This window comes from Aquarana catesbeiana, linkage group LG13, assembly GCF_042186555.1.
Source record: "Aquarana catesbeiana isolate 2022-GZ linkage group LG13, ASM4218655v1, whole genome shotgun sequence".
In the NCBI taxonomy this organism is placed as follows: domain Eukaryota; kingdom Metazoa; phylum Chordata; class Amphibia; order Anura; family Ranidae; genus Aquarana; species Aquarana catesbeiana.
In genome coordinates, this window is record NC_133336.1 from 4,472,869 (window position 1) to 4,617,047 (window position 144,179).

Consider the following 144,179-nt stretch of genomic DNA (forward strand, 5'->3'; position numbering starts at 1 on the left):
GCCGCTGACATCTTCAGGGTGTTCTAATCACCCATGTGAAGGTCGCCTTAAAGCTGACCATACACCAATAGAAATGTAATAGATTCCTCCATTCCCACCATACAGCACAAATGGACCAACCTGCAGTGGCTGCATCTGATTGGATGTGGGGGCTTTTCAGCTGACAGCTTTCAACTCGGCTCCTTGGTGGAAGGGCCACCCGGGGACTTCCTCAGGGACCAGACACATTTTTTTGCTTAGGGAATGACCAGCTTTACACACTTCTCAAAAAAAAGACCAAAGAAAGTTCCAAGCTCTACTTACCGACCAGCCTGCAACCAACCAGATTAGCCTAACAGTATGCATTTAAAAACAGGGGTTTAGTTGCACCAATTTGCAAATGCATGCGTAAGCTACAGGCCCCAGCAAGGCACCCTGTGATCTGTAGTCCCTACCTCTGACTAATGAAGGGACAGTGTGATCTGTAGTCCTTACCTCTGACTAATGAAGGCACCCTGTGATCTGTAGTCCTTACCTCTGACTAATGAAGGGACAGTGTGATCTGTAGTCCCTACCTCTGACTAATGAAGGCACCCTGTGATCTGTAGTCCCTACCTCTGACTAATGAAGGGACAGTGTGATCTGTAGTCCCTACCTCTGACTAATGAAGGCACCCTGTGATCTGTAGTCCCTACCTCTGACTAATGAAGGGACAGTGTGATCTGTAGTCCCTACCTCTGACTAATGAGGGCACGCTGTGATCTGTAGTCCCTACCTCTGACTAATGAGGGCACGCTGTGATCTGTAGTCCCTACCTCTGACTAATAAAGGCACCCTGTGATCTGTAGTCCCTACCTCTGACTAATGAAGGCACCCTGTGATCTGTAGTCCCTACCTCTGACTAATGAAGGCACCCTGTGATCTGTAGTCCCTACCTCTGACTAATGAAGGCACCCTGTGATCTGTAGTCCCTACCTCTGACTAATGAAGGCACGCTGTGATCTGTAGTCCCTACCTCTGACTAATGAAGGCACGCTGTGATCTGTAGTCCCTACCTCTGACTAATGAAGGCACCCTGTGATCTGTAGTCCCTACCTCTGACTAATGAAGGCACGCTGTGATCTGTAGTCCCTACCTCTGACTAATGAAGGCACCCTGTGATCTGTAGTCCCTACCTCTGACTAATGAAGGCACCGTGTGATCTGTAGTCCCTACCTCTGACTAATGAAGGCACCCTGTGATCTGTAGTCCCTACCTCTGACTAATGAAGGCACCCTGTGATCTGTAGTCCCTACCTCTGACTAATGAAGGCACGCTGTGATCTGTAGTCCCTACCTCTGACTAATGAAGGTACCCTGTGATCTGTAGTCCCTACCTCTGACTAATGAAGGCACCCTGTGATCTGTAGTCCTTACCTCTGACTAATGAAGGCACCCTGTGATCTGTAGTCCCTACCTCTGACTAATGAAGGCACAGTGTGATCTGTAGTCCTTACCTCTGACTAATGAAGGCACCCTGTGATCTGTAGTCCTTACCTCTGACTAATGAAGGCACCCTGTGATCTGTAGTCCCTACCTCTGACTAATGAAGGCACCCTGTGATCTGTAGTCCCTACCTCTGACTAATGAAGGCACCCTGTGATCTGTAGTCCCTACCTCTGACTAATGAAGGCACAGTGTGATCTGTAGTCCCTACCTCTGACTAATGAAGGCACCCTGTGATCTGTAGTCCCTACCTCTGACTAATGAAGGCACCCTGTGATCTGTAGTCCCTACCTCTGACTAATGAAGGCACGCTGTGATCTGTAGTCCCTACCTCTGACTAATGAAGGCACCGTGTGATCTGTAGTCCCTACCTCTGACTAATGAAGGCACCCTGTGATCTGTAGTCCCTACCTCTGACTAATGAAGGCACGCTGTGATCTGTAGTCCCTACCTCTGACTAATGAAGGCACGCTGTGATCTGTAGTCCCTACCTCTGACTAATGAAGGCACCCTGTGATCTGTAGTCCTTACCTCTGACTAATGAAGGCACCGTGTGATCTGTAGTCCCTACCTCTGACTAATGAAGGCACCGTGTGATCTGTAGTCCCTACCTCTGACTAATGAAGGCACCGTGTGATCTGTAGTCCCTACCTCTGACTAATGAAGGCACCGTGTGATCTGTAGTCCCTACCTCTGACTAATGAAGGCACCGTGTGATCTGTAGTCCCTACCTCTGACTAATGAAGGCACGCTGTGATCTGTAGTCCCTACCTCAGACTAATGAAGGCACCGTGTGATCTGTAGTCCCTACCTCTGACTAATGAAGGCACCCTGTGATCTGTAGTCCCTACCTCTGACTAATGAAGGCACCGTGTGATCTGTAGTTCCTACCAATGACTAATGAAGGCACCCTGTGATCTGTAGTCCCTACCTCTGACTAATGAAGGCACAGTGTGATCTGTAGTCCCTACCTCTGACTAATGAAGGCACAGTGTGACCTGTAGTCCCTACCTCTGACTAATGAAGGCACCGTGTGATCTGTAGTTCCTACCAATGACTAATGAAGGCACCCTGTGATCTGTAGTCCCTACCTCTGACTAATGAAGGCACCCTGTGATCTGTAGTCCCTACCTCTGACTAATGAAGGCACCCTGTGATCTGTAGTCCCTACCTCTGACTAATGAAGGCACCCTGTGATCTGTAGTCCCTACCTCTGACTAATGAAGGCACCCTGTGATCTGTAGTCCCTACCTCTGACTAATGAAGGCACCCTGTGATCTGTAGTCCCTACCTCTGACTAATGAAGGCACCGTATGATCTGTAGTACCTACCTCTGACTAATGAAGGCACCATGTGATCTGTAGTCCCTACCTCTGACTAATGAAGGCACCGTGTGATCTGTAGTCCCTACCTCTGACTAATGAAGGCACCGTGTGATCTGTAGTCCCTACCTCTGACTAATGAAGGCACCGTATGATCTGTAGTATCTACCTCTGACTAATGAAGGCACCATGTGATCTGTAGTCCCTACCTCTGACTAATGAAGGCACCGTATGATCTGTAGTCCCTACCAATGACTAATGAGAGGCTCCACAGTGGAAGCACAGGCCTCAAAAGAAAGCAGATGAACCATGATTATTGCAATTATTGGACTGTTGCCCTTTTTGGAGACCTTTAGAACAAAATAGATGTTCTCATGTGTTTCCAAGGTGTTCTAATACATCAAATATTGAAAACTTTTACAAGCATGTATTGTGAGAGAGACTCGCTGGAACAATGGCTGCTCTCGGCACAAAACAAGGAGATATTTACATGGTTTTAGTGGATAAACAAAAGCGAGAAACAGCCATAGGGAAAAAAAGGTTATACAGACTGTTATCACATAGAAGTGACCTCACCTGGCCCAAACCATTGTGGTCGAGTGAGGAACCATTTAAATAGCCAACATAACTCATTGTGTAGATTTTAGGAATCGTGGACACAGCTAAACTATCTAACCATCCATTGAGACAAAGTCCATCCTAAAACATGGTGTTAGGAAGATGTGAATGGTTATGCAAGTCAGAAATATTTTAAAATACCTATATGGTTATTATAAGTCATTCATATGTATATATGATAATGTAGGTCACAAAGATGAATATAATTTTAGTATCTGCGGACCCAACAACTTTGGTATAAAGAAAATATATATGAACGTGTGATTTTATAAGTAGAAGTGTTTTAAGAAACTAAATTAGTATTATGAAAACATATACAGTTATGATTATAACAATATAAGACTGTAGCCCATGTTTAGATAAATATTCATTGGATATACCAGAATTATACAGGTATCCATATAGATAATCATTTTAGGCGATATTGATTAACATGTGTCTTTCTTAGATAGACCAGTTTTTATAGATATACATTTATGGATTAACATATATATATAACCAGTCTATGGATTGGAAAAAGCTGCGCTAAAAATAAAGTCCAAAACAGTTGACATCAAAACAAATGAGTGTTCTTAAAAATTACGAAGTGTCATAATAACACCACAGTGCGCATCCACAAATAAAGTGCCCGACCACCGTAGCTGTAGATTAAGCTTACCGGACCACAAGCTTTAAAGGGCAGGTGGCTTTAGCCCAGCCTAGGCCTTTACGCTTGCTGATGACCACAATAGGAGCCATATTCAGATGGTGAAGATCGCTCCCCAGGACTCACGTCCGGCATCCACATAATTAGAACATTGCCCAGAAAAGAGAAGAACTGGCCATAGTGTAATAAATTCAAAAACGTTTTAATAAAATTAAGTATTGCACTTACAGATGGGGAACATTGACAACGTCTACTGATGACAAAACGCGTCTGGAGAAAGGCACGTTAGTGACGTTACCACGCGAGCGGAGTTGGAGGACGGGCACCGTTTTTATGTATGCCGGCCCTTTACATGCGATATTTTCGCCTCCTATCTGTAAGTGCAATACTTAACTTAGCTAATTTTATTAAAACGTTTTTGAATTTATTACACTATGGCCAGTTCTTCTCTTTTCTGGGCAATGTGCTAATTATGCTGCTGTTTGCTAATGCTTGTCAGAGCTTTTATGTAATAGTGATTAATCAAAATTATACTGAGTGTATTTTATATTAGACCGATTACCGGAATATTTAAAGGTATATATTCTTCTCACCATTATACATATTATGAAAATTGAACATTTCATTTAAAAGAGAGTTCAGAACACATTTTCTGCTCTCAGACCCGCCTAGTGGTTGAAGGTGATATTACCTAAAACTCACGGAACTCCCTGGGAGGTAAATGATGAGGTTTTGCTTAACCAATAGAAAAGAAGCCATACCTTTTGGGCAGAGCTCATATAATTTTCATGGTCTCATTGTCTGAAATGGTATTTAGAGGCAAGTAAGATGCCATGAGAGGGAGCTCAAAGGAAGCTCAGGGGACCCACCCTGAGGGACACACCCCTGAGGGGGGACACTGGGAGATGCCCATACTCCCAGACAGACTGAGATATACATGCACCATGCATCAATACATATCTTTACATTCATGAAGATTCCTCAACACCTAATACTTGGAACTCAGAGGTCGCAAGAAGTAAATCCTCTCTAAGAGTATCCACTTTTGAAAACTACAGCAGCCATCTTAACTTTGGTAACCAGCCAATAGGAACAGTAGCCATCTTGGAATGGGTAATTATGTCATGTTGATTTTATCTTGTATGTTCTCTCAAATATTGAATTATTGAATGTTATACAATTGATAATCGTTCCCCCGAATCAATAACCACCTTGTAGATTTTTCTCTAAAGATTCAAATTTTTCATCATATTTTCTTTTTTGCATTGTTGCCTCTTTTATTGACAAAACAAACGTCTAATTTATTTCACATTGTTGACCACTTGCCTGCAGTATAGTAACGGTTGGACGTGTGAAATACAGACGTTCTGTTCAATTGTCAAGTTCACAAGGTTATTGATTCTACCGAGAAGTTATCATGGTGGTATTAGGTCAAAGGGACTGCGCGCCCATTTTTGCAAGTGTTTTTATTGATTTTCAAGACGTTCATGTAAAGCAATCGGTATTTTAATTTCATGTAGATATCTGTTTTTTGTCAACCAATAAATGTAACTATTTCGTATGATCACATGTCTCCACGAATAAGTTTCATATACACAGACTGTGTCATATCGATTGATTTTGTATCTTAAAAATATCCTTGTTAAAAATTACTCAATAATAATTACTGTGCGGGAAACCTGTCCTTAACCACTTGATATCCGCACTATAGCCGAATGACGGCTACAGCGTGGACCTGAATTCCCGGGAGGCCATCATATGACGGCCTCCCCTGTGCACGCGCCCCACGCGCGTGGAGCGCGCTGTGATCACCGAGTCACTGAGACTCGGGTGATCACCGATCCAAGTAAGGGGCCGGTCCCGGCCCCTTACCATGTGATCAGCTGTCAGCCAATGACAGCTGATCACATGATCAAAACAAAAGCTCTGTGATCGTTTTTTTTTCCTCCTCGCTCTGACAGTGCGAGGAGAAAAAAAAGCCGATCGCCGGCTCATCAGCAAGGGACATCGGTCCCGAAGAGGAGGAGGCAATAATGCCTCAATTGTGCCACCAGTACCCCCTGCCAGTGCCATCTGACATTGCCACCTGCCAGTGCCACGTATCAATGCCCATGAGTGCCACCTATCAATGCCCACCAGTGGTGCCAATCAGCGCCACCTAGCAGTGTTGCCTATCAATGTACCAGATCAGTGCCCATTATTGCCACCAATCAGTGCCCATCACTGCCACCCATCAGTGCCCATCACTGCCACCTATCAGTGCCCATCAGTGCCGCCTCATCAGCGTACATCAATGAAGGAGAAAAATTACCCTTTTTAAAATTTTATAACAAAATATTAAAAAAAAATAAATTATTTTTTAAAAAATTCAGTCTTTTTAAATTTTTTTAACAAAAAATAAAAACCGCAGAGGTGATCAAATACCACCAAAAGAAAGCTCTATTTGTGGGGAAAAAATGATAAAAATTTCATTTGGGTACAGTGATGGATGACCGCGCAATTGTCATTCAAAGTGCGTCAGCGCTGAAAGCTGAAAATTGGTCTGGATAGGAGGGGGGGTTTAAGTGCCCGGTAAGCAAGTGGTTAAAAAGCACAAGTTGAAGGCAGATGCACTGGAGTCAGCCCACCCCCCCCCCCTTAAAAGGTACAGGGGCACACTGAACACCCAGCAGCTAGCACAATGGCTGCAAAGGTGACAATGCGTTGCCTGACCTAAAATCAAGCGTACAAAACATTCGCCACCACTGCCCTCACCTGTAAATGGCCTTTGCAGCGAGGAGCATTGGAGGGCAACGCCTATCAAAAAAAAAAAAAAAAAAAAGACCAAAGAAAAGTCCAAGGAAAGTTCCAAGCTCTACTTAGCGACCAGCCTGGTCTTTTTTTTGATATGCGTTGCCCTCCAATGCTGTTTTTTCAAGACCCAACTTCCCCTCTTCAAACAAAAACGTTATGGCTGGAGTTCCACTTTAATAACCCATTTGGCTCAGAACTTGAAGGTCACTGTGGGACTGAATTTGAACATCAGATTAGATTTGTATTTCTTTCTGGTGTTGCGTTTTCTCGAGAGAGCCCTATGGTACATCTGTACTTGTGCCATTTTCCCAGCCATCTGTGCCCCCAGCCCCCCCCCCCCCGGCAGTTTGCCATGCACAGCACAAAGACCACCAACAGGGAAGTCTGACACCTTCCTCATCTTTGCACAGAAACCGAAGGCCGGGCAGTTTTGTTGGCACATTCACACACGCCCAATAATGGGGCACCGGAGAAGGGGTCGGAGCCGTCCACAGTGGAACTAAAGTTCTGCTTCACCTTTCAGGTTATACTGCTGCCTACAGGGGGAGTAGACACTGGAAAACAAAGGCTAGCCAAGGGTAACTACCAGCATGCCTCAGTTTTGCAGCAATGAAGTACAGAGAGGATAATAATAAACAAGTGGACCCGTGTCCCTCAACGGACTACAAGAAAAGGATTTCGGGGGCGTGGTTTGGAGCCGGACTGTAATGGACGTCTAATCCTCGTGCTCCGGTCTACAGAGGATTAGCTCACAAGCCTAGCGAGCCATACATCCCCCGCAGACATGGGGAAACCGAAGGGGAACTCATCCCCGACCCGATCCCGTTCCCCCAGGGGATCCGACTCACAATCGGGCCGCAGCATACCGGAGATTTTCCGGAAGCAGCCGCGCGAGACCCCGACTTCATCTCAGGCCTACTCCGGAACAGCCCGATCCTCCAGCCTAAGCCCGTCAGGAAGAAACCAGGCACATCCTCCACTGCCAAACACGGCTACTGATCAGCCCATAAACATCAGGGACCTGAGATCTGTGGCTGAAGATATAAAAGCCACACTAGCAACGGCCATCACAGACCTCAGGAGGGACCTCCATTCCATGACAATGCGCATGGATGAAATAGAAGAAACAACAATGCGCAATGAAAATGCCATACATCAGCTTCAAACATCCTCCCAAGCTAATAATGTCCAGCTCAGAGATGTGCACAGATACATGGAGGACCTGGACAACCGTGGCCGACGACACAACATACAGGTAAGAGGCATGCCAGAATCGGTCGATCATACCCAAATTGCCCAGGCCACTATAGCCGTATTCAATGATCTTCTAGGCAGACCCCCTGAATCCCCCATTGAATATGAACGTCTGCACAGAGCTCTCAGACCCAAAAGGAAGAGACACTGACCCTCCCAGAGATATTGTATGCTGTTTAGTCAACTTCAAACTAAAAGAGGAAATCCTGCGTAGGTCCAGGGACCATCGCAACCTATTGTTCCAAGGCACAGAGATAAAAAATTTCCAAGACTTATCACCCATTACTCTCCAGAATAGAAGGGATCTGCGCCCCCTCCTTGACCTGTTGAGAACAAATGGAATCCAGTACCGCTGGAAATTTCCCTTTTGCCTTTCGGCCTCAGCACAAGGCCGCACAGCTAACCTGAGGGTACCAGAAGATCTCTATGCACTTTGCGAGACACTGCACATACCCAACATTGAATTACCTGATTGGTACAGAACCCTCCAACCTCCTCATCTCAGGAGATCCACGTTGACAGATGCCATACCAGTCCGGGATGAGTTCCACATCCGCAGACACAGATCCAACTCGCCCAGAACCAACACATCTGTAGGATCCAGGAACACTGCAAATAACAGCCCTACAGCTTCCCCTGCACACAGAAGGCCCCGCCATGGGGGTCCAGGATGGGGAATGACCTTCCCTTCTCCATTCTCTCACCCGAACTCATCAAGCCAGGCACTTCATGATTAGCTCTTGAGGCTACCTGGCTCTCAGGATTTCCATCAAGCAGTTTTCTGCTCGCAGAACCTCGACACCAGAGATGAACTGATCCTTGTCCCAATTGACCAGTCCAACATCTTTGCATCATTCTGAACTTAACAGCTGTCACGTACTCTGACTTCATGACTTGCCCTCAGCCAGAGCTGAACCTTTTCTTCTCACCAACATACAGCACCTGCTCAAGAAACAGAAACCTACCAAGATGTCTAAACACTCCCACTGGAAGCGACGAATGGTAACCTTTGCATCGCAGACTACATTCTCCCAACTCGACTCCCCTCACGCAAGTATGAATACGCCTGCTAAGTGATGAACAATCTTTAAGACTGCTAAATAATTTTATAAGCAGGATCTCTCCTCGCCATCCCCTCCCCTATTTCCATAGCTTCCTTACCCCTCAACCACCTCCTTTCCAGTTCCCCTACTATCCCAGTGATTGATTTATATTCCTGAAAATGGATTCCATAAAGGGAGTACCCTGAGGGGGGGGGGGGGGGGGACGACTTCCCTGTGTTATCCTACAGGCCTATATTGAAAGACTGGTCATTGGTACTATACAATGTATACTTAAACTCCTACTCAGGAGGGCGATTTCATGCGGACTATAAGACCAATTCTCATTGATACTCCTCCCCTTACTATATGTCCCCAAACAACTCTCCTCTTATAATAAGGGGTCACCTCTGAAAACACTTATTTTCCCCACTCCCTGATAAAAAAACAACAAAATATCTAAAAAAAATAAAGGTCTAGTAACCAAAGCAACCACTAACTTGGTCAAAATTGGCTATTTCCTATCTACTCAATACCCTGATAACCAAACTTCCCGTATGAACTCGCCTAAACTCGAGGACTTGCAAGAGTAATCCAAGATCTCAAGTTGAGACAAAAATTTATAGCTGAGCCAGAACCCTTGAAAGGAAGTTAAATGGCATACTGGTCATAGATACCTGTTTACTGTTACCGTTTTATGTTTGCACTTGTTACGGTTCTATGTCGGAGAATAATACTTAGTTACATTCATTTAACAACTGATTAATCTCGTTTAAATACTGTCTTTGTTCTCTATTATTACTGTTCTGAAAAGCAGCTTAGCAAAGAAATCTCAGGGGATCTCTGTCGTGTGGAACCGACCTCTACACCTCACCTGCACTACATACCCTACTCAATCGCTTTCTTGGCAAACACCCGGCCAGGTGAGTAAGACCGGCCTAGTCTTACAACCAACTCTCAGGAACATGTTCACAGACAAAGGGGGACTCGGCCACACGCACCATAGAATTTACTCTGGACAGGATCTGATACCACAGCAAAGTAGATGTAGTGAATGCCAAATACTCACTTAACATAATAATGATATACTGATAGAGAAGACACTTCTAGTTCCATAATGGAGCTAAACACACTTTAACGGATAGATATCCACTCACAAAATGCTGACGATGTCCCATTATCAAAAAACCTGATATACCTAGCCCCAAGTTGTCCTCATACCATACTCTATCTAGTAATCTCCCTCCACCCTGCAGCCAAGCTCCCCATCTGTTGAACCACTGTCTTTTTATATAGTGTCAAAATCCAAAGGCTCCTCCACCTAACGCTAATACTCTCCTCTAAGGACCAGAGGACTCTACTTTCCAACTTACTAGTACCACACCGGCTCCTTCCACTTCTCCACACAACTGGAATATACTCATTCCCGCTGACCCCTACCGGACCACGTGACACTTCATAAGGAAGGTCTCGGCACCTTTCCTTACTTCCGGAATACTTATCTCTTTCTCCCCCCCCACCTCCGGTAACACTCCCGGTCGTTTTCCCATTATCCTCTACAACCCCCTCCTACCACATCTCCTTTCCTCTCTCTCATCCACCCTCCTTATCACACTCGCTTCCTCCCCCCCTCCACTGACCTCATCTCCCACCCCTCTCTGGCCTCCTACCCAAATATTATGTTCACAACCCTACCCACCAGGTAATCAGTATTTCCATTACCCACCCTAATCCACACTTAAGTGAGATAACAGACGAAATCTCCTAACTTTCTCACTGATTAAAAGCTTCACCACCAACACAGCATGCCATATACAAAACCTATCACTAAACATACCACGCTGAAAATAGCATCTCTGAACGCAAAAGGTCTCAATATCCCAGAGAAGCGCAGCCAGGTTCTATTCCGGATGCACACATTAAAAGCCAACATCGTCTTCCTACAAAAAAACGCATTTTCACACAGATAAGATTCCTAAACTCACAAACCACTTGTTTCCAACCTCCTATCACTCTAATAGCTCACATGCAAAAACTAAGGGAGTTTCAATCCTGATCTCCAAAAACTTAAACTGTAAACACATGGATTCGCTAATAGATAAGGAAGGCAGATACATTCTTTTAAAAGGGAAAATTCTAGGACGACCTGTAACCCTGGCCAACATCTACAGCCCCAACTCTGCACAAGCAAGCTTCTTTAGACAGATCTCCCAACTCCTAACAGGCTTTTCTACTGGAATAACCATTCTTGGTGGGGACTTTAATGTTGCCCTGTACCCACTGTTGGATACCTCATCAAGTACCACTTCATTGCCCTATAGAACCCTACGCCATATCAAACTGCAATTTCAAGAACTACTCTTACATGACACGTGGCGCACCCTTCATCCCAATGAAAAGGATTACACGTTCTTCTCTGCCCCTCATAATAAATATTCCAGAATCTAATACCTCTTCCTATCCCAGACGGACCTCCCTTTCCTCTCCCACGCAACTATTGAACAAATGCTATTATCCGGCCACCACCCAATCACCATGACATTGACCTTCCCAGACCAAAATACCCACTCCAAGACCTGGCGCCTAGACTCAGGTCTACTGACTTCAGAAGAAGACATAACTGTTAGGCAAGCCATGCACGACTTCTTCCTGGAAAATGATAACGGAGAAACTGCTCCGCTAACACAATGGGAGGCCCATAAATGTGCCCTAAGGGGGAAATTCATTGCCCTAAAAACTGCTCGAAAGAAGGCCCATCAAGCCAGGATTACAACCCTAATCCAAACAATTAAAACTTTAGAGTTAGCTCATAAACAAACCCAAGCCCAACAGACAAACCTTGATCTTACACAAACCCGGGAACTCCTACTAACGAAATTATCCCACAAAACAAAACATAAATTTATTCTACAACAGAAGTTATGTTATGAATTTGGAAATAAAAGCGGAATATAATAAATACCTAGCCAAAGCCATTCAAACTAAAAAAGCCCAGACCAACATTTACACTATCAATAACTCCCAAGGCAGGCCGAAAATTACGGCCCCATATATATCTTTCCATTTTGAGGCATATTGCTCCAATCTTTACAATCTCAACACACAATCAGCTGACCTCGCAACGAATAACACCCGACACTCCCTTATTAAGAGTTTTTTAAAAGATCATTGCCCGAAACCCATCGACAAGGAAGACGCTCGCCAGTTAGAAAATCCAATTTCAGAAAATGAACTAAAAATGGCAAACAGCTAAAAACAGGGAAGAGCCCTGGCCCAGACGGGTACACGGCCACTTATTTTAAAACCTTTACAGAGATACTCACTGGCCCTTTCCTCAAGGCCTTTAATTCCCTCTCCTCCTCCACACTCCCCTTCCACAGACTTCTCGAGGCACACATTACAGTCATACCAAAAGAAGGAAAAGACACAACACTAGTTGCTAATTATAGGCCAATTTCCCTACTAAATGTGGATATAAAGCTTTTCGCCAAAATCCTTGCTATTCGCTTGCTTCCCTTCTTGCCATTGCTGATAGAAAAAGACCAAGTAGGCTTTATTCCGGGGCGGGAGGCAAGAGACAACACTATTAAGGCTATAAATCTGCATCACTGGATGACCACCAACAAACATAAAGGGTTCTTTTCGTCATTGGATGCGGAGAAGGCGTTTGACAGATTGGCCTGGGACTACATGGGAGCAGTAATGAGACACTTAGGACTTCAAGATCGAATGTTCAACTCAATAATGTCCCTATATACACAACGCCAACTGCTAGGGTCCGGATTAACGGCCATCTGTCAAACGCCTTCTCTATAACTAATGGGACTAGACAGGGATATCCACTCTCCCCTATTCTTTTCGTACTAACCCTAGAACCTCTCCTGAACTGCCTTAGAAACAATGAGAATGTTAAAGGAATACCCATAGCGAATCACACTTATAAGCTAGCAGCTTTTGCCGATGATATTTTACTTTCCCTTAGCGACCCCCATATTTCAATCCCAAACGTACTAAAAGACTTCAAACTCTTTCAAAACCTTTCTAACTTCAAAATCAACCTTTCCAAATCCCATGCCCTTAATATCACCATCCCACAAGAAACAGTCACACAGTGTGAAATAAACTTCCCCTTCCAATGGCGACATGATGCTATTAAATATTTAGGGATTAAACTAACGGCGAACCTCTCAGATCTCTACACCAAGAACTACCTACCCACTCTCAAAACTATCTCTGATGATCTTAGAAAATGGAACAAACCACAATTCTCCTGGTTCGGACACGCGGCGATTCTAAAAATGAATATCCTGCCTCGAATTTTATACATCCTACAAACTGTCCCCATAAAACTTCCCCCATCTTTCTTTCTATCTTACAAAAGAATATCTACAAGATTTTTACGGGGGCAAAAACGTCCGAGAATTGCATATGACACCCTAACACGACCAAAAATGAAAGGAGGCATTGGTCTTCCGGACCTCAAAAAAATACTACTGGGCCTGCCATCTCACTAGAATTGTGGACTGGACATTACACAATCAACGCAAAGATTGGGTCAGCCTAGAGAACTCAATATCCCCCATACCACTACGATCCCCACCCTGGCTATCACCTAACCATATACCCCCCCACTAAAGGAACACCCTCTTATTGACCCAACACTCCGCACTTTTAAGGAAACTTGTAAAAAACTACATCTCTTCCGCGCCAGGACCCCTAACTCCTATAAGACTCAACCCTGCCTTCCTCCCTGGTATACAAGAACATATTTGGGGGCACACCATACAATGCGTTTAAATTCAAGATGGTGCTGCTATAAGACCCACAAACAGTACAAAACATTTTACAGCGCACACATACAAGAATGACATTTCCTGCTAGGCTAGTTAAAAACACCTGAACATATTCAAAAAATACGGGGGTTTGGTCACACTATATGGTCATATAGTGCTAAGCCCACTTACTGCGACAAAGTACCCCGAATTAGTGGATCCTACACTAGTAATAGAATGGAAGATCCTTTGTCTCAACCATGGGAGCTGAACTCCTCTATGTGGGAGAACTGAAAGGGATACATTCTATACACTGGTGGCCACTAAATAGGAGGTAATGAGGAGGGGGAGGGGTTCTCCAGCCCAAAAGACCTGGTCAGGGCCTATTACAATATACATGAACATATTTGGGGGGCACACCATACAATGCGTTTAAGTTCAAGATGGTGCTGCTATAAGACCCACAAACAGTACAAAACATTTTACAGCGCACACATACCTCCCTGGTATGTCTGCGCAATTCTTAATACAGCATTGGCAACACCCAGAAATACTAGCACACCAATTTTTCCATGACAGCATTCTCCTAGATCGTCTCGCATTAACCCTAACTCATACAGACAACCCTATCCCGCGCTGGACCTACTTCCAAATCCGCCATTTCTTACAAGAAATCAATCGCAACTCCTCTATCACACGACCGTTGACCCCATTTGAACATATATGCTCCCAGTCCAGCCTCCAACAACATCTGATTTCCAATATATACACTATGCTATCTACAGATATCTCCCCTAAAGATGGGCAAGCCTCCAAGTCATGGGAAAGAGACATACACTTAGAATTAACAGAAAACCAATGGGAACATATATTCACAATCGCCCATAAGGGATCCCTAAACGTTTTCCATTCAGGAAAACAATTACAAGACCCTAACCCGCTGGTACAGAACCCCAGCAATCTTATACAAATACAACTCTTCCTATCCCAACAAATGCTGGAGATGTGTCGAAGAACCAGGTACACTGCTACACATTATGTGGTCGTGTCCAACAATCCAACCGTTTTGGTTACAGGTTCGAGAACTCACAGAATGAATCTCCTCATACACCTTAGACCACACACCAGCCCAATGCCTATTTCATCTCTCTGACATACCAGCTCACCACTATCGTAAGACCCTGATCTTACCCCTACTTAATGCGGCTAAAATGTGCATTCCCAGGCACTGGGGCTCTCCTCGTGTTCCGACCATTTCAGAATGGTTTAAACAAATCAATAAAATAGCCGAAATGGAAGAACTCATTGCCATTGCTCACGATTCCCCAGCCAAATTCACTAAGACATGGGCCTGTTGGAGGTATTTTCAAACATCCGACAGGTATCGGACACTGACGAATTAACCCATGACCATGGCATACACATATATGACATACACATAAGGATTAAACCACACCAGATCCATGTCCCACAGAGTCATAAGGGAATGGATAGGGGGAGCTACATAGAGTGAGGGTCTCAAACAGGATAGAAAGGGCAGAAACCCGACCATGAATAGAGAGCCAAATACTGGAGCAGGCAGAGCTACGGGAAGGAGAAGATCCATCCCATGGAGAAGCTCCTTGGGTGGAACCCCCGGAGACTCACACCAAGTGAAGGATGCCTTCCATGTCTGATGATTGACTGTGCATGAAGTAGACTTCCTTGGCCTTTAGCATTGTAGAAATAAAACACTCAGAGATGCCTCTGTCCCTCAGAACCTGAGCTTCAACAGCCATGCCATGAACGCCAGCTACCATGAAGCAGTGCTCATGGAACTTTCAATAGGATTCTCACCAGGTTGGCACATCATATCAATCTGGGCCAGTGTGGAGCAATGAGGATCACTGGAATGCCTTCGACCTCAAACCTGCAGAGTAGATTAGGAGGAATTTTCAGGGCCGGAAAATGCATAGAACAGGGCTTACTGATCCCATAGAGCCACCATGGCATCCAATAAAGGATCCTTGTACCTGGAGACAAACCTATCCTAGTTTTTTGTTGAACTTGGGGGCCAGGAGGTCCACATCAGGAATCCCCTACCTGCAATAATGGTCCAAAAAGCTGAAGAAGAAATATCCCTCCTCTCAGGACACAGGCAAAAGACTGAGGCATGCTGGTAGTAGGATGGGTTAACCTGGGCTTGCCTACAGTTTGTTTGCCAGTGTTCAATCCTACTGTAGGTGGCAGTATAACCCGGGTTAAAGATTTCCAATGTCCCCCAATGAACACTGCACCACCCATGTCTCCCAATTGGTATTGGTTGACCTAAACACAGTAGATTGTACAACCATGTTTGCCACCACATCATCCACTGCTTCCAATAAAGGATCCTTGTACCTGGAGACAAACCTACCCTTAGTTTGTTGCTTAATGTGGGGGGTTAGGAGTGTCCCCTACCTGCAACAATGGTCCAAAAAGCTGAAGAAGAGATGTCCTTCCTCTTAGGTCACAAGCAAAAGACCGAGGCATAGTAGGAGGAGGGGTTATCCTGGGCTGGCCTACAGTGTCCAGTCCTGCTGTAAGCGGTAGTATAACCAGAGGGTTAAAGATTTATATCCCTCAATGGGTACCGCTCCACCTACATCCCCAATGGGTACAGCGCCACCCACGTCCCCCAATGGGTACTGCTCCACCCACGTCCCCCAATGGGTACCGCTCCACCCACGTCCCCCAATGGGTACCGCTCCACCCACGTCCCTCAATGGGTACCGCTCCACCCACGTCCCTCAATGGGTACAACTCCACCCATGTCCCTCAATGGGTACGGCTCCACCCATGTCCCTCAATGGGTACAGCTCCATCCACATCCCCAATGGGTACCGCTCCACCCACATCCCCTAATGGGTACCGCTCCACCCACATCCCCCAATGGGTACCGCTTCACCCATGTCCCTCCAATGGGTACCGCTCCACCCATGTCCCTCAATGGGTACCGCTCCAACCATGTCCCTCAATGGGTACCGCTCCACCTACATCCCCAATGGGTACAGCTCCACCCACATCCCCCAATGGGTACCGCTCCACCCACATCCCCCAATGGGTACTGCTCCACCCACATCCCCCAATGGGTACTGCTCCACCCACATCCCCCAATGGGTACCGCTCCACCCACATCCCCCAATGGGTACCGCTCCACCCACATCCCCCAATGGGTACCGCTCCACCCACATCCCCCAATGGGTACCGCTCCACCCACATCCCCCAATGGGTACAGCTCCACCCACATCCCCCAATGGGTACCGCTCCACCCACATCCCCCAATGGGTACCGCTCCACCCACATTCCCCAATGGGTACCGCCCCACCCACATCCCCCAATGGGTACCGCCCCACCCACATCCCCCAATGGGTACCGCTCCACCCACGTCCCCCAATGGGTACCACTTCACCCATGCCCCTCAATGGGTACCGCTCCACCCATGTCCCTCAATTGGTACTGCTCCAGCCATGTCCCTCAATGGGTACCGCTCCACCCACGTCCCTCAATGGGTACCACTTCACCCATGCCCCTCAATGGGTACCGCTCCACCCACGCCCTCCAATGGGTACCGCTCCACCCATGTCTCTCAATGTGTCCTGGTTGACCTAAACACAGAAGATTGTACAACCATGTTTTATGTATGTGATCAGATGTTTTCTCCCTCCAATTCATATGTAAAATTTTTTAAAAAGGAACACAGTGGTATTTGTACAAAAAACTTTATTTACAAAATTTTTAACCACTTTTACAAAAACATGTACAATACACCAACAAAGTTACAATGACTAATAAAAGACAAAAAAAATACAGGGTTCAACATAGGTGGGCCTAATAAGTGCACAAACAGCATTTGTATCTGTATTCACCAATCAGAAGTCACAAAGTTTATTCCTGACAATAAGGCTCAAAGCACTTGGCTTTTTTTTTTTTTTTTTTTTTAAGGGGACCGGTCAGCGATGTTATTAATATTAGGTGAAATTATTTTCTGGTGCCTGGAAAATAGGACTAAGGGAACCCATAATTCTGGGGGCAGATACCCCCCCCCGAGTGTGCTGCCCTGGAACCAGCATTTCTGAAATGAGCTGCTGCTCAGTAATGTATTTGGTCGCAGCCCCATTCTACTACATTTGTGATTTTTGCACTAAAATCTGTCCTCAGCTAAAAAATCCAGTTCCAGAAGCGAGCAGCGAATGTAAAGGATGCTTCTTGCGCTATTTTATGTCTGTAATTAATTACAATCTGCAGCTGGGTGTAACTTCTACATGTGATTTATAAGCACTTTGTAGCATGGGGTTAACCTCTACCTGCCCATCCCCACCTGCACTATATATGGGTATACTACAGTACAAAGAGTGCCAGGGATTGAACCAGAAGTGGTCTCTCTTAGTTTATCATAATGGAGTAAAATTTAGTTGCGACACAAAATAAAATGGATGTGTGCCGCTCAGGCTCAGAGAGGTTTTTAGTCCTGTGCCCGCCGCTGTGAGCGCTGGCCAGGGAAGGCGCCGCTCTCGGCTCCAGACGTCAAAATGTAGCAAGAAAAATATCCCATGGGGCACAAATCAAAGTGAACAGGCTGCAATAGAGTATGAGGCAGCCTCAAGCCTGGGCTCCAGCTAGGCCCCGTCCCCTCCAACGCGTTTCGTTCCACCCCCTCGGATCGTTAATTCGTATGATTAAAGCGGAGTTCCACCCAAAAGTGGAACTTCTGCTCGTTGTACCCCCCCCCACATTTGGCACCTTTCGGGGGGGTATACTGTTTCCACTTCCGGGAGCCTCAGCTGCGGGTATTGATGTCACCGCCTGGGCTCCCTCCTCCTTCCACCGGCCGCCGGGCCAGTAGGAGAGAGGAGCGGGGCCTCGCGCATGTGCAGTAGTGCTCCTGGCGTGAAGCCATAAGGTTTCACTGACGGGTTCCCTTACTTGCAATGGAGGCGGCAGCACCCAACAGCTGATGGAAACATGCGGTGCCGACATCTCTGGACTCCGGGACAGGTAAGTGTCCCATTATTAAAAGTCAGCAGCTGCAGTATGTGAGCGGAATGTGCAGCTGCTGGCTTTTCATTTTTGCAGCGGTGGGCAGATCTCCGCTTTAAGCTCAGAGGGGTGGCGCAAAACGCTTTGGGCGAGTGGCCTGGCTGGAGCCCATGAAAAAGAAAAGATGGAAATGGCGGCACTGACCAGCATAAAAATAGTATTTTTTTTACTGGTCAACGCCATTTCCTTTTTTCTGCAGACTAACGCTGGCACCCAGCGATCACTTTAGCAGGAGAGATCCCATAGTTTATTTGGAGCGGTGCAACTTTTATGCTTCAATTTGACTGGAGCCCAGCCAGAAAACCCGCTGTGATAGAGTATGTGGCAGCCTCAGCCAGGCCACGCCCCCTCCCCTCCAACGCGTTTCGCTCTGCCCCTCAGAGCTTAATCTCCATGATTAAGCTCTGAGGGGTGAAGCAAAAAAATGTGTTGGAGGCGGGGCCTGGCTGGAGCCCCAGGCTGAGGCTGCCACATACTCTTTCACAGAGGGTTTGCTTTGATGTGTGGCCCATGGGAATTTTTTTTTTGGTACAGTAAAATTGGGTTTGCTATGAACTACAACATTGTGCATAACGATCGACCTCTCTAAAGAATGACTGTGTAATTCTGACTCTGAATGTGTTACGAATGCAGCAATTTATCATATAAATTTCAGGCGACCAAAAGATTGAAAATCTCCTAAAAGGACTTCAGCCCAGACCCCCCCCCCCCGCTTCATGCAAATGGAATAAAGATTTAAAAAAAGTTTTATTATGATCGATCAAGCCTCTTAATGGAGGGCTTTACCTTTTTGAAAAGGCTTCTAACAGCGAATGACCTGAATAAATCATCCATCCAGAAGACTGCGTCCCATACTAATGACATACCTGTGATTGGGCCATCAGGATCGAGCAGCATTGGTGGTGGTGGGGGGGGGGGGGCGGGGGTGGGTGGAGGGGCAGTCCAATCCTTGCCGAGTGTCCAGACAGGTCTTCCTGCACCGGCACGCTCCCTCAATCCTTGTTAAAGGCGAAGGCGGACAGTTTCTTGTTTGTGGATTGGTCGAGAGGTTTGCGCTTTTTAGAAGCCCCGGAGTCCTGGCTCTCTTCTTTTGGGCCTTCTCTGGATTCCTGGTTCTCCTGCTCCAATCGCTTCCTCTTCTTTGAGTCACCAGAATCGTCTCCTTTGGCCTTCTCAGTCCAAATCTTAAAAAGAGACATTAAAGGATAATAAAAAAATAAGAGACCTACATGCTTATTATTATTATACATGCCACTTCAACCCCGGAAGGATTTACCCCCTTCCTGACCAGGCCATTTTTTTGCGATATGCACTGTGGTTTTTGATCACCTCTGCGGTTTTTATTTTTTGTGCTATATACAACGTAACGTAAAGGGGTCCAGAGATGCGAGGCTGTGTAATGTAAAGGGGTCCAGAGATGCGAGGCTGTGTAATGTAAAGGGGTCCAGAAGTGCAGGGGCTGTGTAATGTAAAGGGGTCCAGATGTACGGGGCTGTGTAATGTAAAGGGGTCCAGAGGTGCGGGGCTGTGTAATGTAAAGGGGTCCAGATGTATGGGGCTGTGTAATGTAAAGGGGTCCAGAGGTGCGGGGCTGTGTAATGTAAAGGGGTCCAGATGTACGGCGCTGTGTAATGTAAAGGGGTCCAGATGTACGGGGCTGTGTAATCTAAAGGGGTCCAGAGGAGCGGGGCTGTGTAATGGAAAGGGGTCCAGAGGTATGGGGCTGTGTAATGTAAGGGGGTCCAGAAGTGCAGGGGCTGTGTAACGTAAAGGGGTCCAGATGTATGGGGCTGTGTAATGTAAAGGGGTCCAGAGGTGCGGGGCTGTGTAATGTAAAGGGGTCCAGAGGTGCGGGGCTGTGTAATGTAAAGGGGTCCAGATGTATGGGGCTGTGTAATGTAAAGGGGTCCAGAGGTGCGGGGCTGTGTAATGTAAAGGGGTCCAGAGGAGCGGGGCTGTGTAATGGAAAGGGGTCCAGAGGTATGGGGCTGTGTAATGTAAGGGGGTCCAGAAGTGCAGGGGCTGTGTAATGTAAAGGGGTCCAGATGTATGGGGCTGTGTAATGTAAAGGGGTCCAGAGGTGCGGGGCTGTGTAATGTAAAGGGGTCCAGAGGTGCGGGGCTGTGTAATGTAAAGGGGTCCAGATGTATGGGGCTGTGTAATGTAAAGGGGTCCAGAGGTGCGGGGCTGTGTAATGTAAAGGGGTCCAGAGGTGCGGGGCTGTGTAATGTAAAGGGGTCCAGATGTACGGCGCTGTGTAATGTAAAGGGGTCCAGATGTACGGGGCTGTGTAATCTAAAGGGGTCCAGAGGAGCGGGGCTGTGTAATGGAAAGGGGTCCAGAGGTATGGGGCTGTGTAATGTAAGGGGGTCCAGAAGTGCAGGGGCTGTGTAACGTAAAGGGGTCCAGATGTACGTGGCTGTGTAATGTAAAGGGGTCCAGAGGGGCGGGGCTGTGTAATGTAAAGGGGTCCAGAGGGGCGGGGCTGTGTAATGTAAAGGTGTCCAGATGTACGGGGCTGTGCAATGTAAAGGGGTCCAGAGGGGCGGGGCTGTGTAATGTAAGGGGGTCCAGAAGTGCAGGGGCTGTGTAACGTAAAGGGGTCCAGATGTACGTGGCTGTGTAATGTAAAGGGGTCCAGAAGTGCAGGGGCTGTGTAATGTAAAGTGGTCCAGATGTACGGGGCTGTGCAATGTAAAGGGGTCCAGAGGGGCGGGGCTGTGTAATGTAAAGGGGTCCAGATTATTATCTTCATTTATTAGCAGGTGAATGCGGCCCTCCATGCGTTTACATACACTGAATCCGGCCTTTGAGTGGATAAAGGTTGCTGACCCCTGTCCTAGATGCAATAGCAGCAGACAGGTCGGCAGCCCACTAGCAAGAAAAGAAGGGGGAGCCCCTTCCCTCAAAACGCATTGGCTTGGTGTACAAGTTTACATTTTCAATAAAGGTTCTATGAATCCAATATCAAAAGTTACTTTTGCTGGACATCGGGAGCTGCTGAAACGACCATAAGGCTGTACCAGAAGAGTAGCAGCCCAACCCCTAAAGAGGATTCACCACCAGCATCCACCGCTGGACACAACGCACTGGAAGGGATTCCCTCCTCACAGCCCACATGGCCACCTACCCAGGACTAGGGACTGATTTAGTAAATCTTGTGTGGCCTCCAACCCAAACCCAAGAACCCAATTGAGAACTACAAGTCAGTCTAACAGATGGAAGTAGATGAATGATGCATCCGTTGCGTTTTGCCTGTAAATACACAATAAGATATTAGAAGAGCCATGTGTGAGGTTTGAACCCGTCCAGGATGGACAGGTTGCTATTGAGGGTCTCGGGATTTAGACACACACAGGACTCGATTGGACAGAAAAAGACTGTCTGTGTGTTGCTGGTTTGAGCGGGTCCAGAGCTCACACAGCCCTCGGTTTTCTATGTAAATGAAAAAGCCGGCACTGAACCCGACTCACCATCCTCTCCTCATTGGTCAGGGCCCGGAAGCGGCTCATCCCCTCCTTAATGATGTCCGATTCCTCCAGCTCAGGATTCTCCGATGTAATACTCTGCCGGTTCTCATCCAGCCACAGCTGGAAGCCGGTCCTGGGTCTGAAAACAAATGAAAAGCAACGTGATTAGGTTGGGAGGACAGGAAGCCTGCTTCCTACTATACCGCTTCAGGGTTATCATTTTACATGGTTATTCGCAGGGCTTTTTTTTTCGGTGGGAACGCCGCTTCGGCACCTCCAGCACTGAATGTAGGTGAAGGGGTGTGCTGGAAGGTCTACTGATGCTGGCTGCTGGGGGATCTATTGTCACGGGGGGGGAATCTATTGTTGGGGAATCTATTGGTGCTGGGTGAGCCAATTGTTGGGAGGGATCTACTGTAAAGCGAGGGGTCTCCTGATGCTGGCTGCTGGGAGATCTATTATTGTTGGAGGGGTCTATTGCAAAGGGTCTTCTGTTGCTGGGGGGGTCTATTTTACTGCAGGGGATCTACTTACTGGTTTTCTTGTTTTAAAAAGGGTGGTACTGGGAAGTAGGTGGGGTGGAGTCAAGGGTGACAGGGCTCGGAGGTGGGTTAGGGGAGGAGACAAGGGGTGATTCGGAATAGGGAGTACCCGCGCTTATTCTCTGAGAAAAAAAAAGCCCCAGTTATTTCTATCTATATAAATAATTAACATGCAAAGGGCTTTAAGATTTGAAATTAGAAAAACAAATGCAGCAGATTTTCCCATTACATTTCTCAGACTCAAATGTTACAATTGCATCTACTCTATGGGGACAGGTGCCAAGTCCTTCCATACTTGAGCTCTATTCTTGCATACACTATATTACCAAAAGTATTGGGACACCTGCCTTTACTTGTGCACGCATACACGAACGAACTTTAATGACATCCCAGTCTTAGTCCGGAGGGTTCAATATTGAGTTGGCTCCGCCCTTTGCAGCTATAACATCTTCAACTCTTCTGGGAAGGCCATCCACAAGGTTTAGAAGGGTGTCTATGGGAATGTTTGATCATTCTTCCAGAAGAGCATTTGTGAGGTCAGGACACTGATGTTTGACTAGAAGGCCTGGCTCGCAGTCTCCACTCTAAATCATCTCAAAGAGGTGCTCAGGTTGAGGTCAGGACTCTGTGCAGGCCAGTCAAGTTCCAACACCCCAAACTCGCTCATCCATGTCTTTATGGACCTTGCTTTGTGCACTGGTGCGCAGTCATGTTGGAACAGGAAGGGGCCGTCCCCAAACTGTTCCCACAAAGTTGGGAGCATGAAATTGTCCAAAATGTCTTGGCATGCCGACGTCTTAAGAGTTCCCTTCACTGGAACTAAGGGGCCAAGCCCAACCCCTGAAAAACAACCCCCACACCATAATCCCCCCCACACCAAAATCCCCCCCCCCCCCCCACATCATAATCCCCCCTCCATCAAATGATTTGGACCAGTGCACAAAGCAAGGTCCATAGAGACATGGATGAGCGAGCTTGGGGTGGAGGAACTTGGCTGGCGTTCTTTTGGGCGACAGGCGTACCGCGATTCTGTTTTCGCGGCAAAATCGTGCAGCGATCAGGGTGCCATTGGAAGTGAAGGGAATAGCAAGGGTGCCACGCAATTTGCTGTGATTCAGGATCGTGGGCAGAATCGCGGTGATTCCACCCGTGATCCGGGATACCTAGATGTTGACAGAGCCTTAGAAATAGCTTTGTAACCCTTTCCAGATGGATATATCAGTGACTTTGTTTCTCATCTGTTCTGTTCTTGAATGATGTGTTGCCTTTTTTAGATCTGATAGCGTTCTTCACTTTGTCATACAGCTTCTATTTAAGCGATTTCTTGATTCAACAGGTCTGGCAGTAATCAGGCCTGTGTGGGGCAAGTGAAATTATACTCTGCTTTCCAAAAAAATGTGGTTAATCACAGTTCATGATTTAGAAAGGGGGTGGGGGGGCGGGGGGTGCAATAACTTTTTCACAAAGGGCCAGACAGGTTTGGACAGCTTTTTTTCCCTTAATAAATGAAATCATTTAAAAACTGCATTTTGTAATAACTTGGATTATCCTTGTTTAATATTAAAATTTGTATTCAAATCAAGAAGGGGGCAAACACTTTTTCACAGCACTGTCGATGGAATATGGCGGGTGACTTCCCAGGACAGGAAGTGTGCTACTGGCAGGATCACCAGTTGATAATAAAGGGGGGAAGGCCCTGCACAAAGGAAAACAGCAGCTGTTACATCTACAAACCGCTAAGTTGCAACATATTACATTTCTGTTTTGAGGTTTAGATACAGTTATTCCTTCCCATCAATTTTTTCCCATGACAGATAAAATTGCCACATTCAGGACGATAGATCCATACCTACATGGACAAAGATGACAGGTACTCTTCTCCTACTGCAAGTAACATGTCTGCTTGTCTTTCCTTCTGATGCAGCATTGTGCAAACCTCCATTCTCCAGGCCTTTGATGTTCACAGTCTTTCATATTTTAATGTCAAGCCGCAGACTGATCACATTACACGTCTCTGCTACATATGTTCAGCGAGAGGCCAGAATCTGCTCCTCGTTAGGCCCGGTACAAATTGCCATGTTTGTGATCAGAAGCCGTGGAGAATGAGGAAACTAATTTTCAGATAAGTGAGCGAAAGATGCTACTGTCTGGTGGATCACCAGATATACGCATCAACATAGTTACCAAGTACACTACAAGGCCAATAGTTGGTTGAAACCAGACCATCACATATACCTATAATTGTCAAAATTGTATGGACCTCCCTCCAAATGATGGAGTTCAGGTGTTTCTAGTGAAGGGTCCTGTTAATACTACAAAGACATTGTAGACAATTGTGCTCTTCCAACCTTGTGGTCACAGTTTGGGGAAAAAAAACCTTTTCTATTCCAGCATGACTGTGCCTCTGTGTACAAAGCCAGCTCCATAAAGACATGGGTTGACCAGTGTGGACCAGCTCTATAAAGAAACAGGTTGACCAATTTGGACAAGCTCCATAAAAAGCATGGAGATTGACCAGCTCCATAAAGACATGGGTTGACCAGTGTGGACCAACCCCACAAAGACATGGGTTGACCAGTGTGGGCCAGCTCCATAAAGACATGGGTTGACCAGTGTGGACCAACCCCACAAAGACATGGGTTGACCAGTGTGGGCCAGCAACACCGAAATTGGTTGACCAGTGTGGGCCAGCTCCATAAAGGCATTGGTTGACCTATGTGGGCCAGCTTCATAAAGACATTGGTTGACAAGTGTGGATAAGCTCCATAAACACATTGGTTGACAAGTGTGGATCAGCTCCATAAAAGACATGGGTTGGCCAGTTTGGACCAGTTCCATAAGGACATGGTTTAACCAGTTTGGTGTGGAGGAACTCCATTGTCCAGTACAGAGCCCTGACCTCAACCCTACTGAACACCTTTGGGATGAATTGGAACAATAATGGCAAGCCAGGTCTTCTTCTCGTCCAATCAGTACCTGACTTAATAAATGGGCACACAACCAACAGATCCAACACTACCCAAGGTCCTGAGGAAGGGGAAGTCCCAGTTCCTTGAGACGTGTTGGCCAAGTTTTAGGTCATACACTAATAAAGTGATAATTGTTCTCCGACTGGATAGAGTTTCCAGAACACCATGGTGTTCCTCACCTACCTCAACAATCTCAACCCTACTGAACACATTTGGGATGAATTGGAATGCCAATGGTGAGCCAGGTCTTTTCATCCAACATCAGTAACTGATCTCACAAATGGGCACAATTTTCCACAGACACCCTCCAAAATCTTGTGGAAAGTCTTCCCCCAAAAGCGTGGAGGATGGTATAGCTGCATGTGCAACAGACACTTCGGAACAGACCACAGCCCCTATATGACCAACAGATCCAACATTACCAAAGAACTGAAGAAAGGGAGCTCTAATTTCCTAAGAAGCATTAGTCCTGTGTTAGTACAAAAAAAAAAAAAAAAAAAAAGTGACAAAATGTTCTTCAACTGACTGGAGTTTCCAAGACCCTCTTATTCACACATTCCTCACTTATCTCCACAATCTCAACCCAACTCAACACCTTTGGGATGAATTGGAATCGCCGACCTTACAAATGGGCACAGATTCCCACAAACTCCAAAAAAACTTGTGGAAAGTCTTCGTAGATAAAAAGAGCCAGCTCCATGAAGACATGGTTTGATCAGTTTGGTGTGGAAGAACTCGAGTATCCTGCTCAGAGCCCTGACCTCAACAATACTAAACACCGTTGGGATGAATTTGAACACCAATTGTGAGCCAGGTCTTCTCACCCAACATCAGTACCTGACCTCACAAATGGGCACAAACTCCCACAGACACTCCGAATCCTTCATCCAACATCAAGACATCAAAGACATGGTTTGACCAGTTTGGTGTGAAGGAACTTGAATGTCCTGCACAGAGATCTGACTCTTAACGCTACTGAACACCCTGGGGATGAACTGGAATGCCAATTACAAGCCAGGACTTCTCACCCAACATCAGTACCTGACCTCACAAATGGGCACAAACTCCAACAGACGCTCTGAATCCTTGTGGAAAACCTTCTTAGAAGAGTAGAGCCAGCTCCATAAAGTCATGGTGTGACCAGTTTGGTGTGGAGGAACTCGAGTGTCCTGCACAGAGCCCTGACCTCAACCCTATTGAACACCAATGGGATGAATTGGAACGCTGATTGTGGAACAATAGGAAACAAATTCCCGCAGACGTCCTCCAAAATCTTGTGGAAAGTCTTCCCAGAAGGGTGGAGGATGTTAAAGCCACGAAGTGGGGGCAACTTAATATTAAAGCTAACAGTTATGAAATGAGTTGGTCATCAAGATCATAGCGGTATGATGGTCAGGTGTCTACAAGCTTTTGGCCACATAGTGTATACAAAGATAGGACTTCTAATGATGGTATGGAGATAGGAAGCTTCTATCTCCACTCAACCAAACCAGTGAACACTTCACCCTTGGTGGATGTCTGCATCAGGAAAATGAGAAGAAGACTGGGGCACCTGGCTTGACATCACATGCCGTTTAGTTAACCTTGTTTCACAATATTATATTAAAGCTTTTGAACTGTTCAAACTTTATTGGCCCAATTTTCATTGGAAAGGCGCACTTCTGCCAGTCCTTCATATTGTAATCTTTATATAACACAAAGTTGCGTTTTGCAGAATTAGGGCACCCTTTGAAGTCCAGTAACCAATTCCGTCCAATCATAAATCATCGTTTGTGATCAGACATGTGCAGATTAAAGGATCACCACCACCCTTTGTGTTACTTTATTACATTAACCCCACTGTGTATTAAGTGCGTGAGAACAGCAATAGGGTCTTATGTTGTTGCGTGAGATGAAGCTTTGAATTCGGAGGGGGAGAAAATTTGCTTAGTCAGGCAAAGGTCAAGAGGCGGGTCCTGTTGGGAGGAGTTGTGTAGCCAATCGGAAGGCAGGATTCATGGCCTGACCCTTCCAAATAACAGTTCAAAGCTTGGCTGCATGGTATGTTATATAAACACACAAACAGGGACATAAGGGAAGCCGATGACTACAATTAGAGGAGTATAACTAACAGATGAAGAGGAGGGAGGGAAGGAAAAAAGAGGGAACATGTGGAAAAAAATCAAACACAGTCACCGGCAACGCCGCGCACGTCTGGCCAAGATAAAAACATTCCACACATCTCTGCAATACATTCACAACTTTCACTGCTCTGTCCCTTTAAGAAACATGGAAAGGACAAGACAAATACATGTTGATCCTGCCAGAAATCCAGTGACCTCCTAACTTCCTATTTGAGCTGTTAGCTCACTTTTGGACCACCTCCCCTTGTGTAATGGATATGAGGAAAGGGGGTGTTTAGTAGTCTAGAACGGTGGTCTCCAAACTGCGGCCCCATGAGCCAGATGTGCCCCCTTGTTTGCCTTTATAAATATATACTTTATGGGGGGGTTGCAGATTTTACATGTGTGTAAAACATTAAAAAAAACATTAAAAAATAGGCAAGTGGTTAAACCTTCCATAAAAGGTTCAGCCACTGAATTAGAATAAGTATATAGATGAGGAATTTTCTCCAACTCTCTGATCTGTATATTTGGTGTCGGGTGAGGGGCAGAAATGTGTAGAGTATCAGAGACAGCCAGGAAACGATCATCTTCAGGAGGAGGTCAGGCATTGCCTGGAATTGTCAATCTTACTTTTTGACTTCTTTGTTCTCTGGAGTTGCGGCAGGAGAAGAGATCTGGGCGGGTTTCACATTAGCTGGAGAATTCTTGGTTGTGGATTTGGTTTGGACGCTTTGGAATAACGTAGCCTGACCCTACGGAGGAAACCAGACGCAGCGTTATCAACCTAAAAAGGTGAACCCCCTCAGGTCACCCCAATTCCTGCACACCCTCATCCCCTCAGGTCACCCCAATTCCTGCACACCCTCATCCCTCAGATCACCCCAATTCCTGCACACCCTCATCCCCTCAGATCACCCCAATTCCTGCACACCCTCATCCCCTCAGATCACCCCAATTCCTGCACACCCTCATCCCCTCAGATCACCCCAATTCCTGCACACCCTCATCCCTCAGATCACCCCAATTCCTGCACACCCTCATCCCCTCAGATCACCCCAATTCCTGCACACCCTCATCCCCTCAGATCACCCCAATTCCTGCACACCCTCATCCCCTCAGATCACCCCAATTCCTGCACACCCTCATCCCCTCAGGTCACCCCAATTCCTGCACACCCTCATATCACCCCAATTCCTGCACACCCTCATCCCCTCAGGTCACCCCAATTCCTGCACAGCCTCAACCCCTCAGGTCACCCCAATTCCTGCACACCCTCGCCCCTCAGATCACCCCAATTCCTGCACTCCCTCATCCCCTCAGGTCACCCCAATTCCTGCACACCCTCAACCCCTCAGGTCACCCCAATTCCTGCACACCCTCATCCCCTCAGATCACCCCAATTCCTGCACACCCTCATCCCCTCAGGTCACCCCAATTCCTGCACAGCCTCAACCCCTCAGGTCACCCCAATTCCTGCACACCCTCGCCCCTCAGATCACCCCAATTCCTGCACACCCTCATCCCCTCAGATCACCCCAATTCCTGCACACCCTCGCCCCTCAGATCACCCCAATTTCTGCACACCCTCGCCCCTCAGATCACCCCAATTCCTGCACACCCTCATCCCCTCAGATCACCCCAATTCCTGCACACCCTCATCCCCTCAGATCACCCCAATTCCTGCACACCCTCAACCCCTCAGGTCACCCCAATTCCTGCACACCCTCATCACCTCAGATCACCCCAATTCCTGCACACCCTCAGATCACCCCAATTCCTGCACACCCTCACCCCTCAGGTCACCCCAATTCCTGCACACCCTCATCACCTCAGGTCACCCCAATTCCTGCACACCCTCAGATCACCCCAATTCCTGCACACCCTCAGATCACCCCAATTCCTGCACACCCTCATCCCCTCAGATCACCCCAATTCCTGCACACCCTCACCCCTCAGATCACCCCAATTCCTGCACACCCTCAGATCACCCCAATTCCTGCACACCCTCATCCCCTCAGGTCACCCCAATTCCTGCACACCCTCACCCCTCAGGTCACCCCAATTCCTGCACACCCTCAGATCACCCCAATTCCTGCACACCCTCAGATCACCCCAATTCCTGCACACCCTCATCCCCTCAGATCACCCCAATTCCTGCACACCTTCGCCCCTCAGGTCACCCCAATTCCTGCACACCCTCAGATCACCCCAATTCCTGCACGCCCTCACCCCTCAGGTCACCCCAATTCCTGCACACCCTCAGATCACCCCAATTCCTGCACACCCTCACCCCTCAGATCACCCCAATTCCTGCACACCCTCGCCCCTCAGATCACCCCAATTCCTGCACACCTTCGCCCCTCAGGTCACCCCAATTCCCATACACCCTCAGATCACCCCAATTCCAGCACACCCTCGCCCCCTCAGATCACCCCAATTCCTGCACACCCTCGGCCCCTCAGATCACCCCAATTCCCATACACCCTCAGATCACCCCAATTCCAGCACACCCTCACCCCTCAGATCACCCCAATTCCAGCACTTCACCCCTCAGATCACCCCAATTCCAGCACACCCTCGCCCCTCAGGTCACCCCAATTCCTGTACACCCTCAGATCACCCCAATTCCTGCATACCCTCACCCCTCAGATCACCCCAATTCTTGCACACCCTCACATCACCCCAATTCCAGTACACCCTCCCCCCTCAGATCACCCCAATTCCAGCACTTCACCCCTCAGATCACCCCAATTCCAGCACACCCTCACCCCTCAGGTCACCCCAATTCCAGCACTTCACCCCTCAGATTACCCCAATTTCTGCACCTTCACCCCTCAAGTCACCCCAATGCCTGCACCTGCACCCCTCAGGTCACCCCAATTACTCCACATCACACCTCCGGGCACCGCAATTCCTGCACATCACACCTTAGATAACCCCAATTCCTACACCTTCACCCCTCAGGTCACCCCAATTTCTGCACCTCCACCTCTCAAGTCACCACAATTCCTATACCTCCACCCCTTAGGTCACCCCAAATTCCTGCCCCTTCTTACCTCAGGTCACCCCAAATTCCTGCCCCTTCACCCCTCACCAATTCCTGCACCCTCACCCCTTAGATCAACCCAAATTCCTGCACCTCACCCCTCAGATCACCCCAATTCCTGCACCTCACCCCTCAGATCACCCCAATTCCTGCACCCTCACCCCTTAGATCAACCCAAATTCCTGCACCTTCACCCCTCACCAATTCCTGCACCCTCACCCCTTAGATCAACCCAAATTCCTGCACCTTCACCCCTCACCAATTCCTGCACCCTCACCCCTTAGATCACCTCAATTCCTGCAGAGAGTGGAAATTTGCCCAATGGGCACATACCAAGAACCTGACAGAGGTTCTAGCCCTCCCCCAATCAAAATGTATAAATAAGTTTTATGCGGAGTGCAGCTTTATGCATCTTATAAAGAGAGGATGTGCGTGGCGGATGGTGGGAGTTGATGACACGATAAAGGGAAGCTGGTGGGTGAGCAGTACATAGATATGTCACATTGGGGGGGGGGGGGGGGGTGACGCATTAATCGGTGTAGCGGACAGCTTTTTCATTTCCTGAAGCGGGACCCCGGAGATCAGATTGGGGGGGGGGGAGGCACATGGGACATTATGGGTGTAAATTACCTGCTTGGATTTAGTCCTCGGAGCCAGAGGCTTTATCACCACCGAGTCCGGCTTGCCTGAGGCCGGGCTGGAGGAAGCCGGGGGCTTCTTACTGAATTTACTCATATTATCCAGAATGCGGGACGAGTTTCCTGCCAACGCCGGGCTTTTCTGACTGGCCGATACCTATCAATGATCGATATGAAAAGGGTTACTAGAGGGTCTTCTCACAGCATGAAGTGATAGGTGCACATATAGTATATAGAATATATATCACAGATGAAGACATAATGGACATTTGTTTTTTTTTTTGTTTTTTATTACAAACACATAAAATGCGGAGTGTAGATCTCTATGGAAGATAAATTCTGTAATTATAATAGAGTTCAATGTAGAAGCTTTCGGTAGTCCTGAGTGAGTTATTAGATCTATTATTTGGTCCAACATACTTTCTGAAGAGGTTCTGCAGTCCGTGTGCAAAAAAATAAAAAAAATTTAAGTCGGCCGATACAAATCTCGTAGCTGCTGACTTTTAATAAAAAGGACATTGAAAGCGAGGGGGGAAAAAGTATTTGATCGGCTGCTGATTTTGAACGTTTTCCCGCTGACAAAGAAACGATCAGTCTAGAATTTTATTGGTCGGTTTATTATGACAGTAAGAGACAGAAGAGAAAGTCGGACCAAAGCAGTACAGGGAGCATTTTCAAAGTCGGACCGACATGTGTCAAGATAGCTCCCATAGGGAAACATTGATTTTCACACGTCATGCGACATGAGCTCCCAATGTCAGAGCGTTTGTCGCACTAGTGTGAACCCGGCCTCAATCAGTAATATTTCTGGCTCCCAGGTGTTTTCTATACAGGTAACAAGCTGAGATTAGGAGCACTCTCTCTCTTTCTCTCTTAAAGGGAGTGCTCCTAATCTCAGCTTGTTACCTGTATAAAAGACACCTGTCCACAGAAGCAATCAATCAGATTCCAATCTCTCCACCATGGCCAAGACCAAAGATCTGTCCAAGGATGTCCGGGACAAGATTGTAGACCTACACAGGGCTGGAATGGGCTACAAGACCATCGCCAAGTAGCTTGGTGAGAAGGTGACAACAGTTGGTGGGATTATTCGTTAATGGAAGAAACACAAAATAACTGTCGATCTCCTTCGGTCTGGGGCTCCATACAAGATCTCACCTGGTGGAGGTTCAATGATCATGAGAACGTTGAGGAATCAGGCCAGAACTACACAGGAGAATCTTGTCAATGATCTCAGCTGGGACCATAGTCACCAAGAAAACAATCGGTAACACACTACGCCGTGAAGGACCGAAATCCTGCAGCGCCCGCAAGGTCCCCCTGCTCAGGAAATCACATGTACAGGTCCATCTGAAGATTACTAATGAACATCTGAATGATTCAGAGGAGAACTGGGGGAAAGTGTTGTGGTCAGATGAGACCAAAATCAAGATCTTTGGTATCAACTCAACTCACCGTGTTTGGAGGAGGAGGAGGAATGCTGCCTATGACCCCAAGAACACCATCCCCCCACAGTCATACATGGAGGTCCTATGACCTCAAGAACACCATCCCCCACCATCATATATGGAGGTCCTATGACCCCAAGAACACCACCCCCCACCGTCATACATGGAGGTCCTATGACCTCAAGAACACCACCCCCCACCGTCATACATGGAGGTCCTATGACCTCAAGAACACCACCCCCCCACCGTCATATATGGAGGTCCTATGACCCCAAGAACACCATCCCCCACCATCATACATGGAAGTCCTATGACCTCAAGAACACCATCCCCCACCGTCATACATGGAGGTCCTATGACCTCAAGAACACCACCCCCCACCGTCATACATGGAGGTCCTATGACCTCAAGAACACCACCCCCCACCGTCATATATTAAGGGCCTATGACCTCAAGAACACCATCCCCCACCGTCATACATGGAGGTCCTATGACCCCAAGAACACAACCCCCCACCGTTATATATGGAGGTCCTATGACCCCAAGAACACCATCCCCCCACTGTCATACATGGAGGACCTATGACCCCAAGAACACCATCCCCCACCGTCATACATGGAGGTCCTATGACCCCAAGAACACAACCCCCCACCGTTATATATGGAGGTCCTATGACCCCAAGAACACCATCCCCCCACCGTCATACATGGAGGACCTATGACCCCAAGAACACCATCCCCCACCGTCATACATGGAGGTCCTATGACCCCAAGAACACCATCCCCCACCGTCATACATGGAGGGGGAAACATTATGCTTTGGGGGTGTTTCGCTGCTAAGGGGACAGGAGAACTTCACCGCCTCAAAAGGGACGATGTACCATCAAATCTTGGGTGAGAACCTCCTTCCCACAAGCCAGAGCATTGAAAATGGGCCATGGATGGGTCTTCCAGCATGACAATGACCCAAAACATGCCACCAAGACAACAAAGGAGTGGCTGAAGAAGAAGCACATTAAGGTCCTGAAGTGGCCTAGCCAGTCTCCAGACCTTAATCCCATAGAAAATATGTGAAGGTTCGAGTTACCAAACGTCAACCTGGAAACCTTAATGACTCGGAGAGGATCTGCAAAGAGGACTGGGACAAAATGCAGGGGTGGGTGTGGGTGTGTGTGTGTGTGTGTGTGTGGGGGGGGGGGGACGACAAAAAGCAGAACTTCTCTTATTGGATGAAGTTCAGCATTAAGGTAAAACTTACAATAAGCTTCATAGGTCTCATTAACTTCCCCCCCAAGGCCCTTTAAATGGTTCTTAACGCTGGGAGGCGGGGTGTAACTTCCAATGACTGTGATTGGCTGTCACAGTGGTCACATGCCGACTCCTGTTCATAAACAGAGACCGCCAGAAGTTATCAGTGACAGCTCAGTCACAGTGCTGGGGTTCAGGGATCGTCAGCCTTCTGATTGGCTGGGGCCAGGATGCTCAGCGTACATTATAAAGCGTCTTGCGAGGAGGACGGTAAGAAGTCTTTATTACAGAAGAGACGTTGCAGGTGTTCTTATAATCCAGCAATGTTCTATCCCACATCATCCATTTCCTGCAGTGTCGTCTCTGCTTCGCGCCATCCAAAGATTTCATCTGATATCTCCCCTCCTCCAATAAAGAAAGCCTAAAGAGAGGGAGGGGGCAGGACTGTAGAGTCATGGGCCAATCAGGTGTGCGGAATACAAGCACAGAACATACTGATAGGAGGAGAGAGCAGAGACAGGAGACCATGGAGACCACGGAGACCTCATTGGTCTGCTGCTATTCTTTCACAGTCCAGTCAGAAGGTTGGGGGTGGAGATAGGACACCAATGTACTCCTAAACTGTAAGTGGTGTCATTAGCTGAGTGTACTATGTGCCGGGGCTGTGTAAAACTCAGGACTGGATGGACAGATCCTTTGGCAGGTAGAACGTCTTTGCTATATGTATTTCATCTGAAAGCCATCTGCCCAACGTTCAGCTTTAAATGAACGGACGATAAGATGAACGGACAATAGATGTTCTGACGCAGCCGCCTGCTGACAAGATCGCCCGGTGACGTCTCCGAGGTTGAAATGCGATCGCTTCAGGTTGATAGGATGAGTCATCCTCCCGCTGACATCTCCCAGACTAATAAAATCACCGAGATTATTTCCAGAGGAACAGAAATCAAACACACCAATATCACCCGACAGAGAGCCCCCCCCCCCCCCGCCATGGCGCTCACAGCAGTGCAGGTTTTCAGGATCTCCTCACCAGAGCACATACCAGATCTACATACCTCGATCAGACTCACCTGTAGGACTGGGAGGAGAATCACATCACATGGACAGGTGCTGGAGCATTCTGGAGCACAATCATTCAAGCATATTTCTCCCACCAAACAGCCTAAAACCCCCTATGGAGAGAAAGTCCCTCAGAACCCCCAAGATGTGTTGGCTTGTTCTTACAGGATTCACTTTTTGTTAAAAAAATTAAAAAGTAAACTAACTCCATGGCGCCCCATGTTGGCAATGTAATGTAGTGGTTCATACAACGTGTAAATATGCAGCGGCCTCAGAGTGAGTATCCCTCATAATATTCACAATGGCAAGCGCTCATTGGTCAACGTGACCACTCTATCTTCTGGGACACCTTACTAGAAGAAGCCACCTCAGATCAGCACAGTCACATGGCCAATAAGTGCCTGACATTACCATCATTCCCAGTCATCCCTGATGACGTCAAACCAGACGAAACACGTCTAGGACCCTGCTTGGGTTACCCGGGTATGGTCTAGGGCACCGTTTGGGTTACCCGGGTATGGTCTAGGGCACCGTTTGGGTTACCCGGGTATGGTCTAGGGCACCGTTTGGGTTACCCGGGTATGGTCTAGGGCACCGTTTGGGTTACCCGGGTATGGTCTAGGGCACCGTTTGGGTTACCCGGGTATGGTCTAGGGCACCGTTTGGGTTACCCGGGTATGGTCTAGGGCACCGTTTGGGTTACCCTGGTATGGTCTAGGACACCGTTTGGGTTACCCTGGTATGGTCTAGGACACCGTTTGGGTTACCCGGGTATGGTCTAGGACACCGTTTGGGTTACCCGGGTATGGTCTAGGACACCGTTTGGGTTACCCGGGTATGGTCTAGGACACCGTTTGGGTTACCCGGGTATGGTCTAGGACACCGTTTGGGTTACCCGGGTATGGTCTAGGACACCGTTTGGGTTACCCGGGTATGGTCTAGGACACCGTTTGGGTTACCCGGGTATGGTCTAGGACACCGTTTGGGTTACCCGGGTATGGTCTAGGACACCGTTTGGGTTACCCGGGTATGGTCTAGGACACCGTTTGGGTTACCCGGGTATGGTCTAGGACACCGTTTGGGTTACCCCGGGTATGGTCTAGGACACCGTTTGGGTTACCCGGGTATGGTCTAGGACACCGTTTGGGTTACCCGGGTATGGTCTAGGACACCGTTTGGGTTACCCGGGTATGGTCTAGGACACCGTTTGGGTTACCCTGGTATGGTCTAGGACACCGTTTGGGTTACCCGGGTATGGTCTAGGACACCGTTTGGGTTACCCGGGTATGGTCTAGGACACCGTTTCGGTTACCTGAGTACTGTTGAGGGCCCCCGTTTAGGTTATCCGGGTACTGTCTAGGGCCCCGTTTGGGTTACCTGGGTACTGTCTAGGACCCTGCTCAGGATACCAATAAAAAAAGCAACAGATTTTGTACACATTTAGTCCAATCATACTGAACCGAAATTAAAAATAAAGATCCAATACAGAAAAAGAATGAAAAGAAATAGTACCTTGAAGGGGTTCACTCGGCCTTGATTGCTGGACACAATCGCACCTACAGAGACGAGCATTGAATACAGACACGTGATTGGGTAATCAGTTAAAGTAAAGAAAAAAAAAAAAAAAAAAAAAAAAGAAAAAATAAAAATAAATAAATAAATTTGAAAACAATGTAAATAGAATTACCGGATTTGGCGGTTGGCTGCTCCGGTGAGGTGACGTTTTTGCTAAAAGGATTCAATGCTGCGAAGGAGAAAAGATAACAATAAAGACATAAAATAATTTAGCTGAACAAAATATACCGGACCCGACTCCTTGTCTAAACGGCTCCCACAACCCCCCCGCCCCCCCCCCCCCAAATTGGGAAAAAACCTTTTCTGTGCCCCTCCCTGATTTTGTTTCACTTTGTGTCGGTTGCACAGAACAGGCTTTTCACAATTGCCTTGAGGGAAACTAAATTGCAGAAGTCCTTGTCTGATATTAATATATTCTATATCTATTTATACTATCCGGATATAACTGGAAAAAAATTAAAAAAAAAAAAAAAAAAAAAAAAAAAAAAAAAAAAAAAAAAAACTTTCTTGCAAAACATTAGAACTCCCCCAGAATCCACATGCCCCGCCCCCCGTCCTGCTCTTTCAATGGTTCTCTGCCATTGTTAGGATCTCTCAGAGCTTGTCAGCAAATTACAGACAATCCCTGTAATGGTCTAAGTTTTGTAAAGAGAGCTTTTAATATTTGTGAAGACAATACAATAAAAGGCTGGCGTGACGCAGCACATCACAACATATCACAACATATCACTCAAATTGCATTTCTCCACTGTGGCGGCTGATGACTGTTCTTATGCCTCAAAAGCGGTCGCAGCGATCTCAGTTGGGGGCCTCTGTTCCCCCCTCTGGGTGGTCCAGTGCCCGTTTGGCTGACCCTGCTGGTCTACCCGAGGGGGGGGGGGGTGGAAGATACAGGCACACTGTCTGTCTGCACAGATTCCTGTCTCTTCAAAGACAGAGACACAAACTGATGACACCAGTACAGATCGCTTCCATGATTGGTGCGGTAAAAATGAAAAAAAAAAAAAAAAAAAAGGAAGAAAGGGAACTGGCAGGATCGCCAAAAATTTCTGAGCAACTGAAGCCTTAAACTAGACTAGAAAAAAAAAAAAAAATTAAAACAAATCAGATATGGGCCAGCACAGTGGCTAAGTGGTTAGCACTTCCGCTTAGCAGCACTGGTGTTGTCGGCTTGAATCCCAACCATGGCACTACCTGCCTGGAGTTTGCATGTTCTCCCTGCGCCTGCGTGGGTTTCCTCCGGGTACTCCGGTTTTCTCCCACACTACAAACACATGCTGGGAGGATAATTGGCTCTGGTCTAAATTGGCCCCAGTATGTATATGAGGGCGAGTTGGGGACCTTGGATTGTAAGCTCCTTGAGGGCGGGGACTGATGTGACTGTACAATATATACATAAAGCGCTGACGGCACTGTATAAGTACCTAAAATAAATATGTAATGTCATTTTTTTTTTTGGGAGACCTGAAGAAAATGGTCCCTTCTGCACCAACCCCAGAGCTTCCCCTAGAGCAGGGGTCTACAAACTGCAGCCCAGGGGCCAGATGTGGCCCTTTGCTTGCTTTTATCCGGCCTTTGGGGCACCATTTCATCCACTGATACCAACATTGGGGCATAATTTTCCCCACTGACGCCAACGGTGGGGCCCGATTCCGCCCAATGACGCCAACGGTGGGGCCCCGATTCCTCCCAATGACGCCAACGGTGGGGCCCGATTCCTCCCAATGACGCCAACGGTGGGGCCCGATTCCTCCCAATGACGCCAACGGTGGGGCCCGATTCCTCCCAATGACGCCAACGGTGGGGCCCGATTCCTCCCAATGACACCAACAATGGGGCCCAACTCCTCCTAATGACACCAACAATGGGGCCCAACTCCTCCTAATGACACCAACAATGGGGCCCAACTCCTCCTAATGACACCAACAATGGGGCCCAACTCCTCCTAATGACACCAACAATGGGGCCCAACTCCTCCTAATGACACCAACAATGGGGCCCAACTCCTCCTAATGACACCAACAATGGGGCCCAACGCCTCCTGATGACACCAACAATGGGGCCCAACGCCTCCTAATGACACCAACAATGGGGCCCAACTCCTAATGACACCGAAAATGAGGCCCAACTCCTCCTAATGACACCAACAATGGGGCCCAACTCCCAATGACACCGAAAATGAGGCCCAACTCCTCCTAATGACACCAACAATGGGGCCCAACTCCTCCTAAAGACACCAACAATGGAGCCCAATGACACAGATGAGGGGGACACTAATCCTTCCAAAAGACACCAACAATGGGGCCCAACTCCTCCTAATGACACCAACAATGGGGCCCAATGACGTCAAAGGGGGGGACACTATTCCTCCCAATGACACCAACAATGGGGCCCAATTCCTCCCAATAATACTCCATATTCTCATCGCACACGTTCCTGGATACGCTCTCAAGGATTTGGGAGCTACAGCAACGGCCAGCCGAATTGGACCCCATTGTTGGTGTCATTGGGAGGAATTGAACCTCATTGTTGGTGTCATTGGGAGGAATTGAACCTCATTGTTGGTGTCATTGGGAGGAATTGAACCTCATTGTTGGTGTCATTGAGAGGAATTGAACCTCATTGTTGGTGTCAGTGGGAGGAATTGAACCTCATTGTTGGTGTCAGTGGGAGGAATTGACAATGGAGATATTTACCAGCACACCATGGATCGACAAGGTAGCGTCCAAAACTGTTTTTTGTTTTTTTTTTTAATGCATGATCACATCACAGAGAAGTGCAAAGTTTCAGAGTCATGCAGGACCCCTTCGTCATCACATGCCTGACGAAGGTGCCCGGCGTGACTCCGAAACGTTGCACTTCTCTGTGATGTGATCATCCAAATAAAAAAAAACAAAAAACAGTTTTGGACGCTACCTTGTCGATCCATGGTGTGCTGGTAAATATCTCCATTGTCAATTCCTCCCAATGACACCAATGATGTGACACTATTCCTCCCACTGACACCAACAATGAGGTTCAATTCCTCCCAATGACACCAATGATGGGACACTATTCCTCCCAATGACACCAACAATGAGGTTCAATTCCTCCCAATGACACCAATGATGGGACACTATTCCTCCCAATGACACCAATGATGGGACACTATTCCTCCCAATGACACCAATGATGGGACACTATTCCTCCCAATGACACCAATGATGTGACACTATTCCTCCCACTGACACCAACAATGAGGTTCAATTCCTCCCAATGACACCAATGATGGGACACTATTCCTCCCAATGACACCAATGATGGGGCACGATTCCTCCCACTGACACCAATGATGGGACACTATTCCTCCCAATGACACCAATGATGGGACACTATTCCTCCCAATGACACCAATGATGGGACACTATTCCTCCCAATGACACCAATGATGGGACACTATTCCTCCCAATGACACCAAGAATGGGGGCAAATTCCTAAGAATGACACCAACGATTGGGCCCAATGACACTATTCCTTCCAATGACGCCAACAATGAGGTTCAATTCCTCCCAATGACACCAATGATGGGACACTATTCCTCCCACTGACACCAACAATGAGGTTCAATTCCTCCCAATGACACCAATGATGGGACACTATTCCTCCCAATGACACCAATGATGGGACACTATTCCTCCCACTGAGACCAATGATGGGACACTATTCTTCCCAATGACACCAATGATGGGGCACTATTCCTCCCAATGACACCAAGAATGGGGGCCAATTCCTAAGAATGACACCAACAATTGAGACCAATGATGGGACACTATTCCTCCCAATGACACCAACAATGAGGTTCAATTCCTTCCAATGACACCAACAATGGGGTCCAATGACACCAATGATAGGAAACTCTTCCTCCCACTGACACCAATGATGGGGCACTCTTCCTCCCACTGACACCAATGATGGGGCACTATTCCACCCACTGACACCAATGATGGGACACTATTCCTCCCACTGACACCAATGATGGGGCACTCTTCCTCCCACTGACACCAATGATGGGGCACTCTTCCACTGACACCAATGATGGGGCACTATTCCTCCCACTGATACCAATGACGGGGCACTATTCCTTCCACTAACACCAAAAATGGGGCATTGTTTTTTCCCTACTGACATAGGGACCTTTTCTACTCCCACCGGCCACACTCCGACCCCCCCTTATGTCTGAAAAAACGTAAACTGGCCCTTTTGTTTCAGAAGTTTGGAGACCCCTGCCCTAAAGGGATGATTATTCAGTAATTCCCAGCCACAGACCTGCTTTGCCCAGTCTGGGGGGTTCAGGGGGCTCCTCCGGCTCCACTTCCTCCTCCTCTCCGTCCTCCATCACCGCGTCTTGCACTTCTTCTGGTTGTGTGGCACGTGAGTTGCCCCACTCTGTGGCCGTCCGGCTGTATCTGGGAGGATGAAGCACAAAAGGTGACAATATGATTATAAACCATTTCACAGCTCTGAAGGAAGATTTAAAACGAAAAGCCGCCGGGGCTAAACAAACACTTTTCCTGATACAAGTGTAGATTGTAAGCTCTTAGGGTCAGGACCCTCCTATGCCTAGTCTTGTACACACTATACAGCAGGGACGGACCAATCCCCGGTTGCAGCGATTGCATTTTGACAGCTGGCCTCACAGGAAGTCCGAGTCCCCAATCTGGAGCTGCATCTGATTGGGTGAAAGGTGCTGGTTGGACGACAATTTTCCGCCCGGCTCCTTTAATCTTTTAATTGCAGGATATCAGGCGGGAAGAGGCCAGCAGGTTCGCTCACCGAGCGAATTTCATACAATGTATGTCCAGCTTAGGAAATGTTTAAAGGGAACCTGTCCAGCAGGCACAGAGAAAACCCCCATCTAGATGTGAAATCTCCAAAATTCCATCCATGGGGGGGTCTTACCGGCACCAGATTCCTCCTTCCACACAAACAAGGTGGATGTAGGAATCCCCCCCATTGTATTCTGTATTCCATGCGCCTTTGTCAGAAGTCAATCAATTGACTGATTTCTGTCAACTAAGATAGTCAATAAAAGGGTTAAGCATAGGCTTTCTTGTATGGGTCCGGGACCGGACAGGGGCCCCATCAGTTCAACAAGAGGGGGTCCGGAGGGCTTTATGATGCAGACAGTTGTCCCTCTGCAGCGCAGCTGCATTCTCTTCCACTCCCTCCTGCCGGCTGTCAGCTGCTGCAGGGGGAGGCGCAGGGGGACCGGTTTCGGGGACCGGTTTCAGGGACTGCCCCCCCCCCCCCCCCCCCCACTTCCTGATTAGCCTCACTCCTGTCCAGGTTCCCCTTCCTCTGCAACTCTAATCCCTCTGAGCCCCCCCCCCCCCCAGCACAGCCAGCTTCTCCTCCTCTCCCTCCTGCTAGCTGTCAGCTGCTGCAGGGGGAGGTGCAGGGGGACCGGTTTCAGGGACTGCCCCCCCCCCCACTTCCTGATTAGCCTCACTCCTGTCCAGGATCCCCTTCCTCGGCAACTCTAATCCCTCTGTGCCCCCCCCCCAGCACAGCCAGCTTCTCCTCCTCTCCCTCCTGCTAGCTGTCAGCTGCTGCAGGGGGGTGGCACAGGGGGACTGGTTTCAGGGATTGCCACCTTCCTTCCTGATCAACCCCCTCTCGTGTGCAAGATCTCCTTCCTCAGAAACTCTGATCCCCCAGTGTCGTCCCCCTCCCGCCCCCCCCCGGCACTTCCGACTTCTCCTCCCCTCACTCATGCCAGATGTCAGGTGCTGCAGGGGGAGGCACAGGGGGGGGGGGGGATCGGTTTCAGGGATTGCCCCCCACTACCTGATTAGCCTCTCTCCTGTCCAGGATCCCCTTCCTCTGCAACTCTGATCCCTGTGCCCCCCAACCCCCCCCCAATAGCTGTCAGCTGCAGGTGGCAGCACAGGGGGACTGGTTTCAGGGATTGCCACCTTCCTTCCTGATCAACTGCCTCTTGTATGCAGGATCCCCTTCCTCTGCAACTCTGATCCCCCTGCTCCCCCCCGGGACTTCCGACTTCTCCTCCCCTCACTCATGCCGGATGTCAGCTGCTGCAGGAGGCGGCACAGGGGGATCGGTTTTAGGGATTGCCCCCCCCCCCAATTACCTGATTAGCCTCTCTCCTGTCCAGCATCCCCTTGCTCTGCAACTGTGATCCCTGTGTCCCCCCCCCCCCCCACTCCACTGCTGACTTCTCCTCCTCTCCCTCCTGCTGGCTGTCAGCTGCTGCAGGGGGAGGCATAGGGGGGGATTGGTTTCAGGGATTCTCCCCCCTTCCTGATTAGCCTCTCTCCTGTCCAGGATCCCCATCCACTGCAACTCCGATCCCTGCCCCCCCCCACACACACACTGCCGACTTGTCATCTCCCTCCTACTGGCTGCTGGCTGTCAGCTGCTGCAGAGGGAGGCATAGGGGGAATGGTTTCAGGAAATGCCCCGCCCCCCGATCGACGCCTCTCCTGTCCAGGATCCCTTTCCTCTGCAACTCCGATCCCCGTGTCCACCCCCCCCCCCCCCAGCACTGCCAGCTTCTCCTCCTCCTCTCTCTCTTGCTGGCTGTCAGCTGCTGCAGGCACACAGGGGATCTGTTTCAGAATAGAGACTGGAGAGCATAACACGTTTACTGGCCTGTATCTTTCCTGAATGAACACAGTGAGTGATCAATACCGATCACTCCTGTGGTCATTCATAACTGAAGCATAGTAAACTCTTTACTATGTTTCAGTCTCTGAATGAACAGGAAGCCTCTGTACAGAGCGCCCCCTGTTCGTTCATTCTGCAGTGCAGCTGGGGCTGCAGAGAAAAGATCTGGGGATCTGTGCGCCCTCAATCTCTCTCTTCTTCTCAAAAAGTGAGACATTGGGGGTCGGTTTAGCTGCCCAACCTGAACGGATGTTAATGTAAAAAATGTAATAAGATGATGTAAAATAAAAAAAAAAAAGACAGATAATTAGGGGCCCATTCACACAGATACCCTGGCGGCATGAATGAGTGGTTTGTTCATGTAGCTGCAGCCGTGTTTGGGACCACACCTCTGCACCCACCTACCCAGGCTAAGAATAAGAAGGGGGGGAATCCGCTGGGTAGGTTGTATGGGGTCCCATGACTTCTAACAGCAGCCCTGGCAGGAACTGCCACACAATCAATGAAATTCGACCGGTCCTTCCTGAACCAGCCAAATTTTGATCCACGCACGGCCAGCTTACAGGAGGAGCTCCAGGCTCTCCCCAAAAAATGTAAGAGTCAGCAGCTACAAAATACTGTACCTGCTGACTTTTAATATAAAAGGAAACTTACCTGTCCAGCTATCCCGCGATGTCCTCACCTGAGCCTATTCTTCAATCAGCTTCGGGTGTAGGCGCCGGTGTCCTATCAGAAAGCCGCTACCCATCACAATATGTAATGGAAGTGACGTTCCGGCACGGCCATCTTGGTACACCCCGCACTCGTCCGCTGTAAGCCTGCAGTCAGAAGGTGGCAGCGGACATCTTTTTACACCCACCGAAGTCTTGCATTTCACACAGATTTTTTACCAGTAAACTGAGCTTATATAGTCAAATACTGGATTTGGAAGTCCGTGCGACTGTTTTGATGTTGAGTTTTAAAAGCATCGGCGAGCCTGCCGATCTCGCCGATCTGACAGAACACCGCTGATTTTAAAAATTCAACATCAAAAAAGTTTGACGCATTTCCAAATCCTGTATTTCACTATATTACGCTCAGTCTACTGGTAAAGAAATTAAGTGTGAAATGCACGACTTCCGGTGGGTGTAACAAGATGTCCGCTTGCCGCCTTCGCACTGTATCCTTACTGTGTGCAACATAAGAAAGGGGGAAGGTTTTGGGACTTTGAATGAGGTGCGTTTGCTCAGACCAAACAAAACATAAAAATTAAGGATTCCTTCCCTCTTTAGAACGTGGATGCACGGCTCCTGATGAGTGGATGCAGCCCACGAAACGCGTCGAGCCTATCTTGATGCATCCAGTTATATCTAAATGGTTTTACCAATTCCGGTTCCCATTAGTCTATATTTTGCTTAATATCTAATATGCATATCTTTTATCATTTTGTGCCATGTGAGCAACTATTATCTTGATGTAATTCAACAACTGTACCATGCATGTTATGCTGTATTATGTTCTGCCATTCAATGATCTAGTAATAAACATATGGATGATATTTATTTACATGTTTTGTTTGGTCTGAGCAAACACACCTCAAAGTCCCAAAACCTTCCCCCTTCCTTATGCTGCATACAGCACAGGGGATGGAGGCGTGAACCTTCCCTCACGTCTCACTCAAAGTCCCAAATGTTCCCCCTTTTTTTCTTGTATCCTTGTGTGGGTGTACCAAGATGGCAGCAACGGAATGTCACCAAGGTTGCATTTTCTGATGGGTAGCAGCTTTCTGATAGAACACCGGCATCTCAAGTAAGGGAAACGGGAAATGAAGCCTTTGCGGCTTCAAGGCCAGTTTCTTTCAGGGCTGGGCTCAGCCCTCCCCTTCTCTGAGCTGGCCACTCAGCTGTCAGGTTAATTGCCAGCTCCCTTCTCTCTCTCCACAGTTACTCAGCGGTTGATGATATCCTGCTCGTCAGTCCTGCCTACTTAAGCCGTCCAGTCCAGAGGAGCTCTGCCTTCGCCTTGGTCAGCATCACAGAGACGATCTCCTGCGATCCTGTTCAAGTACTTGCTTTGCCGACATCCCTTCTGGCTCCAGATCCTGCTTGCTGTTCCACTACATTGATCTCTGACTTCTGGCTTGTCTGACTATCCGTTCCGGTTACTGAACTCTGGCTATGTTTTGACTATGTTTGTTATTTTTACTTTTATTATTAAACAAATGTGATTTAACTGTACTTCTGTCTCAGCCTGATTTCAAGGTTTCTGACATTTTCCCACTGCGCATTTGTGAGCCGCACTGCACCTTGTGGATGGCCCTGTGATGTGTCCCAGAAGACAGCGGGGGATGGAAGCGGCTGAACTTCCAGCTCAGATCGCTGCGTTGCATCTGACTGGAAGTGGGAGTGGGTACCTGTCGAAACCAGGTACCCACTCCCAAACTCCCCCCCCCCCCCCAAAGTGCCAAATGTGGCAGTGGGGGGGGGATGCTTCCCCTTTAAGACTCTAAAATGGATGAGAACAGGCCTTAGAACTGTGGCACAGAGTCCTGCAGACCCGATCGATTACACGAAGGAAAAGGAAATCTACCAAAACTCCACCTGTGATGGTAAATCGGGTCCGATTGCATCGTCCGAGTACAGAAGACGAAACTTTACAGATAGACGGACTGATAGAAAACGCGAAGACGGGAACACTGACACAACCGCTTTGATTAGAGATCATTTAAAAAACAACATGAACTAAATACAGATTACCGCTAATCCCCAATTCACTGAAAGCAGAAGCCGCGGGACGTAATGGAAGCGCCGCATCCATCTTATTAGAGGATTAAATCTTTTTCTTTCTTATTAGTGGAATTACATTAACAGACTAATCTGATCAATGTGATCTGTGGATTTGGGCCCGGGGTGCGAGAAACTTAAAATGTTGGTTAAATCGGAACTCAAAACTCTATCTGAGCGGCACAACCTGAAAACATGATTTAACCGCTTCACCCCCGGAAGATTTGGCTGCTCAATGACCGGGTTATTTTTTTGCGATTCGGCACTGGGTCGCTCTGACAATTGCGCGGTCATGCGATGTTGCACCCAAACAAAATCAACGTCCTTGTTTTCCAACAAATCGACGTCCCTTTTTTCTTTTGGTGGTATTTGATCATCTCTGCGATTTTTATTTTTCGCGCTATAAACAAAAGAAGAGGGACAATTCTGAAAAAGAACACAATATATCTTTTACTTTTTGCTATAATAAATATCCCCCTTTTTTTTTTAATCAAAAAAACACATTTTTTCCTCAGTTTAGGCCGATACGTATTCTTCTACATATTTTTGGTATAAAGAAAAAAAAAAAAAAAAAAAATTATCGCAAAAAGCGTATATTGATTGGTTTGTGCAAAAGTTCTAGTGTCTACAAAATAGGTGATATATTTATAGCATTTTTATTTTTTACTAGTAATGGCGGCGATCTGCGATTTTTATCAAGACTGCGATATTGCGGTGGACATATCGGACACATTTTTGGGACCACTGACATTTATACAGCAATTAGTGCTATAAAAAAATGCACTGATTGCTGTATAAAAGTCACTGGCAGGGAAGGGGTTAACACTAGGGGGCGATCAAGGGGTTAAATGTGTTCTCCATGTGTGTGTTCTGACTGTAGGGGGGGGATGGGACTGTCTAGGAGGAGAGAGAGATCGGTGTTCATACTTAGTATGAACACACGATCGGTCTCCTCTCCCCTGACAGGACATGGATTTGTGTGTTTACACACACACACACACACACAGATCCCGGTTCTTCTTGCTCTTGTCACGAGCGATCGCGGGAGCCCGGAGGTCATCATCCCCGCCGAGCACTCGCATTGGCTCCGGGTACAAGCTGCCGGTGAGTGTGCGCCCCTAGTGGCCTAAAAAGGCGAAGCAACGTAAAGTAACATAGTTTTTTTGATTTTAGGATCAAAGAAAAAGATTAAAAGCAACAGTGTAAAAAAAAAAAAAAAAAATCGGTGCCCCTGACATGTGGAGAGGTGAATGCCAAACCTCCCCGTTCGGTAGATCTAGATTTGGGGAGAAGTCCCCTTTAACCCCCTTTCCATGGAGGCCCCAGATAAAAAAAAATACAATTCTTTCTCAACAATTCAAAGACCAATTACCCGGCATTCAGCCTGCTGCGGAAATCTTCCTCCTCCTCCTCCTCTTCTTCCTCCTCCTGTGCAGACGCCAGCTCAGCCGCCTTCTCCAGGGCCAGCTCACTGAGCCGCTGGGCTAGGATTAGTCTCTTGGAGCGCGAGGCGTACTTAATGGCCAAACTCATCACGTTGTGAGTCATGAACTCCGCCAGTTCCATGCAGCGGAATTCACGCTCCAGTTTGCAGGAAAGCTGCGGGAAAAAGAGAGAGAGAGAAGATGTTTACCCCGACATGGGCAACAAAGAGGGGCAACAACAGACAGACCGTTCTCTGGGGTGAAAGAACCGGGCACTTCATCTAATAGAAGAAAAACACAGAACTCCCTCTGGTAGTGATTGGCTGGAGTGAGCCAATTATCACTTTACTACAGGAAATCAACAGGTTCTCTTTATAGGTATTCACCCCGCCCACTGACACCTTCCCTGCACTGCTCACCCCACCCACCTACACCTTCCCTGCACTACTCACCCCGCCCGACACCTTCCCTGCACTACTCACCCCGCCCACCACCTTCCCTGCACTACTCACCCCACCCACCGACACCTTCCCTGCACTGCTCACCCCGCCCGACACCTTCCCTGCACTACTCACCCCGCCCACCGACACCTTCCCTGCACTACTCACCCCACCCACCTACACCTTCCCTGCACTACTCACCCCGCCCACCTACACCTTCCCTGCACTGCTCACCCCACCCACCGACACCTTCCCTGCACTATTCACCCTGCCCACCTACACCTTCCCTGCACTGCTCACCCCGCCCACCTACACCTTCCCTGCACTATTCACCCTGCCCACCTACACCTTCCCTGCACTGCTCACCCCGCCCACCTACACCTTCCCTGCACTACTCACCCCGCCCACCTACACCTTCCCTGCACTACTCACCCCACCCACCGACACATTCCCTGCACTACTCACCCCGCCCACCGACACCTTCCCTGCACTACTCACCCCGCCCACCTACACCTTCCCTGCACTACTCACCCCACCCACCGACACATTCCCTGCACTACTCACCCCGCCCACCGACACCTTCCCTGCACTACTCACCCTGCCCACCGACACCTTCCCTGCACTACTCACCCCGCCCATCGACACCTTCCCTGCACTACTCACCCCACCCACTGACACCTTCCCTGCACTACTCACCCCACCCACTGACACCTTCCCTGCACTGCTCACCCCGCCCACCTACACCTTCCCTGCACTACTCACCCCGCCCGACACCTTCCCTGCACTGCTCACCCCGCCCACTGACACCTTCCCTGCACTGCTCACCCCGCCCACCGACACCTTCCCTGCACTACTCACCCCGCTCACCAACACCTCCCCTGCACTACTCACCCCGCCCACCGACACCTTCCCTGCACTACTCACCCCGCCCGACACCTTCCCTGCACTACTCAACCCGCCCACCGACACCTTCCCTGCACTACTCACCCCACCCACCTACACCTTCCCTGCACTACTCACCCCACCCACCGACACCTTCCCTGCACTACTCACCCCACCCGACACCTTCCCTGCACTACTCACCCCGCCCACCGACACCTTCCCTGCACTACTCACCCCGCCCACCGACACCTTCCCTGCACTGCTCACCCCGCCCACCGACACCTTCCCTGCACTACTCACCCCGCCCACCGACACCTTCCCTGCACTACTCACCCCACCCACCGACACCTTCCCTGCACTACTCACCCCACCCACCGACACCTTCCCTGCACTACTCACCCCACCCACCGACACCTTCCCTGCACTACTCACCCCACCCACCGACACCTTCCCTGCACTATTCACCCCGCCCACCGACACCTTCCCTGCACTGCTCACCCCGCCCACCGACACCATCCCTGCACTACTCACCCCACCCACCTACACCTTCCCTGCACTACTCACCCCGCCCGACACCTTCCCTGCACTACTCACCCCACCCACCGACACCATCCCTATACTACTCACCCCACCCACCTACACCTTCCCTGCACTACTCACCCCGCCCGACACCTTCCCTGCACTACTCAACCCGCCCACCGACACCTTCCCTGCACTACTCACCCCGCCCACCGACACCTTCCCTGCACTACTCACCCCACCCACCGACACTTTCCCTGCACTACTCACCCCGCCCACCGACACCTTCCCTGCACTACTCACCCCATCCACCTACACCTTCCCTGCACTACTCACCCCGCCCGACACCTTCCCTGCACTATTTACCCCGCCCACCTACACCTTCCCTGCACTGCTCACCCCGCCCACCGACACCTTCCCTGCACTACTCACCCCGCCCACCGACACCTTCCCTGCACTACTCACCCCGCCCACCTACACCTTCCCTGCACTACTCACCCCGCCCGACACCTTCCCTGCACTACTCAACCCGCCCACCGACACCTTCCCTGCACTACTCACCCCACCCACCGACACCTTCCCTGCACTACTCACCCCGCCCACCGACACCTTCCCTGCACTATTCACCCCGCCCACCGACACCTTCCCTGCACTGCTCACCCCGCCCACCTACACCTTCCCTGCACTGCTCACCCCACCCACCGACACCTTCCCTGCACTATTCACCCCACCCACCTACACCTTCCCTGCACTACTCACCCCGCCCACCGACACCTTCCCTGCACTACTCACCCCGCCCACCGACACCTTCCCTGCACTACTCACCCCACCCACCGACACTTTCCCTGCACTACTCACCCCGCCCACCGACACCTTCCCTGCACTACTCACCCCATCCACCTACACCTTCCCTGCACTACTCACCCCGCCCGACACCTTCCCTGCACTATTTACCCCGCCCACCTACACCTTCCCTGCACTGCTCACCCCGCCCACCGACACCTTCCCTGCACTACTCACCCCGCCCACCGACACCTTCCCTGCACTACTCACCCCGCCCACCGACACCTTCCCTGCACTACTCACCCCGCCCACCGACACCTTCCCTGCACTACTCACCCCGCCCACCGACACCTTCCCTGCACTACTCACCCCGCCCATCGACACCTTCCCTGCACTACTCACCCCGCCCATCGACACCTTCTCTGCACTACTCACCCCGCCCACCGACACCTTCCCTGCACTACTCACCCCGCCCACCGACACCTTCCCTGCACTATTCACCCCGCCCACCTACACCTTCCCTGCACTACTCACCCCACCCACCTACACCTTCCCTGCACTACTCACCCCACCCACCTACACCTTCCCTGCACTATTCACCCCGCCCACCGACACCTTCCCTGCACTACTCACCCCACCCACCGACACCTTCCCTGCACTACTCACCCCGCCCACCTACACCTTCCCTGCACTATTCACCCCACCCACCGACACCTTCCCTGCACTACTCACCCCGCCCACCGACACCTTCCCTGCACTACTCACCCCGCCCACCGACACCTTCCCTGCACTACTCACCCCGCCCACCGACACCTTCCCTGCACTACTCACCCCGCCCACCGACACCTTCCCTGCACTACTCACCCCGCCCACCGACACCTTCCCTGCACTACTCACCCCGCCCACCGACACCTTCCCTGCACTACTCACCCCGCCCACCGACACCTTCCCTGCACTACTCACCCCGCCCACCGACACCTTCCCTGCACTACTCACCCCATCCAACACCTTCCCTGCACTACTCACCCCGCCCACCGACACCTTCCCTGCACTTCTCACCTCACCCACCTACACCTTCCCTGCACCACACACCTTCCCTGCACTACTTACCCCGCCCACCGACACCTTCCCTGCACTACTCACCCCACCCACCGACACCTTCCCTGCACTACTCACCCCGCCCACCGACACCTTCTCTGCACTACTCACCCCACCCACCTACACCTTCCCTGCACTATTCACCCTGCCCACCGACACATCCCCTGCACTACTCACCCCGCCCACCGACACCTTCCCTGCACTGCTCACCCCGCCCACCGACACCTTCCCTGCACAACTTACCCCATCAGACACCTTCCCTGCACAACTTACCCCATCAGACACCTTCCCTGCACTACTCACCCAGCCCACCGGCACATTCCCTGCACTATTCACCCCACCCACCGACACCATCCCTGCACTACTCACTTAGCCCACTGACATCATCCCTGCACCACACACCCCGCCCACCAACACCTTCCCTGCACTACTCACCCCGCCCACCGAGACCTTCCCTGCACTACTCACCCCGCCCACCGACACCTTCCCTGCACTACTCACCCCGCCCACCGACACCTTCCCTGCACTACTCACCCCGCCCACCGACACCTTCCCTGCACTACTCACCCCGCCCACCGACACCTTCCCTGCACTACTTACCCCATCCAACACCTTCCCTGCACTTCTCACCTCACCCACCTACACCTTCCCTGCACCACACACCCCGCCCACCGACCCCTGCCCTGCACTACTCACCCCGCCCATCGACACCTTCCCTGCACTACTCACCCGCCCACCGACACCTTCCCTGCACTACTCACCCCGCCCACCGACACCTTCCCTGCACTACTCACCCCGCCCACCGACACCTTCCCTGCACTACTCACCCCGCCCACCGACACCTTCCCTGCACTACTCACCCCGCCCACCGACACCTTCCCTGCACTACTCACCCCGCCCACCGACACCTTCCCTGCACTACTCACCCCGCCCACCGACACCTTCCCTGCACTACTCACCCCGCCCACCGACACCTTCCCTGCACTACTAACCCCGCCCACCGACACCTTCCCTGCACTACTCACCCCGCCCACCGACACCTTCCCTGCACTACTCACCCCGCCCACCGACACCTTCCCTGCACTACTAACCCTGCCCACCAACACCTTCCCTGCACTACTCACCCCGCCCACCGACACCTTCCCTGCACTACTCACCCCGCTCACCAACACCTCCCCTGCACTACTCACCCCGCCCACCGACACCTTCCCTGCACTACTCACCCCGCCCACCGACACCTTCCCTGCACTACTCACCCCATCCAACACCTTCCCTGCACTACTCACCCCGCCCACCGACACCTTCCCTGCACTTCTCACCTCACCTACCTACACCTTCCCTGCACCACACACCTTCCCTGCACTACTTACCCCGCCCACCGACACCTTCCCTGCACTACTCACCCCGCCCACCGACACCTTCCCTGCACTACTCACCCCGCCCACCGACACCTTCCCTGCACTACTCACCCCGCCCACCGACACCTTCCCTGCACTACTCACCCCGCCCACCGACACCTTCCCTGCACTACTCACCCTGCCCACCGACACCTTCCCTGCACTACTCACCCCGCCCACCTACACCTTCCCTGCACTTCTCACCTCACCCACCTACACCTTCCCTGCACTACTCACCCCGCCCACCGACACCTTCCCTGCACTACTCACCCCGCTCACCAACACCTCCCCTGCACTACTCACCCCGCCCACCGACACCTTCCCTGCACTACTCACCCCGCCCACCGACACCTTCCCTGCACTACTCACCCCATCCAACACCTTCCCTGCACTACTCACCCCGCCCACCGACACCTTCCCTGCACTTCTCACCTCACCTACCTACACCTTCCCTGCACCACACACCTTCCCTGCACTACTTACCCCGCCCACCGACACCTTCCCTGCACTACTCACCCCGCCCACCGACACCTTCCCTGCACTACTCACCCCGCCCACCGACACCTTCCCTGCACTACTCACCCCGCCCACCGACACCTTCCCTGCACTACTCACCCCGCCCACCGACACCTTCCCTGCACTACTCACCCTGCCCACCGACACCTTCCCTGCACTACTCACCCCATCCAACACCTTCCCTGCACTTCTCACCTCACCCACCTACACCTTCCCTGCACCACACACCCCGCCCACCGACCCCTGCCCTGCACCACACACCCCGCCCACCAACACCTTCCCTGCACTACTCACCCCACCCACCGAGACCTTCCCTGCACTACTCACCCCGCCCACCGACACCTTCCCTGCACTACTCACCCCGCCCACCGACACCTTCCCTGCACTACTCACCCCGCCCACCGACACCTTCCCTGCACTACTCACCCCGCCCACCGACACCTTCCCTGCACTACTCACCCCGCCCACCGACACCTTCCCTGCACTACTCACCCTGCCCACCGACACCTTCCCTGCACTACTCACCCCGCCCACCGACACCTTCCCTGCACTACTCACCCCGCTCACCAACACCTCCCCTGCACTACTCACCCCGCCCACCGACACCTTCCCTGCACTACTCACCCCATCCAACACCTTCCCTGCACTACTCACCCCGCCCACCGACACCTTCCCTGCACTTCTCACCTCACCTACCTACACCTTCCCTGCACCACTTACCCCGCCCACCGACACCTTCCCTGCACTACTCACCCCGCCCACCGACACCTTCCCTGCACTACTTACCCCGCCCACCGACACCTTCCCTGCACTACTCACCCCGCCCACCGACACCTTCCCTGCACTACTCACCCCGCCCACCGACACCTTCCCTGCACTACTCACCCCATCCAACACCTTCCCTGCACTTCTCACCTCACCCACCTACACCTTCCCTGCACCACACACCCCGCCCACCGACCCCTGCCCTGCACTACTCACCCGCCCACCGACACCTTCCCTGCACTACTCACCTCGCCCACCGACACCTTCCCTGCACTACTCACCCCGCCCACCGACACCTTCCCTGCACTACTTACCCCATCCAACACCTTCCCTGCACTACTCACCCCTCCCACATACACCTTCCCTGCACCTCCCAACCATCAATTTCACCTGGCACAGCCATGAGTCAAACCCCAATTGAGGCGTACAAAGGGTTAAAGATGTGTTTGGGCCTGGTTATTGGCCGCTTAGCCTCTAGCACTACACCAGTTGGTTTAACTGCTAGACACCAGCAGTTTACAATATATATATATATTTATTTATATCACACACACACTATATTACCAAAAGTATTGGAAAGCCTGCTTTAAAGACAGTCCATAAAGACATGGATGAGCGAGTTTGGGGTGGAGGAAGTTGACTGGCCTGCACAGAGTCCTGACCACAACCCGATAGAACACCTTTGGGATGAATTAGAGCGAAGACTGTGAGCCAGGCCTTCTCGTCCAACATCAGTTGCCTGACCTCACAAATGCTCTTCTGGAAGAATGGTCAAACATTCCCATAGAAAACACTCCTAAACCTTGTGGACGGCCTTCCCAGAAGAGGTGAAGCTGTTATAGCTGCAAAGGGCGGAGCCAACTCAATATTGAACCCTCCGGACTAAGACTGGGAGGTCATTACAGTTCATGTGTGTGTAAAGGCAGGTGTCCCAATACTTTTGGTAACATTGAGTGTGTGTATACATAGCTTTTTTTTTTCTGCGGGAACACGCTGAATAAGGTGCTGGGGTGTGCTGGGAGGGTCTATTGGTTTCAACTTCCAACTGCTGTGGGATCTTCTTGTCGCTAGGGGATCATTTGTTGTTGAGGTCTAATGTTGCTGGGGGGGGGGGGGCCCATCTTGTGTTTCTAGGGGGGGGGGGGGGTCAATTGTTGCTAGTAGGGTTCTACTGTTGAGGTAGGGGTCTTTTGCTGATGACTGATGGAAGGTCTATTGATGCTGGATACTAGGAGATCTACTGTATTGTCACTGGTGGAGGGTTTACTGTTGCTGAGATCTATTGTTGTTGGACAATTCCTATGGTTGCTGGTGGGGGATCCTATTGCTGATAGCGGGGATCTTGTTTTGCTAGGGGGTCATTTGTTGCTGGGAGGGACCTACGGTTGAGGGAGGGGTATATTCTTGCTGGCTGCTGGGAGATCTACTGTGTTGTTACATCAGGTGGTTTATTGTCGCTAAGAGCCCTTGCACACTGGGGCGGTTTGCGGGCGCTATTGCGCTAATAATAGCGCCTGCAAACCGCCCCAAAAGTGCCGCTGCTTTCATTCCAGTGTGAAAGCCCCGAGGGCTTGCACACTGGAGCGATGCGCTGGCAGGATGGTAAAAAAAGTCCTGCTAGCAGCATCTTCGGAGCGGTGTGTATACCGCTCCTTTACCGCTCCTGCCCATTGAAATCAATGGGACGGCGCGGCTATACCGCCGGCAAACCGCCTCTGCAGAGGCGCTTTGCGGTGGTATTTAACCCTTTAACGGGCGCTAGCGGGGGGTAAAACCGCCCCGCTAGCGGCCGCATACCGACGGTAAAACGCCGCTAATAATAGCGGCGTTTTACCGCCGACGCCGCCCCCCGCCCCAGTGTGCAAGGGCTCTAAGGGGGATCTATTGTCACTGTCAGGATCTATTGTTGCTGGCTGCAGAGGATCGTGCTCGGAAGTGGGTACAAGAGCCGATCCTGAAAGGGGGAGGGATTACTGGCACCTATCCTGTGAGGGGAAAAAAAGTCATATATATATATATATACACACACACACACACATATATATATATATATATATACACACACACACACACACACACACACATATATATATATATATATATATACACACATACACACAAGCACAGTATCTCACAAAAGTAAGTACACCCCTCACATTTGTGTAAATCTTTTCTTCTATCTTTTCATGTGACAACACTGAAGAAATGACACTTTGCTACAATGTAATGTAGTGAGTGTACAGCTTGTATAACAGTGTCAATTCATCATACAGATTTTCTGTAAAGGTGAACTTACCCTTTAAATGAATTTTGGCACACACAGACACTATATGATACTCATTTTTTGGTAAAATATAAAAGATGATGTTGCATCGAGTACATAGATACCAAACATGTCAAGATTTTTAAAATAAGATAAGAATGGAGTTGAGGTTTAATTGGTTCTGCTATATTTGGGTCGGGGGTCTAGAAATGAAGGACCTCGGGGGTCACGGAGGGGGTTAAACGCGGTTCATAGGCACCAGTCAGTAAGTTCAGCTTACCGCAAACATCTTCATTAAGAGTTCCTGCTGCTCCTTCTGGACCTCCATCTTGGCGTTCTCATCCCATTCATATCCACTCTTAGACCAATGGTCAAAGTAATTGGTGAAGATTTGTGACCTCCAGTATTGTTCCTGGATGGGAGAGAGATGAAGGAGAGATCGATAAAACGAAGAGAGAGGGACATGGCAAAAAAAATTAAAAAATACTTTGTTGTTCCTTTTACTGACTGGTGATTTGAACTAGATATATATATATATTATATACACAAAAAAAAGGGCGTCAATTTTGTTTGGGTACAACGTCACACAACCGCGAAATTGTCAGTTAAAGCAACGCAGTGCCGTATGGCAAAAAATGGCCTGGTCAGGAAGGGGGGTAAATCTTTCCAGGGCTGAAGTGGTTAAAGAGAGCAAACAGGCACACCTGTATGTAAATGGCCTTAGTAACTTGTGATCCCGGGGTCATCTTCTTGGTCCAAGGTTTATGCCGCCGCTGTAGCTGGTGTACCCAGGAAGGGATGGAGGGAGGGGCGCTGGCGGAAGAGGTGGAGGGAGGGGCGCTGGCGGAAGAGGTGGAGGGAGGGGCGCTGGCGGAAGAGGTGGAGGGAGGGGCGCTGGCGGAAGAGGTGGAGGGAGGGGCGCTGGCGGAAGGGGCGCTGGCGGAAGGGATGGAGGGAGGGGCGCTGGCGGAAGAGGTGGAGGGAGGGGCGCTGGCGGAAGGGGTGGAGGGAGGGGCGCTGGCGGAAGGGGTGGAGGGAGGGGCGCTGGCGGAAGGGATGGAGGGAGGGGCGCTGGCGGAAGGGATGGAGGGAGGGGCGCTGGCGGAAGGGATGGAGGGAGGGGCGCTGGCCGTCCCTCCAGCGCCATTCATTCTCCTTGTAAGAGGTTAAAGGGGAATTTTCCTTCTCTCTTCACATAGATCATCTCCTCACTTCCTGTTGTGTCTTCAGGCCAGGAAATGCCCTCCATTGATTGTAATGTCCTTCTACACCCCCCCCAGTCAAAAGGTGGCCAAGGTGAAAATGTCACCACAAGGAGAAATGCAATAAAATATAATAACCTCGCTGAGTAAAGCACACAGCTCTGGCCATTATGTTACCCATAGCAACCTCTGGAGTTTTTCTATTTGCCAATACAGATCCTTTTGGCTATAAAGTCCTCGGAATCTGCCCCTGTGTTGGCGGTCTTACCTCCATCTGCCCCTTTTCGGTGGTAATCTGACAATACGGAAGCTTGAAAGGCAGAATAGCCACGGCGGGACGAGGAAGGGTGGGGGGGAATCTGGAACCTTTGCACGGAATGCACCTTTATATAAAAAACAACAAAAAGGAACACATTAGACATCAGCAGGAGGTTTACAAATACAAATTAGCAAAGGACAGAGATTCCACCCGAAAGTGGAACTTCTGCTTGTTCGTCTTCCCCTCCCCCTCAGTGGTGGAGAAGCCTGCCATCTACAGTATAAGACAGGAATTACACTCCAAATGAAGATCTGCATGTCTTTGTCGGGGGGGGAGACACATTCTAGGTCAGGAGAAGGCAACCTCGGCCCTCCGGCTGTGGTGGGACTACAAGTCCCATGAGACACTGCAAGGCCCTGACAATCACAGGCATGACTCCTAGAGGCAGAGGCATGATGGGATTTGTAGTTCTGAGGTTGCCTACCCCTGCTATAGGTATTGAGGTGCCATTTAGTACCTGCATGTGATACTAAGAAATATTCTTGACATTTAAAATTCTCATATTTAATGCAACTAAAATATACGGACCCCCAACGCATGTATTTTGTCTATATTTACCCAGCCAAAGCTCAGGAAGGGGGGCCGCTATTTGGCTCTTAGGTTAAAGTGATTGTAAAGTCTCATTTTTTTTTCCTATAAAAATACCAAACATGTTATACTCACCTGCTCTTTGTAATGGTTTTTGCACAGAGCAGCCCCGATCCTCCTCTTCTTGGGTCCCTCCCTGAGTTCTCAGTCCCTTTCTCTGGAGCCTCAGCTGCACAGAATGACTGAATGAACAGGAGTATCTCTGTAAAGAGGCTTCCTGTTAATTCATAAACTGAAGCATAGGAAACAGTTTACTATGCCTCAACTATGAATGAAGAAGAGAAAAAAAAAGTCATTGCTTGGTACAGATCACTGACTATTCATTAAACACAAGGAAGGTGCCAGTGAGGTGGGGCCAGGGAAGCGCACAGGAGCCCAGGGCAACAGGACTGGGATAGAGAGGCGCCGATGCCCTCCGTTTCCTCCCTGCAGCCGCTGAATGTCTGCGGAAGGAAGAGGAGGAAAAGCGGGCATTTAGCAGCATGGAGGGATCGGTTCCTCTACATGCCACTGCCGCCTTCTTATCCAGGCGTACGGGGGAGGCGCACGGGCAACCCTGGAGCATGGAGCCAGGTCGCAAAGCCGATCCCTGTACATACGCTCCTGAACCGTACATAGCCCCAGCTACACACAGTATACAGCACTGTATACAAGCAGTGGGACAGAGCCTTCCCATTCCACTCCCAGAACAAAAATTCCGTCAGGCTGCTCGGCAATACAGAGGAAGCTTGGTATTTTCTTATCGTGACATCATCTGCCCACCCCTGAAACTAAGCCAATCAGAGGAAGCCTTGTATTCATTCAGATAATACAAAGCTTCCTGTGAATGGCTGAGCAGCGCTCGGCCCGACACAATGTTACTTTGTGAGTGGGACAGAAAATCTCTGCCTGGCCTGCTAATGCTACATACAGCTTATAACACTGACAGGGGGGGCATCTGTGAGGGCTCATTCACATGTGCGGTGACACGCTACCACTCACGGCTGTACACATGTGCAAGGACGGTGACACGCTACCACTCACGGCTGTACACGTGCGGGGACATGCTACCACTCAGGGCTGTACACATGTGCAAGGACGGTGACATGCTACCACTCACGTCTGTACACGTGTGCGGTGACACGCTACCACTCACGGCTGTACACATGTGCGGTGACACGCTACCACTCACGGCTGTACACGTGTGCGGTGACACGCTACCACTCACGGCTGTACACATGTGCGGTGACACGCTACCACTCACGGCTGTACACATGTGCGGTGACACGCTACCACTCACGGCTGTACACATGTGCGGTGACACGCTACCACTCACGGCTGTACACGTGTGCGGTGACACGCTACCACTCATGGCTGTACACATGTGCGGTGACACGCTACCACTCACGGCTGTACACATGTGCGGTGACACGCTACCACTCACGGCTGTACACATGTGCAAGGACGGTGACATGCTACCACTCACGGCTGTACACGTGTGCGGTGACACGCTACCACTCACGGCTGTACACGTGTGCGGTGACACGCTACCACTCACGGCTGTACACATGTGCGGTGACACGCTACCACTCACGGCTGTACACATGTGCGGTGACACGCTACCACTCACGGCTGTACACATGTGCGGTGACACGCTACCACTCACGGCTGTACACATGTGCGGTGAATAGAAATTGCATGCAATTCCAATAGGAAGCGTACCGCCTTCCTGTTCAAATTGCATGCGATTCTTTGCAGTGCGATGTGGGTTTGTATCATTTTGTATTGATGCAAATCACACAGCAAAGTATTGGTTTCGGTATTGTAGTACGAAGGCCTGGTATTGGCACCAATGCCGGTATTGGCGCATCCCTACCTACAGGATTAGATCAGGAGCTGAGGGGGCAACATATTGCCCCTCTGAAAAGCGATACGGGTGGGCGTGGACTAAGGGTTTTTACTGACCTGAGCTGCTGCGGGTTCTCATGCAGGCCCACCACCCAGTAGTGATCGGACTTTGACTTGCAGTGTTCTCGGGTGTTACACACCGGCGTCCAGGTGTTCCCCATTCCTCTGTTCAGCAGCCTCACCACCCCCTCCGAATCCACATAACACGGGCTCCCTACACAAGGAACAGAACAAAGAAACTGTTGTGTTTTGTGAGGGGACAGCAAATTTACACTGTTATACAAGCTGTACACTCACTACTTTACATTGTAGACAAGTGTCGTTTCTTATGTGGGGTGTACTTACTTTTGTGAGATACTGTATGTTATACATATTGCACATTTTCTGTTTTTTGTATTTATTGATTTTAATGGTTCACATTTGCACATTGGTATTGTTCTATGTATAGCACCTGCTAGACTAGGCAGCTCCTAAATCAGTATATTTAGTTCAAAGGGGTATATAGCACCTTATTAGAGCTGCAGCCAGTCACATCGTTTATTTGTGGTAGAGGTACTTTATTGTGAGCACACTTATTTCATCCTAAGCATGGGTGTAAAAAAATCTGTATAAGTGCCTTGCTTAGAGCTGACCTTTTTGCTGCCAACATGTTGGGTGGTCATAACGGGGTTTTAAAAAGAAACCAAAAGACATCTATTTATGTAATGGAAAAAAAGAAAAATTGCGCATAAAAACTGTTAAAGCTGCCAACACTCCACTAGACATATAGTGCAAAAAGAACATATAAAACAATAATGTGAACAATTAAAAAATTGTATCCGAAAGTAGACCTATGAAGTCCAAAGTATAAATGAATATATGATAAACAGTCAATGACGTGAAATTAATAAGTGAAAAAAAAGAACAAAAAAAATAGAAAAAGCACACAGTTCAAAATAAAATGAATCAAAGTTGATGGATAAACATCGTGGGATAGTCCATCATAGGAAATGAATTATGCGCATAAAAAAAGTCTCTGTGTTTTTCAAAGTGGATGAAAACTTGATCTTTAGTTGCAATCAACAAATAAGGTTGGCACGCTTACCATCGACCTTTCCCTTGCTGGTTCCCGTTGAGGTACTTCCTCACGACTGCCCCTTAGACTCACATGCTGTACAGTATACAAGTCCACCATTTCTGGTAAGTGTGCCGACCTTATCATTTGTTGATTGCACCTGAAGATCAAGTTTTCATTCACTTTGATAAACACAGAGACCATTTTTTGCGCATAATTCATTTCTAATGATGGACTATCCCACGATGTTTATCCATCAACTTTGATTCATTTTATTTTGAACAGTGTGCTTTTTTATCCTTTTTATTCATTATTGACTGTTTATTTATCATATATTCATTTATACTTTGGACTTCATAGGTCTACATTCGGATACAAATTTTTATTGTTCACATTATTGTTTTATATGTTCTTTTTGCACTATATGTCTAGTGAAGTGTTGGCAGCTTTAACAGTTTTTATGCGCAATTTTTCTATTTTTCCATTACATAAATGTATGCCTTTTTGTTTTTTGTTTTTAACCCTGTTATGACCACCCAACACATGTTGGCGGCAAAATGATGGACTATCCCAATGATGTTTATCCATAACCATTTACGTACACCCCACCAGCGCTCCGCCTGCTTCAGGACTAGCCTAGCTCTATTAAAATGAACAGGGGTGGTTGGGGGAAAAAGAAGCCAGAACAGCGCAGTCACATGACCTGTCAAAGTCACATGGCTGATTATCCTCCAATCCAAGTTAAGAGAGCAGACGCAATACCCTATATGTCTGCATTTTATGAATGGCCTGTGAAACGTAGGCTGCGGTATTGAGCAATATGAAGGCGTATGATGGATAGCGGTACCCAGCTCTCCGTTATAAATCGCCCCCCATAGTACGAGTGCCGATGACTATCCTCCGTCAGATCAGACGCAACACAGAGAACTGGTAACACAACAAGCAGAAGGTCGATCGTTTCCCAGCATCAGATCAGAACAAATCGCTGTCCATTTCTATGACAAATACCGAGACTCGGGCTCATCTGTCCCCGTGTTGTATATTTTCCAATATTATACAATATAGTGTTTCAATGTTTTCACAGAAGCCCAAATCCATCAGCAGATTTACGGCAAGCTGTTGTTGAAGTACATAAAGTAATGATCCAAAACATCACCATCAGCCAAATGGAGCAAATCCATAGGCCAATATCATATCGCCCCCTTGTGGCCATTGGCTGAAATGCACTTAAATTCTGGAGCTACAAGAAAACTCTGTCCATTCTGAATTATTATTTTCTGTGAAAGTCATTTTGATGCAACTTCACATTTGACATAAATACTTGTCCATATTGAAAAAACAAACAAAAAAAAACCAAGAAAACAGCTAAAATAGTATGAGCGCTCAAAAAAAAAAAGATAGCAGCTAGCACAGCAAAAGGTGATAGGCCAACCTTATAATAGAAAGAAAAAAGTGATTTTTCAGCGCTTAAACAATAATGCAAAAAAAATAAAAATAAAAATAAAATAAAACTATGTATCTAAACATTGACAAGGTTAATTGCTCATAAAGTGCTTAAGTGCTGAAAATCACTGGGTATAAAACAAAGTGTATAACAAAGTGAGAGATTACTCATAAAGTGCTTGAATGTTGAAAATGCGAAGAATTCTCTGAATGGCGCCCGTGCCGAGCAGCCGATTTCCTGTGTTCAGTAAGCAGGGCAGCCACTCTGCAAAAGACCTGGAAGCTAGTGGAGATCACTGTAGTAGTGATGTAGTAGTGATCAGCGGTGGTGCCCATACAGTGATTTCCAGCTTCTAGAGGGATTCCACAGCCGTGGTAAATACATAAGGTATATCGGTCCAAGCTGGAACAATGTATTTACAGTTGTGCTCAAAAGACACAGAAGGTGGCACACACGGGTTAAAATGGCAATTAAAGGTGAATTTCCCACATTTGTGGCTTTTTAAATCACAATTATTGTCTGAGTATAAATAGTCAATGAGTTTGGTAGCTCTCATATGGATGCACTAAGCAGGCTGGACACTAAGCCATGAGGAGGTAGGAAAGAACAGTCAAAATACCTGCATAACGAGGTATTGAAACTTTAGAAGGATATAAAAGGATATAAAAAGATATACAAAGCCTTGAATGTGCCAGTCAGTACTGTTCAATCACTTAATAAGAAGTGGGGGATCTCTTGATACCAAGCCAAGGTCAGGCAGACCAAGAACGATTTCAGCCACAATTGCCATAGGAACTGTTTGGGATACAAAGAAAACCCCCCACAGGTAACCTCAGGAGAAACACAGGCTGCTCTAGAAAAAGACGGTGTGGCTGTTTTTAAGGAGCACAATACGATGATACTTGAACGAAAAAAGAGTTGCATGGTCAAGTTGCCAGAAAGAAGCATTTACTGTACAAGTTCCACAAAAAAGTCTGGTTACAATATGCCCAACACCTTGACATGCCCCATTGGGCTTATTTGTGGCATTGGCGCAGTAAAGACTTCCTTTTGTCAGCTCAACCATGCAGCTCTTTTTTGTTCAAGTGCGTTGAATTGTGCTCCCTAAGAACAACTACACTGTCTTTTTGGAGAGCAACCTGTATTTCTCCTGAGGTCCCCTGTGGGTGTTTTTCTTTGCATCCTGAGCAATTCTTGTGCCAGTTGTGGCTGCAATCTTTCTTGGTCTACCTGACCTTGGCTTGGTATCGAAAAAGCCCCGAATGTTCCATTTCTTAATAAGGGATTAAACAGTACTGTTGGCAGGCAACATGATTTAATATCATATTTCTGGAGTTTCTTTTGGGTTTATACAACCAAGCCTCTGCTTTCTTGGGGGCAGTCTGGAATGTCTTTGCAGTATATCTGAAAGAAGAGATCAGGCCTACATCAAGGCTGAATAATGCATGGCTCCTGACCGTCTGTTGTTCTAACACTGCAAGCAATCTTGAAAGGGACCGTAGCTGACAAGATTGATGAATGCCCTGCTACAGAAGATCAAAGGACCAAAAGGCATTGCAGATATATAGACATGATACATGGACAATGCTGCCCCTAGAGGCCAATACAGCAGGATGGACAGTAATATAATATATTGAGGAGGGCTGCCCCATAAGTACTGTGATTTGTCAAAAGTCTAGATGGGGTTGGGTCTGGATGGTGTATGATTGAAGTATAGAAGGACTGAACGAGTCAGAGAGCTTCCTCTCTCTCTACCCTTTCTGCTCTTGGCTTGTGCCTGAGCCGCATGGCTCTCTCTTTGCCATCTGAGCCCAGCTGATGAAACAAAATCTTGAGGAAAGCATTGTGATAAGTATCTTTGATATTCTTGTATTATATGTTCTGGTGTTATATGCTTTGTAATATCTTTCTTTAGTATTTTCATGTTAAGGGTTTCCTATTTTCTTGGGAAATAAATAAGACTTTGTTTTATTAAGAAGTGTGCTTGGTTTCAGAGCTAACCTTGTATTCTTGTGATATCAACAGTAACATGTGATCAGAGTTTTAATAGACTAGATAACTATAGGAATGGGCAAGGTAATACATAGGTGCAATAAATAGAGGGAATCCGTAACCACCCTTGAATAATATTTATGGTACCAATTACTTCAAGTATTGACTGGCATATTCAAGGCTTATCCTTTTCCATCTTTATAAAGTTTCATTACCTTGTTACGCAGGTCTTTTGACTGTTCTTTTCTACCTCCTCATGGCTCAGTGTCTAGCCTGCTTAGTGCATCTAAGTGAGAGCTACCAAACTCATTGACTATTTATACACAGACACTAATTGTGATTTAAAAAGCAACAAATGTGAGAAATTAACATTTAATTGCCATTTTAAGCTGTGTGTGCCACCAGACACCCTGTGTCTGTACCGAGGCCAAACATTCCAGGGTATGTAAACTTATCAGGGCCATTTGGGTGATTTCTGTTATCATTATGATTTAATAATGGAGCCAAAAAAATAGGCAATAATAAACGGCTTCATGTGATCACTATCCTTAAATAAAAAGACAGTTTTTTTGGCATGATCAGTCATATTTTCAATATTAATGCCAAAATTTCACAAATTTCTGCCAGGGTATGCAAACGTTTAAGCACGACTGTATGTATATTATAGCCATGCCTGGAATTCTTCTACAACTAATATAGCGCAATATAAAAAAATTGGAACTACCACCATTTTATTCTCTGAGGTATCTGCTCTCAGAAAGTATAATGTTTGGAGGTTTTAACTAAATACTTCAGACCAATAATGATTTTTTTTTTTCTTCATGTGTGCCAAAAAAAAAAAAAAAAAAGTTCTCTACCTTAACGCGCATCTAGAACCTTGTTGTAGGTGATGATAAAGTTTGGACTAAAAGCGGACTATTTTTTAATTTAGAATATATTTTTTAATTCAGTATACTTTAGTTCTTCTTACCTTCTGCACTGAAGCCGAGCCAGGATAGGCAACTTTTCCTGGACAGGGGTAGAGGGTCACCATGTAGGACCTGCCTCCTCTTCTTTCCCAGCTCCAGGAGCTGCACACCCAGACACTGCTCTCCATCAAACCCCGTACCTGGACAGGAACAGAAGACACCGTCACACACCTATCTTACAATCTAGGAAATTCTACGATTCCTTGTCTGCTCTTCTGAGGATATCAAGCATAATACATTTACACTGCAACACCTGAAATCTATAAAACTAAATAAAAATCATCAAGTGGTGGTGAAGTCCTGTGAAGTCCAACTCGGAAGTTCTGACGGTCCGGATATCTTTCCATACGCCCTGGGTGGCACATTGTCTTCATGACTCCATGTCGCTGACAGGGGAGTCCACTGGATCTGGTAAGAGTTTATACCTACCATTCTCTAATTTGACGCCGTTTTTGGTTGGATGTGGTTCCCATGTACCGATCAACCAAGTTTTCTGCCAACATTTGGAATAATCTTCATTTCCAGTGACTATTTCCATGCGTACACTCAGTTGGAGATCCCTTCTTCACATTTTTTGCCCTATGGCTAATTGACTTTTATTTTTATTAGTTGTATTCACTATATCTGGTCGAAAGACTTGTGGTGTTTTGGACTATATATTTCATCACCATTTTTTGCTTTTTTGGTTTGTTCTTTATGCGCTACATTTTTCTTATCTCATCAAGTGGTGGTGCCTGAGAATATTAGAGGAGGTCTCCTGGAATATGGCAGATAATAAGCCAGGAGAGTTTGGGAACTATAAGTATGGAGCAATATCACCCAATCCCAATCCCAATCCCCCTGAAGAAGTCACGTGATCGAGTGATGAACTGCATTGGAGCAGAGCTTATGGGTGACATAATTGCAAACGCCGCAATCCCGGAAGTAAGGCATTGTATTGCTTATCTTGAACCATAGTCACTACTATCACAGGAACAGGAGGAAAAAAAAAAAAAAATCTTTTAATGGGGACACAGGTTCCTGTGATGACTGTCTAAGAAGGGATATCCTCCCTTAAACGTGAAAAATATCGTAGGTTTGTAAATTCGAAAATGGCAAAAATTTGTAAATTCAAAAATTTCCAAATTGACAAATTTCCAAATTGACAAATTTCCAAATTGACAAATTTTGTAATTTACAAATTTCCAAATTGACAAATTTTGTAATTCGGAAATTTGTCAATTCGGAAATTTGTCAATTCGGAAATTTGTCAATTCGGAAATTTGTCAATTCGGAAATTTGTCAATTCGGAAATTTGTCAATTCGGAAATTTGTCAATTCGGAAACTTGTAAATTCTAAAGAAAATCCATATTATAATATTAAATTATAGGTATTTAAAAAAAAATCTAACTTCCTGTTGAGTCTACAGAACAGGAAGTAAAGGGAAATCTCCTTAATGAGATGCAGGTGCCAAAAAAACTGACACGCACACACATGAAAAAAAAAAAAGTTTGAGCCCTGGATATAAATTTAAAGTTGAACTCCAGACAGCTGACTTTATTCAGCTGCAACTGAGCAACACAGCTAAGTCACCACCACACTCCCCGGCCTATGACCAGACAGCAAAGGAACAGCAACAAACTGATGAGGTCATCTCGGTTCTCTCCTCCTGTCAGCACATGTAAATGAAAAACACCTTACTGGCCCCCATTCCTGCTGCTTCCTCTGCCAGTAGAAGCGATGCTATACAAGAAAATAATACACTGCATTTAAAAAAAAAAAATGCATCAATGTGTTTAATAAATATACAACTCCAATCCTTGGTGTTTTTTTTAAATTACTGTATAGAGTCTAGCTTAGAAAAAAACTAAAAATGTATCTGACCAATAAATGAAGATGTCCCATAGGACGAAACGCGTTCGAAGGAGCTAGACGTCACACACTGCTGGTGAGAGACCAGTTGGCTTATCTTTTTCAGTCGCTTTTATTTTAACCCCTAGGCATCTACATATCATCACAACTACTTTGTGCATCCAGGTGGATTATACCGCATTTTTTTTCAGGACAAATTGGGCTTTCGCATTTGGTGGTAAATGGTAACAGATATCTCCAAATTTTTTTTTATTATTATTATTATTTAAGGAAAACTGTCCCAAAATAGTAAAAAAAAAAAACTTTTATTTAATTGTATATTTATTTCTTACTACTACCATAACGTACTACCAAAGAACAACCCCAAATAAATTCTCCTGCTCCTGACGATCGCAGCGATCCCACGTATGTGTATGTTATTTGTTGTATGAACCCGTAGTACAGTCCAGAAACAATAGTGTGCATTTTGCTTTTTTTTTATCCTACCTAAAATACACTGACAATGAAAAAAAAAAGGGATGACCCTGACCTTTGACCCAAACAATCCTGGCAGTAACCTAGATGAAACCTTGATCTAGGTTTTTTTTTTGTTTTTTTATAATTATTTTTTTAACACACACTTTTTTATATTTAATTTTTTTTAACTCTGCAGAGAGAGATACGATGCATCTCTCTCCTGCATTCACAGAGAGAGAAACACAGGAGTGGGCTTCAGAGTGACTGATCACTGTGATAACCAATCAGAACAGGTGACCCGGATTTGGAAGTTCCGGGTCCCGATCATTAATACAGGGGGCCTAGGGGTCTCCATGAGACCCCGGATCTTTGTGCTGGGAGCGCGCAATGCGACGCACTCCCAGCACAAAAGGGAGATACGCATATATGTGGCCCCACGGGAAAAAAAAGCCCAAGCTGGCGGGGCCGCAGATATGTGTTAGGTTGGCGTGAAGGGGTTAAATAAACTTTTTTAATAATCCTACACAATCTGAAGCCTTTTTATCTTGCCACCTGTGGCGTGGCAAGCGGATAGATACCATCTTTTAGGAGTGAGGATGATTCAGAGCTGAATAGAGGATTGTTCTCTGGAGTGGAGAAGAGGATTCTCCATGTTCTTTCTCTTGGGTGGGAAAACAAGCATGTAGTGACCTCTGTGCATGTGATCTCCAATGGCCTGGTGAGTGCGGATCTCCAATGGCCTGGTGAGTGCGGATCTCCAATGGCCTGGTGAGTGCGGATCTCCAATGGCCTGGTGAGTGCGGATCTCCAATGGCCTGGTGAGTGCGGATCTCCAATGGCCTGGTGAGTGCGGATCTCCAATGGCCTGGTGAGTGCGGATCTCCAATGGCCTGGTGAGTGCGGATCTCCAATGGCCTGGTGAGTGCGGATCTCCAATGGCCTGGTGAGTGCGGATCTCCAATGGCCTGGTGAGTGCGGATCTCCAATGGCCTGGTGAGTGCGGATCTCCAATGGCCTGGTGAGTGCGGATCTCCAATGGCCTGGTGAGTGCGGATCTCCAATGGCCTGGTGAGTGCGGATCTCCAATGGCCTGGTGAGTGCGGATCTCCAATGGCCTGGTGAGTGCGGATCTCCAATGGCCTGGTGAGTGCGGATCTCCAATGACCCGGTGAGTGCGGATCTCCAATGACCCGGTGAGTGCGGATCTCCAATGATCCGGTGAGTGCGGATCTCCAATGACCCGGTGAGTGCGGATCTCCAATGATCCGGTGAGTGCGGATCTCCAATGATCCGGTGAGTGCGGATCTCCAATGATCCGGTGAGTGCGGATCTCCAATGGCCTGGTGAGTGCGGATCTCCAATGGCCTGGTGAGTGCGGATCTCCAATGGCCTGGTGAGTGCGGATCTCCAATGGCCTGGTGAGTGCGGATCTCCAACGGCCTGGTGAGTGCGGATCTCCAACGGCCTGGTGAGTGCGGATCTCCAATGGCCTGGTGAGTGCGGATCTCCAATGATCCGGTGAGTGCGGATCTCCAATGAACCGGTGAGTGCGGATCTCCAATGAACCGGTGAGTGCCCACAGCCAAAGGATCCCTGTGCACGGACTTCACTGTTTTTGGACCCCTTCTGTACCTAAAGGGTAACTCCAGCTGTATTGGACTATCTGTGCTACTTGTAATGGGAATATCTTGTTTAGAAGCACCACAATTTTCATTTGGATTTTAAAAAGGAATTTGTAGATCGTTCTTTTTGCTAGCAGCTTTTTTAAAGGTATTAGGGCCAGTTCACACTAAAACGCGTGCAAGTGTTGCCAAATTCACTGCAACGTGCAAATAGCAGCACAAGCATTCTTTTTTCAGATCATGCCGCACTAAACTAGATGGTACACTGCATTTGTGAGATGCCTTAAGGGTGCCAATAACAATTAATGGCACCCCACACTGGTCTTGCAAGGGCAGTGTGTTCGCGTGCAGTGCGGGAAATGTGCAGAGAATGTGCCTTTCCAGCACCGTGTTCCAGTGTGCACCGGCTATAAGTTTTGTTATTTGTAAAATTATGAAAAAACTTACCATACATGCTCCATGCTTGTCATATATCACATAGGAATATCACATCCCACATTAAGACATGTGAGAACTGGCTGCTACAATGTTGCTTTCAAACAATACAAAGGTGCCAGCTTTGCCTCCCTGAAATGTCTGCGTTATGTAAGTGGGAGATGTGGAGCGTATTACACACCACAGAGGAGTACGGTGACCATCTCTGCCCATCACCAGGAGCCTTTCTAATGCCCCCTACAGACATCAGACATGCCGAGATCTATAAACATGCAACATTCCATCACGTGAACTCTCCTGTTTGTCTTTATGGGGGAGATGAAGGGAAGCAATAAAAAGAAGAAACTCTAAATCAGGAGCTGATGATGCACCAACCTCTATGGTAGACCAGGATTAGCTGCTCCCCGTGTCCCGCCATGCACACCACAGGCCCCGGAAGACTGAGGATCTCCTTCTGAACTCCGCCCACACTGAAGATTCGGAGCAGCAAGGCGCTGGTAGCGCAGGCCACCCAGCCCAGGCCCAGGCAGACAGCCTGGAGGTCTTCTCCTTTGGGCATATCCACCATCCAATCCTTACTGTTGTCCCAGGAGCTGAAGTGCAGGCACTGGAGTTTGCTAAGTGTGGAAGGAAGAAGGATCAGAGTTACACATCAGAGACATCGGAAGATTACAAGGCAGGAACGGGAAATAATTACAGGATACAATAAAACTCGGGATAATTCTTATCACTGGATACAATAAATCCCGGGATAATTCCAATCACCGGATACAATAAATCCAGGGATAATTCCAATCACTGGATACAATAAATCCCGGGATAATTCCAATCACTGGATACAATAAATCCCGGGATAATTCTAATCACTGGATACAATAAATCCCGGGATAATTCCAATCACCGGATACAATAAATCCAGGGATAATTCCAATCACCGGATACAATAAATCCCGGGATAATTCCAATCACTGGATACAATAAATCCCGGGATAATTCCAATCACTGGATACAATAAATCCCGGGATAATTCTAATCACTGGATACAATAAATCCAGGGATAATTCCAATCACTGGATACAATAAATCCCGGGATAATTCCAATCACTGGATACAATAAATCCCGGGATAATTCCAATCACTGGATACAATAAATCCCGGGATAATTCTAATCACTGGATACAATAAATCCAGGGATAATTCCAATCACTGGATACAATAAATCCAGGGATAATTCCAATCACTGGATACAATAAATCCCGGGATAATTCCAATCACTGGATACAATAAATCTCGGGATAATTCTAATCACTGGATACAATAAATCCCGGGATAATTCCAATCACTGGATACAATAAATCCCGGGATAATTCCAATCACTGGATACAATAAGGCTACTTTCACACTGAGGCGCTTTACAGGCGTTTTAGGGCTAAAAACAGCACCTCTCCTGTCACTCCAGGGTGAGAGCCCGAGTACTTTCACACTGGAGCGGTGCACTTGCGGGGCGTTAAAAAAGTGTCATGCAAGCAGCATCTTTGGGGCGGTTTAGGAGCGGTGAATACACTACTCCTAAGACGCCCCTGCCCATTGAAATGAATGGGCACCGATGCCGAAGCGCCTGCTAAACTAGCGGCGCTTTATCGCCGATGCGCCAGTGTGAAAGTGCCCTAAATCCCAGGATAACTCTAATGACTGGATACAATAAATCCCGCGATAATTTTAAATCACTGGATAAAATAAAACCCGGGATAATTTTAATCACTGGATACAATAAATCCCGGGATAATTTTAATCACTGGATACAATAAATCCCGGGATAATTATAATCACCGGATATAATAAATCCTAAAACTGGCCCCTCCCCTTTTCATTCATTGAATTTCAGTTCTGTCAATCATGGAGGCTCATCACATGTGGGCATTACCTAGGGCGGTCTGTAAATACCACCTGTCTAGGAGTGCCCACTCCTCCAGACTGACATCCACCCAATAGCAGTAGGGTACAGCACTGGGGCTGTGGGTGAACGCCCCCGTTCTCCTGGGTGTATACCCACCTTGCCAGCTCCTCTGTGCCTTCACAAGCCAGGAGCACGGCCTCCTGGGACATGTCTGCTATAGTATGGTTCAAGGTGTTGGTGAGGTGCATGGCGTGATGTATGGCAGTGTCGTGAAATTCCACATCGATGGCATTGTCCTGCTCGTCATTATAACAGCGAATCACTCCTATGGAATTCCACATCTGATAGGAAAAACAAACAGTATAATACCTACAGTATATACACAGCGTAAAGCAGAACTCCAGCCAATAAGAAGATAAAAATGAATAAGTCACTAAAAGAAAAAAAATAACAAAACCACCTTTAGCTGCAATAAACATCTTCAATGCAGAAATGTCCTCCTGCATTATTCAGCCCACTTCCTCTGAGCCTCGGTCATCCTGGACCCCTATGCTCCCCCCAATGCCCAAGCTTGTGACAGTGGTGTGTGCGGACAGGGCTGTGGATAAGGGGGTACCATTGGTACTCCTGTACCAGGTCAGCAGGGGGGCTCAGGCAGCAGGGTAACTGGATGTGGGCAGGGAGGGTGATCGGTGTGACCGGGGGGGGGGGGGGGCAATTACTGGAACCAATCTCCTGTATGGCTCTCTCTGCAGCAGCTGAAAGCTGGCTGCTTCTTCTCTCCCTCCTACCGGCTTTCAACTGCTGCAGAGAAAGCCATACAGGGGGTCGGTTCCAGTAATTGCCCACCCCCCTCCCTCCCTGCTACACCCATCACCGTCCCTGTGGACTATACGTGTGGACCATACGGGGGGGCAATTACTGGAACCAATCTCCTGTATGGCTCTCTCTGCAGCAGCTGAAAGCTGGCTGCTTCTTCTCTCCCTCCTACCGGCTTTCAACTGCTGCAGAGAAAGCCATACAGGGGGTCGGTTCCAGTAATTGCCCACCCCCCTCCCTCCCTGCTACACCCATCACCGTCCCTGTGGACTATACGTGTGGACCATACGGGGGGGCAATTACTGGAACCAATCTCCTGTATGGCTCTCTCTGCAGCAGCTGAAAGCTGGCTGCTTCTTCTCTCCCTCCTACCGGCTTTCAACTGCTGCAGAGAAAGCCATACAGGGGGTCGGTTCCAGTAATTGCCCACCCCCCTCCCTCCCTGCTACACCCATCACCGTCCCTGTGGACCATACGTTTTCTCCCCTGCTGCCCTGGGCCCCCCTACCCCCGCAGTGCTGACAGCTCCACTCCTCTCCTTCCCGCTGGCAGCTGCAGGCACACAATAGGATCCTTCAGGATGGAGAGTGGGGGAAGGGTCCAGTCAATAGGTCATATTTACCAGCCCCTTCCTTTCCCGAATGAACACAATGGTCTGTACCGATCATCACTGTATTCATTCATAGCTGAAGCATAGTACCTGTGTTTATTTGGGTGAGGGACCCGTCAGGTTGGCTGTATGGGGCTGCGTGTTTTCTGACAGCAGCACTGTGTGCAGATTCCTGTGTATGACTTCTTCCCGCATTGCACTCCTCCCATTCTTCTCTATGGAAGGGGACACTCACCATAAACCTCGGTGTGCTGGCAAATATGTACAGTAATCTGTCCTGTTACCAGTTTCCAGCTGGCAGTTGCTGCAGCACCCATCTACCCAATCGCCCAATCCAGGGACGTGTGAGACGGGAATATTGAGTGATACTCACCATGAAGCGGTGCATGAGATGGGTTGGGGTGGAGCCCGGTTGGAAGGGTTTCTGCGGTGGCGTTGGCATCGGACCGCTATAAACCGGCTTTGAGGGGAAAGATGGAACTGGATCTGCGATGGTGGAGCGGTCATCCTCATCGGCCCCGCCGGGCTTCCCCACATCGACAGACTTTAGAGACGGGACATCTAAGGCAAGAAAAAGTATAAAGGTAAACAATTCTGGGGTACAGGTGGAGAGCAAATGCAGAGAGGTGCACGTCCATGTATCTTCTTCCACTGGAAAAAAAAACCCGAACCCGGGGAGTTCAATATGAAAACCTGAACTTCCATCCAGGTGGAACATAAAATAAGGCAATGGTGTGGCCCTACCAAAGTCATACCACCAATAATAATAAAAAAATTATACCTTACATTATTAAAGCGCAGCTATGTGCCCGACGTGCTCAGCGCAATTCTTCTGAAAAAGCTCAGACATCCAGGACGCACACATGGAGGCGTTTTTTTTTTTAAATTCAGTTGCAAAGAATTTTACTAGAATCACTGTATGGCTTCTCTTTACATCACTGCTCCAACAGGACAGGACTCCGCCCAATGTGTTTTGTCCTTAATCAGGGTTAAATCAGACAGTCACCATGATCCCTATGATTAAACTCTGACCAAGTTGCATCAACGTGCAACTGGAACCGGTTTTTATTACATACCTTATCTTGGACTCAGTGATGTAATTTTTTTTGGGTCTCGTGCTTCTCTAAGCAAAGAAGGCAGATCATGGCCGGGGGAAGGGTGCTGTACATAGCTTCCTGAAAACATCCCAGCCCCCCGGCCTCAGTACTCCTCTCAGGAGCCCTCAATCCCATCCAAGCAGTGGGAGGAGTTATGCAAATATCAAAATGCCTTGGTGGGTGGGTGTCAGTCTGGAGGAGTGGGCTTTCCTAGGCAGGCTGTATTTGCATAGCCAACGCCCACAGGTGATGCTGAGCCTCCACAACTGAAAGAAGTGAAATCCAATGAATGAAAGGGGCGGGGCCAGGGACAGGTTGGCTGGGGAGAAAAGGACGTCCTGCAGCCAGAAAACGAGGCGGGGCTCTATCGTCTAATGCACAGGGTGAGAAGCTCACAGTGTGCAGTGAAATCAGAGGAAGCCGTTTCAGTCCAGGGGAGGAGCCGGTACACCTGTGCAAGACTGAAAAGGGGGCGGATTTTTATGCATTGTTTTTGCAATCAATAAAAATCATTATTGGGTCTCGGAATCCAAAAAGGCCCCTTTCACGCAGGCTGTCCGATCAGCTCCACCTGTCAGACCTGATCGGACCCCTCTATTCAGCCCTATAGAGCGGTGGATTGTTAGCAGTGACATGTCCGCAGACATCCGCCGCTATCCAATCCAATCCACCAAATCCAGATGGAAGGAGGTCCTATTTGTCATCTGTCTGGCGGATCGGATGAAAAGGGACAGGCGATCCGTTTTCATTCGATCCCCCCATAGAGGAGGGCGGGGCTCTGACAGGTCCGTCTCTGCACAGCGAGTGGAGACTGACCGATCATCCGAGGGATCAGCGGATCGATCCCCCCACTGAGCAAGCGGAATCCGGACAAGCACGCGTGAAAGGGGTCTTAGGCATTTTTTTAGTTCCATAAGAAATGCATACAATCTTTTTTTCCTCTACATATGTTACATCATTGTTTGGCATGGAAGAGACATGTCAAGAGTGATAAAGATGCTGCCGCCCCAAATGAGTTACAATGTAGGAAAATCTCCCCCAATGGGGTTTTTCCGCAGCAAAAATACAATTGTTAGAAAAATAATTAAAAAGATTTTTTTTATTGAAAAATGGCAACGTAGCATTTATCTTTTTAATAATTTTTCTAACAATTGTATTTTTGCTGCAGAAAAACCGTTACATTTTTTTTTTTTTTTTTAAAAACTAGATCATATTCTGCTCCAGAAGTAACAATGTCATCACCTAAAGAAGTCTCATCGTCATCCAGGATGGCGCGGGTTCTGGTCCGGCCTGATATGGGGGCAAAGTTATCATCATCGTCCTCATTGCCGACCGACGCCTGCCGATCGATCATGTCCGTGTTCAGGAAGTCTTCATCATCGCCATCCTCATCAAACAACGCATCGTAATCTTTGGTGGCGGCGGCGGCGGAGGTCTTAGGAGGTAAAGAGAAGAACTTCAAATAGCTGTAAGCAGGGTGACTACACTAGCTGGTGTGATAGACTGTATGTTAGATTATAGGGGTCTCCAAACTATCACCCCAATGGGCCACATCCAGTCTGCAACAAGAAAATGACCTGGGGCTGGCAGTGGATGTGACAGTCTGTGTTTTATAATATGGAGACTCATGCATCCACTGCAAGCCAGCCATAATCCTCCCCCACTGCAGATTTCCCCCACTCCCTCTATGGGTGGTTGCTAGGACCACTGGCATCCTACCAACCAACGACATGGTTGCTCTGCCCCTAGCATTTATGGAGGAACTCTGCTGGGTACACACAGATATCAGGGGGGGGGGCTCTGCTGGGCACACAGGTGGATGTCAGGAGGGCTCTGCTGGGCACGCATATAGATATTGAAGGGGGGGGGCTCTGCCAGGCACATACAGGGAAGGTGGAGGTCACACACACACACGTGGATGTCGGGGGGGGGGTTTCTCTGCTGGGCATATACAGTATCTCACATGAGTACACCCCTCACATTCTCACATTTGTGTAAATATTTTCTTCTATCTTTTCATGTGACAACACTGAAGAAATGACACTTGTCTACAATGTAAAGTAGTGAGTGTACAGCTTGTATAACAGTGTAAATTTACTGTCCCCTCAAAATAACTCAACACACAGCCATTAATGTCTAAACCGCTGGCAACAAAAGTCAGTACACCCCTAAGTGAAAATCTCCAAATTGGGCCCAATTAGCCATTTTTCCCTCCCCGGTGTCATGTGACTCGTTAGTGTTACAAGGTCTCAGGTGTGAATGGGGAGCAGGTGTGTTAAATTTGGTGTTATCGCTCTCACTCTCCCATACTGGTCACTGGAAGTACAACATGGCACCTCATAACAAAGAACTCTCTGAGGATCTGAAAAAAAGAATTGTTGCTCTACATAAAGATGGCCTAGGCTATAAGAAGATTGCCAAGACCCTGAAACTGAGCTGCAGCACGGTGGCCAAGACCATACATCGGTATAACAGGACAGGTTCCACTCAGAACAGGCCTCGCCATGGTCCACCAAAGAAGTTGAGGTCACGTGCTCAGCGTCATATCCAGAGGTTGTCTTTGGGAAATAGACGTATGAGTGCTGCCAGCATTGCTGCAGAGGTTGTAGGGGTGGGGGGTCAGCCTGTCAGTGCTCAGACCATACGCCGCACACTGCATCAAATTGGTCTGCATGGCTGTCGTCCCAGAAGGAAGCCTCTTGTAAAGATGATGTACAAGAAAGTCTACAAACAGTTTGCTGAAGACAAGCAGACTAAGGACATGGATTACTGGAACCATGTCCTGTGGTCTGATGAGACCAAGATAAACTTATTTAGTTCAGATGGTGACAAGCGTGTGTGGGGGCAACCAGGTGAGGAGGACAAAGACAAGTGTGTCTTGTCTACAGTCAAGCATGGTGGTGGGAGTGTCATGGTCTGGGGCTGCATGAGTGCTGCCGGCACTGGGGAGCTACAGATCATTGAGGGAACCATGAATGCCAACATGTACTGTGACATACTGAAGAAGAGCATGATCCCCTCCCTTCAGAGACTGGACCGCAGGGCAATATTCCAACATGATAACCACCCCAAACACACCTCCAAGACCACCACTGCCTTGCTAAAGAAGCTGAGGGTAAAGGTGATGGACTGGCCAAGCATGTCTCCAGACCTAAACCCTATTGATCATCTGTGGGACATCCTCAAACAGAAGGTGGAGGAGCGCAAGGTCTCTAACATCCACCAGCTCCGTGATGTCATCATGGAGGAGGGGAAGAGGACTCCAGTGACAACCTGTGAAGCTCTGGTGACCTCCATGCCCAAGAGGGTTAAGGAAGTGCTGGAAAATAATGGTGGCCACACAAAATATTGAGACCCAATTTGGAGATTTTCACTTAGGGGTGTACTGACTTTTGTTGCCAGCGGTTTAGACATTAATGGCTGTGTGTTGAGTTATTTTGAGGGGACAGCAAATTTACACTGTTATACAAGCTGTACACTCACTACTTTACATTGTAGACAAGTGTCATTTCTTCAGTGTTGTCACATGAAAAGATAGAAGAAAAGATTTACACAAATGTGATTGAAAGGTGTACTTACTTTTGTGAGATACTGTATGTGTATGTCGGGGGGGCTCTGCTGGGCATATATGTGTATGTCGCGTAGGGGTGCTGAAATTAATTGCTGCATCGATGCATCGCGGTTTGGGTGTCCCCGATGCGGCATCGATTCAAGCGACAGTAAAGATCGATTGCCGGTGACGTCATTGTCCCGCTTCTCCCGGGAGAGCGCTCCGAGGGTATCCCCCGTTGTGTACAATCCATGCCGCTCATGTGACTGCCCGGCCCGCCTCTCTCCTGACGTCAGCGGAGAATTTTCAGCCCCACCCGCTGACTGTCGCTATCAAATCAGAAGAGAGGCGGGCAGGGCTGAGAATTCCCTGCTGACGTCAGGAGAGACGTGAGAGCAGAGAGGCTGGCCGGACAGTCGCATCGGGGGTGCCTATGCTCATGGCGAGACGGTAGCAATGACCGCCGGCCACGAGCGATCGCGGGCACGAGAGGCAGAACAGGGACGAGTGTATGTAAACACACAAATCCCTGTTCTGTGAGGAGTGACAGATCGTGTGTTCCTAATAGCTAGAAACCATGATCTGTCATTTCCTCTAGTCAGTCCCCTCCCCCCTACAGTTAGAAACACACAGTCAGGGAACACAATTAACCCCTTGATCACCCCCTAGTATTAACCCCTTCCCTGCCAGTGATATTTTTACAGTAAACAATGCATTTTTATAGCAAACAAAAGGGGGAAGGGGTTCAACAGAGAGGCCCTGGACGGACTTTAATGGTACGGCAAACCTAAGAGAGCATAGTCAGAATAACAATACAATACATTTTATTAAATATAAATGCATACAAAACAAAGACATTGACAAAAGGTTATAAAAAATCATCTATATGAGAATATACATGATACAAGCCCCGATGCGTCTACGCGTTTCGTAGAAAACTTCTTCAGGACACATTCAGGTTTCAGTTAATACAAGAGAGGGTCTCACTTATAAGGAGGCTTTCACAAGTTCAAAACAGTGGTAGTTCAAATTTATTTGGATACAGACGTCAAAGTCTTGTCAATAGAGGTAGGTGACCATCAACTGTCTCCATATACAACCAATCTCAGGGTTCATTTCCAGCAAAGAAAGAACCAAAAAGTTGCCATTAATCCGCAGGAATAAATGTATAGGTTATAGCGTTCCATCAACCATAGAAGGGCACCAAACCGCCCCATAGACCGTGTCTGCTCAATAGTCCATGTGGAACCGTGCAAATACACTGAGAGAGCTTATGGTTAGATTGGATGTATATCCCCAGGAGGACACAGAGGTGTTCCTGACATCTCTGTGTCCTCCTAGGGATATACATCCAATAAAAAGACACTCACCTGTCCCACAATCCAGCGACGTGGCCACCCAAACCCTCCCTTCTCTCCCCCGCCCGTCCGCGGCGCTGGCAATACTACTGTGGGCATCCGGCTGTGACAGCTTGCAGCTTCACAGCCGGGTGCACCTGTCTCGCTGCGCTGTCCTGAATGGCCGGGCAATCTTCCGGGACCTGTGATGTGTCCCAGAAGATTGCAGGGAGGAAGGCGGCCCAAGTGGAAGTGGGAGTTCGTCGGTAATCGTGATGCATCGCGGAATCGAATCGTTTACCAGATAATCAAATTGTGAGACTGGTGAAGATGCGCACCTCTAATGCCAGGGGGGGTCTGCTATGCACATATGTGGATGGTGGGGGGTGGGCTGGGACTCTGCTTGGCACATGTGGATGTAAGTGGGTCTCAATGGGTAATGGGGTAAGTGCCCGTTGCCCCCTCTGTCACATGGCTACAGGCAGAGATTCCTTAGTCTTATACAACCTCTCTCCAGACAGAAGACTTACAACAAGTCTCTAGCAGGTGAACAGACTTGGTTGGGAGTAAAGTTCAGGTGAATTCAATGATCCTGTCTTTGGTATGCCGTATATAAAACGCATGGTTTACCTTCTCACCGCTGGACTTCGCATCGCCTTGGCAGACATTCTCCAGCATTCCGAGATTGCCCTCGTTATCAGTGTAGGCAACCTGTGGCAGTTTAGGGTGCCAGGCCAGAGCGCAGATGGTGAAGCCCTTCTCATGCTTAACCCTGGGAGAGAAAGCGGGAAAACAAAAGTGTGGGCCGGTTACAATTTATTTGGCTATAAAAGAGAATACATATAATATTATATAATAATAGTGCATTTCTGAATCTGCCCCGAATGTTGAATAAAAAGCAGAAGTCGTCATTGCCACATACATCTTGTTATATATCAGACCTCCCAGAGAACGAATACAGAACCAGATCGTTTCCTTCCCCCGTTATGTTGGTTATCTGAACGCTGTACAATGCAGATATTACCTTTCCAAGCAAGCTCTGGTACCCACGTTCCAGGCCACCATGCAGCCGTCAATGCTTCCTGCTATGATGTACTGTCCACAGGGAGACCAGGTGACCACATTTACAGGCTGCAAAGACACACACAAAAAAAAAAAAAAAAAAAAAAAAAAAAAAAAAATCACAGTGATGTCATAGTGGGAGCCGAGCCATAGGACAAAAAACGATGGCTGAACCATGAAAAAGGAGGGAAATACAGGATGCCAGGTTTACCCCCTGTAGTCATTCTGATCAGTGACTATAAGGAATCTATTGAGTGTTTGGGTATATACCGTATACTGTACATACTGTGCACTCTGGTGGCGGGTTGTTGTATATGGACGTGTCCCCGTGTACACTTGTTGCCCCTCCTATACCGATGTATTGCTATTTCATAGACGGAGAGATGATGACCAACGCCACTTGTAACATTGTTGAATATATATTGTTATTAGATATTCTGGATACTCACTATATATATATATATATATATATATATATATATATATATATATATATATATATATATATATATATACACATATATCTCTATCTTTATTCACCTAGAATACTTGCTTACTCACTTCCCGCCCAAGGTGCGTCACATGATGTCTTTGACTTTGAGCGGGGATATCTGAAGGACGGGTGCAGCGGCGGGCATCATTCAGATATCACCTTTTATTCAGCTGGCGATTCCCTGGACCGTAAAAACAATCCTACCAGCAGTTCAGCCGTTTGATCGGTCCAACAGGTGGCGGGAGGGGACGTCCCTCCCCCTCCCGCCGCACTCCGGTCTCGCCCGTATGATCGGCAAACCGCAGAACTCATCAGTCGCCGCCGGAAGTTTACCATAGAGATTTCTGGTGACCAGATTGGTTATCTCTATGACCCTTGGAGGCCCAGGCGCGACGTTATGACGTCACGTCCGGGCCAGCAGAAGTAAACAATGCCCCCCCCCTGCTGTCTTCTGGGAGAGACACGTTCCAGAAGACAGCAGGGACCAGTGAGGTTGCGCAGCGCGACTTGCGCATGCACAGGCTGTGAAGCCGCAAGGCTTCACTTCCTGATTCCCTTACCGAAGATGGAGGCGCCTCCACCCGAGGGACAGACCGGCTTCGTGTACCGACATCGCGGGCGCCCTGGACAGGTAAGTGTCCACATTTTAAAAGTCAGCAGCTGCAGTATTTGTAGCCGCTGACTTCAAAAAATAAAAAATTCAGTGGAACTCCGCTTTGAGGCCCGATTCTCACCATTGAGGGTGGTTGCGGGAACTGGACCCGTCTCAGCACCCGCAACCACCTGCAGCTAAAAACACACTTCTCTAAAGAACATACGTGGGGCTGCCATTCATTCTTAATGCCCACCCCCCCCACCACCGCATATAAAAACGCAGCGTGTTTGCGGGTGCGGGAACCACTGGGAAATCGCATGGTGCATTTTCCCAGTTGCTGCCTTTTTCAAAATGGCGCAGGAACCTTTTTTTTCCCTGCATGAAAAGCAAGAACAACCAGACCATTCAAATGAATCGGCTGCCTCGCCCCACAGAGCTGCAACAATGTGAACCTGGCCTAAGGGTTGTAACCCCCCCCCCAAACATGGAGCAATGCCACATCTGGAGGGGAAACCTCCATAATTCAGGGATTTACCCCCCCCCCCCAAAAAAAAAAAAAAAAAAATCACCAATCACAATAACAAACTTTTACCTTTTCACAATCAACAAACTTACCTGAGTTATAAAATTATCGGACAGGGAGAAGCTGCTCTTCCAGGTGCCCCGGTCATAAAAGTGAACGGCGTTCTCCACCGGGATCGCAAGCAACTGTCAAAAGAAACACATTTGGTTAGAGGAGCATGGGAAAGACACATATGGGGAGAGGTGGTATTGCTGCACACCCCAATAATTATAAAATGGGAAAGTTCCCCCCCAAGAGGGGGTTTTTAGGCAGCAAAGTAAATAATTTAATCTGATATTATGTATAGAAAAAGTATGTTTATTAGATTATACAAAGGATAATACCATGGTAATTAAAATATGAGCTGTGGTAGGAGAATAAAAACTATTCCAGATACAAAAGTTGCAAAGAAAAAAATTTACATAAACATTACATATCGGAATGTCAGTTGTATAAAAGACGGACGCGTTTCGACCCATATGATTGGGGTCTTCTTCAGAGGATTTGTTTGCTGTAGGAGATATTGTAGGTACAGATGTCAAATTTTAACAGGTAATACAGAGACCATAATGTATATGGAATACAGACATGTTGTATGTTTACCTAATGAAAAATGTATTCAGGAAAGGAAGCCTCCTACATAGAGATCCCTTAAAAACTTTATCATGAATAATCCGTCTGGCTGTTTAGATGTTGAGTTTTAAAAGCAGCAGCGAGCCTTCTGATCTCACGGGTTTGCTAATCTGACAGAACACTGCTGCTTTTAAAAAATCAACATTAAAACTGTGTGGCAGATTTGAAAATCCTGTATTTCACTGTATATAAGCTGAGTTCACTGTTAAAAATAAGTGTGAAATGCAAGACTCCGGTGGGTGTAACAAGATGTCCGCCTGCTGCCTTCTCACTGTACCCCGTACTGTGGACGGGTGCGGGGTGTAGCAAGATGGCGGCGACAGAACGTCACTTCCGTTACAAATTCTGATGAAACACAGGCCCTACAGACGGCTCCAGTAAGCTTGAAAACATCCAGGAAGCGAGGGGGCAGCTCTCCCTTGGCCTATAAAAGAGATCTTGTGGCGAATACGCCGCCTGGACCACTTTTATCTGAAAGCCAGCTGCCTAAGGGAAAAAAAAAAAAAAAAAAAACAATACCGGGATTATTTAACACCAAAAATCATGATGTACGTTCCCAGCAAGACAGTCGGCAAATAGGCTCCTTCCAGGCATGCCTGCCCTCCATCTATCCATTATAATGCATTCGCTCCTACTATGGAGGATCTCACTATGTACAGCGGCGTCAGGACTGCGGATAATATTGGGGTGCCAATGTCGCGGCCTCTGTGGCGTACGCATGTATTCTGAAAATACGTGCAAACTAAAAACCCCTGATCTTAACGTGAAGTGTATTAGCCTAGTCAACAAATGTGAGGCGGCCCCGGCCGGTTAAATAGAAACAGGCCAACATTCGGGCCGGTGTGTACCGCAGCCGGAGGGGGCGGCCTCTGTTTAAAGGGCATGACAAAAAAAAAGAAAAATGTCTGCCGATCTGCATCCGATCAGCGATCTCATCCTCCTGTTAGATCACAATAGCTCAGTGTGTGTGTGTGGGGGGGGGGATCTCTGCACTAACATCAGACTGTTAGTACAGTGGCTCCTCCTGTGCTCTTCAGGAAAAAAAAAAAAAACTACTAGTGTTTAAAAGGCATTAGACAGAACAATTTGGTTTGTTGCAGGCTGGCAACAAAAAAGTTGGTTGGTGTGTGAGCTGTGAATTGTTCTTTGACATGCGTCGCCCTTCCATGTGCTTCTTGCTGTTATGGCCAGTTATAGGTTGGGGCAGTTACTGTTTCTTTGTACTATTAAAGGGTTTGCAAGTGTTGCAGAGGGGCCCCGATCCTCCTCTTCTGGGATCCCTCAGAGGCACTCCTGGCTCCTCCTCCTCGAGTGCCCCATTGGAGGGCCGCTCTCCCTCGGGGAACAAGTGCGGGCGCGCTCACGTGTCCTGTGGCTGCGTCTATTGCCATGGACAGCAGGACTCGGCCCCGCCCCCCCGGTCATTGGATTTGATTGACAGCAGCGGGAGCCAATGGCTGCGCTGCTATCAATCAATCCAATCAGAACCTGAGACACCGGCTGGAGCTGCTGTGCTCGCCCCCGTCGCTGGAAGGATCGGGTTCAGGTAAGTAAATAAGGGGGGCTCGGGGGGGGGGGGGCTGCTGCATCACAGGAGGTTTTTCACCTTAATGCATAGAATGCATTAGATCCCCTTTAATTAGGAGACAACTGTGAATGAATGGCGGAGCCCTGCATGGCCGTGCTGTTTTCAAAGCGACAGCGGGTGCAGGGAGGGGATCACCTGCCTGCTGTCACGGGGGGGGGGGGGGGGGAGGAAGAGAACCAAGTGATCACACGACTTGTGATTGCTCAGTTCTCAGTCTGCTCAGAGCAAACAGCAATGACTGTCAGTCTCCGCTCTCCTGCTGCAGTTGGACACAGCTGGCTCTGGCTACCCAGCCGCAAAGCTGGCTGCTTGGTGGATCCTGACAATATTGTCAGGATCCCTTTAGAGCCTGGAGCAGCTCTGTCGCCGTCAGCAATACTCCACTCTCAGCTGACTCTGGGTCATAAGAGAGCAAAAGTAAGTGCACTCCTGTCATTAACAAAAGAAGTATGACCCCAAAAAGCTTTGGCCATACTTCTCTTAAAAAAAAAAAAAAAAAAAAAAGAGGGGGGGGATTGTAAAGGTGAAGCTCCTCTTTAATTTTAAGACAATGAAAAATACCATAAAGTTCCTTCATTTTCGCAACACTGTAACGCACGGAAAGTGTGGCTCCTTCACCTAAAGCCGCCATGCTGCCTGGGCGGTGGAATTAGACACAAAAGGGGGCGGGGCTCACCTTCCCGCTCCGGGGCTGCCACGCTAATCTGCAGATGGATTTGGCGTTGATCACATCGCTGCATTTTGGCAGCAGAGGAAGGTTGGCTTCACAAACCTAAAATTACAGGAAGACAAAAAGGGAAGGAGTTTATCAAAGAAAAAAAAAAAAATCCTGAAAGCAGCCGGATCAGCAGCCTGAACGACCGCAACATACAGAGATATATAATGTAATATGACATATAATCACACAACATACAGAGATATATAATGTAATATGACATATAATCACACAACATACAGGATATATAATGTAATATGACATATAATCACACAACATACAGGATATATAATGTAATATGACATATAATCACACAACATACAGAGATATATAATGTAATATGACATATAATCACACAACATACAGAGATATATAATGTAATATGACATATAATCACACAACATACAGGATATATAATGTAATACTGACACATAATCACACAACATACAGAGATATATAATGTAATATGACATATAATCACACAACATACAGGATATATAATGTAATATGACATATAATCACACAACATACAGAGATATACAATGTAATACTGACATATAATCACACAACATACAGAGATATATAATGTAATATGACATATAATCACACAACATACAGAGATATATAATGTAATATGACATATAATCACACAACATACAGAGATATATAATGTAATATGACATATAATCACACAACATACAGGGATATATAATGTAATATGACATATAATCACACAACATACAGAGATATATAATGTAATATGACATATAATCACACAACATACAGAGATATACAATGTAATATGACATATAATCACACAACATACAGGATATATAATGTAATACTGACACATAATCACACAACATACAGAGATATATAATGTAATATGACATATAATCACACAACATACAGGATATATAATGTAATATGACATATAATCACACAACATACAGAGATATACAATGTAATATGACATATAATCACACAACATACAGAGATATATAATGTAATATGACATATAATCACACAACATACAGAGATATATAATGTAATATGACATATAATCACACAACATACAGAGATATACAATGTAATATGACATATAATCACACAACATACAGAGATATATAATGTAATATGACATATAATCACACAACATACAGAGATATATAATGTAATATGACATATAATCACACAACATACAGAGATATATAATGTAATATGACATATAATCACACAACATACAGGATATATAATGTAATATGACATATAATCACACAACATACAGGGATATATAATGTAATATGACATATAATCACACAACATACAGGGATATATAATGTAATATGACATATAATCACACAACATACAGAGATATATAATGTAATATGACATATAATCACACAACATACAGAGATATATAATGTAATATGACATATAATCACACAACATACAGAGATATATAATGTAATATGACATATAATCACACAACATACAGAGATATATAATGTAATATGACATATAATCACACAACATACAGAGATATATAATGTAATATGACATATAATCACACAACATACAGGGATATATAATGTAATATGACATATAATCACACAACATACAGGGATATATAATGTAATATGACATATAATCACACACATAGGTTGGACTTGATGGACTTGTGTCTTTTTTCAACCTCACCTACTATGTAATACTATGTAACCATCATCATCTCTACAGACAACATTCTACATGTTCACCAACCTGATCTTCAATCTTCCAGATTCTCACCGACCCGTCACAGCTGGAGGAGGCCTGAAGAAAAAAAAAAAATATATATATATATATAGATCAATGATGAACGAGGCTGAAGAAAATAGAAAACCAGCTTTTACCCCCTCCCCCCCCCCCCCCACAATGGGACTCCAAGGCATGCAATTAGGGGGAATTGAGGGTTAAAGCAGAAGTCACACAATGATGAGCCTGTCGAAAAGATAAAATATCAAAAATGGCCTTTGGTTACGTTATTCACCTTTGATCCAGAAATGACCCCCCCATAGTATTTTTTTTTCTGCTACTAGATGTCTTCAGTCTGATAGCCAGCATCACTCGACTTACTTACTCTGAGCCCAGGTCATCCTTGTTCCCAAAGCCTGTGACTGGACAGTGAAAGGAGAAGCAGCACAGTGATGCACTAATCTCCCTGTCACTCTGCTCTCTCCACCTATTAGCAGGCTCCTTCGTCAGCACATGAACTGCAGCACAAAAGGTTTTTCACCTTCATGTGTTCTGTGGCTGTGCCCTGTTAGTTCGCCTTTTATAAACATGCTCCGTGTTACACCCATATTTAGGGTGTATTATATGATGAATGCAGCGACGTGACCCCCCCCCCCCCCCCCCACTTTGACAGGGATCGTCTCCCCATGTCTGCTGCCACAATTCAAAGAAAAGATGTGGCCTTGCGGGGCTTCGCCCACCCGGCTACGTCACTCATTCACAGTGCTCTGTGGATGGGAAACTACAAGTACTGCACGCCTTTGAGGCTGTCGGGTTGTAGTTCTCAATGAACTAGCGCGGCGCTGTTGAGCGACGTGGCAGTTCATTGAAAAATCCAAACTGAACGATCATATGAGGTACACAGCTTACACAGAGCCTGCAAGAGCCCCGCATAGCACCCCGCACAGCGCCCCCCATCTGCTGGTCCTGGAGGGCAATGCTTTCCAGGCTCCCAATGAAAAAAAATATACCCTTTATCTGCACAAAAGATGTGCATTTATTTATTTTATTGTTTTTTTGAAAAGGTGAACTTATCCTTTAAGAGTTTGTCTCATGCTTCACACAGTCCTTAGGCCTCCCTCATGGAAGTTACTCAACTGAAAACTTTACAATATTAAACAATCCCTCCGAAGAAGAAGGTGAACTTCAGGTTGTACTCATGGCGGCTCACACACGCTGTTAGGATTTCAGCAAACTTTGACCTTATTTTATTTTTTTGTTATATTTTATTTGCATGTGAAGCTGCAATTTAGGGGAGATTAAAAGACAATTACTTCTGCTCTGTAGTGTGCAGGTCATTCCAATGCAATTGTTAAACACCTTTAAAAAAAAAAAAAAAAAAAAAAAGAGAAAAAAAAAGAAGATATCACCCATGCAGGGCCGGGACAAGGGGAAGGCGGGAGAGGCGGCTGGGCCCTGTGGTATCATGTGAGGGGGGGAGGGGATTTGTATTGAGAAGAGGAATTTGCAGAGAATTGTTCTAGGAGGGAAAGTTTGGGGGGGGGGGATTTGTGTTGGGAGGAGGGAAGAAGATTTGTTCTAGGAGGGGTGATTTGTGCTCTAAAAGTATTTTGTGTGGGGGGGGGGGGAGATTGGGGGGAGGGGGGGTGTGTTAAGAAGGAGAATTTGCAGAGCAGCAAGGGGTAAGAATTGTTCTAGGAGGGCAAGTGTGGGGGGGGGGGGATTTGTGTTTGGTTGAGGGAAGAGGATTTGTTCTAGGAGGGGTGATTTGTGCTCTAAAAGTAATATGGTAGATGGGGGGGGGAGGGGGACCAACACCCCAAGGAGATTGGGGGGATGGGAGGAGGGGTTGTGTTGAGAAAGGGAATTTGCAGAAGGGTAGGGGGCAAGAATTTTTCTAGAAGGGCAAGTTTGGGGGAGATTTGTGTTGGGCGGCGGGATGAGGGAAGAGGATTTGTTCTGGGAGGGGCAATTTGTGCTCTAAAAGTAATGTGGTAGAGGGGAAATATTTTGGGGGTTTTTTGCTGGGGGGGGGGGGGTATTTGTGCTAGTAGGGATGATTGGGGGGGGGTATTTGTGCTAGTAGGGATGATCGGGGGGTATTTGTGCTAGTAGGGATGATTGGGGGGAATTTGTGCTAGTAGGGATGATTGGGGGGGGGGGGTATTTGTGCTAGTAGGGATGATTGGGGGGGGGTATTTGTGCTAGTAGGGATGATTGGGGGGGGGGTATTTGTGCTAGTAGGGATGATTGGGGGGGTATTTGTGCTAGTAGGGATGATTGGGGGGGATATTTGTGCTAGTAGGGATGATCGGGGGGTATTTGTGCTAGTAGGGATGATTGGGGGGATATTTGTGCTAGTAGAGATGATTGGGGGGTATTTGTGCTAGTAGAGATGATTGGGGGGTATTTGTGCTAGTAGGGATGATTGGGGGGGGGGGTATTTGTGCTAGTAGGGATGATTGGGGGGGTATTTGTGCTAGTAGGGATGATTGGGGGGGGGTATTTGTGCTAGTAGGGATGATTGGGGGGGTATTTGTGCTAGTAGGGATGATTGGGGGGGTATTTGTGCTAGTAGGGATGATTGGGGGGGGTATTTGTGCTAGTAGGGATGATTGGGGGGGGTATTTGTGCTAGTAGGGATGATTGGGGGGGGGTATTTGTGCTAGTAGGGATGATTGGGGGGGTATTTGTGCTAGTAGGGATGATTGGGGGGGGGGTATTTGTGCTAGTAGGGATGATTGGGGGGGGGGGGGGGGTATTTGTGCTAGTAGGGATGATTGGGGGGGTATTTGTGCTAGTAGGGATGATTGGGGGGGTATTTGTGCTAGTAGGGATGATTGGGGGGGTATTTGTGCTAGTAGGGATGATTGGGGGGGGGGGTATTTGTGCTAGTAGGGATGATTGGGGGATATTTGTGTTAGGAGGGGATACTTGTGGGGGAAATTTGCACTAGGATGGGGGATTGGAATGTGGGGAGATTTGTGTTTGGAGGGGGAATTTTCTCTTTTGGGGGGCATATGGGGGGAGAGAGGAGAGATGCGGGGGGGGGGGGGTGGCTTTGTACTGGGAGGAGGGGAAGTTATGCTTAGGGGGTCAGCATGCAGATAAGAGCTCAATTTTTTCGGGAGAGGATTTTGGCTGACACCTAATTCTCATACATCTTGGCGGGGGAGGGCACAGATTGGCATGCTCCCCCCGGGCTCTAGTGTCCCGGGCGCTGCCCTCACGGCATTGCTGAGGATTTCATATTCCATGGAACAGGCGCAGGAAGAAAGGATTGTGGGAAATGCGGAGTCGTTGGCACGGACAGAGCTATGAGAAATGTACATTGTTTTTGGGCTGTTTTAGAAACTTAAAAGAAAGGCTGCGGAATGGAAATTGTAATTTTTATTGAAACAAAATGAATTATCAAAAATGAAAGTTTCACTTAACCCTTTCCTGAAGAAAGAGATTGAGTAAGAGGGAACATTAATGTATCAGAACACGGGACGCTCCCCAATGCAAAACAACCAAATAAATCTCACCAAATAATCTTCTTTGGGGTCGAAAGAAACGCTCAGCACCGGCGCCTCGTGTCCGCGTAACGTCTTCTGCACGCTGCTGTCCTCCACCTGCACCACCTTCACCAGGAAGTCGCTGCAAGGAGGAAAAAAAAATACAGAAATGTCTCATTGTGGAGGGAAGATCGCACTACAGAAGGAGAAAAATGCGGTCTATAGATTCCTCTACAGAGGGGATTCTACACCACTCATTTATATAAACCCTGAAATGAATGATCGGAGCAGCGGGCCCGGGTCACATGTCCAGCAATAGACCAAAGTTTAATTTGCAAAGTCCTCCCTCGCCTCCACCTCACACACTACGGGAGGGATTTACTCAAGTCAAATAGACGGGGCACTTTGCAAGGGCATTTGCTTCAGAGCTTAGTAAATGAGGGGGAGGGGCTCTGCAGGCTTCCATCATCCAATCATGTGCGAGCAAAAATGACGTTTTTTTTTTTTTTTCCCTAAGTGAAGCTCTGATACAAATTCCCTTGCAAAGTGCACAGCTCATTTACCTTTAGTAAATCAACCCCCTGTTTTTTTTTTTTTCTTTATTATCTGGTACCAGAAGGACACAAAGCTCCATCTTTGTTGTGGTGTCATCACAGGAGCTCTTCTCAGGGATAGAGCCAGTTGAGGGTGCAACACATCTCTTCCTTCTGGTGCCCTGCAGAGCCAATTATCCATCTCCACCTAACCACACATCACTGTAGTCCTGACGTTTGCAAAGGGGGGGGGGGGCGGGGCTGAAGTTGGGGGGGGGGGGGGGGGGGGGGGGGGAGTACACCTCACTGGAGGGAGTATCAGGTATCTATTCTGTTTAAAGAGTTACTAAGTCTTTTTAACCACTTCCCATTTGGGCCGATTCTGGCCTCTCTCTCCTACATGTAAACATTTTTTTTTGCTAGAAAATTACTCAGAACCACCAAACATTATACATGTTTTTTTTTAGCAGACACCCTGCGGAATAAAATGGCGGTCGTTGCAACTTTTTATGTCACATGGTATTTCCGCAACAATTTTTCAAAGACGTTTTTTTTGGGGGGGGAGAAAAAAAAACAAAACCATGAAAGGACGGAGCCTCTTTCTGAGATTTGGTGTTTACAAGTTAAAAACAGTTTTTTCTAGCTAGAAAATTACTTGGAACCCCTAAACATGATATATATATATATATATATTATAATATATATATTTTTTTTCATAACACCCTAGAGAATAAAATGGCGCTCGTTGCAATACTTTTTGTCACACCGTACTTGCGCAGCGGTCTTACAAGTGCACTTTTTTGAATGAAAAAATAAGACAACAGTAAATGTTACGCCGAGTAAATTGATGCCCAAAATGTCACGCTTCAAAATTGCGCCCCGCTCGTGGAATGGCGTCAAACTTTTACCCTTAAAAATCTCCATAGGCGACGTTTAAAAATTTCTACAGGTTGCATATTTAGAGTTACAGAGGAGGTCTGGGGCTAGAATTATTGCTCTCGCTCTAACGATCGTGGGGATACCTCACATGGTGTGGTTTGAACACCGTTTTCATATGCGGGCGCTGCTCACCTATGTGTTCGCTTCTGCACGCAAGCTCGGCGGGACTGGGGGCATTTAAAAAAAAAAAATTTTCTTATTTATTTTACCTTTTATTTTTAATTTTTACACTGTTCTTTTTTTTAAAAAAAAAAAAAAAAGCATGACAGGACCTCTTAAATATGAGATCTGGGGGGTCAAAAAATACCTCACATCTCATATTTACACTAAAATGCAATAAAAAAAATGAAAAAAATAAATAAAATTAAATAAAAAAATTTCCCTTTAAGAGCGATGGGCGTTTTGACGTCGCTTCTGCTCTGCAGTGGTTTGAAGATGGGTGGGCCATCTTCCCCCTCACTCATCTCCATGCCACACACAGGACAGGACGAGATCGCCTCCAGGAAGCGGAGAAAGGCATGGGAGCTTCCGCGGTGAATCCGCTGCAGAGACCACTTTTATCTGAAAGAGGACCGCCTGCTGAAGAAGAAGATACCGGGGTTATGGTAGCTATCTGCTGCCATAACATCAATATTCCTCTTGAAAGTAGCGTCGTAAAACGACGGCGGGTGGTCCGTAAGTGGTTAATGAATTAAACAAAGCAGTAAAGTTAGCCCAATTTTTTTTTTTTTTTTTTTTGTGCAATGTGAAAGCTGATGTTACGACGAGTAACTAGATACCCAACATGTCACGCTTTAAAATTGCGCACGCTTGTGGAATGCCGCCAAACTTTGGTACTTAAAAATCTCCATAGGCGACAATTTAAAAAATTTTACAGGTTACATATTTAGAGTTACAGAGGAGGTCGAGGGCTAGAATTATTGCTCTCACTCTAATGATCGCGGCGATACCTCACATGTTTGGTTTGAACATATAGTAAAAAAACATACATATATATATATATATATATATATATATATATATATATATATATATATATATATATATATATATATATATATATATATATATATATATACATATACACACACACACACATATATATATATATATATATATATATATATATATATATATATATATATATACACACACACACACATATATATATATATACACACACACACACACACATACATATATACATATATACATATATATATATATATATATATATATATATATATATATATATATATATACACACACACAGTTTCATATTGTTGTTACAACTTTGTCTCTCTTTATTTACTCAGTATAAAATAAATCTCTTGCACATCCCCTGAGGAAGCTAAAGTAGCGAAACATGTCGGGCTAGTGTGCAATATCTCCTGCTGCAATCCATTACTTACCTATACATGAGTTTGACCACCAAATGTTTATAATTTCATACTGCCCAGCAACAGTATGCTATGTCTGTTTTATCTTTTAATCATGTTTTGTCAATAAAAATTATATTTTATTTATAGCAAGTCAACTGTGCATTTGTATACTTGACACCGTAAAAATCCCCCTACCCCCCCCCCCCCTTTTTTTGATATAATTGTCTTTATTGGGATGAGGTGTCTATAGAAAGGGTGTTCTCAACTAACTGGACCAATAAAATTACAAATATATATATATATATATATATATATATATATATATATATATATATATATATATATATATATATATATATATATTTATTAAATAAAGACATAGCAACAAGCAATCAACAGCATAAAATGAAACCCTGAAAAGACACTCACCCGGACCCCGCTGCGACTCTTGTTCCATCGGTGTTAAAAACCACGTGATTGGCGTTGGTGGTGAAACGCGTCAGTATTCCGTCCGGGTCCCCACTGGGAAACGTATGAAGCTGTATTGCGTTGTTGGAGGAGGCAGTGACCACCTTCCCGTTCTGTGACGGCATGAATTGCATTGAGTGTTATTAGGTATAGAGCAGAGCAGAGCAGAGCACACAAAAATAATAATAAACTGCCAGGAGATTGTTGGCAGAAAAGACATAAGAAGTCCCCAGCAACTTTTTTTTTTTTTTGTCTTTCAAAACTTTAAGCCACCACATATCCGCAGACAACAGCAGTTGGCCAATCAGGTCAGAATGAGACAATGTCACCTAGGAGTTTTTTTTTTTCAGCCAACACCGATCGTTTACAGACCAGAAGGCTCTCTACACATCTGCAGGTCAATCACATGGATTAACCCCTTCCTGCCCAACCCAGCATCACTTCATCCACTTAACCTGGTTGCTGACCAGCCGCCGTCATTATACCGCGGCAGAGCGGCACGATCCCGCCAACCGTCGTAGCTGTACGTCGGTCCCTTTAAGCGGGATAGCAGGTGCGCGAGCGCCCGCTGCACAGTGGGGGTGCCGATGCTCGTGACCGGCGGTCGCGATGACCGCCGGCCACGAGCGATCGCGGGCACGAGAGGCAGAACAGGGACGTGTGTGTGTAAACACACATCCCAGTTCTGTGAGGAGAGGGGAGAGAGAGATCGTGAGTTCCTATGAGCTGGGAACCCCGATCTCTCATCTCCTATAGTCACTCCCATCCCCCACAGTTAGAACACACACCTAGGGAACACATTTAACCCCTTGACCCCTTCCCAGCCAGTGACATCAATACAGTAATCAGTGCATTTTCTTATAGCACTGATCGCTGTATAACTGTCAATCGACCCAAAAATGTGTCAAAAGTGTCCGATGTGTCCCCCATAATGTCGCAGTCTCGATAAAAATCGCAGATCGCCGCCTTTACTAGAAAAAAATTAATAATAATAAAAATCGCAATAAGCGTATATTGATTGGTTTGTACAAAAGTTATCACATCTACAAAATAGGGGATAGATTTATGGCATTTTCTATTATAATTTTTTTTTTTAGCGGGAGTGTGACATTGCGGCGCACAGATCGGACACTTGACACTTTTTTTTTTTATACCGCGATCAGTGCTATAAAAATGCATTGATTACTGTATAAATGTCACTGGCATGGAAGGAGTTGAATGTGTTCCCTGGGAGATGTTTCTAACTGTTGGGGGAGGGGACTGATGGAGTACAGAGAGATCGCTGTTCCTAATCACTAGGGAGAGACAATCGCTCTGTACTCCCCTGACAGACCGGGGATCTGTTCGTTTACATTGACAGATCCCTGTTCTGTCTCTCTGTGGAGAGATCGCGGGTGGACATCGCGGGCGCCGGCCACGCGCATCAGCCCCCCCCCGCCACACGCCGCCGCGCGCCTGCTACAGCTGTAAAACAGACTGACGTACAGCAGCGGCGATTCGTAGGAACGAGCCGAACTGCCACAGTATAATGATGGCGGCTGGTCGGCATGTGGTTGAATAGTTCTGAATGCCGGGGGGGGGGGGGGGGGTGGCAGAAGGATCACCAACCATGTGACCACTGTCACAATGGTCACATGATTGGAAGCCAGTCCCACCGGCTACCGATCTTTACCCCAAAACGAGAGCCGTCTTTGCCATCTTGGCCTTTGTGCTGGCAGCACTCAGCACAGAAATATCAGCCGCCAAGCAACACATATGCATGGCGTGTGCGCGTTAAAGCCCCGCCCCTTTTGCTGCTGCACATGTGTTGGGCGGTCATAAAGGGGTTAAATCATTCAGATCCGTTCAATGATTGAAAAGCGAGTACTTTTCGGATGGCGCTCAGACAATAGCAGCCATCGCATTTCTCTAAGCCAGGGTTGGCAACCGCGGTGAAACGCATGAGACAGTGCAAGACTGACAGCCGCAGGCGTGACCCACAGGAGGCATGATGGGATTTGTAGTTTCAGCACAGCTGGGCTGTCAAGGTTTCCTGCCCCAAGAACAGGTTTCTACATATCACTGCGCCACCAAACTCAGCGGAGGTCTCATTCATATTATATATATATATATGAATGAGGTATTATGAGAGTCTTTAAGGTCACTCAATTACCGTATTTATCTAAATATAGCACGCACTTTTTTTTCCCCTTAAAATCAGAGCCGCGATCTCCTGTGTACCTGGCGCTCTGTCACACACAGCCACGCCTCCTGGCCCGGCATTGGGCCACTGTTCTGCCTATCATATGAGCTGGGCCAGGAGGCGTGGCTGTGAGTGACGGAGCGCTGGGTACACAGGCAATGTATGTAATTTAGCACTGCTCGCTCCTCCTCTTCCCTTGGAGACAGCAGGGATAATCCAACACTGGTGAAGCTGCATTGATGGGAAAGGTGAGGTTGCAGATGGGCACTGAGCAGGGTGCATTGATTGGCAATTTAGAGGCTGCAGATGGGCACTGGCGAGGCTCCAATGTTGCAAACGGTGAGGCTGCAGATGGGCACTGAGCAGGGTGCCTTGATGGGCAATTTAGAGGCTGCAGATGGGCACTGGCGAGGCTCCAATGATGGGAAAGGTGAGGCTGCAGATGGGCACTGAGCAGGGTGCATTTATGGGCAATTTAGAGGCTGCAGATGGGCACTGGCGAGGCTCCAATGATGGGAAAGGTGAGGCTGCAGATGGGCACTGAGCAGGGTGCATTGATGGGCAATTTAGAGGCTGCAGATGGACATTGATCAGGGTGCATTGATGGGCACTGGTGAGGCTGCAGATGGGCACTGGAGAGGCTGCAATGATGGGAAAGGTGAGGCTGCAGATGGGCACTGAACAGGGTGCATTGATGGGCAATTTAGAGGCTGCAGATGGACATTGATCAGGGTGCATTGATGGGCACTGGTGAGGCTGCAGATGGGCACTGAGCAGGATGCATTGATGGGCACTGGTGAGGCTGCATTGATGAGCTGTGGCCCTAATTTGCTTCAAAGTTCTTTATCTAAAATGTAAGTTTTTTTTTTTAAAACTTAAACTTCCCTCCTAAAATTGGGGTGCGTGTTATACACCGATAAATACGGTATATGATTTTTTTAATGTGTTTGCATACAATGGTTTTAACTTTATCCAATTAAAAAAAAAAAAAATGTCACCAAGTTTTACCAAATTTATGCATGTGCCTACAAAGTCCATGTTTCTATTCCTTTTTTTTCCCAAACACAATTCCATTCTTGACCTAAGGGTTATATCACCACCTTCAGGAGTAAGGTCAAGAATGGAAGTGCTGCTGTGTCCGTCAATGAACAAGAGAGAAAGCAACGTTTTCACCTTTTAATGAGCTTCACATATTCCCCCCTCTCTGACCAGCCATTAGGAGCAGAGCGGAAGCCCTACCGCCAGCCAATCACGCTCCACCTTATCAGGAAGTACCGAGTAACTTTCTTTGCTCCCCCCACAGCCAATGGAATGGTGGGAGCAGGAGGAAGGTGAATATGAGCTGCTGGGAAGGTGGGCATTGAAGATGAACTCCGGGATCAAGCCTTCCTTTCCTCTCCCCAAACATGTGTGGACTCTGCATTCGGATCCGCCCACCCGTGCTCCGGGCGAATGTCCAAAATTTGACCGTGAAGCCACCGAGTCTGCACTCACTTCTATGGGCTGCCTGCATGCACCTTTGCGGTGGATGCACCAAAAGGTGGCACTGCACAGTAAACAGGACTAAGCATCTGTCTGAATGGGCCCCGAAATACATTTATATGCCGATTGAAGTACAGTAAAACCTTGGTTTGAGAGCGTTTTGCAAGACAAGCTAAATTTTTAAATAAGTTTTGACTTGATACACAAGCAATGTTTTGATATACAAGTAGCGTCATGTCACAACTGTGTATAGAAGAGAAGAGAGGCGCCTCTAAGTGTAGCAATATGGTTACATTTAATGAAGGTACAACATTTAGCAATGCACATGGTTGACGATAAAAAAAAGGCACATCTAAGTATGCTGGCATCCGGGGTAAAGCTGTCCACATAGACCGTCCTCACTGCCATGTTACCCCTTCCACGCTGCGCCCCACGAGCGGTTCAAGCCTCGCTTTCAAATCGATCTACTGCAGGGTGGTCTTCCCGGTCATGATTGAAGACTGACAGCAGTGAGAGCCGGAGGTGCGGGGGATGGTCTATGTGGACAGCTTTACCCCGTGAGTTGCTAAATGTTGTACCTTCAATAAATGTAACCATATTACTACACTTAGAGGCGCCCTCTCTTCTCTTTTATACTCTGGAGCTCCTGCTGGTATTTGCTTCTAATCCCCTTGTGTAGGATTCCATTTGCAGATTGACATTTTATGGTTACACAACCTGGTCACATCGCTATAATCTTTTTATATGGACTATAAACTGAAAGACTTATGAATAAATGGTTGTGGAACGAATCATCTGAGTTTCCATTATTTCTTATGGGGAAATTCGCTTTGATATACAAGTGCTTTGGATTACAAGCATGTTTCTGGAACGAATTATGCTCGCAATCCAAGGTATTATTGTATCTTCCTTTGATCAGCAGATGAAACAAAGCAGAATATATAAAAAAATAACAATGGTATTTTGCATCTATCTGGCCTCTGAACAATGTTTGTAAACCATGTAAAAAGGTCACATGATCCATTTTCTGACAGCAAGAGGTGTATTCACACAGCAACTACCGGCTGTCATTTTGACAGTCAGGAATTGCCAGCAAAAGTACCAGCAGGTTAGGTGGGCATTGAAGATGAACTCCAGGGATGAAGCCTCATTTTTTCTCTCCCAAAGAATATTAAAATAATATTTTGATTTATCTCTCACTTTCTTTGAAACGTTAAATGGGATACTTCACACCTTTCCCTTTTTAAGATGAACTAACACCGGCACCCTCCCCACCCCCCTTCCCTCCCCCCAGTCCCTGCTGTACTTACCCCTGGGGTTGTCGAGCTGTCAGTACCCATGCAGTCTGTCCACTGGCCGGGGGGTTTTGAAATGTCCACCTTTCTCCCTCTCCCCAATCAGAATCGATCTAGTCTGCCCCGGAAGTGCTGCACAGAGAAGAGGGAGAAGTGCAGGGATTTCAAATCCCCCCCCCCCCCTCCTGCGGGACTGACTGCTGGGCTGCTGACATCTCGGCAGCATCAGAGCTAGGGGGCGAGCAGAAGGGGGGGGAGCAGAAGGGGGGGGGAGCAGAAGGGGGAGGAGGGAGCAGAAGGGGGGGGGAGCAGAAGGGGGAGGAGGGAGCAGAAGGGGGAGGAGGGAGCAGAAGGGGGAGGAGGAAGCAGAAAGGGGAGGAGAGAGCAGAAAGGGGGGAGGGGTCTGGTCTTGTCTGTAAAGATGAACTAACCCTTTAAATTTTTGTTTCTTGTAGTTTCATCGCCTGCAGCCAAGATGGGTGCTCCGACGACTGTACTCGACCACTGAACGGTAAACACATCAGAACTCCCTTTTGCAAAATACATGAAAGGAATGACCAGGAGACGTCCTCCATATGGAGAATGGTGGTGGAATGTGCTGCACTGAAGAAGCCTCGCAGGAAGGGTGAAATGTCCGGGAGGGACAAGGATGCCAAAGCCGGACATTTCAACAAGGAGACATTTTTGGGTAAAGGTGACCCTGTGTGGATTTTTCTTTTCTGCTCGGAGTTCAGCTTTAAAAAAATGAAAACGTTGCTTTGCCCTGCATGGATGTAGCACAGATCTGCCCCAAGACTGACTCCCCGGGGGTCATCCACATCTAATAAAACAGCAGAAAATAATCCGAATGGGGCTCAGAACGTCTGCTTACTTTTACAGCAAAGGAGTAGGCCTTTTCTCCAACATTGAAGGACTTCAGGTCATCGTCATCCAGATCCTCCCAGATACGAATGTCGCCATCACTGCCGCAAGTCACTATACAACTGCGTGGGGGGGGAAGTACGGGGTTAATAATTATAACATGTCTTCAATAGAATTGCAATACACGTTTGGTTTGCAAGAACAAAAACAAAATAAATAATCAGAACTTAGGAAGCAGCTTTGAGGTTTGCAACTTTGCTACTGCCGGTGCTCCCAATACTCTGGTTATGACTAAGGCCTTATAGGCTGAAACCCGTCAACTGACTTCATCTGCGTTTGTTCACTGTGGCTATTTCAATAAAATGAAGACATTTTAAGAGCAACAACCGGAGTGCGGATCATTTTTTTCTACATTGCTCCCAATATTCTGCCAATTCCTGAACCCCCCCCCCGCTCCATCGCCGGTCATCGAACCTCTGCAAGCCTCATTGGAGGACTGCAGTATAATCTCAGGGTTTTGCTCTGCACTTGTGTGTATTAGAATCTTTCGTCTTGTAAACCTTTCCTGGTCCAGAGTTCAGGCTGAACTTGCCGGGCAACAGACAAGATTTACACCAAGTGCCCCCCGGTTAAAAAAGGGAAAACTACCCTTTAGCCCCTGTGAGTGCCCCCATAGCAAGCAGCTTACTATGGAGGCCTTCAGCAGAGGGGGGGGGGGGGGGGGACCAGAAGCACCAGTGGGGGACCCCAAAAGAGGAGGTTCTGGGCTGCTCTGAGCAAAACCAGATCAGGTCATTTAGACTTTTTTTTTTTTTAATAAAACTAACAAAGTATTTTGCTTTTACAATCACTTCAATTTTCTCGGTCCTAATAGTTATACTTTTTGGAAGCCCCCCCAACATGGAAAGGTCCTGCAAACCCACACTATGTCCCCAATCAAAATTATTAATATATCATTTGTTGCATTTAAAATGGCACTAAAATGTATTATTCTGGAACAAAACGTCTTTACAAACGAGGCTTTTTATTAATGGAACACTAACAAAAAAAAATAAAAAATTTATGAAAAAAAAAAAAAAACTTTTCTGATTAGTAGGTAGAAAATTTGAAAAAAAATGAAGGAAAATATATATTTTTTTTACAATCAAAATTTATTGAAAGTTTATAACAGATGACAATATGACATCAAAAGCGGAAGGAGGAATTAAAGTGGCGCTCCACCCAAAAAGGGGAAGCTCTGCTTGTTGGCACCCTCCCACTGCCACATTTGGCACTTTTTTAAGGGGGGGAGGGGAGAGCGGGGACCTGGTTTGAAAAAGGTACCCGCTCCCACTTCTGGCTTAGATTGTCATTGCTTAACAATGTTTATAAACAATATTACTTTGTATCTCTCTATCTCCCATCTGTTTATAAACAATGTTACTTTGTATCTCTCTATCTGAATAATATATATATATATAATCAGTGTCACATGGTCCATTTTCTGACAATAAAAGATTACACCTGCTGTATTTACACAACAACTCCTGGCTGTCATTATGACAGCTGGGAATTGCCAGGTAGCAGAGGAGCAGGACAAGGAATACTACATACATCCCGTGTACTTCAATGAAGTTTTTTTTTGGGGGGGGGCGTGTGTAGTACATCTCATGTCTTCAACTGGATAAGGAAAAATCTATTCCCTCTCTATGTGAAATTCATCCCCTTGATGTAAATAAAGTCACCAGCGTGTTTATTACAGGTGTTAAAAATCAGTTTCCTTGGACATGGGGGCAGCTCTATTGTTTATCACATACGCAGGCTGTACTATCTGGCCAGCTGTACAGCACAGTGACAGCAAAACCCCCCACCTCCTCACCTTCCGCTATCATCAAAGCTGACATCGGTGTGGCCCTCAGGGTGCCCGTATCGCATCATTTTCTTTTCGGCAGGCATGATCCACAATGGAAGGCGGAGACGTCCTCAGCACTATATAAAGATATAAACAGGTTAAAGGAGAACTCCACTCCCAGCTCTTATTTTCCCATAACCCCTCCCCCTCCAACACACACCGATCAGAAAATCACGGGGGTGTAAGACTCTGGTCACCTACAAAGTCCTTCTAATTTTCTAATATTTGTGCGTCACGCGGCTTCCTCCGAAAAGTTCTAATCTGTTATTAAAGTGGAACTCCGGCCGGGCAAACCGCTCAATACACAGATGACAGAATCACTGAGGATTTGTAATGGACATCGGCCGCGCCTGCGACACATCGCTAGTTCCGGGGATCGATCCGCTATGCGTTACGATTGTCCTAATTACCGCCTTGTGAATTGGCTTCACAGAATTAAACCTCCAATCAGTAAGAGGGGGGGGTTGGGAACTTCCCGCCCCGTTGGCTGATTGGCTGAGGTGGAGGAGGGGCAGGCGCATGACATCACGATCTCCGACTCAACACAAGAGCACAAAGCTTCCTGTGAATAGATGAGCAGCTCTCAGCCTGACTTCATTCTGTCCTGGGAGCGAGACGGAAAGTTCTCATCTGACTGCTGGAACACAGCGCTGTATAATGGAGGTGACGGATCCTCCATGCAGAGTATACAGCGCTGTATAATGGAGGTGACGGATCCTCCATGCAGAGTATACACAGTGACAATGACCCCCCGGTGCTCCCGTGACCTCTGAGCACCACAGTGACCCCCCCGGTGCACCCGTGACCTCTGAGCACCACAGTGACCCCCCGGTGCTCCCGTGACCTCTGAGCACCACAGTGACCCCCCGGTGCACCCGTGACCTCTGAGCACCACAGTGACCCCCCGGTGCACCCGTGACCTCTGAGCACCACAGTGACCCCCCGGTGCACCCGTGACCTCTGAGCACCACAGTGACCCCCCCGGTGCTCCCGTGACCTCTGAGCACCACAGTGACCCCCCCGGTGCTCCCGTGACCTCTGAGCACCACAGTGACCCCCCGGTGCTCCCGTGACCTCTGAGCACCACAGTGACCCCCCGGTGCACCCGTGACCTCTGAGCACCACAGTGACCCCCCGGTGCACCCGTGACCTCTGAGCACCACAGTGACCCCCCCGGTGCTCCCGTGACCTCTGAGCACCACAGTGACCCCCCCGGTGCTCCCGTGACCTCTGAGCACCACAGTGACCCCCCGGTGCTCCCGTGACCTCTGAGCACCACAGTGACCCCCCGGTGCTCCTGTGATTCCATGATTATACAATGACCCCCCTGGTGTACTCCAGTGACCTCCCTATATTCTACACGCCCTCGTCACCCAGTGATTGCAGCAAATCAGATAGAGCTTTCTTTTGGTGGTATTTAATCACCACTGGGGGGGGGGGGTTAATTTTTTGTTAAAGAAATTTAAAAATAATTAAAAAAAAAAAAACAAAAAAACAAAAAAAAAAAAAACAAAAAAAAAAAAAAAACAACAACACATTTTTCTTTGTTTCTGTTATAAAACAGATAATCTGCTGGGAATGAAGATGGCCAAAAAGTTAGAGGGGTTTTTAAACTAGGCGATGGGGGGGAGGGTCCAGAGACAGAGATAGCCAGCGCAGAAGATATTCCAGAGGGTAGTATTGGGGGCATTAGTGGTAGGTTAACCAAAGCACAAAAACACAAGGTGAGTATAGTATCAAGTCCTAGTTGCAATCTCGAAATACCCAATACGAGGACAATATGCGACCGGTCTAAACTATGTGGCATGTTCACCAATGCCAGGAGCCTGGCAGACAAGATGGGTGAACTAGAGATACTGTTGTACGAGGAGGATTTGGATTTTGTGGGAATTTCAGAGACCTGGTTCAACAGCTCTCATGATTGGCTGGCAAACATTCAAGGGTATACCCTATACCGCAAGGATAGAGAGGGTAAAAAAGGGGGAGGGGTATGCCTATATATCAAGAATAATGTAGAAGTGAATGTGAGAGATGACATCACTGAGGGAGCTAGAGAGGAGGTGGAATCCTTATGGGTAGAGCTCCAAAGGGATGAAGCTAAGGGGAAAATAATACTGGGAGTATGCTATAGGCCCCCTAACCTGAAGGAGGAAGTGGAGACAGATCTCCTATCACAAATTGGATTAGCAGCAAGGATGGGAAGTGTTATCATAATGGGGGATTTTAATTATCCAGACATAGACTGGGCGGAGGGAACCGCGCATTCATTTAAGGCTCGCCAGTTCCTTAATGTCTTGCAGGACAATTTTATGGGTCAGATGATAGACGCACCAACTAGAAATAAAACATTACTGGATCTACTGATTACCAACAATACAGACCTGATCACAGATGTGGAAATACGGGAAAATTTAGGCAGCAGCGATCACAGGTCAATTAGTTTCAGTATAAATCACACAAATAGGAAACATAAGTTGAACACAAAGACACTGAATTTCAAAAGAGCCAACTTCCCTAAACTACAAACCTTGCTAAAAGGCATAAATTGGGATAAAATCTTAGAAACAAAGAATACGGAGGAGAGATGGGTTTGCTTTAAGAGCATATTAAATAAGGGCATTAGCCAATGTATCCCATTGGGTAATAAATTTAAAAGAGCGAACAAAGTCCTGGATGGCTTAACTCCAATGTAAAAATGCATATAAAAGCAAAGGAGAAGGCCTTCAAAAAATACAAGGTTGAGGGATCATCCACAGCATTCAGACTTTATAAAGAATGCAATAAGAAATGTAAGGGTGCAATTAGGACGGCTAAGATAGAACATGAAAGACACATAGCGGAGGAGAGCAAAAAAAATCCCAAGAAATTCTTTAAGTATGTAAACAGTAAAAAAGGGAGGACAGACCATATTGGCCCCATAAAGAATGAGGAAGGACATCTGGTTACAAAGGATGGGGAGATGGCAAAGGTATTGAATTTATTCTTCTCCTCAGTCTTCACGAGTGAATCGGGGGGCTTCAGTAACCAAAACTGCAGTGTTTATCCTCATGACACAACACAGGAAGCACCTACATGGTTAACAGAGGACAGAATTAAAAATAGACTTGAGAAACTTAACATTAATAAATCACCGGGACCAGATGGCTTGCATCCGAGGGTACTTAGGGAACTCAGTCAGGTGATTGCCAGACCGTTGTTCCTAATTTTTACTGACCGTCTACTGACTGGAATGGTACCAGCTGATTGGAGAAAGGCCAATGTAGCACCAATATTTAAAAAGGGCCCAAAAAACATCCCTTGGAATTACAGATCAGTTAGCCTAACATCAATAGTATGTAAACTCTTGGAGGGGATGATAAGGGACTATATACAAGATTTTAGTAATAAGAACGGTATCATTAGCAGTAATCAGCATGGATTCATGAAGAATCGTTCTTGCCAAACCAATCTATTAACCTTCTATGAGGAGGTGAGTTGCCATCTAGATATAGGAAGGCCCGTAGACGTGGTGTATCTGGATTTTGCAAAAGCATTTGACACAGTTCCCCATAAACGTTTACTGTACAAAATAAGGTCCGTTGGCATGGACCATAGGGTGAGTACATGGATTGAAAACTGGCTACAAGGGCGAGTTCAGAGGGTGGTGATAAATGGGGAGTACTCAGAATGGTCAGGGGTGGGTAGTGGGGTTCCCCAGGGTTCTGTGCTGGGACCAATCCTATTTAATTTGTTCATAAACGACCTGGAGGATGGGATAAACAGTTCAATCTCTGTATTTGCAGACGATACTAAGCTAAGCAGGGCAATAACTTCTCCGCAGGATGTGGAAATCTTGCAAAAAGTTCTGAACAAATTAATGGGGGAGGGGCGACTACATGGCAAATGAGGTTCAATGTAGAAAAATGTAAAATAATGCATTTGGGTGGCAAAAATCTGAATGCAATCTATAGACTGGGGGGAGAACCTCTGGGGGAATCTAGGATGGAAAAGGACCTGGGGGTCCTAGTAGATGATAGGCTCAGCAATGACATGCAATGCCAAGCTGCTGCTAACAAAGCAAACAGAATATTGGCATTAAAAAGGGGATCAACTCCAGAGATAAAAGGATAATTCTCCCGCTCTACAAGACTCTGGTCCGGCCGCACCTGGAGTATGCTGTCCAGTTCTGGGCACCAGTCCTCAGGAAGGATGTACTGGAAATGGAGCGAGTACAAAGAAGGGCAACAAAGCTAATAAAGGGTCTGGAGGATCTTAGTTATGAGGAAAGGTTGTGAGCTCTGAACTTATTCTCTCTGGAGAAGAGACGCTTGAGAGGGGATATGATTTCAATTTACAAATACTGTACTGGTGACCCCACAATATATAAATACCGGACTGGTGACCCCACAATATATAAATACCGGACTGGTGACCCCACAATATATAAATACCGGACTGGTGACCTCACAATAGGGAGAAAACTTTTTAGCAGAAGAGAGTTTAACAAGACTCGTGGCCACTCATTACAATTAGAAGAAAAGAGGTTTAACCTTAAACTATGTAGAGGGTTCTTTACTGTAAGAACGGCAAGGATGTGGAATTCCCTTCCACAGGCGGTGGTCTCAGCGGGGAGCATTGATAGCTTCAAGAAACTATTAGATAATCACCTGAATGACCGCAATATACAGGGATATGTAATGTAATACTGACACATAATCACACACATATAGGTTGGACTTGATGGACTTGTGTCTTTTTTCAACCTCCCCTACTATGTAACTATGTAATCTATTTTATTCTGCTCCATCATTTATTTGGTGAAAATAACCCAAATCAGAGTACAGTAATACCTCGGATTAGGAGTGACTCGGTTTGCGAGCTTTGTCTCACAAGATGAGCGGGATTCAAGTCTCTGCGGTGTGCAGTACCACATGGGGCCAGAGGTGCGGAGGCGCCGGTGACACTCGGAAACACTGTTCCTGAGCCTTTTTCCGGTGCCCCCCCCCACCTCTGGCCACATGCGGTACTGCATACAATAGAAGTCAATGCGGAACGAATCATCCGAGTTTCCATTGACTCCTATGGAGAAACTCGCTTCGATATACGAGTGTTTTGGATTACAAGCATTCCTCTGGAACGAATTATGGTGAGCAGGTAATCATTTTTTCAGCTTTTTTTTTTTTTAATGCACTGTGACCAGAGCGATATAATGTTACCATAGTAACACTGAACTACTCTGGGGAAGTAGATTAGGATTTTTTTTTTTTATACACATTATGATTTCTGATAGCATCCACTTTCATTGGCACAAGCAACCATTTTTACTGAATGAAAATGGATTAATTCGGTGTGTTGAGTTGTGATCAGTTGATTGGCCCGGCCTGTACCATGTGATCACTGCCATCAATCACCCTTAGCAAAACGATGGCATACAACGGATGGCATAAAAAAGGAAGCCATCTGCGGTTTACAACTGTCAGGTGATGGGCTGTGATTGGTTTCTTGCAGGCCGGGTGGGTACAACGATCGGTCATCAGCAGAGATCGCACCCCCCCACCCCTCCTGTTAGAGACACATTTTGAGAGGACGTCCTTCCCAGAACAAGCAGTGCCCCCCACCCGACCTATAGTAGGGCTGGGCGGTTTTCTAATAAGAAAAAAAATCCACGATTTTCTTAAAAAAAGCCTCAATTCATGGCGAGTTATTTATTTATTTTTTTGGACACCGCGCCGGTCCTGAGGAGCTGCAGGCAGGAGTTTTTAGGCGAGGCTGCAGTGAAAAAAAAAAAAAAAAATCGATTTGCTTAAATTTTGAATCGATTTGACCTCTCAGCTCGATTCAAGATTTAAATCGATTTTTTCACCCGCCCGGCCTATAGTACAATGAAGGTGTTAAAATGCCTGTAAACCCTCCATATACCCGGTGAAGTGACTGGCCTCAGAGATTAAAACAAACCATAATAAGCTGTACCTGTTTATCTGCAGTCCTCTCTCTCCTCGACAGCTGTTCAGAGTGCTGAATTTATACAGCTTGTCTGAGATTTCAGAAAGCAGGGGGCGGGGAGCTGAAGTTACGCTCTGCAGAGCTCTGCGAGAGCTGATTGCATGTGGAGGGACAACACCCTCCTCCCCCCCCCCCCTTCACACAGGATCAAAGCTGAGGCTCTCAATCACAGGCTGTGTGCTCCCTCCCCTGTCACCATTTATCTCTTGGTGTCAGGAAAACTTGTCAGAGGTGACTGATGCAGATAGCAGAGGAAGGAGGCAGCAGACAGGAATGACACTTAGTGCTCTGGCCTGAGACAAGAACACACTATAGAGCGGGGGGGGGGGGGGGGGCCATCTGGGGGCCCATCCAGCTGTTACAGAACTACAAGTCCCATCAGGCCTCTGGGAGTCATTGTAACTGCCAGCCTTGCAATGCCTCATGGGAAATGTGGTGCCACAACAGCTGGAGGGCCCCAGGTTGCCTCCCCCTGATCTAGAGGGAGATGCTTTGTTCAGATTTCATGCCTGAGGTTTACATCAACTCCAAGCACTTTAGCAGCCGATTGAATCACTTCACTGAGTACACAGCTTCTGCATCTTCAATCCTTGTCCGGGGGCCTCTATTATCTGATCACATGACCGCTGTCCCCCCCCCCCCCCCCGCGTCTTGTGTGTCAGGGAGTCTCCTTTCTCTTGCAGCATCCAATGGAGCCTCCCTTGTGTGGCTGGAATAGAGTTGTCTCTCACTACACCGTGTGCATCAATAGAAACACACAGCCCCCTCCCCCCCCCCATAGCCCAGGATGGTGAGGGTTCCTCCCTCTATATGCAACAAACACGGAGTTACTCTTTAACTGCTTGCTGACCGATCGCCGTCATTATACTGCGGCAGGCTGGCACGGCTGCAAAAACAGACCTGAGTGTACGTTGGCAGCTTTAAGAGCCCCGGGGGGGGGCGTGGCCGGCGGCCGTGATGTCCGCTGCCGACCCCCGATCGTTCCTGAAAGAGCCAGAACAGGGATCTGTCAACGTAAACAGACAGATCCCCGTTCTTTCAGGGGAGTAGAGAGATTGTCTGTTCCTTAGCGATCAGGAACAGCGATTGGTCTCCTCCTCCTCCAGTCAGAAACACCTCCCAGGGAACACATTTAACCCCTTCCCTGCCAGTGTCATTTACACAGTAATCAGTGCATTTTTATAGCTCTGATCGCTGTATAAAAGTCACTGGTCCAAAAAAAAAAGTCAAAAAAGTTTCCCACCCTACCGCCACAAAGTCGCGGTCCCGCTAAAAATCGCAGATCGCCGCCATTACTAGTAAAAAAAAAAAAAAAAAAAATTATAAACAAAACGAAAAATATATAGAAGAATACATATCGGCCTCAACTGATGAAGAAATTAATTTTTTTTCTTTTGGATATTTATTATAGCAAAAAGAAAAAAAAAAATTGTTCTTTTTTCAAAACTGTCGCTCTTTTTTTTGTTTATAGCGTAAAAAATAAAAAAAAGCGCAGAGGTGATAAAATAGAAACCAAAAGAAAGCTGTATTTGTAAAAAAAAAAAAAAAAAAAAAAAGAAGGACATACATTTTGTTTGTGTACAGCGTCGCACGACCGCGCAAATTGTCAGTTAAAGAGACGCAGTGCCGAATCGCAAAAAATGGCCTGGTCACGAAGGGGGAGGGGGGGTAAATCCTTCCGGGGCTGAAGTCGTTAAAAAGCAGCGCATGCCGTGATCTGCCGCTCCTTCAAATGACTCGGCTGCAAAAATCGCACAGCAATGCGACACGTGATCCCCTCCCCCCCCCCCGGTGTGAATTGTCCTGGAAGGAACTCGCAGTCTGGGGGGTCCCGGCAGAGATTGGCGTTCATCCGGTGTAAGGAAAATCGCCGGCCCCTGTACTAGTATGGACCCCCCCCAACCCCCCCGCCACACACACCCCTCCAAAGGACGGCTCGCGCTGATGTCACAGTTTGGGGTGTGTGCCGTGCGATGGTATACGTTACATGCGTTGGGCCGTGTTCCGTGCCATGGGGCGTGTTCCGTGCCATGGGGCGTGTTCTGTGTGATGGGCGTGTTCCGTGCCATGGGGCGTGTTCCGTGCCATGGGGCGTGTTCCGTGCCATGGGGCGTGTTCTGTGTGATGGGCGTGTTCCGTGCCATGGGGCGTGTTCCGTGTGATGGGGTGTGTTCCGTGTGATGGGGCGTGTTCCGTGTGATGGGGCGTGTTCCGTGTGATGGGGCGTGTTCCGTGTGATGGGGCGTGTTCCGTGTGATGGGGCGTGTTCCGTGTGATGGGCGTGTTCCGTGCCATGGGGCGTGTTCCGTGTGATGGGGTGTGTTCCGTGTGATGGGGCGTGTTCCGTGCCATGGGGCGTGTTCCGTGCCATGGGGCGTGTTCCGTGCCATGGGGCGTGTTCTGTGTGATGGGCGTGTTCCGTGCCATGGGGCGTGTTCCGTGTGATGGGGTGTGTTCCGTGTGATGGGGCGTGTTCCGTGTGATGGGGCGTGTTCCGTGTGATGGGGCGTGTTCCGTGTGATGGGGCGTGTTCCGTGTGATGGGGCGTGTTCCGTGTGATGGGGCGTGTTCCGTGTGATGGGGCGTGTTCCGTGTGATGGGCGTGTTCCGTGCCATGGGGCGTGTTCCGTGTGATGGGGTGTGTTCCGTGTGATGGGGTGTGTTCCGTGTGATGGGGCGTGTTCCGTGTGATGGGGCGTGTTCCGTGTGATGGGCGTGTTCCGTGCCATGGGGCGTGTTCCGTGTGATGGGGCGTGTTCCGTGTGATGGGGCGTGTTCCGTGTGATGGGGCGTGTTCCGTGTGATGGGGCGTGTTCCGTGTGATGGGGCGTGTTCCGTGTGATGGGCGTGTTCCGTGCCATGGGGCGTGTTCCGTGTGATGGGGTGTGTTCCGTGTGATGGGGCGTGTTCCGTGCGATGGGGCGTGTTCCGTGCGATGGGGCGTGTTCCGTGCCATGGGGCGTGTTCTGTGTGATGGGCGTGTTCCGTGCCATGGGGCGTGTTCCGTGTGATGGGGCGTGTTCCGTGCCATGGGGCGTGTTCTGTGTGATGGGCGTGTTCCGTGCCATGGGGCGTGTTCCGTGTGATGGGGTGTGTTCCGTGTGATGGGGCGTGTTCCGTGTGATGGGGCGTGTTCCGTGTGATGGGGCGTGTTCCGTGTGATGGGGCGTGTTCCGTGTGATGGGGCGTGTTCCGTGTGATGGGGCGTGTTCCGTGCGATGCAGAGCTATTTGTGCAAGTATGCAGAACGGCGCAGGGGAGGGGGGGGGGGGGGGGGGGTGCACCAACACACATGACGCGCTCCACGGTGTCTCCGCCATTGAAGGGGTCCTTGGAGTTCCTATCCAGAGAGGGGGAGGGGGCGGGGTCACACCTTTGTGATCGAGGGGCTCCTATCGGCCTCATTTCCTGTCCGGGGGGAAGGTTGTCACCGCTACAGGAAGTCAATTCTGACCAATCAGTATGAATCCCCCCCAGGAAGGCTCAGCAGCCTCACCGGTGTCCCCAAAAGAGAGATCTCCCCTCACTTCCTGTCCTGGTGACACCATCAGGACCAGTGAGGGCAATAAATGGGGCTCCGACCCCTCCCCCTCCATCTGGGGCCCCTCACTGAGGAGTAATGGCACAGCAGGCATCCCTCCCCCCATAGAAGATTCCTTTATGTACAGCAACAAACCGGCCCAGCCCCCACATAAGACAAGAACCCCCCGGAACCCCTCGTACCTCTCCCGGCTCTTCTCGCTTTCAACTTTCGCGGGAAACCTGGCAGGAGCAGCTGGCGGGAAACTCCTCCCCCTCCGCCGTCATTGCCGCCAGCCAATCAGAGGCCACTGCCGGCCTCCAGACGTCTGCGCTCCACACGGCGTGCGGTTCAAACCTCGCTACCGCTCGGTTACGTTCAGGTGTTTCGTCACATTCGGCGATCTGTCAGAAGTGACGTTTCGTCGCGGCCATCTTGCTACACCCTCGCACTCCTCCATATTAAGGATGCACTGAGAAGGGGAAAGCGGACATCTTGTTACACCCACCGGAGTTTTGCATTTTACACTTATTTTTAACAGTAAACTGAGGCTATATAGCGAAATACAGAACTTGGAACTCCGTCTGACTTGTTAGATGTTAAATTTTAAAATCAGCAGCAAGCCCGAAGATCTCACAGGTTTGCTAATCCGACAGAAGTTTGCTGCTTTTAAAATTCAACATCTAAACATTCATACGGAGTTCTCAGTCCTGTACTTGATGATATAAACTCACTTTACTGTTAAAAATAAGTGTGAAATGCAAAACTCCAGTGGGTGTAACAAGATGTCCGCTTTCCCCCCCATCTCAGTGCTTCCTTACTATGGAGGAGTGCGGGGTGTAGCAAGATGGCGGCGACGGAACGTCACTTCCGTTGCACATTCTGACGGGTCGCCGAATCTGACGGAACAGGGGAACGCCGCAACATGACTTCCGGGTCATGAGCCATCTTGTGATGGGAGGGGCCAACGGTGTAACTCTTTCCTGTCACAGCTGTGTTTTATAAAATCCCCCATGTTTATGTCTGAAGCTGAAGTTGGCTCCTTGTTCTGGGCCAGCTTCTTATTCAGGTTGGATCTTTATTCGCAAAAGTGATTATTTACTAAACAATCGTCTGCAACGTTTATAATAATAATTGTGAACGTTAACAAGAATTCTGTCTCCCCTCCCCCTGCCATGTATATAAAGGGGTAATTCTCCATAAAAATAACTTTTCCTATATGAAAACCATCTTGGATCACCCAAATCCCACTCATTGGGCGTCAGGGCTGGTGAAAGGTTTTATATCTAAGCGAAGGTGTATTTTTTCCTTTCCCCTACCCCCATAAAAAAAAAATACGGGATTTTCATATATTTACTTTGTATGTCACTGTAATGAGGGAGTTAAAAAAAAAAAATGCTTAGACTGCCAAAAAATATACACAGGATCTTACAAAAGTTAGTACACCCCTCACATTTTTTTGCTCGGGCCGAATTGAACTTTTCTATATAAAAGGACGCCCAATGAGTATAAAACAAGTGGGATTTGGGTGAGCCAAGATGGTTTCTCACATAGAAAAGGTTATTTATTCAGAATGACCCCTTTAGATACATGGCAGTCAGCGAGACAGAATTGTTGTTAACCACTTGCCGTCCGCCCTATAGCCGAAAGACGGCTGCAGCGCTGACCTAATTTGCCGGGAGAACGTCCAAGGACATCCTCCCGTGCTCGAGCGCTCTGTGATCAGCGAGTCTATGAGACTCGAAAAAAAAGGGGGGGAAGGGGCTAAAAGATAACCCTAATGCTGCGTGCATACGAGTGGACTTTACGGCAGACTTTGCCCGGCGGACTTTTCAACGGACTTTACGACCGACTTTCTGAATGAACGGACTTGCCTACACACAATCAACCAAAGTCTGACGGAATCGTACGTGATGACGTACGACCGGACTAAAACAAGGAAGTCCATAGGCAGTAGCCAATAGCTGCCCTAGCGTGGCTTTTTGTCCATCGGACTAGCATACAGACGAGCGGACTTTTCGACCGGACTCGAGCCCGTCGGACAGATTTGAAACAAGTTTCATTTCTAGGTCCGTCGAACTTTTGAGAAAACAAAGTCCGCTGGAGCCCACACACGATCGAATTGTCCGACGGACTCCGGTACGCCGGACCAAGTCCATCATAGTCCGCTTGTGTGTACGCGGCATAAGAAACAGTCAAAGGAGATCAACCACGGTGTATGAATTAAATAAGAGAAGCTTTATTGGTGAAGTACAAAATTATTACCAATATTCCAATCCAGGTGGGGACAGCCCTATCCTGGTTGGGTTATGTTCATGTCATTTGCAAAAAAAATTCACGAATCGCTAATAAAATCACACTGTAATAAGACAATATTGTCACAAATTAAAAAGCGCTAATACATGAGCCCCACTATATCAGGATTAATACCAAAGACCAGGAGGAAAAATGGACCTGAGAAAAGACTGAGTTTCCCAGGGGTGACACCCAAGGTAATTGTGGAAAGGGTGTCTCCAGCTAGCAATAAACTGCAGGAATCTACTGTTTTCAGTGATTGGCCGATATGTATCATGGAACGTGCCTTAGTTAAAGTGGAGTTCCACCCACTTTTACAACTCTTCAGCATCCCTCACCAAACTGTGCACTGTAAACGAATTGGATAGTTTTTAATTTTTTTTCTCAGCACCTCCTGTATATCTGCTGCATTCATTTTTCACTTCCTCCTCCCTGGCCGTGGCCCATCGCATCATTTCCTGTTTGCAATGCCTTCTGGGAAGGGGCGGCAACTTCCTCTGACACTGCCGTTGCTATGGAAACCTGACCTGAAACCTATTACACTGCTTGTGCTGCACTGAGCATGTGCGAGATCTGTAAGGATGAGATCCAGGAAGAAATACAGTCTGGCTTCAGATGCCCACACTTAAGATGGCCATGGCCTGCTGTAAGTTTATAAAATAACAAACTACTGCTATAAACCAACAAAACAGACCTTCGTTTACAGACTAACTTTACTAGAATACAATAGGCTTGTGTATTATAAGGGTATCTTTATTTAAAAAGTATAATTTCAGCTGGAACACCACTTTAAGAATAATCGGCATCCTGTTGGTTGATTCGGTCAGATTTGATGCTGGATCAAGGGGAACAACATAGACACCCCAAGGTACATTTCTGTATATATTGAGTCAATGTCAATAATGTGGGTGTTTGTCAGAATGTATACGGTCTCATATAGATGACGGTTATGCCCCGTACACACGGTCGGACATTGATCGGACATTCCGACAACAAAATCCATGGATTTTTTCTGACGGATGTTGGCTCGAACTTGTCTTGCATACACACGGTCGCACAAAGTTGTCAGGAAAATACGATCGTCCTGAACGCGGTGACGTAAAACGCGTACGTCGGGACTATAAACGGGGCCGTAGCCAATAGCTTTCATCTCTTAATTTATTCTGAGCATGCGTGGCACTTTGTGCGTCGGATTTGTCTACACACGATCGGAATTTCTGACAACGGATTTTGTTGTCGGAAAATTTTATATCCTGCTCTCAAACTTTGTGTGTCAGAAAATCCGATGGAAAATGTGTGATGGAGCCCACACACGGACGGAAATTTCCGACAACAAGGTCCTATCACACATTTTCCGTCGGAAAATCGGACCGTGTGTACGGGGCATTAGACGGATATCACTGGAACAAGGGAATCATCAAATGGCAAAATATATGGCACTTTGCTTATCTATTTCTTCCAAAGTAAGAATCATATCCACCGATAGACAGAATCTCAGCTGTGCTGCAAACATCAAAGCAGGACCGTGGTTCTTCTCCTTTGACTGTTTCTTAGGGTTATCTTTTAGCCCTCCCCCCCCCCCCCCCCTTTTTTTCATGTCCAAGGTTGTACGCTTTCTGGGAGATATACCGCCCTAAGGGCGAATCGGTGAGCTGGTTTACCATTAAGTTTCACTAACTAAATACGCATAACAAGAAGGAGGGGGCGCCCACAGAGGGCATCTGAGATGTACCTCCATCCCGTATTTGGGTAAAGAGAAAAGAGATTGGGACTTTAAATGAAGCGGTGGACTGATTGGGGTAAAAAGTGATATTGAACAGGTAATTTTTGCATATGTGTATTCAGTAGTAAACATCATAAATACAGGTAGCATGTACATAGCACATGGCATAACCAAGTAGCATACATAACCAATGTTGATATAATAACACATAGCAATACATGATTAAAATCAAAGCAAAATAGTGTATATGAACACATAGAGGCTGAGCAGCACATAACAAGGGGTATCATGAGTAAAACATTGAAATGTCATATAAAAGGTGTGTCAGATAGGGATCCTATTAGCGCATATAGCTATATGCTTAATTTCCGACGCGTTTCGTGAGAAAACACTTCCTCAGGGGGCGGATGCTAAAGGGTATCTGAAACAATAGAATATAGACTAATCAGATGATTAACTTAATACCACCAGAAGAGACAAAGTGTCCATTCTGGGTACTGAGGAATTATACGGAGCTGTGATATGCGCGAGAGCTGAGCCAGTCCACCGCTTCATTTAAAGTCCCAATGTCTTTTCTCTTTACTTTTAACTAAATATGCGGGATTCCTTCTTTGCTTTTTATAATTTAGTCTATGAGACTCTCGCTGATCACAGATCAGAGTAAGGGTGTCGATCCCGACCCCTTACCACGTGATCAGCTGTCAGCCAATGACAGCTGATTGTGTGACGTACAGAACAGAGCCGGTAATCGGCTATTTTTTCTCCTCACGCTAGTAGCGTGAGAAGAAAAAGAAAGAAACAGCCGATCACCAACAGCAGTAAGAGGGGACATCAGTCCTGATCGTGGAGAGCCTCGGCACAGGCTTCTCTGCCCACCAGCGCCACCTACCAGTGCCCACAGTACCACCCATCAGTGCCCACAGTGCCACCTATAAATGTCACCAATCAGTGACTCATCACCAGTGCTGCCTATCAATACCACCTACCAGTGCCCATCAGTGCCACCCATTAGTGCCATTCATCAGCACACCTCCCAACTTTTTGAGATGGGAATGAGGGACACCTATCAGCAAAAGTATGCAGGTATAGGACACGCCCCTTTCCACGCCCCCTTAAAGGAGAATTGTACAAAAAAAAAAAACAGGATTGGTTAAACCCACAAGTGCTTTTTTACCACTACTATTCCATTATTTTGGATTTTGGAATTTACAAATGCAGCAATTTAGAAATCAGATGAAAGGTTTAGTGCTGGAAAACACTTTTTGATAGATAAAAAGTGCATTTTATATACAACTATATGGATCAGACCAAAATGAGGGACAAATGAGGAGGAATGAGGGACAGAGGGACATTTCTCCAAATCAGGGACAGTCCCTCGAAATCAGGGACAGTTAGGAGCTATGCATCAGTGCCACCCATCAGTGCTGCCTTATCAGTGCCTATCAGTGTCGCCTTATCTGTGCCCATCAGTGCAGCCTCATCAGTGCCCATCAGTGCAGCCTCATCAGTGCCCATCAGTGCAGCCTCATCAGTGCAGCCTCATCAGTGCCCATCAGTGCAGCCTCATCAGTACCCATCAGTGCAGCCTCATCAGTGCCCATCAGTGCAGCCTCATCAGTGCCCATCAGTGCAGCCTCATCAGTGCCCATCAGTGCAGCCTCATCAGTACCCATCAGTGCAGCCTCATCAGTACCCATCAGTGCCCATCAGTGCAGCCTCATCAGTACCCATCAGTGCAGCCTCATCAGTGCCCATCAGTGCAGCCTCATCAGTGCCCATCAGTGCAGCCTCATCAGTACCCATCAGTGCAGCCTCATCAGTGCCCATCAGTGCAGCCTCATCAGTGCCCATCAGTGATGCCCATCAGTGCAGCCTCATCAGTACCCATCAGTGCAGCCTCATCAGTGCCCATCAGTGCAGCCTCATCAGTGAATATCAATGAAGGAGAAAAATGACCCGTTTGCAAAATTTTATAACAAACTATGAAACTTTTTTTTTTCAAAAATTTCTGTATTTTTTTGTTTGTTTAGCAAAAAATAAAAACCCAAATGATGATTAAATACCACCAAAAGAAAGCTCTTATTGTGTAAAGAAAATAATAAAAATTTCATCTGCGTACAGTGTAGCACAACCGCGCAATTGTCATTCAAAGTGCGACAGCGCTTAAAGCGAAAAAAAATGGTTTGGGCAGGAAGGGGGGGGGGGGGGTTAAGTGCCCAGTAAGCAAGGGGTTAAAGTTCACAATTTTTTTTTATAAACGTTGCAGACGATTGTTTAGTAAATAATCACTTTTGTGAATAAAGATCCAACCTGAATAAGAAGCTGGCCGAATAAGGAGCCAACTCCTAGGCCCCTCCGTACTCAGCCTAGGCCCCTCCGTACTCAGCCTAGGCCCTTCTGTACTCAGCCTAGGCCCTTCCGTACTCAGTCTAGGCCCTTCTGTACTCAGCCTAGGCCCTTCCGTACTCAGTCTAGGCCCTTCCGTACTCAGCCTAGGCCCCTCCGTACTCAGCCTAGGCCCTTCTGTACTCAGCCTAGGCCCTTCCGTACTCAGCCTAGGCCCTTCCGTACTCAGCCTAGGCCCCTCCGTACTCAGCCTAGGCCCCTCTGTACTCAGCCTAGGCCCCTCCATACTCAGCCTAGGCCCCTCCATACTCAGCCTAGGCCCCTCTGTACTCAGCGTAGGCCCCTCCATACTCAGCCTAGGCCCCTCCGTACTCAGCCTAGGCCCTTCTGTACTCAGCCTAGGCCCTTCCGTACTCAGCCTAGGCCCCTCCGTACTCAGCCTAGGCCCTTCTGTACTCAGCCTAGGCCCTTCCCTACTCAGCCTAGGCCCTTCCGTACTCAGCCTAGGCCCCTCCCTACTCAGCCTAGGCCCCTCCGTACTCAGCCTAGGCCCTTCCGTACTCAGCCTAGGCCCTTCCGTACTCAGCCTAGGCCCCTCCGTACTCAGCCTAGGCCCCTCTGTACTCAGCGTAGGCCCTTCCGTACACAGCCTAGGCCCTTCCTTACTCAGCCTAGGCCCCTCCGTACTCAGCCTAGGCCCCTCTGTACTCAGCCTAGGCCCTTCCGTACTCAGACTAGGCCCTTCCGTACTCAGCCTAGGCCCTTCCGTACTCAGCCTAGGCCCTTCCGTACTCAGCCTAGGCCCCTCCGTACTCAGCCTAGGTCCCTCCGTACTCAGCCTAGGCCATTCCGTACTCAGCCTAGGCCCCTCCGTACTCAGCCTAGGCCCCTCCGTACTCAGCCTAGGCCCTTCCGTACTCAGCCTAGGCCCTTCCGTACTCAGCCTAGGCCCCTCTGTACTCAGCGTAGGCCCTTCCGTACTCAGCCTAGGCCCCTCCGTACACAGCCTAGGCCCTTCCTTACTCAGCCTAGGCCCCTCCGTACTCAGCCTAGGCCCCTCCGTACTCAGCCTAGGCCCTTCCGTACTCAGCCTAGGCCCTTCTGTACTCAGCCTAGGCCCTTCTGTACTCAGCCTAGGCCCTTCCGTACTCAGCCTAGGCCCTTCCGTACTCAGCCTAGGCCCCTCCGTACTCAGCCTAGGTCCCTCCGTACTCAGCCTAGGCCATTCCGTACTCAGCCTAGGCCCCTCCGTACTCAGCCTAGGCCCCTCCGTACTCAGCCTAGGCCCTTCCGTACTCAGCCTAGGCCCTTCCGTACTCAGCCTAGGCCCCTCTGTACTCAGCGTAGGCCCTTCCGTACTCAGCCTAGGCCCCTCCGTACACAGCCTAGGCCCTTCCTTACTCAGCCTAGGCCCCTCTGTACTCAGCCTAGGCCCCTCCGTACTCAGCCTAGGCCCTTCCGTACTCAGCCTAGGCCCTTCTGTACTCAGCCTAGGCCCTTCTGTACTCAGCCTAGGCCCTTCCGTACTCAGCCTAGGCCCCTCCGTACTCAGCCTAGGCCCTTCCGTACTCAGCCTAGGCCCCTCTGTACTCAGCGTAGGCCCTTCTGTACTCAGCCTAGGCCCCTCCGTACACAGCCTAGGCCCTTCCTTACTCAGCCTAGGCCCTTCCTTACTCAGCCTAGGCCCCTCCGTACACAGCCTAGGCCCTTCCTTACTCAGCCTAGGCCCCTCCGTACTCAGCCTAGGCCCCTCTGTACTCAGCCTAGGCCCCTCCGTACTCTGCCTAGGCCCTTCCGTACTCAGCCTAGGCCCCTCCGTACTTAGCCTAGGCCCTTCTGTACTCAGCCTAGGCCCTTCCGTACTCAGCCTAGGCCCCTCCGTACTCAGCCTAGGCCCTTCTGTACTCAGCCTAGGCCCTTCCGTACTCAGCCTAGGCCCTTCCGTACTCAGCCTAGGCCCCTCCGTACTCAGCCTAGGCCCCTCTGTACTCAGCGTAGGCCCCTCCATACTCAGCCTAGGCCCCTCCGTACTCAGCCTAGGCCCTTCTGTACTCAGCCTAGGCCCTTCCGTACTCAGCCTAGGCCCCTCCGTACTCAGCCTAGGCCCTTCTGTACTCAGCCTAGGCCCTTCCGTACTCAGCCTAGGCCCCTCCGTACTCAGCCTAGGCCCTTCTGTACTCAGCCTAGGCCCTTCCGTACTCAGCCTAGGCCCCTCCGTACTCAGCCTAGGCCCTTCTGTACTCAGCCTAGGCCCTTCCCTACTCAGCCAAGGCCCTTCCGTACTCAGCCTAGGCCCCTCCCTACTCAGCCTAGGCCCTTCCGTACACAGCCTAGGCCCCTCCGTACTCAGCCTAGGCCCTTCCGTACTCAGCCTAGGCCCTTCCGTACTCAGCCTAGGCCCCACCGTACTCAGCCTAGGCCCCTCTGTACTCAGCGTAGGCCCTTCCGTACACAGCCTAGGCCCTTCCTTACTCAGCCTAGGCCCCTCCGTACTCAGCCTAGGCCCCTCTGTACTCAGCCTAGGCCCTTCCGTACTCAGACTAGGCCCTTCCGTACTCAGCCTAGGCCCTTCCGTACTCAGCCTAGGCCCCTCCGTACTCAGCCTAGGTCCCTCCGTACTCAGCTTAGGCCCTTCCGTACTCAGCCTAGGCCCCTCCGTACTCAGCCTAGGCCCCTCCGTACTCAGCCTAGGCCCTTCCGTACTCAGCCTAGGCCCCTCTGTACTCAGCGTAGGCCCTTCCGTACTCAGCCTAGGCCCCTCCGTACACAGCCTAGGCCCTTCCTTACTCAGCCTAGGCCCCTCTGTACTCAGCGTAGGCCCTTCCGTACACAGCCTAGGCCCTTCCTTACTCAGCCTAGGCCCCTCTGTACTCAGCCTAGGCCCCTCTGTACTCAGCCTAGGCCCCTCCGTACTCAGCCTAGGCCCCTCTGTACTCAGCCTAGGCCCTTCCCTACTCAGCCTAGGCCCTTCCGTACTCAGCCTAGGCCCCTCCCTACTCAGCCTAGGCCCTTCCGTACACAGCCTAGGCCCCTCCGTACTCAGCCTAGGCCCTTCCGTACTCAGCCTAGGCCCTTCCGTACTCAGCCTAGGCCCCTCCGTACTCAGCCTAGGCCCCTCTGTACTCAGCGTAGGCCCTTCCGTACACAGCCTAGGCCCTTCCTTACTCAGCCTAGGCCCCTCCGTACTCAGCCTAGGCCCCTCTGTACTCAGCCTAGGCCCTTCCGTACTCAGACTAGGCCCTTCCGTACTCAGCCTAGGCCCTTCCGTACTCAGCCTAGGCCCTTCCGTACTCAGCCTAGGCCCCTCCGTACTCAGCCTAGGTCCCTCCGTACTCAGCCTAGGCCATTCCGTACTCAGCCTAGGCCCCTCCGTGCTCAGCCTAGGCCCCTCCGTACTCAGCCTAGGCCCTTCCGTACTCAGCCTAGGCCCTTCCGTACTCAGCCTAGGCCCTTCCGTACTCAGCGTAGGCCCTTCCGTACTCAGCCTAGGCCCCTCCGTACACAGCCTAGGCCCTTCCTTACTCAGCCTAGGCCCCTCCGTACTCAGCCTAGGCCCCTCTGTACTCAGCCTAGGCCCCTCCGTACTCAGCCTAGGCCCTTCTGTACTCAGCCTAGGCCCTTCTGTACTCAGCCTAGGCCCTTCCGTACTCAGCCTAGGCCCCTCCGTACTCAGCCTAGGCCCTTCCGTACTCAGCCTAGGCCCTTCCGTACTCAGCCTAGGCCCCTCTGTACTCAGCCTAGGCCCCTCCGTACACAGCCTAGGCCCTTCCTTACTCAGCCTAGGCCCCTCCGTACTCAGCCTAGGCCCCTCTGTACTCAGCCTAGGCCCCTCCGTACTCTGCCTAGGCCCTTCCGTACTCAGCCTAGGCCCCTCCGTACTTAGCCTAGGCCCTTCTGTACTCAGCCTAGGCCCTTCCGTACTCAGCCTAGGCCCCTCCGTACTCAGCCTAGGCCCTTCTGTACTCAGCCTAGGCCCTTCCGTACTCAGCCTAGGCCCTTCCGTACTCAGCCTAGGCCCCTCCGTACTCAGCCTAGGCCCCTCTGTACTCAGCGTAGGCCCCTCCATACTCAGCCTAGGCCCCTCCGTACTCAGCCTAGGCCCTTCTGTACTCAGCCTAGGCCCTTCCGTACTCAGCCTAGGCCCCTCCGTACTCAGCCTAGGCCCTTCTGTACTCAGCCTAAGCCCTTCCGTACTCAGCCTAGGCCCCTCCGTACTCAGCCTAGGCCCTTCTGTACTCAGCCTAGGCCCTTCCGTACTCAGCCTAGGCCCCTCCGTACTCAGCCTAGGCCCTTCTGTACTCAGCCTAGGCCCTTCCCTACTCAGCCTAGGCCCTTCCGTACTCAGCCTAGGCCCCTCCCTACTCAGCCTAGGCCCTTCCGTACACAGCCTAGGCCCCTCCGTACTCAGCCTAGGCCCTTCCGTACTCAGCCTAGGCCCTTCCGTACTCAGCCTAGGCCCCTCCGTACTCAGCCTAGGCCCCTCTGTACTCAGCGTAGGCCCTTCCGTACACAGCCTAGGCCCTTCCTTACTCAGCCTAGGCCCCTCCGTACTCAGCCTAGGCCCCTCTGTACTCAGCCTAGGCCCTTCCGTACTCAGACTAGGCCCTTCCGTACTCAGCCTAGGCCCTTCCGTACGCAGCCTAGGCCCCTCCGTACTCAGCCTAGGTCCCTCCGTACTCAGCCTAGGCCCTTCCGTACTCAGCCTAGGCCCCTCCGTACTCAGCCTAGGCCCCTCCGTACTCAGCCTAGGCCCTTCCGTACTCAGCCTAGGCCCCTCTGTACTCAGCGTAGGCCCTTCCGTACTCAGCCTAGGCCCCTCCGTACACAGCCTAGGCCCTTCCTTACTCAGCCTAGGCCTCTCCGTACTCAGCCTAGGCCCCTCTGTACTCAGCCTAGGCCCCTCCGTACTCAGCCTAGGCCCTTCCGTACTCAGCCTAGGCCCTTCTGTACTCAGCCTAGGCCCTTCTGTACTCAGCCTAGGCCCTTCCGTACTCAGCCTAGGCCCCTCCGTACTCAGCCTAGGCCCTTCCGTACTCAGCCTAGGCCCTTCCGTACTCAGCCTAGGCCCCTCTGTACTCAGCGTAGGCCCTTCTGTACTCAGCCTAGGCCCCTCCGTACACAGCCTAGGCCCTTCCTTACTCAGCCTAGGCCCCTCCGTACTCAGCCTAGGCCCCTCTGTACTCAGCCTAGGCCCCTCCGTACTCTGCCTAGGCCCCTCCGTACTCTGCCTAGGCCCTTCCGTACTCAGCCTAGGCCCCTCCGTACTTAGCCTAGGCCCTTCTGTACTCAGCCTAGGCCCTTCCGTACTCAGCCTAGGCCCCTCCGTACTCAGCCTAGGCCCTTCTGTACTCAGCCTAAGCCCCTCCGTACTCAGCCTAGGCCCCTCTGTACTCAGCCTAGGCCCTTCCGTACTCAGACTAGGCCCTTCCGTACTCAGCCTAGGCCCTTCCGTACTCAGCCTAGGCCCTTCCGTACTCAGCCTAGGCCCCTCCGTACTCAGCCTAGGTCCCTCCGTACTCAGCCTAGGCCATTCCGTACTCAGCCTAGGCCCCTCCGTACTCAGCCTAGGCCCCTCCGTACTCAGCCTAGGCCCTTCCGTACTCAGCCTAGGCCCTTCCGTACTCAGCCTAGGCCCCTCTGTACTCAGCGTAGGCCCTTCCGTACTCAGCCTAGGCCCCTCCGTACACAGCCTAGGCCCTTCCTTACTCAGCCTAGGCCCCTCCGTACTCAGCCTAGGCCCCTCTGTACTCAGCCTAGGCCCCTCCGTACTCAGCCTAGGCCCTTCCGTACTCAGCCTAGGCCCTTCTGTACTCAGCCTAGGCCCTTCTGTACTCAGCCTAGGCCCTTCCGTACTCAGCCTAGGCCCCTCCGTACTCAGCCTAGGCCCTTCCGTACTCAGCCTAGGCCCTTCCGTACTCAGCCTAGGCCCCTCTGTACTCAGCGTAGGCCCTTCTGTACTCAGCCTAGGCCCCTCCGTACACAGCCTAGGCCCTTCCTTACTCAGCCTAGGCCCCTCCGTACTCAGCCTAGGCCCCTCTGTACTCAGCCTAGGCCCCTCCGTACTCTGCCTAGGCCCTTCCGTACTCAGCCTAGGCCCCTCCGTACTTAGCCTAGGCCCTTCTGTACTCAGCCTAGGCCCTTCCGTACTCAGCCTAGGCCCCTCCGTACTCAGCCTAGGTCCCTCCGTACTCAGCCTAGGCCCTTCTGTACTCAGCCTAGGCCCCTCCGTACTCAGCCTAGGCCCTTCTGTACTCAGCCTAGGCCCTTCCGTACTCAGCCTAGGCCCTTCCGTACTCAGCCTAGGCCCCTCCGTACTCAGCCTAGGCCCCTCTGTACTCAGCGTAGGCCCCTCCAAACTCAGCCTAGGCCCCTCCGTACTCAGCCTAGGTCCCTCCGTACTCAGCCTAGGCCCTTCTGTACTCAGCCTAGGCCCTTCCGTACTCAGCCTAGGCCCCTCCGTACTCAGCCTAGGCCCTTCTGTACTCAGCCTAGGCCCTTCCGTACTCAGCCTAGGCCCCTCCGTACTCAGCCTAGGCCCTTCTGTACTCAGCCTAGGCCCTTCCGTACTCAGCCTAGGCCCCTCCGTACTCAGCCTAGGCCCTTCTGTACTTAGCCTAGGCCCTTCCCTACTCAGCCTAGGCCCTTCCGTACTCAGCCTAGGCCCCTCCCTACTCAGCCTAGGCCCTTCCGTACACAGCCTAGGCCCCTCCGTACTCAGCCTAGGCCCTTCCGTACTCAGCCTAGGCCCTTCCGTACTCAGCCTAGGCCCCTCCGTACTCAGCCTAGGCCCCTCTGTACTCAACATAGGCCCTTCCGTACACAGCCTAGGCCCTTCCTTACTCAGCCTAGGCCCCTCCGTACTCAGCCTAGGCCCCTCTGTACTCAGCCTAGGCCCTTCCGTACTCAGACTAGGCCCTTCCGTACTCAGCCTAGGCCCTTCCGTACTCAGCCTAGGCCCTTCCGTACTCAGCCTAGGCCCTTCCGTACTCAGCCTAGGCCCCTCCGTACTCAGCCTAGGTCCCTCCGTACTCAGCCTAGGCCCTTCCGTACTCAGCCTAGGCCCCTCCGTACTCAGCCTAGGCCCCTCCGTACTCAGCCTAGGCCCTTCCGTACTCAGCCTAGGCCCTTCCGTACTCAGCCTAGGCCCCTCTGTACTCAGCGTAGGCCCTTCCGTACTCAGCCTAGGCCCCTCCGTACACAGCCTAGGCCCTTCCTTACTCAGCCTAGGCCCCTCCGTACTCAGCCTAGGCCCCTCTGTACTCAGCCTTGGCCCCTCCGTACTCAGCCTAGGCCCTTCCGTACTCAGCCTAGGCCCTTCTGTACTCAGCCTAGGCCCTTCTGTACTCAGCCTAGGCCCTTCCGTACTCAGCCTACGCCCCTCCGTACTCAGCCTAGGCCCTTCCGTACTCAGCCTAGGCCCTTCCGTACTCAGCCTAGGCCCCTCTGTACTCAGCGTAGGCCCTTCTGTACTCAGCCTAGGCCCCTCCGTACACAGCCTAGGCCCTTCCTTACTCAGCCTAGGCCCCTCCGTACTCAGCCTAGGCCCCTCTGTACTCAGCCTAGGCCCTTCCGTACTCTGCCTAGGCCCTTCCGTACTCAGCCTAGGCCCCTCCGTACTTAGCCTAGGCCCTTCTGTACTCAGCCTAGGCCCTTCCGTACTCAGCCTAGGCCCCTCCGTACTCAGCCTAGGCCCTTCTGTACTCAGCCTAGGCCCTTCTGTACTCAGCCTAGGCCCTTCCGTACTCAGCCTAGGCCCTTCTGTACTCAGCCTAGGCCCTTCCGTACTCAGCCTAGGCCCTTCCGTACTCAGCCTAGGCCCCTCCGTACTCAGCCTAGGCCCTTCCGTACTCAGCCTAGGCCCCTCCGTACTCAGCCTAGGCCCTTCCGTACTCAGCCTAGGCCCCTCCGTACTCAGCCTAGGCCCTTCCGTACTCAGCCTAGGCCCCTCCGTACTCAGCCTAGGCCCCTCCGTACTCAGCCTAGGCCCTTCTGTACTCAGCCTAGGCCCTTCCGTACTCAGCCTAGGCCCCTCCGTACTCAGCCTAGGCCCTTCCGTACTCAGCCTAGGCCCTTCCGTACTCAGCCTAGGCCCCTCCGTACTCAGCCTAGGCCCTTCCGTACTCAGCCTAGGCCCTTCCGTACTCAGCCTAGGCCCCTCCGTACTCAGCCTAGGCCCTTCCGTACTCAGCCTAGGCCCCTCCGTACTCAGCCTAGGCCCCTCAGTACTCAGCGTAGGCCCTTCCGTACTCAGCCTAGGCCCCTCCGTACTCAGCCTAGGCCCTTCCGTACTCAGCCTAGGCCCTTCCGTACACAGCCTAGGCCCCTCCGTACTCAGCCTAGGCCCTTCCGTACTCAGCCTAGGCCCTTCCGTACTCAGCCTAGGCCCCTCCGTACTCAGCCTAGGCCCCTCTGTACTCAGCGTAGGCCCTTCCGTACTCAGCCTAGGCCCCTCCGTACTCAGCCTAGGCCCTTCCATACTCAGCCTAGGCCCTTCCGTACACAGCCTAGGCCCCTCCGTACTCAGCCTAGGCCCTTCCGTACTCAGCCTAGGCCCTTCCGTACTCAGCCTAGGAACCTCCGTACTCAGCCTAGGCCCCTCTGTACTCAGCCTAGGCCCCTCTGTACTCAGCGTAGGCCCCTCCATACTCAGCCTAGGCCCTTCCGTACTCAGCCTAGGCCCCTCCGTACTCAGCCTAGGCCCTTCCGTACTCAGCCTAGGCCCTTCCGTACTCAGCCTAGGCCCCTCCGTACTCAGCCTAGGCCCTTCCGTACTCAGCCTAGGCCCTTCCGTACTCAGCCTAGGCCCCTCCGTACTCAGCCTAGGCCCCTCTGTACTCAGCGTGGGCCCTTCCGTACACAGCCTAGGCCCTTTCTTACTCAGCCTAGGCCCCTCCGTACTCAGCCTAGGCCCCTCCGTACTCAGCCTAGGCCCACACGTACTCAGCCTAGGCCCTTCCGTACTCAGCCTAGGCCCCTCCGTACTCAGCCTAGGCCCTTCTGTACTCAGCCTAGGCCCTTCCGTACTCAGCCTAGGCCCTTCTGTACTCAGCCTAGGCCCTTCCGTACTCAGCCTAGGCCCTTCTGTACTCAGCCTAGGCCCTTCCGTACTCAGCCTAGGCCCTTCTGTACTCAGCCTAGGCCCTTCCGTACTCAGCCTAGGCCCCTCCGTACTCAGCCTAGGCCCTTCTGTACTCAGCCTAGGCCCTTCCGTACTTAGCCTAGGCCCTTCCGTACTCAGCCTAGGCCCTTCTGTACTCAGCCTAGGCCCCTCCGTACTCAGCCTAGGCCCTTCTGTACTCAGCCTAGGCCCTTCCGTACTCAGCCTAGGCCCTTCCGTACTCAGCCTAGGCCCCTCCGTACTCAGCCTAGGCCCTTCCGTACTCAGCCTAGGCCCTTCCGTACTCAGCCTAGGCCCTTCTGTACTCAGCCTAGGCCTCTCCGTACTCAGCCTAGGCCCTTCCGTACTCAGCCTAGGCCCCTCCGTACTCAGCCTAGGCCCCTCCGTACTCAGCCTAGGCCCTTCCGTACTCAGCCTAGGCCCTTCTGTACTCAGCCTAGGCCCTTCTGTACTCAGCCTAGGCCCTTCCGTTCTCAGCCTAGGCCCTTCTGTACTCAGCCTAGGCCCTTCTGTACTCAGACTAGGCCCTTCCGTACTCAGCCTAGGCCCTTCTGTACTCAGCCTAGGCCCTTCCGTACTCAGCCTAGGCCCCTCTGTACTCAGCGTAGGCCCTTCCGTACTCAGCCTAGGCCCCTCCGTACACAGCCTAGGCCCTTCCTTACTCAGCCTAGGCCCCTCCGTACTCAGCCTAGGCCCCTCCGTACTCAGCCTAGGCCCTTCCGTACTCAGCCTAGGCCCCTCCGTACTCAGCCTAGGCCCTTCTGTACTCAGCCTAGGCCCTTCTGTACTCAGCCTAGGCCCTTCCGTACTCAGCCTAGGCCCCTCCGTACTCAGCCTAGGCCCTTCCGTACTCAGCCTAGGCCCTTCCGTACTCAGCCTAGGCCCCTCTGTACTCAGCGTAGGCCCTTCTGTACTCAGCCTAGGCCCCTCCGTACACAGCCTAGGCCCTTCCTTACTCAGCCTAGGCCCCTCCGTACTCAGCCTAGGCCCCTCTATACTCAGCCTAGGCCCCTCCGTACTCAGCCTAGGCCCTTCCGTACTCAGCCTAGGCCCCTCCGTACTCAGCCTAGGCCCTTCTGTACTCAGCCTAGGCCCTTCCGTACTCAGCCTAGGCCCCTCCGTACTCAGCCTAGGCCCTTCTGTACTCAGCCTAGGCCCTTCTGTACTCAGCCTAGGCCCTTCCGTACTCAGCCTAGGCCCTTCCGTACTCAGCCTAGGCCCCTCTGTACTCAGCGTAGGCCCTTCCGTACTCAGCCTAGGCCCCTCCGTACACAGCCTACGCCCTTCCTTACTCAGCCTAGGCCCCTCCGTACTCAGCCTAGGCCCCTCTGTACTCAGCCTAGGTCCCTCCGTACTCAGCCTAGGCCCCTCCGTACTCAGACTAGGCCCTTCAGTACTCAGCCTAGGCCCTTCTGTACTCAGCCTAGGCCCTTCCGTACTCAGCCTAGGCCCCTCCGTACTCAGCCTAGGCCCTTCCGTACTCAGCCTAGGCCCCTCTTTACTCAGCGTAGGCCCTTCTGTACTCAGCCTAGGCCCCTCCGTACACAGCTTAGGCCCTTCCGTACTCAGCCTAGGCCTCTCCGTACTCAGCCTAGGCCCTTCCGTACTCAGCCTAGGCCCTTCCGTACTCAGCCTAGGCCCCTCCGTACTCAGCCTAGGCCCCTCCGTACTCAGCCTAGGCTCCTCCGTACTCAGCCTAGGCCCCTCCGTACTCAGCCTAGGCCCTTCCGTACTCAGCCTAGGCCCCTCCGTACTCAGCCTAGGTCCCTCCGTACTCAGCCTAGGCCCTTCCGTACTCAGCCTAGGCCCTTCCATACTCAGCCTAGGCCCCTCCGTACTCAGCCTAGGCCCCTCTGTACTCAGCCTAGGCCCTTCCGTACTCAGCCTAGGCCCCTCCGTACTCAGCCTAGGCCCTTCCATACTCAGCCTAGGCCCTTCCGTACACAGCCTAGGCCCCTCCGTACTCAGCCTAGGCCCCTCCGTACTCAGCCTAGGCCCCTCTGTACTCAGCGTAGGCCCTTCCGTACTCAGCCTAGGCCCCTCCGTACACAGCCTAGGCCCTTCCTTACTCAGCCTAGGCCCCTCCGTACTCAGCCTAGGCCCCTCTGTACTCAGCCTAGGCTCCTCCGTACTCAGCCTAGGCCCCTCCGTACTCAGCCTAGGCCCTTCCGTACTCAGCCTAGGCCCCTCCGTACACAGCCTAGGCCCTTCCGTACTCAGCCTAGGCCCCTCCGTACTCAGCCTAGGCCCTTCCGTACTCAGCCTAGGCCCCTCTGTACTCAGCCTAGGCCCCTCCATACGCAGCCTAGGCCCCTCCGTACTCAGCCTAGGCCCCTCCGTACTCAGCCTAGGCTCCTCCATACTCAGCCTAGGCCCCTCCGTACTCAGCCTAGGCCCTTCCGTACTCAGCCTAGGCCCCTCTGTACTCAGCCTAGGCCCTTCCGTACTCAGCCTAGGCCCCTCCGTACTCAGCCTAGGCCCTTCTGTACTCAGCCTATGCCCTTCTGTACTCAGCCTAGGCCCTTCCTTACTCAGCCTAGGCCCTGCCGTACTCAGCCTAGGCCCCTCTGTACTCAGCCTAGGCCCTTCCTTACTCAGCCTAGGCCCCTCCGTACACAGCCTAGGCCCTTCCGTACTCAGCCTAGGCCCTTCTGTACTCAGCCTAGGCCCCTCCGTACACAGCCTAGGCCCTTCCGTACTCAGCCTAGGCCCCTCCGTACTCAGCCTAGGCCCCTCCCTACTCAGCCTAGGCCCCTCCATACTCAGCCTAGGCCCCTCCGTACTCAGCCTAAGCCCCTCTGTACACAGCCTAGGCCCTTCCATACTCAGCCTAGGCCCCTCCCTACTCAGCCAAGGCCCCTCCGTACTCAGCCTAGGCCCCTCCGAACTCAGCCTAGGCCCCTCCGAACTCAGCCTAGGCCCCTCCGTACTCAGTCTAGGCCCTTCCGTACTCAGCCTAGGCCCCTCCGTACTCAGTACAGGCCCCTCCGTACTCAGCCTAGGCCCCTCCATACTCAGCCCAGGCCCCTCCGTACTCAGCCCAGGCCCCTCCCTACTCAGCCTAGGCCCTTCCATACTCAGCCTAGGCCCCTCTCTTCTCAGCCTAGGCCCTTCCATACTCAGCCTAGGCCCCTCCGTACTCAGCCTAGGCCCCTCCATACTCAGCCTAGGCCCCTCTGTACTCAGCCTAGGTCCCTCCCTACTCAGCCTAGGCCCCTCTGTACTCAGCCTAGGCCCCAGCAGGTGAGAAGCAGGGCCCGGAACCAGAAGGAGCAGCCTGCCACACCCATGTAAACAACTGAGGATTGACACAGTCAGAGGTCGCTCAGGATTGGCTGATGCCACCTGTTTGGCGCAGGCTGCCCAAATGACATGTCAGGTGAATGAGTGAGCCCAGGAGCTGAGATGACCCGAGGATCTCTGCCTTCGCCTTGGTCAACATCACAGAAACTATCTCCTGCGATCCTGTCCTGTTTGCTGACATCCCTTCTAGCTCCAGATCCTGCTTGCTGTTCCACTACATTGATCCCTGACTTCTGGCTTTGCTGACTATCCGTTCCGGTTACTGAACTTTGGCTATGTTATGATTACGTTTGTTCTTTTTACTTTTATTATTAAATAAGTGTGATTTAACTGTCTTTCTGTCTCGGCCTGATTTCATGGTTTCTGACAAGACCGTTGTAGGGCTGCTGGTTGGGGTAATTTTTTGCTGACATTGGATCAGGCTAAGGCCTTTGATCAGGTTAATTATGAGTACTTGTGGCTCCTTCTTGACAAATATTGCCTGGAGGGGGGTTTCATTGATTGGCTCAAGATTTTGTACAAGGGGGCTGAAAGCTTTCCTCTGGTTAATAATTGGGTCGGGCAGCTCTTTGCGGTTGGCTCGGGTGGGCGTCAGGGGTGTCCATTGAGTCCTCTTCTATATGTGTTTGCAATCGACCCCTTCATTAGAAGGCTAGAGAGTGGACTTTTGTGTGGGGTACCTTTGGGCATTGCTGGTGAGCCTCCTTTGAAGGTTGTGGCCTATGCTGATGATGTTTCTGTTTTTGTCTCTGGGACTGCGGAGGCGCAGGAGGTGGTCTCAGTGATAGCGCAGTATACAGAGGCATCAGGTTCAAAGGTCAACCAGGACAAGTGTGAAGCTTTCTGGATGGGCGTGGAAGGTGAGAGCTTTGTTCTTCCGGATGACTTCCCGGAGCCCCAGCAAAAAATTCGAGTTCTAGGCATTGAATTCGGCCCAGGTGACTATGGTCATGCAAATTGGGTGAACAGGCTGGAGAATGCCGATGCCAAGGTGGCAAGCTGGAAAGGTTGGCAGCTTTCCTTGAGGGAAAAGGTTGATCTGATCAAGACTTACCTGATTCCGATTTTTCTGTATGTCAGTTTTGTTTGCATTTTGCCAGTTTCTCTCTATACCAGGATCTATAGTTGTTTCTTCCAGCTGTTATGGGGGAACAGAATAAACCTTGTCAAAAGGAAAGTGACTTACCTTCCTAGGCGGGAGGGTGGTCTAGGGATGGTCAACCCTGTAGTCTTTTTCTCTCTAATGTTTGTGAAGTACAATCTTGGTAACATGTTGGCAGAGAGACCGCCTGGGTGGGTTGGTATTTTCCAGTCCTGGTTTAGGCCCTTTCTGCGAGACTGGGAAAATGGTGGGCCAGTGAAAAGCCTGAGGGTCAAGCATGAACAGCTCCCGGCTTATGTTGCCCCATGTTTGAAAATGCTTCGGCAGTGGCAAGTAACAGCAGGAGAAGTCAAATCTCTTCCAAGGAAACTTCTTGAGAAGCGGATCATGAGCTCTGCTTTTTGCGAGCCACTGGCCTTGAGGGATTGCCCAAGCCTGGTTTTGGGGGTGGGTTTGCGATTGATTAATTTGGAGAGAATCCCAATGAAGTTTAGGGATCAGGCTTGGCTTGCCTTTCATGGAAAACTATATGTGAAGGGCAACTTGAAGTTTCTTTCCATGAGTGATCGGGGCTGCCCGAGAGTGGAGTGTGGAGAAGTGGTGGAGTCCATGGATCACTTTCTACTTCAATGCCCTTTTAATATAGAGGTGTACAAGAGGGTGGGGAGGGCTCTGAGTATACCCTTCCTCCCCCATATGAGTTATGCAGAGTGGGTGTATGGGGCATTCCAGACTCGTCGGGATTATGATTTGGAAATACTTTTTTTAGTTAGTCTAGTAGTCCGTTATTTCGCATGGAGTGTTTGGTGTCGGGTATCCTTACGGAGTAAAATCCTCCCTGTGGAAGTGGTGGTGCAGGACATTCTGGGTGAGGTTGGGAAGATTCGGGGTCTTGAGAAAGACAGGTGGCAGCAGGAGGCCTGGATAAGGGCGTGGAGGAATATCAGGACAGGCTTTCTTTGTATTCTTGTTTCACTCCCCTAGATTTTCAGATCAAATATATTTTTGATAAAAGGCTACATGCATGGTGACGGTGATGTTCCTTAGTCTGGCTCTCCCGTATGGTTTATGTTGTGTGCAATTTGGTTTGTACCATTTATAATGTTCTTGTTTTGTATTATCAAATTCAATTATTTTGTAAATATGTTTTATTTATTTATTTATTATAGTTTTATTGTATATAAGTTGTTACTTGTAAGATTTTTCAATAAACAAAATTACCCCTCATATTGGGCACAGCGGGTGTTCAGATTTTACTTCTCAGCATCCAGCAATGAAAACCTGCCTTGGCTCTGATCATTGTTGTGACTCACAACCATCTCTGTCGGCATATGTCCGGATATTCTGGTGACGGGCCAGTTTGTGTTGCCTCTGAGATCTCCCAATAATCCTGTCTATCAAGTAAATCCAGAAATGTTTGGTGAATCTTCCACCTGTAAATACCCTGAGGGTGTGTGATGTCACCGCGTGTCATCTGTACATGTACAAAGTGTTCATATGTCGGATATTCACATTTCCAAGTTCTGATTTCATACAATGTAATTATTTCTATTAATAATAATGTAACGTATCAATGTTCCTTACATTGGTGATCAGTGAGAAGAATGTTCCTTACATTGGTGATCAGTGAGAAGAATGATCCTTACATTGGTGATCAGTGAGAAGAATGTTCCTTACATTGGTGATCAGTGAGAAGAATGTCCCTTACATTGGTGATCAGTGAGAAGAATGTTCCTTACATTGGTGATCAGTGAGAAGAATGTTCCTTACATTGGTGATCAGTGAGAAGAATGTTCCTTACATTGGTGATCAGTGAGAAGAATGTTCCTTACATTGGTGATCAGTGAGAAGAATGTTCCTTATATTGGTGAACGGTGAGAAGAATGTTCCTTAAATTGGTGATCAGTGAGAAGAATGTTCCTTACATTGGTGGTCAGTGAGAAGAATGTTCCTTACATTGGTGATCAGTGAGAAGAATGTTCCTTACATTGGGGATCAGTGAGAAGAATGTTCCTTACATTGGTGATCAGTGAGAAGAATGTTCTTTACATTGGTGATCAGTGAGAAGAATGTTCCTTACATTGGTGATCAGTGAGAAGAATGTTCCTTACATTGGTGATCAGTGAGAAGAATGTTCCTTACATTGGTGATCAGTGAGAAGAATGTTCCTTACATTGGTGATCAGTGAGAAGAATGTTCCTTACATTGGTGATCAGTGAGAAGAATGTCCCTTACATTGGTGATCAGTGAGAAGAATGCTCCTTACATTGGTGGTCAGTGGGAAGAATGTTCCTTACATTGGTGATCAGTGAGAAGAATGTCTCTTACATTGGTGATCAGTGAGAAGAATGTTCCTTACATTGGTGATCAGTGAGAAGAATGTTCCGTACATTGGTGATCAGTGAGAAGAATGTTCCTTACATTGGTGATCAGTGAGAAGAATGTTCCTTACATTGGTGATCAGTGAGAAGAATGTCCCTTACATTGGTGATCAGTGAGAAGAATGTTCCTTACATTGGTGATCAGTGAGAAGAATGTCCCTTACATTGGTGATCAGTGAGAAGAATGCCCCTTACATTGGTGATCAGTGGGAAGAATGTTCCTTACATTGGTGATCAGTGAGAAGAATGTTCCTTACATTGGTGATCAGTGAGAAGAATGTTCCTTACATTGGTGGTCAGTGAGAAGAATGTTCCTTACATTGGTGATCAGTGAGAAGAATGTCCCTTACATTGGTGATCAGTGAGAAGAATGTTCCTTACATTGGTGATCAGTGAGAAGAATGTTCCTTACATTGGTGATCAGTGAGAAGAATGTCCCCTTACATTGGTGATCAGTGAGAAGAATGTTCCTTACATTGGTGATCAGTGAGAAGAATGTTCCTTACATTGGTGATCAGTGAGAAGAATGTTCCTTACATTGGTGATCAGTGAGAAGAATGTCCCCTTACATTGGTGATCAGTGAGAAGAATGTTCCTTACATTGGTGATCAGTGGGAAGAATGTTCCTTACATTGGTGATCAGTGAGAAGAATGTTCCTTACATTGGTGATCAGTGAGAAGAATGTTCCTTACATTGGTGATCAGTGGGAAGAATGTTCCTTACATTGGTGATCAGTGAGAAGAATGTTCCTTACATTGGTGATCAGTGAGAAGAATGTTCCTTACATTGGTGATCAGTGAGAAGAATGTTCCTTACATTGGTGGTCAGTGAGAAGAATGTTCCTTACATTAGTGATCAGTGAGAAGAATGTCCCTTACATTGGTGATCAGTGAGAAGAATGTTCCTTACATTGGTGATCAGTGAAAAGAATGTTCCTTACATTGGTGATCAGTGAAAAGAATGTTCCTTACATTGGTGATCAGTGAAAAGAATGTTCCTTACATTGGTGATCAGTGAAAAGAATGTTCCTTACATTGGTGGTCAGTGGGAAGAATGTTCCTTACATTGGTGATCAGTGAGAAGAATGTTCCTTACATTGGTGGTCAGTGGGAAGAATGTTCCTTACATTGGTGATCAGTGAGAAGAATGTTCCTTACATTGGTGATCAGTGAGAAGAATGTTCCTTACACTGGTGATCAGTGAGAAGAATGTCCCTTACATTGGTGATCAGTGAGAAGAATGTTCCTTACATTGGTGATCAGTGAGAAGAATGTCCCTTACATTGGTGATCAGTGAGAAGAATGTTCCTTACATTGGTGATCAGTGAGAAGAATGTCCCTTACATTGGTGATCAGTGAGAAGAATGTCCCTTACATTGGTGATCAGTGGGAAGAATGTTCCTTACATTGGTGATCAGTGAGAAGAATGTTCCTTACATTGGTGATCAGTGAGAAGAATGTTCCTTACATTGGTGATCAGTGAGAAGAATGTTCCTTACATTGGTGATCAGTGAGAAGAATGTTCCTTACATTGGTGATCAGTGAGAAGAATGTTCCTTACATTGGTGATCAGTGAGAAGAATGTTCCTTACATTGGTGATCAGTGAGAAGAATGTTCCTTACATTGGTGATCAGTGAGAAGAATGTTCCTTACATTGGTGATCAGTGAGAAGAATGTTCCTTACATTGGTGATCAGTGAGAAGAATGTTCCTTACATTGGAGATCAGTGAGAAGAATGTCCCCTTACATTGGTGATCAGTGAGAAGAATGTCCCTTACATTGGTGATCAGTGAGAAGAATGTTCCTTACATTGGTGATCGGTGAGAAGAATGTTCCTTACATTGGTGATCAGTGGGAAGAATGTTCCTTACATTGGTGATCGGTGAGAAGAATGTTCCTTACATTGGTGATCGGTGAGAAGAATGTTCCTTACATTGGTGATCTGTGAGAAGAATGTTCCTTACATTGGTGATCAGTGGGAAGAATGTTCCTTACATTGGTGATCAGTGAGAAGAATGTTCCTTACATTGGTGATCAGTGAGAAGAATGTTCCTTACATTGGTGATCAGTGAGAAGAATGTTCCTTACATTGGTGATCAGTGGGAAGAATGTTCCTTACATTGGTGATCAGTGAGAAGAATGTTCCTTACATTGGTGATCAGTGAGAAGAATGTCCCTTACATTGGTGATCAGTGAGAAGAATGTTCCTTACATTGGTGATCAGTGAGAAGAATGTTCCTTACATTGGTGATCAGTGAGAAGAATGTCCCTTACATTGGTGATCAGTAAGAAGAATGTTCCTTACATTGGTGATCAGTGGGAAGAATGTTCCTTACATTGGTGATCAGTGAGAAGAATGTTCCTTACATTGGTGATCAGTGAGAAGAATGTTCCTTACATTGGTGATCAGTGAGAAGAATGTTCCTTACATTGGTGATCAGTGAGAAGAATGTCCCTTACATTGGTGATCAGTGAGAAGAATGTTCCTTACATTGGTGATCAGTGAGAAGAATGTCCCTTACATTGGTGATCAGTGAGAAGAATGTCCCTTACATTGGCGATCAGTGAGAAGAATGTCCCTTACATTGGTGATCAGTAGGAAGAATGTCCCTTACATTGATGATCAGTGGGAAGAATGTTCCTTACATTGGTGATCAGTGAGAAGAATGTTCCTTACATTGATGATCAGTGAGAAGAATGTTCCTTACATTGGTGATCAGTGAGAAGAATGTTCCTTACATTGGTGATCAGTGGGAAGAATGTTCCTTACATTGGTGATCAGTGAGAAGAATGTTCCTTACATTGGTGATCAGTGAGAAGAATGTTCCTTACATTGGTGGTCAGTGAGAAGAATGTTCCTTACATTGGTGATCAGTGAGAAGAATGCTCCTCTACATTGGTGATCAGTGAGAAGAATGTTCCTTACATTGGTGATCAGTGAGAAGAATGTTCCTTACATTGGTGATCAGTGGGAAGAATGTTCCTTACATTGGTGATCAGTGAGAAGAATGTTCCTTACATTGGTGATCAGTGAGAAGAATGTTCCTTACATTGGTGATCAGTGAGAAGAATGTTCCTTACATTGGTGATCAGTGAGAAGAATGTTCCTTACATTGATGATCAGTGGGAAGAATGTTCCTTACATTGGTGATCAGTGAGAAGAATGTTCCTTACATTGGTGATCAGTGAGAAGAATGTTCCTTACATTGGTGATCAGTGGGAAGAATGCTCCTTACATTGGTGATCAGTGGGAAGAATGTTCCTTACATTGGTGATCAGTGAGAAGAATGTTCCTTACATTGGTGATCAGTGAGAAGAATGTTCCTTACATTGGTGATCAGTGAGAAGAATGTTCCTTACATTGGTGATCAGTGGGAAGAATGCTCCTTACATTGGTGATCAGTGGGAAGAATGTTCCTTACATTGGTGATCAGTGAGAAGAATGTTCCTTACATTGGTGATCAGTGAGAAGAATGTTCCTTACATTGGTGATCAGTGGGAAGAATGTTCCTTACATTGGTGGTCAGTGGGAATTTATCATATTAATATGGGGGGGGGGGGGGGGGGGGCAGGGAGGGTAAAATATAAGCAGATTACACTTTGGATGTAATAAAATAAGGGAATTGGGGAATGTTGGTCTATTTTGTCCATTCTTCTCTTCCCTCTCATTTCCTCTCTGCGTTGTCTTTGTTGCGGCGCACACGGGGCAGTCGTTTTCCGGAGGCAGGATGTGACGTCACGCTGTTCTGTGTCACCCGCCGGCGCACACAATGGCTCGTTCTGTTTCCCAACTTCACGCTGAGCCAGAACAGAATCTTCCAGTCTGTACAGCGAGACGGCTGAACTTTTATCCCGCAGGGTCTGTCTGAGTCAGAATATTAAAGGAACACTCCGGACAAAACTGAAAATGGAGTCTTGAACTGCCTGCGGGTAACACTGCGTACTTGCAGAGTTTTTGTGGGGGGGTTTTCCCAGCTGTTGCTGTAGCGCCCCCGTCCACCTTACTGCCTATTGTTGGTGATCTGGGGACCCCCTCTTGACTGATTACAGCTCAAACCACTTACCGAAACAGATGCCATATTAACATCTCTTAAGGCAGAACTACGGACAAAAATAACGAGATACGATGAATGGCCCCATTAATCAATACAATAACAAAACCAGCACATGTTGCAATATCCACCTTCAACCCAAAGATTACTCCCGCAGTACCATTTTATGCCACTAGATGCCCTCCGTCTGATGGCCAGCATCATTCCATCCACTTGCTCTGAGCCCAGGTCATCCCGGACCAACCCCCAATTAAGAACAGCAACAAAGGAGATCCCCCACCGATGGGAAAAGGCTTGAATTACCCGGCTCCAAACAGAGCTACCATAGTAGCTAACCCCTAAGAGGGATGGTACAGGGGTGTATAATTTTAAATGTGTGTAAATTCATAAAAGAATGTCCATAACAAGAAAGAAAAAGTATATACTGGGTCCAAATAAAAAATGGCAAATTAACAGCATTGATAGCCTCTCCTCCACATAGGATTTGGGGTACTGATGTCCTCAGTCTGATGTCCAGCATCATTCCACCCACTTCATCTGAGCCCAGGGCATCCTGGACTCACCCCCCCCAGCCTGTGACTGGACAGTGAATTGAGAAGCAGCACAGTGATGAGCTCATATCTTTGTCACTCTGCTCTCCCCTCCTGTCTTCAGTCTGATAGCCAGCATCACTCAGCCCACTTACTCTGAGCCCAGGTCATCCTTGTCCCGCCCCCAAGCCTGTGACTGGACAGTGAAAGGAGGAGCAGCACAGCGATGCGCTAATCTCCCTGACATTCTGCTCTCTCCACCCATCAGCATGCTTTTTGTGAGTACATGGACTGAATGGCTTCTTGTGCTGCTTCACTCACACCCCAGCCCTGCTGTACAGGGACTGCAGGAGGCTGACACGAGTTGTAGATGTACTAATGAATACAGACCTGCACTAATTTGTGTCCAGGAGTTCGGCTTTGAGGGTTCATTCACACTGTTGCAGTACATGGATGTTAATGTGCGTTATTCATTTAAATGGTCTCCCTAACACATGCGCATGCAGCATTTTCTGCAGTGCACAGCAATTGACAAGGTTGAGAGGGTGCATTTGGGATACCATTTAGAATGAATGGCACCACACTGTACCAATGCGCCTAAGGTGCAATACCCCGTGTTGCAGTGTTGGTGTGGACAGGACCTTAAAGGGCAAGTCCACCCAAAACTGATGTTCTAGAAGAGGTTCTTATATCTTTAGCGGGCCCCTACTGGAAGATCCCCGTAGGTGCAGTCCTGTGTCCGTGGTTCTGATTAAGTCAATTGAAGGAAGCACCTAATGAAGTCCATGGGTGGAAGACCCTGATGAAGTCCATAGGAAGGAATTACCTGATCAAGTCCATAGAAGGAATTACCTGATGAAGTCCTCAGAAGGAGTCACCTGATGAAGTCCATAGAAGGAATTACCTGATGAAGTCCATAGAAGGAGTTACCTGATGAAGTCCATAGGAAGGAAGTCCTGATGAAGTCCATAGGATGAATTACCTGATGAAGTCCATGGAAGTAATCATCTGATCAAGTCCACAGGAAGGAAGCACCTGATGAAGTTCATGGAAGGAAGCACCTGATGAAGTTGATAGAAGGAGGCACCTGATGAAGTCTGTGGAAGGAAGCACCTGATGAGGTCCATAGAAGGAAGCACCTGATGAAGTACATGGACGGAAGTACCTGATGAAGTCCATAGAAGGAAGCACCTGATGAATTTCAAGGAAGGAAGTACCTGATGAAGTCCATGGAAGGAAGCACCTGATGAAGTCCACAGCAAGGACTTCTTCCCTTACAAGTGGATTTGTAAGTTTTTGATATTATGGGGAATGCAGAAGAAGTGTAAATAATGTGGGGGGGTGTGCATGGAAGAGAGATCTCCAGGCTGGCATCCCTATGGAAATATAAGAAGGCAGCAGGTGTCTCTACACACCAGACTCCACCCTGCACCCCTTTTGTGTAGAGTGACGTACCTATACTTAAAATACTAAACCTCCCACCTAAGAGCAGACAGCATTGGGTGCCCACCATTACACCGCCTGCAGCAGCGTGCGTCAGGATCCATCCATGGGGTCAGACCCTGGTAGCAAAGTGAAACAAACTCATTATAGGCCTTACTGTCTGATATTACAGATCTTCTTTTTTTTTTTTTAATTAAACCTTTCTGTTTCCATTATATATTTTATTTTAGTCCCAGTGATGTCATCAGCAGCTTCTAATGCACATAGTGAGAAGCTCACAGTGTGCAGGGAAATCAGTCCAGGAGAGACTGAAGGGGCGGAGCCGGTATACCTGTGCAAGACTGAAGGGGGGAGCCGGTATACCTGTGCAAGACTGAAGGGGAGGAGCCTGTACACCAGTGCAAGACTGAAGGGGAGGAGCTGGTATACTTGTGCAAGACTGAAGGGGAGGAGCCTGTACACCAGTGCAAGACTGAAGGGGAGGAGCTGGTATACTTGTGCAAGACTGAAGGGGGAGGAGCCGGTACACCTGTGCAAGACTAAAGGGGGAGGAGCCGGTACACCTGTGCAAGACTAAAGGGGGAGGGGAGCCGGTACACCTGTACAAGATTAAAGGGGGAGGAGCCGGTACGATATATAAAGTGGGTGCAGCGCTATAAATTATAAAAATAATTCAAAAGTGAAGTGACAAAATGTGAATATTGACATAAGAGTAATAAATGTCCATCATTAGTAAATCAAACAGTCCATCTTAATAGTGAAACAATGATAATCACCACATGGATATATAGTGAAAACAATGGACAAAATAGTCCCCAAAGTGATGAAGGCATATCATTAGACTTTTAAGTCTAATGGCAACGATGTAAGTCAGAAGAAAATCCAAAGATGTAAACAATCTTGGTGACCTTCTCTGGGGTTTGATGTGAAAAGATAAAAATGTGCAGATACCACCACCCATATGAATGGAGGCTTACCGAAAGGTTGGGACCCAAAACAGCATATGCTGTATGAGTGAAACAAGCTTAAGAGTTGCCCCCTGGCAAAATGATGAGGGGATCCCAACGGTACACTGGAGTCTTAGGAGTGCCTCACCGGGGTGTCTTTTCCGTGTAGAGGTTAGAGACGTCCTAGGACCAACCCCACAGAGGAAAGAAAGGGGCCATATAGTGTAATTCCGTAAACATGTGAATTTTACTAAAAAGAAACACACTTACATTTAAGAAGAAATCAAGCGCTTGTAAATAAAAATGGCGGCAGTGGAGTCCTCCCGATGCGTTTCGTCTCATAGGACTTCTTCTGGGGTCAAGGAGCCGGTACACCTGTGCAAGACTGAAGGGGGGAGCTGGTATACTTGTGCAAGACTGAAGGGGGAGCCGGTATACCTGTGCAAGACTGAAGGGGAGGAGCCTGTACACCTGTGCAAGACTGAAGGGGAGGAGCCTGTACACCTGTGCAAGACTGAAGGGGAGGAGCCGGTACACCTGTGCAAGACTGAAGGGGGAGGAGCCGGTACACCTGTGCAGGACTAAAGGGGGGGAGCCGGTACACCTGTGCAAGACTGAAGGGGGGGAGGTGGTACACCTGTGCAAGACTAAAGGGGAGGAGCCGTTACACCTGTGCAAGACTGAAGGGGAGGAGCCGGTACACCTGTGCAAGACTGAAGTGGAGGAGCCGGTACACCTGTGCAAGACTGATGGGGAGGAGCCGGTATACCTGTGCAAGACTGAAGGGGAGGAGCCGGTACACCTGTGCAAGACTGATGTGGAGGAGCCGGTACACCTGTGCAAGACTGAAGTGGAGTAGCCGGTACACCTGTGCAAGACTGATGGGGAGGAGCCGGTACACCTGTGCAAGACTGAAGTGGAGGAGCCGGTACACCTGTGCAAGACTGAAGGGGAGGAGCCGGTACACCTGTGCAAGACTGATGTGGAGGAGCCGGTATACCTGTGCAAGACTGATGGGGAGGAGCCGGTACACCTGTGCAAGGCTAAAGGGGAGGGGAGCCGGTACACCTGTGCAAGACTGAAGGGGGGGAGCCGGTAAACCTGTGAAAGACTGAAGGGGGAAGTCGGTACACCTGTGCAAGACTGAAAGGGAGGAGTCGGTACACCTGTGCAAGACTGAAGGGGAGGAGCCACTATACCTGTGAAAATAAGGAAGGGGAGGAGACGGTACACCTGTGCAAGACTGAAGGGGGAGGAGCCGGTACACCTGTGCAAGACTGAAGGGGAGGAGCCTGTACACCTGTGCAAGACTGAAGGGGAGGAGCCTGTACACCTGTGCAAGACTGAAGGGGAGGAGCCGGTACACCTGTGCAAGACTGAAGGGGGAGGAGCCGGTACACCTGTGCAGGACTAAAGGGGGGGAGCCGGTACACCTGTGCAAGACTGAAGGGGGGGAGGTGGTACACCTGTGCAAGACTAAAGGGGAGGAGCCGTTACACCTGTGCAAGACTGAAGGGGAGGAGCCGGTACACCTGTGCAAGACTGAAGTGGAGGAGCCGGTACACCTGTGCAAGACTGATGGGGAGGAGCCGGTATACCTGTGCAAGACTGAAGGGGAGGAGCCGGTACACCTGTGCAAGACTGATGTGGAGGAGCCGGTACACCTGTGCAAGACTGAAGTGGAGTAGCCGGTACACCTGTGCAAGACTGATGTGGAGGAGCCGGTACACCTGTGCAAGACTGAAGTGGAGTAGCCGGTACACCTGTGCAAGACTGATGGGGAGGAGCCGGTACACCTGTGCAAGACTGATGGGGAGGAGCCGGTACACCTGTGCAAGACTGAAGTGGAGGAGTCGGTACACCTGTGCAAGACTGAAGGGGAGGAGCCGGTACACCTGTGCAAGACTGATGTGGAGGAGCCGGTATACCTGTGCAAGACTGATGGGGAGGAGCCGGTACACCTGTGCAAGGCTAAAGGGGAGGGGAGCCGGTACACCTGTGCAAGACTGAAGGGGGGGAGCCGGTAAACCTGTGAAAGACTGAAGGGGGAAGTCGGTACACCTGTGCAAGACTGAAAGGGAGGAGTCGGTACACCTGTGCAAGACTGAAGGGGAGGAGCCACTATACCTGTGAAAATAAGGAAGGGGAGGAGACGGTACACCTGTGCAAGACTGAAGGGGGAGGAGCCGGTACACCTGTGCAAGACTGAAGGGGAGGAGCCGGTACACCTGTGCAAGACTGAAGGGGAGGAGCCGGTACACCTGTGCAAGACTGAAGGGGAGGAGCCGGTACACCTGTGCAAGTTTTAAATTCCCTTGTCCTTTGAAGTTTTAGTCCTGTGCTGTGTCCCAATGTCTCAGTGTGAAGTGCTGCTACTAATGCTGCCCAGCTCTGCCTTATTGTTGTGTACAGGTGACCCACCTGCAGACCCTGTGTTTACATGTAAATAACCAGCATTCATAAGTAAATATATGTAAATAAAGGTGGCATTCATATGTATATCATGCCCCCCATGCACTGAGGAGATGATGTGCTGTAACCTCTAGCAACCAATCAGTGAGCAGTAATACTGTACAGTAATCTCTAGCAACCAATCAGTGAGCAGTAATACTGTACAGTAATCTCTAGCAACCAATCAGTGAGCAGTAATACTGTACAGTAATCTCTAGCAACCAATCAGTGAGCAGTAATACTGTACAGTAATCTCTAGCAACCAATCAGTGAGCAGTAATACTGTACAGTAATCTCTAGCAACCAATTAACAAGCAGAAATCATTTGCTGTAACCTCTAGCAACTAATCAGTGAGTCGTAATGTGTGCTGTAACCTCTAGCAACCAGTCAGTAAGCAGTAATAATATGCTGTAACCTCTGGCAACCAATCACAATCGCTGCCTGATCTCACTGATTTTATGTCTAGCTGCTATTTATTGTATGTCTCAGAGCAGGTGGAGAGTAAAATTGCATGGGGGGGGGGAACCCCAAGAAAATTTTTGCCCAGGGTCCAATCAATATTAAAGATGGCAGTGGGTACACCTGTGCAAGACTGAAGGGGGGAGGCGGAGTTCTCACAATGACGGGGACGTTCTCTTCCATGAACTGTGACTCACGTGGGTTTTCTTAGAATCCTTTACAATGAGGTCATGTGTGAACTCTGCCCGCGGCATTTCCCGGCCACTGACCATCTGGGCAGAATTTTCAGCCTTCAGTTCAGTCTGAGGGGCTTCCGGTTACAGATTTTGAAACAAGAGAATGATGACCCCCCCCCCCCCCCGTACTCGCCCCTCCCCCCTCCATTGTCCACCATTCACTGACTGATAACATAAGGAGAGGGAATCCCGATCACTGAAATCTCATTGGTTGTGTGAACCTTGCTCACCTGCACCGCTCTGCGCCCGCTGAAGCGCAGCGCGTTTCTGTGCGTGTTTGGTAAAATGGAAAAGATGATGTTACGCCGAGTAAATAGATACCGAACATGTCACGCTTTAAAACTGCGCGCGCCCGTGGAACGGCGACAAACTGCGGTACTTAAAAATCTCCATAGGCGACGCTTTAACATTTTTACAGGTTACCAGTTTAGAGCAGAGATCTTTTACTAGAATTATCGCTCTCGTTCTAACGATCGCGGCGATACCTCACATGTGCAGTGCGGTCACCGTTTACGTATGCGTTCGCTTCTGCGCACGAGCTCGGAGGGGGGAGGGGCACTTTACATTTTTGTTTTTTTCTTATTTCTTTTTTTTATTTTTACACCATCCCTTTTTTTTTTTTTATCACTTTCATTCGTTACATTTTTTTTTTTTCTTATTTA

The 144,179-nt window shown here is 48.6% G+C and overlaps 1 protein-coding gene across 1 annotated transcript; it reads right to left on the minus strand.

Moving 5' to 3' along the window:
- Positions 1 to 17,632: 17,632 nt before the first annotated feature.
- WDHD1 (WD repeat and HMG-box DNA binding protein 1) lies at positions 17,633 to 111,484 on the minus strand. The gene is made up of 26 exons (XM_073610173.1): positions 111,333 to 111,484; positions 101,595 to 101,704; positions 99,747 to 99,858; positions 93,878 to 94,029; positions 90,625 to 90,736; positions 87,125 to 87,175; positions 85,322 to 85,417; positions 82,478 to 82,570; positions 80,737 to 80,843; positions 80,343 to 80,484; positions 76,068 to 76,260; positions 74,102 to 74,289; positions 72,456 to 72,640; positions 70,778 to 71,019; positions 66,040 to 66,177; positions 60,637 to 60,793; positions 58,054 to 58,168; positions 56,864 to 56,995; positions 47,869 to 48,095; positions 41,374 to 41,513; positions 37,181 to 37,237; positions 37,006 to 37,049; positions 31,729 to 31,893; positions 28,683 to 28,804; positions 22,440 to 22,575; positions 17,633 to 20,150 (listed from the first exon to the last, which is right to left on the minus strand). The coding sequence occupies exons 2-26, from the start codon at positions 101,669 to 101,671 to the stop codon at positions 19,959 to 19,961; spliced, it is 3,375 nt and encodes a 1,124-aa protein (XP_073466274.1). The 5' UTR covers positions 101,672 to 101,704; positions 111,333 to 111,484; the 3' UTR covers positions 17,633 to 19,958.
- Between the last annotated feature and the right edge of the window lie 32,695 nt (positions 111,485 to 144,179).

Bases quoted from the DNA above. Each gene is read 5' to 3' on its own strand.
- WDHD1 (XM_073610173.1), bottom strand. From the start codon at position 101,671: ATGCCTGCCGAAAAGAAAATGATGCGATACGGGCACCCTGAGGGCCAC. The intron at 87,176-90,624 runs GTGAGATTTATT...TTTTTTCTTCAG, and splicing joins ACCCCAAAGAAGATTATTTG to GCCTCCTCCAGCTGTGACGG. The intron at 31,894-37,005 runs GTACTATTTCTT...GATCATTGATAG, and splicing joins GCCGAGTGAACCCCTTCAAG to GTATCGGCCAGTCAGAAAAG.